General features: G+C 39.1%; 5 protein-coding genes across 7 annotated transcripts; 3 read left to right on the top strand and 2 right to left on the bottom strand.

The window, feature by feature from the left end:
• The first annotated feature begins 577 nt into the window (after window positions 1-577).
• Window positions 578-53,457, top strand: rasgrp3 (RAS guanyl releasing protein 3 (calcium and DAG-regulated)). The gene is made up of 17 exons (XM_066681871.1): window positions 578-729; window positions 31,531-31,754; window positions 31,873-31,975; window positions 33,556-33,618; window positions 35,668-35,799; window positions 36,700-36,847; window positions 38,116-38,289; window positions 39,778-39,894; window positions 40,267-40,542; window positions 41,154-41,234; window positions 41,863-41,976; window positions 42,284-42,399; window positions 43,486-43,633; window positions 45,773-45,809; window positions 46,250-46,399; window positions 46,801-47,198; window positions 48,822-53,457. The coding sequence occupies exons 2-17, from the start codon at window positions 31,685-31,687 to the stop codon at window positions 48,828-48,830; spliced, it is 2,136 nt and encodes a 711-aa protein (XP_066537968.1). The 5' UTR covers window positions 578-729; window positions 31,531-31,684; the 3' UTR covers window positions 48,831-53,457.
• A 977-nt stretch (window positions 53,458-54,434) lies between these two features.
• On the bottom strand, window positions 54,435-61,214 carry fam98a (family with sequence similarity 98 member A). 2 transcript variants are annotated; one of them, XM_066681838.1, is made up of 9 exons: window positions 61,074-61,214; window positions 60,790-60,965; window positions 59,421-59,569; window positions 58,779-58,913; window positions 58,043-58,239; window positions 57,870-57,950; window positions 57,251-57,367; window positions 56,384-56,551; window positions 54,435-55,833 (listed from the first exon to the last, which is right to left on the bottom strand). In XM_066681838.1, the coding sequence occupies exons 2-9, from the start codon at window positions 60,825-60,827 to the stop codon at window positions 55,147-55,149; spliced, it is 1,572 nt and encodes a 523-aa protein (XP_066537935.1). In that variant the 5' UTR covers window positions 60,828-60,965; window positions 61,074-61,214; the 3' UTR covers window positions 54,435-55,146. The 2 variants fall into 2 exon arrangements, with proteins under 2 accessions (XP_066537935.1, XP_066537943.1); XM_066681846.1 differs by having other exon boundaries at window positions 60,790-60,848; window positions 61,074-61,208.
• Window positions 61,215-61,578: 364 nt separating this feature from the next.
• On the top strand, window positions 61,579-68,602 carry si:ch211-195b21.5 (uncharacterized). The gene is made up of 8 exons (XM_066670957.1): window positions 61,579-62,193; window positions 62,486-62,571; window positions 62,821-63,379; window positions 63,621-64,272; window positions 64,390-64,463; window positions 66,551-66,644; window positions 66,930-67,048; window positions 67,769-68,602. The coding sequence occupies exons 1-8, from the start codon at window positions 61,957-61,959 to the stop codon at window positions 68,165-68,167; spliced, it is 2,220 nt and encodes a 739-aa protein (XP_066527054.1). The 5' UTR covers window positions 61,579-61,956; the 3' UTR covers window positions 68,168-68,602.
• A 1,732-nt stretch (window positions 68,603-70,334) lies between these two features.
• Window positions 70,335-93,261, bottom strand: tbc1d12a (TBC1 domain family, member 12a). 2 transcript variants are annotated; one of them, XM_066670934.1, is made up of 13 exons: window positions 90,671-93,261; window positions 87,507-87,633; window positions 80,208-80,329; window positions 79,577-79,659; window positions 78,967-79,084; window positions 78,412-78,518; window positions 78,195-78,275; window positions 77,662-77,756; window positions 77,066-77,137; window positions 76,349-76,477; window positions 75,914-76,023; window positions 75,173-75,431; window positions 70,335-74,016 (listed from the first exon to the last, which is right to left on the bottom strand). In XM_066670934.1, exons 1-13 carry the CDS (start codon window positions 92,026-92,028, stop codon window positions 73,945-73,947), a joined length of 2,733 nt encoding a protein of 910 aa, XP_066527031.1. In that variant the 5' UTR covers window positions 92,029-93,261; the 3' UTR covers window positions 70,335-73,944. The 2 variants fall into 2 exon arrangements, with proteins under 2 accessions (XP_066527031.1, XP_066527041.1); XM_066670944.1 differs by having other exon boundaries at window positions 92,812-93,257.
• A 6,015-nt stretch (window positions 93,262-99,276) lies between these two features.
• On the top strand, window positions 99,277-100,903 carry LOC136709749 (D(1)-like dopamine receptor). Its single transcript, XM_066685224.1, has one exon. The coding sequence runs from the start codon at window positions 99,334-99,336 to the stop codon at window positions 100,711-100,713; it is 1,380 nt and encodes a 459-aa protein (XP_066541321.1). The 5' UTR covers window positions 99,277-99,333; the 3' UTR covers window positions 100,714-100,903.
• The last annotated feature ends 14,563 nt before the right edge of the window (window positions 100,904-115,466 follow it).

Genomic DNA, 115,466 nt, shown 5'->3' with positions numbered 1-115,466 from the left:
TGTACCAACACCTACCAACACGTGTGTTTCTGGACCTTGTGAGGAAACCCACATGGACACGGGGAGCCTTGGGGACTTATACTACTCTATCTGACTCTTTGCATTGAGCATAGTGACCTTAGGCTCATGAGCAGCTGCTCCAGAAAGCCCTTTTCATTTTATGGTTTAATAAGGTAATGAAACACACACTTGGGTGTCTTTGTCCACAATGGATTCACAGCTCACGTGTCTCCAAACTTCTGCATGCACTCGTGCTTTAACTGGCCCTTCTTGCAGCTACTGTGCTACGTTTTAAAATAGCCAAATGTTAGTGTTACACTGAAACAGATGAGGTCATAAAAGTGTGTGTGTTAGAGAGAGAAAGACAAAAGAGGGGCACAGAGTCACTGATGGAGTGAAAGAGAGGAAATGAGGGGAGGGGCTGAGGGGTGAGAGAGGAAGGAAAAGAGGAGGAGAAAGATAGGGGGAGTGACAGATAGAAAAAGAGGAGGGGGGTCAGAAATTGTCTGTGAGGAGGAGTGTGTGTGTGTGTGTCTGCGTGTGTGAGAGAGAGTAGAGACAGACAGAATCACATGCTCTCCTCTTGCACAGCACACTGCTGTTTTGCTCCAGTCTGATCTCATCTCCATGAACAGTTTGTGTGTGTGTGTGGTACAGTGTGTGTAAAGGACAAGCTTGGACTAAAACCGGACTGGACATAAGCAAAGTGTCACCACAGTCAACAGCAAGGTAAGCCTACGTCTATGTGTCTTTTAAAGTTAGTTACATGTGACACAGGTCTGTGTGTATGTATCCGTAATTGTGCTGTTTTACTATAATATGTGACACATTAAGTGATTCTGATGACTGTGTATCTACACAATAACAGCAGGAAGCGTAGTAACAGTATACTTTCAGTATGCTTTTCTAGAATTACACATGCAAGTCGTACTACGGTAATCCTTCTGTAACCATGAATACATCCCCAGTACGTAACGCTGTGGTTGTATCTTCTGTTATGTGTAAATACACACCAGAGACCTTCTATACATTGATTCATTACATACACACAAAACCACTCCTAACTATTATTAAAGCCACCCTTTTATCTCTTTACATTGATTTTCCATGTTATCACACACAAACACACCGCCACCTCCACATCAGTGTCACTGCAGCGCTCAGAATGACCCTCCACCAACGTCATACCTTCTCTGTGGGTGTTTGGTGCAGGTCCTGACCAGTGAAGAACAGGTTGAAAGGGGGCAAACAAAGTATGCGGAGCAACCAATAGAGTCCAGTCTATAATTGCAGAACTACTAAGTGTTCCTGTCTGGTCAGAGAGTGTAGGAACGAGGAGCTATGACTAAATGCATATGTATAAGATATGAAAACATGATCATGCTAAAACCAGCCAATGTTTGTTTACTCTCCAGTCGAATCAGCCACTAAATGCCACATCCATTTTTTTTATAATGAAAAATATTAAACGTGTCCAACATATGCCTTTATACACCTCCCATTCTTTTCCTTTGACTTACTCTCTCCATGGCCATTCTTCCACACCTCCCAAGCAGCTCTTTATTCTTCTTTAGTGCCTTTTTTCCCTTCTCTCAGTACAGGTTTCCTGATAAATCCACGTCCTCTTAGACCCATAATGTTGAGTTCTTCTCTTAGTGGAACGATGGGCATAAAACAATATAGGCTTGTTCAGTTCTGAAATATTGGTTGAGGTCAACTTCCTCCATTCTTCTTCAACCATAAATAAACTTCTCCTCCAAAATATTTTCAGGAAATTGATCACGCTTTTAAACATGAAATACATAAGGTTCTGCACAGACCCCTTCTGCAGGCTCTGTACACAGGCCTTGTTTACAGTTGTATAATGAGCCTTGTGTTAGATTAAGTGTCTATTTGAGATGTGTACATAGACGTGTGTTTAGTGCGGCTAGGAAAATAAGGACAAACTGGCCAAGGTCAGCCACCAAAACATGTTTCTCTTTCTGTGTATGTGTGTGTGTGTGTGTGTGTGTGTGTGTGTATGGAGGGGTATGTGGGAGGGTGCTCGCGGGTGTATGTTCTCGTGTGTGTGTGTGTTATGAGACATACAGTTGTTATGACCTGGTCTGGGTCAGGCCACAACATAAGAAAAAAATAAAGGTTGTTCCCTCTTTGTGGCAGAAACTATCTCAACTTTTTGAGAAGGCTTTCCACAAGATGCCAGAACATTGCAGTGAAGACTAGATTGCATGCAGCTTTCACCACGGTAGTGAAGTCAGCTACTGATGATGGACGATTAATTCTGGTCCAAACAATCCCAGATATTCTGGATGGAACTCAGTCAGCACATCGTAACACTGGGAGGGTTTCTATCCCTCAGGCCCGCACCTGGAGCTGGGCATTGTGACTGTATTGTCATGTGCAGCTGCTCCAGAGCAAAACATTCATTTGGTCAGTGCTTTTCTACGGATTATACAAGTCATCTCTGCAACAACCAAACATCTGTCTCCACAGTGGGTGCACCCTAAAGGAGCTGAATACACTCATTATAAAGAGGATCTACAAACTTTTGTAGATATTACACCATCTGAAGCACACCAGGCTCCACAGCTCCATTTCTCTCTTTCTTTTCCTTCTGAGACTCAGTCACAGGGCCAAGTCTTGGCCCAAGGTCATTTACAGACGTTATGATTCGCTCAGTCTTTCTTTCATTTAAAACACACACACACACTTTCTTACTCTGAGCGTCTCTCTCTCTCTCTGTCTCAGATGCATACACACACACACATAAAATTACAACAGAGAACAAAAGTCAGCCTCGATGTAGTTAGTGAAACTCAAAAAGAGTATGAAAGAGAAAACTTTGCATATTGCTGTGCAGTTATTTGAATCTCTCCTGTTATGAATTCACATGAGATTCAAAAACACTACATGCCCAAACGTGCATGTTTCTGAACACTGCTTTTAATTATAATTTACCCTATCCCCCAAACACACACACACACACACACACAGGAACCTAAGGTCACTATACCCAGTGTCCCAGTGCACTGGTGGGGCAGCCATTTCAGAGACGAGGGAACAGTTGTTGGGGGTTAGGTGCCTTGCTCAAGGACACCTCAGACGCAGAGGTTAAGGGAGGAGAAAGCATGGTTCATTCAATATTCCTGCCAGTCCGAGGGGATCAAACTGATAACCGTTCTACCCCTTAGACCACGGCTGACACTGTTTACTTTAGTGAAATAGAGGAAAACACTCTTCATGTCACAGAAAATGTATGAATGTAATATAGGTGTTTGTAATAAAGCAGACAACGGTTAGAACTAGAATGAACTGCTTAGTGTAAACGACTGATTAAAGGTGTGCTCAGTAATGAGGAAATCTCAGAACGGTTTAAAATGCCCTAGTCCTGGGAGCTCATGTATACCGTGTGTGTGCCTGTGTGCGTGCGAGAGTGTGTTGGTATGACATTCTCTCCTCTGTGGAGTGGGAAATATGCTACTTTTACTTCTCACTTCAACACAGTATTTTCACACTTCCACTGGAGCAAATCTGCTTCAACGTAAAGACAGTAAACTCGTGCATGTACGCTAGCTGCAGAGTATAGTACCACGGTTACTGTCAAGTGTGCTTTTTTATCATAAATGAAAAAGCCTGCGGTGTGTGTAAAAGAGAGTCATGATAGATGACAGTTAGTGTCAGTTTTGTTTTTATTGTAAATGCAAAATCCTGCTGCATGTGGTGTGTGTGTGTGTGAGAGAGAGAGAGAGTGAGACAGAAGTGAAAATGCACTACAGGATGTTTGATTGCTGTGAGAGAATAACTTCCCCACTTCAAAGTGTTGTGTAGTGCTACAGGTGAGGAAGTCAGATTTTTTTTTTTTTTTTTTTTGTGAAGCTGGGAGTTTGGTTCATTTTTACACTGTCCTCTGCTTTGAGACTGTTGTTGTTTCCACCTTTCTTCAATCATTAACTTCAATACGTGGTGTCTTTCCTTCTGCAGTGACTCTACAGCTCCACTGCCTCACACAGGTACACTATTAAAGCCGACAGCAGTTCCTCTTAATGGGCAGTTTCTCCCTCTTTGCACCAGTAACACTTGACTCAGCTTGGAGGGCTTTGCTCTAGATGTTTGGACATTACTGGAAGGATCTAGTTGCAGGCACAAGATTATTTAAGGACAACTATTAATGTTGTATTATTAATTCTGGATCATATATTACAACTCTCTTCGAAGAGATGTTTTACCGGCTGCAGAAGTCTGCTTCCTATTCCCACCAATGTGGAATATTCTGACATTTCTTCAGCACACAGTATTTCAACTCTGAGCACACCCAGTGACTTTGTTTAAAACTTAAATATTGAGTTCTACAGAAAGTTTACATAAATGAGTGGAATTACCCTCAAATTAAAGGAACACGTACCATCCTCAGACCACGTTAATGAACACTCTGCTGTTACAGGAGGTTGTCAGTAACAAAACTTAAACCAAACCAAAAACCAAAAAGAACTTTGATAGCTATACTGAGTCTCTTCACATAGGCACTGACACACACACACACACACAAGCCCATTGTCACTTTGCCTCTAGGTTCTTGCCCTCATTTAGTCGTTATTTATTGGACACTGAAGGGATAGACGGGGCACCCCCAACCCACCCCCATCGCACTGTCCCCGATTGTTTTTAACAGAATGGTGGTGCACTGGAGCTCCTGTTTCCAGTAAACTTTCGTGCTATTTTTAGACTGTGTGCTCACACATGTGTGTGTGCTATGTTTTCAGTGATTCGTGGGGACCTAGGTCTACTGTTCTCAGGATGATGGAAAACCTGAAAACGTGTGACGCTGTGGGAACCTTACGCTGTTCCCCGTGAGGAAATATGACTTCTACCATAAAGTGCAGCTCTGGTTTGAGAAATAGTGAACAAGCGCATAAGATTTTCTTTTTGGTAACTGAGGTTAAAGGGGAATTCCACCAATTTCTCAAAACGCATGATTCGGTTGCCGAGGCGTAAACAAAGTTATGCAGAGCAGACTGATGTGAAACTATAGGAAAGGTTACAACTCTGATTTGTATTATTATTATTATTATTTTACATTTTTATTTTACTTATTTATTTATTTAGAGATGTGATGTAATAAATGTAACTATATCTACTTGCCAGGAACAGATTAATTTGTCTTTGCAAATGTATTTTACAGGCACACGAAAAAGTCTGGCCTCTCTGGTGATATTCAATATTTTTTATTGTAAGTTAAAATAATTAATTAATTATTAATTATAAATAATTTTATGTTTGGTTTCATAAATATATCCATACATCACCTATATCTGAACACAGCAACTTAAATGAAGGATCAATGGACCAGTAGAAATGCTTGAAATAAGTTTGTTTTTCTTTCTTTGACAGCGACGATGTGTATTTCCTTTATGTCATTGCCCTTAGCCTACGCCTCTTGGCTTTAGTTACGGTGAGTGTTGCCTCATGTGCGTGCTTTACTATGGAGGAGTAAACGAGCCGCGTGCACAGCAGGTCAACTGTGCTCTTAAACCAACTGAACTCACGTCTTATAAATGGCGTCTGCAAGTGTTGGACATACAATGAACCCCATTTCGTCCTAATGAGAGCTACATTAGGAAACGCGGGTCGCCTCTTCAGAGACCGTTTTGTGAGTGTGACACACGGGTGAAATGTGTTCGTCAGCACACAGCGCTTCTCATTCAGGTCCCAGCTGGGTAGGACAGGCGGAGGAGGGTCTGGGGAGAGAAGTCTTCGGCCGGGGGCGATCATTTCTTTGGAACCAGTTTGTGAATGCGGCCGGCGACACTCGTGACCCGCTTTTCTCTCCGCTGCTTCACTGCAGTCCAACACGGCCGCTGTACCGACGATTCTGAGAGACTTTGCGGACAGGAAAAACAGCGCTGACCACAGGTGTGGGGAAACTGTCCACTCCCCCGACACTCCTGTCGACAGAGTTATTCAGGGTTTAGGTTTAACCTAAGAGCGCGCGAAAATAGTGCAAAGACAACTTCAAAGAGTTTTTTTTTAGAACACAGAAAAACACAAAATGGAGACACGAGTTACATGGGTTATGGAGAATGGAGAAATTAATTACAAACACATAAAAAAGAGGCTGAAATGGTTTACTTATTTGCCTCGTTCTTAAAGTTTTCATTCCACTTTAAATGGTGTGTGGTTACTTTTTAACGTGTAATGTCAAATTCAAACTACAAAAGAACATTTCCTGAAGGAAAGACCTAATGGTTGCACAGCTTAAAGGAACACTAGGTAACATTTTTTGCTTCTGGGCCTGCCCTCAGAGCTGCAGAGTGTAATTCATTTTACAGAGATGTCCTGAAATCAAGACGGATGGTGGGAGGTAGGGGTCTGATACCCACCTTCCTCCAAATGTTACATAGTGCAGTTTCTGCAGTGCTGAGCTTGGAATAGCAATGGCAGGGGCTCTATTCTCCCTATTACAGCTTAATGAAGCATCACAACGATTACAGTGTTCCATTAAATGGTTCAAACTTCCTGCAAGGTTGTGATTACAGTGGTCAGTGTTGCAAGGTGGTTGCTATTGCACCCCCGATGGTTGCTATAGCATTCCTAAGTGGTGGCTAAGTGGTCTTTATGACATTGCTCAGTGGCTGCTAGGTGGTTGCATTGCTGGTTGCCATTTGGTTGCTATGGTGTTGGGAAGTGGTTGCTAGGTGTTTCTATGGTGATGGTACATGGTTGCTAGTGTGTTGGGAGGTGGGTGTTACAGTGTTAGTATCCCAGATGGTTGATTTGATTTTGCTAAGTGCTGGGTGCTACATTGTTGCAAGGATATTGCTGTGGTATTTCAGGCATTCGTTATGCTGTTGTTTTGTGGTTGTTAGGGTGTTGGTAAATAGTTGCTATGGTAGACAAGGTGGTTCTTTCGGTGTCTCTGGTGCATGTCAAATGTTTGCTGTGGTACGCTTGTGGTTGGCTGTGTGCTACTTGTGTTTTTTTTTAGCATTGTGACATATGAAATTTGCTAAAACCTATGCACCCCATTCATTTCTATGGGATAAATCTCTGCATGCATCAGATCAAAACGTTTTATACACGCCAGATTCACACAGTCAGACCAGACAATGTGGAACAGAAAGACTGTTCATGATTCTAATATGGGAGGAGACACACTGTGGAAATCTGGCAGAAAAATAAAAATCATAAAAACAAAGTCAAGAGTAATATAAATCGGATAAAGACATAGTTGCGTGTTACATGCAATATGCAACCATAATAAGAAACTAGAGTCAAAGCCTGCGACCAAATCACAGTCAGTATGTTATAAGAAGGGTTCTTGTGCATGTGTTTTGCATGTAAACCCTCAAATTAAATGAGGCCAAGTCAAAGTGCACACACTGGGGAGGCAACATTGCTTATTATTGCTTGCTTGCTTATATATTTATTTATAAATGTATAAATTGATTTAACTTTGGCTGCATGTAGTGTCGCAGTCACACAGCTCCAGGGACCTGGAGGTTGTGGGTTCAAGTCCTGTTCCGGGTAACTGTCTGTGAGGAGTTTGTTCTCCCCGTGTCCACGTGGGTTTCCTCCAAAAACACACGTTGGTAGGTGGATTGGCGACTCAGAGTGTCCGTATATGTGAATGTGTGAGTGAATGTGTGTGTGGGTGTTACCCTATGAAGGACTGGTGCCCCCTCCAGGGTGTATTCCTGCTTTGCACCCAATGATTCCACATAGGTTCTGGACCCACCGCGACCCTGAACTGGATAAGTTATTACAGATAATGAATGAATGAATGAAGTCTTGAATTTAAAATGTATTTATAAATTGTTGAATCTGCATTTGTGGATCAAGTCACTCACGTGTTTTTCGTGACGCGTATCTGTTCATTTCATCTCGGGGTTATTTGTATTTCGATGCTTTCTCATTTCACCTGATCCAAATACAAATGCAGCAGTTAACTGCCCATCATTTACTGTGGCAGCCAATGGAGTCACAGTCCCGCCTACAGGGGGTTGTTTTGCTGCTTCCCTGAGGCAACAGGTCAGTCCTAAAACACTGGGGGAAACAACAGTGCCACCTAGCGGCGGCTCTAAATTTGTGGATCAGGCTGCATTTGTATTTGGATCAGGTGAAATGCGAAAGTAAGTCTCAAAATCCAAAAACCCGTGAGAGGAAATGAATAAATACATGCCACGGAAAACACGTGAATAGCTTGATCCACAAACGCAGATTCAACAATATACAAATATATTTTAAATTCGAGACTTTGATTTTACAAATATATTCAATGTAAATTTAAACAAATGTAAATGTAAACAAATGTAAACAAATTATTTTTGCAGAAAATTCTATGAAAAGCAACAACATGTGTTTATGAATGTAACTGTATTTGTACAAACTGCAGACCGTGAGACACAGATTGAGTTGTGTTCATTTGTGAACAGTGAAACATTTTTGTTACTTGTGTTTAATTTGTGGATGAACATTTATGCCTTTGTAAAGTATTTTGAGACTAATCCCTCGCCATACATATCGGCTGAAAGTTAGAAATATATTGTGATATAAATTTTGGCCATATTTTCCAGGCCTAATTTAATTTTTAATTTAACCAGGCAGGCCATTAAGCACACATTCTTAGTTAGTGGCCTGGTACGTCCTGAAGGGCACTTGAAAAGAAAGAAGGGGGGGTTGTAGCTTGTTTGTAGTTTGTAGCTTGATAAGTCACAGAGAGAGAGGAGCACAACGCCTTGCCTTTAAACAACTTTCACCTACCTCATGTCTCATTCACAATGTACACTTTGGTTTGCCCTCTTTTTCTGTTTGAAAGCCTTCTGCCTCTGTACTTCTTTTCTCCCTCAGTGTGCCTCTTCAGTCTCTGCACATATGTGCAGTGCAAAGAGTGATCTGAGCAGTTCTGAGAGTGATGTAGTAAAAGACCAGGTAACCCATCCATTCATTTTGTTCGACTGAAATGATTGGACAGGTTTTTTACAGTCCTGTGGCTTATAGAGAAAACGAATCATTTTATTTACTTGGTCAGATCATTTGATTTACAGATTACAATCGGGATATAAAGAGTAAAACAAAAACGGTTTCAAAGACAAATCACCTACTACTTTTTAAGTCTGCATCATTTAAACCTAGCACCCTGACACATCCTGTCTCTGCATTCATGTGTGTTTGGTTGTGCTAAATTTAGCTATGTCTTTGGACAGACAGATGATTCCTCTGGATAGGGAACACCCACCTCAGCCCACCTCAGGGTACAGCCGTCTGCAAAACTTTGGCCTCCTCTGTACCAATGACATATTTGATTTTAATGCACATTTTACTCGGTTTAAAGTAGAGTATGTATTTATTTATTTTCACACAGAAAATCAGCAAAATATACATTTAATCAGAGGTGTTCAAACCTCTGCACATGTTTCGGCTTGCTCGCATTGGTCTTTGATTTAGATGTTCTGTTCTGATACTAACTATGTGAAACTGCTTTGTGACAACATCAGTTGTAAAAGGCGCTATATAAATAAATTTGATTTGATCTGATTTGATTGTACATATCTAGATCTTCTAGTGAGGGCCTGCGCATTTATTTATTACTGTTGTATTATTTGATTATGGGAGAATCACACATGCAAAATGACTGGTGAAGCAGGTTTTAGAGGAATGTGATTGGATTTAATTGCTATGAGATTTCTAGATATAATCTGAGGTGCATATGATAAAAGTGGATATATCTGGATTCTAGCTGCTTCATCAGCAGGGGACTGAAAACCACAGAGCAAAAAATAATGCCCTCAGATCTTGATGAATTCATGAGGAAAGCAGACAATTTAAAGAGACATTTTGCAAAAAATAACTTACAACACACTACAAGTAGTTAAACAGGCCAAAAATACACAACAAGAGGCTGTGGTTTATTCTTGATCAACGTGAGAATAGCACCACACAGGAATCTGAATGTTGTTAGCATGCAAGAAAAGATCACCTGTCCTTCTGGAGAAGAGAATGTAATGTATCTATGGAGAACTAAGTGGACTTTAAAACAACTGTTGTACCCTTAAAAGTACATTTACACAGTTTGTACCTTTAGTGAAAATAATGTACCTCAACCAACCATTTTTTGGGAGTTTAGAAATGTGTGTTGTGGTCATATATCAGTACAGTTTAGGGAACAACAGACGCCATGCTTTCTGCACTAAAGATGAAAAGGATCATTAAGACTCAAAAGGTGAAAAGCTGATGTTTGTCATGGTATGGGAGCGTAGGTGCCCATGATATGGGTAACTTTCTAATATACGAAGCATGGCTGTTTCAACAAGACAAGGTCAGGGCTCTGTGTGCATGTGCTACAACAATGTGGCTTCATAGACTCAGAGTGTGTGTGCTTGACTGACCTGCCTGCAGTCCAGACCTGTCTCCTATTGCACATCACAAAGAGGAGAATCAGGCAACTGTAACCACGGAGTGTTGAGCATCTGAAGTCGTGTTTCAAGACAGAATGAGCAAAAAGACCATGTGCAAAAACCATATGTATCCTCATTTCCCAAATGATTAAATAGTGTAATTGATGGGAAAGCTGATGTGTCACAGTGGTAAACAATGTATTTGTTTATATTTAAAAGTACTTTCAAGTTGTATTGAGAAAACATTGGAAACCTTTGTGCTTTTGTCAGTTCAGTTAAACTAACTGAGAACTAAGTAATCACAGATTCTAATATTTATTGCATTTAATGTCCCATCCCTGGAAGCAGGGTTGTAACGTGTTTGTGTGTTTTATCACTCTTTGAATATTTCTGAGGCTGTGATAACAAACATACAGAGAAGTGAAAAGCTAAAAGCCAACACTAACTCTTTTCAACAGAAACATACAGCGGCAGTCGATCTTAAATTGGCTTCTGTATGTCAACTGTCTCTAGGTGAACTGTGAAAAAAGAAAAAGAAATGAAGCCACCGCATGCACTCTGCTCCAGCGTTCTGAAAAGCTTGCTTCCTCCTTCATCAGTGCACACAGTAACCACATTATGTTCTGGATCGGTAAGAGCCTCTGCTCTCTCATCTTCCCATGAAGATGCACTTTCTAGATTGTTATTAGGTGTTTAGTGAGTGATCTGTTCTGTACTCTAGTCACAAAACAGCTAAATGTCTTGTCCCTCAAAAATCATTCAGCGCTCTGTGTCCGGTATTGGGTCCAGTTTTGTGGCTTTAGATCATTGACATTGATCTAAACAAAAGTACATACAAGGAAATAATAATTTACAAAAAATCTTTTCACACAAACTTCTTTCTTTCAACATCCTCTGAGGAGGACACTGACTGGTTTTGGCACAATGCAGAAGATAGTTTCAGAAGATTAGTACACCAAAGCCATTAAATAGCTGGTTCTGGTTCTTGGAGGAGTATCCATTGAGGTGGCTAGTAATGTTCAGATACATAATCATTAGATTACATCAGTTCTGAGTCACAAAAACCAACCCAGTTCTTTCACCACTACAGAAAACATAGGTACACTGATCCACAGAGCATTTCCATTTCTGGGGGCTTTATACCCCTATAGCTAAATCGTGGCATTGGGCTTGGTAGTGGCACCCAAGTTTAATAATACAGTATTAGTACCTGACCTCACTGCTCCTGTGACTGAAGTTAAATCCTAACAGCAATGTTCCAACATGTAGTGTATAACCTTTCAGAAGAACAGAAGTTGTAACTGGAGCCTAGATCTCAGAACAAACATTGCGCTGATCCTATATTCAGGATGCTTACATGGTTGTTCTTCTTGAAAAACATTAAAACATTTTTGGTAAAAGTTCTCATTATTGGTTTACTTCTGTTTAAGGAAATTAACTTAGCAAGCGCCAAATCTACCATAATTGTCAAAATGAAATGCATAGTTCAGGATTGTAATAAAAAAAACACTTCTTTATAAAATTCAGAAGATGTTTCCTCATCATTTGCTAGCATTTGCGTGTTCGAAACTGGGCTAATGTGTTTTTACAGAGCTCCAGTGTCTGTAAATGAATGAAAAAACAAGCTGGCTCAATCCAGTATGCTAGTTTCTCTCTCTCTCTCTCTCTTTTTTTTTTCTCTGAGAAAACTCCAAACTTTGAAAAGCACGAACCAAAATAATGACTGCTCCATTCCTGCTCCATATGTGGATAATATTCACTTGTTTCTGCTGTTTCAGATCACTTAAGGTGGAAATGTCTCTAAACTCTGGAGACAGCTCACTGCATTAATGTGCTGCAAAACTAAACAACTTAAGTTACGAATGAGTTTCTGTGGTAATTCAAACAGTGAATAAAAACTTACAGACAGGTTACACCTCAACCACGTACCAACAACAGTCGTTATTTTCCCTCAAACATACCGTTCCACCTTAAAGATGCAGAGCTTAGAACGGTTTCCCCACAATCTTAGACGTTTCCTCTAAAACCCCATGCAGGAATGTTTCTTTGTACTCTATCAGTTTTGCAAGTGTAAACATATTTCTTACTTTTGCATTATTATAAATTTTATGTAGGCTAAACAGCTGAAGTTAAATTCAGGAAAGTTTAGAAAATGGATTCTGTAGTGGTCGGCAGAATTTGGGATTTGGTGCATCTCTACAGAGTGTAGAGCAGAAGTTTGGGATTTTTGTCTGTGCTGGTCATAATGAACACATTTGCTGCATGTTTTGACTGAAACAAAGGGCACTGCGTCCGAGCCATTGTCCCAAAGTGGAGCAGCAGTGGCCGGGTGTATTGTTGTGTCTGAGAGTTTGATGCATGTGCTATTGTTATACTCATCCCGTGGAGGTCAGTTTTAGGTGAAAATGTGTGTGTGTGGACGACTGGCATCATTTTCTTTCTTTAGAAAATGAGGAGGAAATCATGTGACCCTGTCGTGAATAAAGACTCAATTCTGCTGCCTCTCTCACACATCCTGTTCATCAGCAGCAGCAACAAGCTAACTTTATATTTATCACAGGAGGGAAGGAGGGTGTGAGAGAGCGAGAGAGAGAGGAGCAAGAGGGAGCTAGTGAGGAACAGAAGGAGAGGAAAGAAGATAAAGAAATGAAAATGATACATTGGGAAATGAAAGTGGGATGAGAAGAGGGGAGAAAAGGACAGATTGAAAGAGAGGGCGGGAGAATGAGGGTGAAAGAAGAGAAAAAGAAAAGGAAGAACAGAAAACCTGGCTTTATCTTAATTACTCAGAGGAGAGATAGAGAGAAAGAATTAAAGAGATGATTATGGGTAACCATTATTTGCTCATCATAGGCAACTCACATTCTCTTTCTCATTCTCACTCACACATGCACACACACACACACACACACACACACACACATTTCACATGGACAGAAGGGTGCTAAGTAAATTCTCTCTTTCTCTCTCTCTCCCCAACTCCTTCTCACAGACGAAGTTGGATTTCAAAACAAAAGAAAGAAAAAATAAATAAATAAAGGGTTCCTAGTTTTTTTCTTTACTGAACATCCAGATTGTATTTTATGTACATGCACTGTGTCATGTCAGGCTGTGCAACACTGTAATGGCACATAGAGGATAAGGCCTGGAATTGTCTTTGTGAACCATAAGCATAGACTTCCCAGGAATAGATGTCACTTTGATGGCATCATAGTTCTCTCTACAATCACAACATAAACATACACATCTATTCACATATTCACACACACATGCGTCCCCATACCATGAAAGACTTTCACTCTTCACTGAATATAGTCTGGATGTCTTTGGCATTGGGAAGCTGACGTACGTTTTTTTCCTAATCACAGCACAGGTTTCTTGTGTAATGTCTGTGATGAGCTTTGGCCCTGAGAACTCTGCATAGAATTTCTACAGAGAAGTGATAATTGGCTTTCTCCTTGTGTAATTAAGTTTTATGTTTCATTTTATTGGTACAGCATTGGCCAGTATTAAGTGACAAAAAATTTCCAAAGTAAAGTCTTCATGAGCCCATGGATAAATGTATCACAGTAACATGAGTTTTGATGCCATGCTTTGAACTTGAAGGTCACACACATTATAAAGTGGTTTCTGGCCTTGCCCTACAGGGACTGAGGTTTCTCCAGATTCTGTGAATATTTTCACAATATAATGTACATTAGATTCTTTGCAATCCTGTGTTAGAGAATATCTGTGAAATTTTGACACAAGGTGGTGAGCTTAAACTTTTGGCCTAAAAAGAATGAGCTTGTATTCTTTATACCCAGTCATGATATCATCACCTATTACCAATTCACCAGCTTTATATATATATATATATCGTCGCTGTCCAATTAAAAACATGTATCTCCGTTTTTGTTGAGTTTTAGTATCATTTCAACACAGTGGCTGTTCTCTGTCATTTAATGATTAATCAACTATTAAAAATGCTCCAGAGTTACTTGGTATAAAATAAATTAACATTCACTTTCATTGAATTTTTAAAAGTTTTTTTTTTCTCACTCTCCTGTAAAATTACTATTTTGCGAGACACATATTCTTTTTATTAGAGAGAAACAATAGTCTCTCTTTCTGTAAATAAATAAATAAATAAATAGATAAATAAATAAGATCAAAGGGAAACTAGACAAGCCTAGTTTAGCCAGACTGCCATTAGCCATATAGCCATGGTCACAGAGGTTCTTCTGGTATTTCAAAAACAGGAAAGCCCAAAATACATACCCTTGTCATTGGAAGGTCTGGAGAAGCTTTGGTGCTTCGTATCAATGTCTTTGTTTACAATAATAACAAATAAAAATAAACAATAAAAATAGTTTATCTTGTGAGACAGTGTATGTATGATCATCGAAAGCCTGTTAATTTCTGTTCATACCACGCTACAAAAATTAAGCACCGTGTTGAGATTAAAGCTTGAAATTAAAGCTCGTTTACCAGAAAGCAGCAAGATAACATTTTAACACTTAAGTTTTTGAACATTTCTAAAACCAAGCACCTTAACATTTTATGAACCAAGTAATCTACACTTGATAAGGAAAAGGGCATTGCTAGGAGCTAGTTATTTATTACTGACTTACATTTCTACAAGTGTCCGACTGATAAAACGGTGCTGTAACTTATTCACAGCCTTGTTTATTTTGAGTAACACCTCGCTCTGATGTTCTGACTTTAATAATCCAGAGATTTTGTTAGTTTTAGCATAAAGTTAAACAAAAAGCTGTGCAGATGTTATTTACTCCTCAGAAAGTCAGTAACAGTGAGATGTGTCCGTGTATTTGTGTTGTAATAGGAACAGTCAAGATGACCTTCTGTTTGTTAAATATATAGTAGAAAACAAAAGGCTGTGTCACAGAAACATTCTCCAAACCTAAAGAAGAGACTATGATAAATATTACCTCAACAACGTTAGGCACATTTCTGTTCGAGGCTCCAGTAAAACACAGAGCTGCACCACGGTGGATGGTGGACCTACAGCGCTGAAGCGTGAAGGGTGTGTCCCAATTCAGCTCTCAACTCTCTGATCCCTTGAACACTTGAACATGCATTTTTTTAGGTCCCAAAAAGAGTATTGTCAGGGGAAAAGAGGACCCCTAATCACTGCTGAATGGTTCCAAATTTACTTCACGAACTGGAATGTGAAATGTGTATCTAGTGGTGCGGTGTAGTGGTGCCGCATATATATATATATATATATTTTTTTTTTTAATGGTCATTGTGACTGGAAATTAAATAGATACACGCACACACATAGACTTGCACATATAAAAACACAACGGGACTAAACATTGGTCAGCCCTTCCCTCCCTTTAACGCATTGTGACATGTTTCCTGTGTGCTGTGTCCTAGTTTACCTTGTTGTGAAGCTGCATTTTTAGAACCGGAGAAAGGAAACGCTGCAGCACAGGCAGGAAACACATACCGGGAAAAGAATAGGCGGAAGTCCAACTCGCCATTTACAAAAACAATCCCCATGCAGAGAGAGAGGGAGGGGTGTGTGTGTGTGAATGTGTAGGAGTGTAGCTGGTGGATGCATGTCTCATGCTCTATGGCCATGTGGTGGAGGCACATCCCTCTGTAGAGCTGGTTAGCTGAGTACATTCAAATGGGATCTTGGTTAGTTTGTTAGTAAACTACAGCGAGTGTATAATATTATAATTTTGGCATTTGGAAGATGCTCTTTTTCAGTTTTAATGATATTACAGTCAAGGGTGGATTTTGTTTTAAAAGTCAAAAGCCAAAGATCTCAACAGTCAACAGTGTTAACAATTATGCTGCACCAACATCTGCATTCACCAAATCATCAGCCTTTCATTTATATAATTCAGATTCACACTTCATTTTATGCACAGTTCCACAGATCTCTAAAACAAGATTTCTCCATGTTGGTATGATTAAAAATTAAACAAAGTCATCCAAAGTGGACCACTATTCTCAGTGACTAAAGGCGATAAAAACTTTTCCAGCATTATGGAATTGTGTTCTCAAAAGTGATGAAGCTCCATTCAGTTTGTTTGGGATTAGTTAGAGTAGCATCTGTGTAATACTCTCACGACTTCAGGCCATCAAATCCTCACAGAAATGAATGGGAGTCTAGTGAAGCCCACCCAGGGGAGTAGAAATGTCTGTCAATATCCATTATTTCACAAGTCATATAGTGTAATTCAACGAAATTTGGGGTTGAAAGAACAAGTGCATGTACACTTTTTTTTTTTTGTGGGGGGGGGGGGGGGTCTGGAGCCTACCAACCCACAATCGGTGAATCAAGAACACCAATTCTGGCTTTTGTAGGCTACCTTTGTCTGAACGCATGGAATAAATGAATAATTCTTACTTGGTGCTGCCCCTTTTTTAATTGCAGGCATGTTATAATTGTCCCTGCTCCTTGCCTGGGTCTCTTTAATCATAGCGGTGGACATGCTTTAAAATGAGAGCACAAACATGAGGTTAAACGGAACAAAGCATACACAATAAGTGCAGAGAATTCATAGTACTAAATAAATATGGAGAAGGAAGAGAACAAAGCAACAAAAGGCTATAAACCAAAGCTTCTGCTCCTCACACCTCATACCTGGGCTCTGACGCTGAACTTTGAGTTATGGTTCATTTTCATTTAAAAGAACAGGTGCTGAAATTGGCTGATCTGAACATGGCTGTTTAGATAGCAGGAAAACAATGTTGTGCTGTTCAATCCTTGAGAGAAATAGCCCTGTCATCCTCCCCCAGAGAAAAAAAACCCTGACTAATGGCTCTGGGTCAAAGCGAGAGCACAGTGGTACATATATCTGCTAATTCAGGGGTCCTCAGACTTATTAACCAAATGGCCAGCTCACGGTTTTTCAGTCTTTCAGGGCTGGACTTAGTAAAAACATATAGAACAAAATGTAGAATAAGAAAACATATGGGAAAATGATCCATGTCATAAAGTCATAATTATTTTGGTAATTATTTTAAGAACATCACAGTGGACTACTGGACAGCATCTTGTTCTGTTTCTAAATATACATTATATTTTTCAGTAGAACATGAATGAGAAGTACTCAGTTAAGTTTTTAAGCTATAAATTTTTAACTTTTAAAGCACTCAGTTTACTTCATTTTTACAGCGTTGGGTTTTACGTAGAGCCTCATTTATATGTAACTGTGAGGATGTGTGGCCTCATTTATTCAGATGAAATAATGATGAGAAGTGGTGATTTTCAGTGGAGAAATTGGAGAAAATCTCAGGTGAGTCTCCGTCCTAGATGTGCAATTATGTTAGAGGAATTAAGTTGTAGAGCCTTTAAATTATTTCAGGTTTTCCTGTTTTTATTCAAAACTACTTTAGCTATGCTTAAAAAACTTGCAAACATTCAAGCAACTTCTCTTCAAATATTTATCTGAACACCAGGGAAAAAAAGAGGAAGCTGTTTCTTGATGAGGAACACAATTTAAGCTCTGTGTTATAAATTAAGCATGATTTGTTTCTTCTCTTGATAATTGCTCTGTTTTAAGTCAGACATGCAGGATATCGTACCACACTATGTTAACTGTTTAAATGCAACATTAATACATCATTACAGTATAAACCAAAGCTGTTTTAGAAAACAAAGCATGCAAACACCACACTAGTGATGACTTGAGCCATGTTTATAAAACAATGTCAAGGCAGAAAATATTTAAAGGACTGAAACCTAATTACTAAATGTAATTGAACTGAGAAAGAATTTATTAATCATTCTCCTAAATCTAGTTATTTATTCCCTTGATATCTTTAATGAAAAAAGTTAAATGAAGGAGATAATTTATTATTTTGAGAAAACATATTAAACTGAGAGAATTAATTACTAAATTGGCGGTTTAATTCTCTCATATTCTTCAGGTTGTTCTTTAGTTAAATGCCAGTGTTAATTGCCATAAGATCTCTGAGAATTTTACTAATATTCACTTTTTACATTAGATTTGTCCAATATATATATATGTTGAGCAAGTGAATGTTTTCAGACACCATCTTAGAAGAGACTTAGGAAACCTTAAAGGATTTCTTCCATTAATGTGCTAATTACATCTGTAATTGCCCTAGAATGTGGTCTGTGGAGATATTACCATCATGGCTCTGTATAGTTTTGTCAACGAATTTGTGCTCTGCTTATAGTAATTGCCAAATTGTGTGGTGCATTGTGGAAATAACACTGTCTGCTTGGGTACATCATGGTGGTATGGACCATTTAACCACTCCCCTTCTTACTTAAAAACGATTGTTTGTACGTGGCTGAACTTAAACTTGTCTGTGTCTTTTTATTCACTGTTTGAACTACCACTGAAACTCATTTTTAACTTCAGTTTAGTTTGGTAGGACTTGTTTATGTTTACTTTCATGCAGTTAACCGTCACCCAAATTTGGAGACTCCACCTTAAATAATCAAAAACAGGATAAGTAAGTCAATATTGCCCACCTATGGAGCAGGCATGCTCTCCATTGTCTAAAAAAAGCTGAGAAAGAGAGAGAGCAAGCCTAGCATACTGGACCAAGATACTTTGGTTCCTTACTCATTTACTCACACTGGGGCTCCATAAACACAATAGACAGGTTTCCAGTAGCCAAAAACACTAATCTTGAATGGTGTCTGGTTATCTTTGGATGCATAGTGTTTGAGGTTGTGATCCTACAGTGATAATGTAAGAATGAATTGACTATATGATTAATGAGATGTCTCTCTAAACAGTATTATGTTATTTTGACATTCAGAACAGAACCATAACATGAGAATTGTGGTCTATGACTTAGGACTGACATCGTACTCGAAACCAAAACCTTTATCGGGAGGAATAATACAGAAAGAAGAGTTTGAGACCTTGTTGTTTATGAGACAATTGCTGTGGATCAAAGTTTGTCATGCTTGAAACTATAGATGGCTTTTTGACAGGGAGATAATGAAGAGATAATTCATTTATTGATTGAGCCATGGTCGGGGTCAGTGAGCGCATGGAACAGGGCTGGAGCAGCAGAAAGAAAAGCTTTATGGATTTTAAAGTTGAATTGAAGTGAATAGATGTGAAGTGAATTGTGGGAGTGGGTATGACAGAAATTTTCTACACTTTTGTTCTGGTGAGGGCCTAAATGAGGTCGAATCTGTGCTTAGATGAAAAGAAAATAGACACGGTAAGAACTGAGAATGGATTCTAGCCTCTGAGTTCCATTTGAAAAGAGTCTTTTCAGCTCAGAAAGTAACAGACAAACAAAGAACAGGTGAAAGGTATTTTAATAATTTAATGGGTAAGTTCTATGCTCTTTCTGGCAAGGGTTTAGAGGGCTCTGATTGGTCTGTCTAAGTTCTGATTGGCTTCAATCAGCTTTACTGCGTTCGGATTGCACTTCCTGGATTTGAATTGGTCAAAAAGAGTTTTCAGATTTCTGTATAGTTCACATCTGTATAGTTCTGTTTAGAGAGACATCTCATTAATCATATAGTCAATTCATTCTTACATTATCACTGTCGGATCACAACCTCAAACACTATGCATCCAAAGATAACCAGACACCATTCAAGATTAGTGTTTTTGGCTACTGGAAACCTGTCTATTGTGTTTATGGAGCCCCAGTGTGAGTAAATGAGTAAGGAACCAAAGTATCTTGGTCCAGTATGCTAGGCTTGCTCTCTCTCTTTCTCAGTTTTTTTTAGACAATGGAGAGCATGCCTGCTCCATAGGTGGGCAATATTGACTTACTTATGCTGTTTTTGATTATTTAAGGTGGTTCTGAATGGTCCCTAATGAGAAGAACATCAGGATTCTCGGTTTAATGACTGTTTCATAAGTTGAAGAAGAATCTTTGGAGATGAAATGACTGATTGCACCTTTAATAGACGGTCCACACAAAGTGTGGTGCTTTATTGAGCACAGTGTTGGTTAGCTGCTCTTTTAGTGATTTCCCACATGAACTCTTGTGAACCCTGTGACATTTTGGGGGTGGCAGGAGGAGGAAATGAGATTGTGGAGGACTGCAGACCTGACGCAAATTTCACACCTCTCTCCATTTCTGTTCTTATCAAATTTTATTTTTCATTCTTTTGGCTTCTCTCTCCCTTTCTCTCTCCATACTATCGCACTCTGTCCCTCTCTCTTCACCTCCCTCTAGCCTTTATAACAGAGGTCACACGTCCTTTTTTCATGTGTGAAACAAGGCTTTCAAACAGAGCCCAGTGTCATCTTCTATCTATCCCTCATGCATCTCTCTCTCTCTCTCTCTCTCTCTCTCTCTCTCTCTCTCTGTCTCTCTCTCTCTCTCGCCTTATTTTGATCTCTCTCCTCCATCATTTCTCTCCTCCACCCCCCCCCTGCTGTATGTGTTAGTGCTGTGTTGATTGGCTGCAGTAAGGCGTTATAAGGGCCACATGTCTGCTCTGTGGGCTGGTGTTTATAAGCAGGCATCAGTGGACAGCCTGGTTTAGTGTGGGTTTAGTGTCGGTCAGCTAACTGAAGCCTGAGCAGCCTCCCAGTGTTCAACACAATCCTTAGTCAGTCGGCTGTTTTGGTGCAATGGACACACTTTTTACACTGGACACAATGGACACAGTGTGGGTGAGTGGGTAAAAACTTATCAAAATATTACTAATATTGAGAACATTATCAATGTCAATGTATATTGTACAAATGTATTTTTTAATAATTAAGGCAGTGTACTTTTTTCAAATATTATAAAACCCTTAATGATGAAAACATTCTGTTTTGTCAAGAAATTTAAATCAGTGTTTTTCATTTGTTACATTTCTGCTGTTCATTGCGTTTTAGAGTAGCACATTTAAAAAATTATTTATTACATTATATTTTGTTAACTGTTGCTGGACCTTTACTCTGTGGTAGTTCAAATAAACACATCTGTTAAATAGTCCTATAAGTACACATATTTATCACATACCACATAATGACATTTGGACACTTTTCTGTTGTTTACAGCATTGCGTTTATAGTGTAGTTTGTGGGTGTAAGAGTCTTTCTATTCTTTCTAATTCTAGTCCGAAAGTCTGTATTTGGTAAATATAACTGCAAACCTCTCTCTTTTTTTCTCTCTCTTTGAGTGGATTCTGAAAGTAAGAAAAGCAGAGAAGAAGCATGTGTGTCTCTTATGTAGAAGAGAGTCATGTAGTGCAGATTCTGCAACAGCAAAAAGGAGATTGTGGTTTATTGGTGTCATTGTAGTTAAACTAACCCTTTCAAGTGTAGCTTTATTACTGTAACTACAATGTAGTAGACAGTAACTGTTCATTATCTTTGATGATTCTATGTTTCTTTAATTCTTTAGTGTGATTTGATGCCAAACGAGGACACAAATTGAAGGGTTGCTCAAGTGGGGAACTGAACCCCAGTCTGTTGCCATTACACCTCTCACTCATTGCTGGTTTAACACACCTACTTTCAGTTTAATTTCAGGAATTAAAAGGGAGTATATGTGACAGTAAAACATTCAGCTTTAATAGAATATGAGGTGGTTTATACAGCATTCCACAGAAGTGGTGACTTATAGTCCTAGATATTTGGATTAATTGCATGTACACTCTTAATAGAAAAGTGATACAAAAGGTTCTTTCCAGGTTGCAAAAGAAGAACCATTTTGGTTCCATACAGAAACATTTTGCTACTATGTTTAAACGGGTAAAGAACCTGTTGGACTTTTAAAAGTGATGGACTTTTAAACTTTTAAAAGGTTCTTCACACTCACACATCTTTTAAACATACAGGGTTCTTTATGGAAAAAAGTGGTTCTTCTATGGCATCGCTCAAGGAACACTTTGTAACACATTTATTTTTAAAAGTGTATATTACAGTTATTTAGAGCTTCTAATTTATTTTCATTTTATTCTCATGTTATTATGTTCTTATTGTATACTATTTTAGATTTTGTGAGTGCTGGCTTTGTGATAGTCTAAAACATCTTGATGTAACAAGGTTAAAGATAGACCTACATTATTTACTGTCGTTGGACCATCCTTTGACTCATCAAAACACCCACAGGAATTCATCTGGAACATATGACATCGTTTAGCTCACAATCACATTATTTTGGTGAACTATGTAAAGGGCTCATTTGCATTCTGCAGATTTCAGACATCAGGATTGCAAAAAAAAAAAAAGCCAATACTGAGGTGATAAAACATATATTGCAGTCCCAGTGCAGTGTGGGAGCTGTTTTATGCAGCAAACTTTTCTGCAGCAAAGTTTCCATCTCCATCATCAAATGGTACTTTGTCTCATTTGCTGACTCACAAGATGCTTTCACTTTATCTGCAAAAGGAAATAATCATGAATATTTCTCTAAGAAGAGTTTATTTTTTCCCTGAAAGTGTTTCCATTCGGGGCTAAGTTGATATAAGTGGTATATACAGTTGCAAATGGACCTCCAAGCCACCACGGGACCACACATCTGTAGTTTTTTGGGGGGTTTTATGAACCCAACCCATGAAAACTACCACCTAAGCAATCAAATCCAATAATATAACAACCACCTGGAACACCACACTCTTAAAAATAAAGGTGCAACAAAACGTTCTTTGAGCGATGCCATAGAAGAACCATTTTTGGTTCCATAAATAATATTTTTTATTTAAGAAATGTATGTGTGAAGAAGCTTTTTAAGGTTCAAAAATCCACCATCGGTCTTAAGGATTTTTTTTTAAGGAAGGCGTCCATAAGGCATCCGGACCAGATGCCTGAACCTCTTCAACTGGCTCCTCTCGACATGGAGGAGCAACACCTCCACTCCAAGTCTCTCCCGGATGTCCGAGCTGTCTCTAAGGGAGAGTCCAGACACCCTACGGAGAAAACTCATTTCAGCTGCTTGTACCCGCAATCTCATTCTTTCGGTCACTACCCAAAGTTCGTGTTCCTCCTGGATCCGAGGTTCAACTATCAGTCAGACTCTTCTTCTCCATAGACTTTACCGGGGAGGCTGAAGTGTGTAATCACCCTATAGTTGGAACACACCCTCTGATCCCCCTTTTTAAAAAGGGGAACCACCACCCCAGTCTGCCAGTCCAGAGGCACTGCCCCCGATGTCCACGCGATATTGCAAGACGTGTCAGCCAGGACAGCCCCATAACATCCAGAACCTTGAGGATCCAGCCCTACCAACAAGGAGTTTTCCTACCACCTCGGCCACCTCAGCCCCAGTGATAGACGGGGCTTTCTGACAGGTTCCTCTTCCAATCGTTCCCAGTGAACCCTCAGCACACCTCTGTGCCTGCCAGGTCTGTCCGGCATCCTCCCCCGCCATCTGATCCAACTCACCACCAGGTTGTGATCAGTTGACAGCTCAGCACCTCTCTTCACCCGAGTGTCCAGAACATAAGGCAGCAGGTCTGATGATACGACTATAAAGTTGATCATCGACATGCAGCCTAGGGTATCCCAATGCCAGGTGTACTTGTGGACACCCTGATGCTCAAACATGGTGTTCATAATGGACAAACTGTGACGGGCACAGAAATCCAATAACTGAATACCACTCTGGTTCAGATCAGTGGGGCCGTTCCTCCCAATCACACCCCTTGCAGGTCTCACTGTCATTACCCACGTGAGTGTTGAAGTCCCCCAGCAGAACAATGGAGTCCCCAGAATGAGTGCTCTCCAGCACCACCTCTAGGGTCCCCAAGAAGGCATGGTACTCTGAACTGCTGTTTGGTGCATAAGCCCAAACAACCATTAGAGCCCTTTCCCAAACCCAAAGGCTCCGGGAAATCACCCTCTTGTTCACTGGGGTAAACCACAACATATAGGCGCTAAGCCGGGGGCTATGAGTAAGCCCACTCCTGCCTTACGCCTCTCACCCTGTGCAACTCCAGAGTGAAAGAGCATCCAGCACCTCTCAAGGAGATTGGTTCCACAGCCCATACTGTGTGTCGAGGCAAGCCCAACTATAATTAGCCGGTACCTCTCAACCTCGCTCACCAGTTCAGGCTCTTTTCCCACCAGAGAGGTTACGTTCCATGTTCCAAAAGCCAGTTTCAGTAACCGAGGATCAGAACGCCAGGGCCCCCGACACCGGCTGCCACCCGATCCACAATGCACCAGACCCGGATTACTACGTCTCCCACATGTGGTGGGCCCATGGGAGAGTAGACCCATGTTGCTCCTTCGGACTGAGCCCGGTTAGACCTCATGAGTGAAAGTCCGGCCACCAGGCACTTGCCAAGGAGACCCTCCCCCAGGCCTGGCCCCAGGGTGAGGCCCTGGTAACCCTACTCCAGGCGAGGGAAGCTGTGTCCCTGTTTTTACTCTCATCATCTTGGTCTTTATGGATCACTCTTTGTCTGGCCCATCACCTAGGACCAATTTGCCTTGGGAGACCCTACCTAGGGCTATTGCCCCCGACAACATAGCTCCTAGGCTTACGCAGGCACGCAAACCCCTCCACCACGTTAAGGTGGTGATCCGGGGAGGGGCAATTTAAACATATTAGCAGAAACGGTCCTTAATGGAACCAAAACTGGTTTTTCTATGGCATCACTCAAAGAATCTTTTGTAGCACCTTCGAGTGCATATTAAACATGTAGACACCTAACAACGCCACATAACAACATTCTTGCAGTCACCCACAATAATATCATCAAATAAGATGCAGGAAACCACAGGTTAATGCCATAAAAAATATTTGCCATGAATCTATGGTCTTAATAAAACCATTTGTGAATTAGCTTAGCAGTGTTTATGGTGGCCATTAGAGGCCAAAAGGTCTTATCATCATGTGGGAACATTGTTTTAGTATCTAGTCACTGAACCTACTGACTTCCAGGCTGTCCATAAAAGCATTTGTCAGTGTGGTATATGTGTGGTTTGAAGGAATGCCTTGGCTTTCTCCAAGTGTAAATGCATCCAGATGTGAGGGAAAGATTAACACTAGACAACTGGTGTCTAGCCTTTACTGTAATTAGCTTTGAGTACTGTTTGTATGGCATTTTTGTCATACTTGTTTTTGAGCTGCTGCTAGTTTTGCACTTGCTCATGTGGATTTTATGATTTTTATTATTAACCAGAATAACAGTACTTTCACTTTAGTATGGGGTTTTCTACTCAATACCAAGCATATATAATAATAATAAGCTATCCACAAAAAAGGAGCAGTCAATTGTTTACTCCACTATTCTTAACGTTAGGAAACAGCCCTTACAATGACGCCTAGTGTCCTGGATATTTTTGAGATGTTTTTGAGATGCACCTTTTAGAAGTAATGTAAAAACACTGACTATCACTTTTATTAACACCCTTTACTATTTTTGGTGATAAAAATGACTTACTGCTCCTTTAAAAAACACATGATTATGAGTGTAAGAGCTCTGTAACTTTTCTGCATAAACAGTACAAACAGAACATAAACTGTCTGTCCTGTTCAGTAACTCAGAATCATGTTGGAATTATACTGTATTATCTTTAAATGACCTGTTGGCCTATGGCTTAAAGGGGTGTGAAAGAGTGTGTCTCTCATGGCTTTGCATTTTTAAAGGATTAAATTTGTATTTGTGTGTGTGTGTGTGTGTGTGTGTGTGTGATTGAGTGTGAATGTGCTTGTTTATAACGATGGGGCAAGTCAGGGCAGGTCTCTGCTGTAAAAGTGAAGATTCACTAAGGAATATGGTGAAAATGAGACAGATATTTTTATACTTTCATTATTTTGCTCACTGCACAGTGAGAACAGAATTGGACTCTGGCACAGAGCTCAGATATTTTGTTATTTACACTGTTAATGACTTATAAAAAGAAAGATGGACACCTGTTTATGCAATATTTCTCCAATATCTCCTATTAATCAGGTGATGTTTCCTTGTTGCTGTAGTTATAGCTTTTACACAGATCCTCACAAGATCCAGTTGAAACATTGCTGTGAGGATCTGATGGCAGCCACAAGAACATTAATGAAATCAGGTACTGACGTAGCATAATTATTTCTAGAAAAATCCACTCCAGCGCATCTCAGATATATAAAGTAGAGTTTCGTAGCTCTAGAAACCAATGCTGGGAGGATTTTTATCCCTCTAGCTGATAGCTCTTAGTATTGGTCAGGGTGTCTGTTCATTTTTATTATGCAAATATCTTTTTGCATAATAAATATCTTTTGCAAATAAATAAAAATAAATAAATAAAAATAAAGATATTTTGCAAATATCTTTTGTTCAATCACCACTTTTGAAGACCAAATCTTGTTTCAGTTAAGTTAGCAGATAAACTTATGTGTACAGACTGAGTTTAGCTCAGCTGTTTATACCTAGTCACCACAGTGAAACAATCCTAACTGGACAGTTTACTGAAAACTGTTCAGAGGCTAAAAATTAAACAACATTGGTAATACAATACTTGCAAATTATGAATGTTCTTCTTAAATTCTTAAAAAGAAAACAAAACTGATAAATATTTTCCATTCCCTGAAGTCATTTCTCTCAAGGCTTCCCCATTTTGCTTATGAGCTTGTCATGGTTTGTGGGATTCTGTGTGCTTTGGAGATGCAGGTGAAAAGGTCATGATTCAGTCCTACAAACACAGCGCTTCATCATGTCTGGAACGCCTCGATCCATTGACCCAAGTACCACTCAGTCAAACAGATGAGGTCATCTCCATGGCAACAGCAATATCATCAATATCAATGGGGTGTAATTTACACAGGCTATAAAACATGTCTCATTTCAGCTGAAGTAAGAGCATGATTGAACTTCATCTTGTCTCCTTCATTTGCTTGTTCCTGCTTCTTCATAGCTGTGGATTAAGAAAGACACAAGAAAAGGAGCAAAAAGACACAGTTATATTTGGATTAAGCAAGGGGTGTTGAACCATTTTTCAGTGGAGGCCTATGTAATACATATCTGATCACAGGCTACAGATGGCGTGGGTGTGGCTGAAAAGGGGGATGGAGGAATTACACTTCCCTAAGTTCTCAGCCAGTTAGAAAGCCTTACAGATTGTAATGAATGAAATTATTACTGCCTCTCTTCTCATTTTGTTTGGTTAGGAAGAGTGTTGAATTCATATGTATTTCACCCCAGTCACACTGTTCAGCTTCTTTTGTAGATCAGTGGAAAGAAACTTGCTGTTACGTCTAATTATTTTTGAATACCTTCATTTTTCCGGCTTGTACGTTTCCTCGTAGCTTGACAAAATTTGGGTGGCTGGTGTTGTGACGTCATTGAAAATTCTTCAGAAATGAAGTGGATTAAGAAATATATTTTTTTGAAAGACATGAAAATCATTAATGACTTTCCTTCCCTTTTTTTTTGCAAACTAAACTTTATTGCTGCCAGAGATGCAGTTACTTAGCTACTTAGATCAGGGTTATCAGAGCTCATTAGATTGTTTGAAAAGCACTCATTTTATTTGCAATGCCTGAAACATAGTCAGTAAAAGTCTAGGGAATATCTGGCAGTCCATTTGACCTGTAGGCCTTGGGTTTCACCATCTGACCTTTTTTCAATATTCTTCAACAGCTGATCCATATTAAAATGTTTATTGATGTTGTTTGCATTGGCCTCTGGGGCCTAAACTGGCTTTAAACATGTCCGTTTTTCAACATTACTCTAACACGGAAGTCGACTCATGTTGTAAGTTTCATGAAGGTTGGACCTATAGAAATGCTTGAAAATGACTTGGTCAAAAGTCTCTTCACATATCATGCACTGGAAGTAAAAAGTCCTCATTCTCTTGTAACATTGCCATTTTGGAAATGAGGTTTTCTTTTCTGGACTTTTCTAATAGCTTAGATTTGTGAGACAAGCTTCATGATGCTAATGTGCAATGAGCACATACTGGACATCACTGGACTTAAACAAAGATGTTTATAAAGGGTCAGGTTGACCGTAATCACAGTTGACTGTTCCAGTGAAGCTCTATGGCAATAGAACAAATCTCCACGGTGATGCTGTGTGTGATGTCATCAATGAATTTGATTACCAGTGCTTACGTTTTTGGCCAAAGGCTGTGCTTCCCTGTCTGTGCCTGATCACTGTAATTCTTACAATGAGAGCCCTGTGCCTACATATATTAATGAGATTATTCACATTCACAGAGTATTTTAGTTTTGATTCTTGGTTTATGATTAGTGTTTTTGTGGTGTTTATTGGATGATGTCTCATACTTTAATGTTGCTAATTATGGGAACAGTAGGAAGCAATTAGCAAACTGCTATAATTTTTGTTGCTTCCAATATATCCTGTATTAGTAAGGCTTTATTAATATAGCCTATGTTATAATACATGACATAAGCCTGTGTAATTGCTCATGCACAACCCCTCATAAAATACAAGTGTATGACTTCATAGTCAGGTTATGTTGTGGAATATTATATTTTTTTATTATAAGAACATTGTTCACCAGAACTTGGTTCTAGTGTGTTATAGTGATTATAAAGTTCTCATTAAATTATATTTTAATGCTAAATGATTCTTGATTAGAGGGACTGGCTCCCCCTCCAGGGTGTGTTCCCACCTTGCACCCAGTGATTCTGGGTAGGCTCCGGACCCATTGCGACCCTGAACGGGATAAGTGGTTACAGACAATGAATGAATGAATGAATGAATTAATTAATTATTCTTGATTACCTGTTATGAATAATGTAATAATGCACAACATAATCTGACTTTGAAGTCATTAATACTTTGGTTCTTTGGTAAAATAAATGGTTCTATATAGAACTCTGAGCACTTGCAGGACCTTCTGTATGAATAAGGTTTTATTTGCATAATGAAAGGGTTCTTCAGATTGATGGAGAATGTACTATAGATGGTTCCTCTATTGTAATAAGCTTGACATCATAACAATAGAGGAACCATTTTTGGTGCCATATAGAACACTTTTCTTAAAGGTGTTATATAGAATGATCTATAGCCAATTTTCTATCGATCTGAGGAACTCATTTATGATGCAAAGAACCCTTTAATCATGCAAAATATTCTTTGGGTGTTCATGGTTCTATATTCAACAATTTTCCTTACTAAAGGACCCTTGTAGAACTGTCATTCTTAAGTTTATATGCTCAAATTTTATGAGGAGTTTTGCATGTCATGCATATACACATGTGTTTTGCAAACTTAGTTATAAAGTATATAAAGTGCAATACAAGCTTATCCCAGACATTATAAGGTATAAAGCATTCTATTTAACACCTTATAAATGCATGTATAGAGCTTTGTGTGCAGCCTCACAAGGCTAAAAACACTCTTTAAACAACAGCACCCTGGATCTAAATATATTACAATTGAAAAAAGAAAACATTGGGTTAAATTTAGTACATTGATTTTAGTACAATGATACATTAGTTTAAAACTTTTGGTTAAACTCTGTACACTGTCTCTGAGTGTTTAGGGTCTACAGTTCCAAAGCACTGGTCGGGTGGTGGTGTTTTTTTTTTTTTTAACATTGCTTACATGCTGTTACTGAAAGCGTCTGAGCTATTTTTGTGTGTGTAGAGCATGTGGTAGTCTCCCTTGACCACTACTGTGCTGTGAGTCTCTTATTGCAAGCTGCCTAAATATTCTCTACCAAACACCTCAGTGCACAAAGGTAAGAACGAGAGAACAAGTCAACACTCAAATAGTTAGCTTCTCTCTACACTTTTATCCACCAGAGCTTAATCATCTAACAATGTAACAGAAATTACATGTTGTTATGTAATAATAATCTTTAGACAGTAATAAAATAAGAAAAACTAGATGTACAATAAAATTTGTTTATGTTCTCACCGTATATTCCATTGCAAAACCCAAATGACTAGAACTGCTGTTCAACCAGTAATTACTCTGTGGATTTGTTTGACAATACTCCCCAATCAAAAAGCCCCAGAAGTCCCAAAATAGGATCCCAGTTACACCGTATACTGTAATCTGGGATCAAATTTCACCAAAAAACACTAGTTCTGAAGTTCCTCTGCCATAACCCACCATCATATTTCTTCTTCTTCAAATTATTTAGCTCCGTTTGGGACAACAGTGTGTATTGCCATTATCCCAGCAATCTATGGCCTTTCTCTAAGCCACTGAGACATTAAGAGGCCTAATAGCATCGTATCTATCATTTTGGGGAGCATAGCCCATGTTAATTCAGGGTTAACATGAAGTCAAAGGTCTGCAGTTAAAGCCATGTCTTCAGAGAACACTGAGGTATGGTTCTGTTATGCCGGCTAAGAGACACCAATATTGGTTATTACTGCACTAACTAATATGTGGGAGAGTAGGCCATGCATGTTACGCCTTGATATCTTTATTTTGCTGCCTATTTTGAATCCTCTTGCAACCCACAGAAGCTCCCCGCCCTGCCTTACAAGTGAGCAGGATGTGGGCAGGGCTGCATTCAGGTTATGGGCAGGGCCGTATGCAGGCTGTGGGCAGGGCTGTGCTCTGTTTACATGATAAGCTGCATCCTTAGTAAACCAAGCATTTAATTCAGGCAAATTGGTGCATAGGCTACGGTCAAATCAAGACATGTTTTACTTTGAGTAAGGCTCACACAAGCTAGAATACACTGAGAACATCTCTGTGACAGGAGACAGATGCTGTATTTTTACATAGTGTTTCATAAAATCATCAGCTGTTTGGGTCACAAGGTTTTTTTTTATATGACAGGAATAAAACCTACAATTATTTGTCTTTTGGATGCTACTCTGAAAGCATTCATTGACACTCTGGCCCTGACAAATTACTCATGAGAAAGCGGGTGATTTGAGAGTCCATGCGAAATGTTACGTAATCGCTGACCAGCTCCTCGTTCAGTTCACTGGGCCAGAATGATAGCACACCATCTGTGGGGAATCGTGAGCTGTTGGGATTCAACTCAGAGGGTGACCAATAAGGAGTTAGAGAGAGAGAGAGAAAGAGAGAATATCTGATAGTTGGTTTTGAGCTGTAAAACACTCTAAACAATTACCCTTTTATATTTTATTAAAGGTTTATCAGACATCTTAGTCTTTTTATTCTCTTAAATCTGTATTATCAATCTAATAAATAATCCACAGCTTTATCCCGATCATACGAACCTCCTACAGATCATCACACTGGCCTCAGTAAAATTTATTATGAGCGTTAATCAATTTGATTGTGCATCACTGAACCATTGAAATGCATTTTATTAATGTTGAAAGTTTGAAATTCCTTCCACAGTGCTGCATCAGATCAGCTGGAGTCCCTCTGAGTCTTTGACCATCTCTCAGTTCAGCAGAGGAGAAGACAGAGAGGAGGAAAGAGGAGAGGAGGAAAGGCCTTCTGATGGCATTGACCAGGATGCCCCAGTGAGATCCTGACCGGTCTTGAGGTCATGGGGTCATTTACACTGGGTAAAGCGGCACCGCTGGAGCTGCTCCTGGATGCGTGCATCCATGCTTTTGGTAAGTTCTGGAGAATTGAAATGCATCTGTTTGAAGTCTTACTAAAGTCAATGGATTGTGGCTGGCTCTGATGTGTGTGTGTGTTTAACTGTGTGTATGTATGTGTGGGGGTGTGTAGATGATGAAGGAGAGCTGCAGGGGAACCAGCTGCCCCGGACTCTGCTTCTCATGCATCGCTGGTACGTTTCCTCCACAGAACTGGCAGGAAAACTTCTCATCATATATCCTTTACATGCTCTGTGTGTGTGTGGGTGTGTGTGTGTGTGTGAGAGTGTGTGTATTTGTATCTTGATTGCAAATACAAGATTAACATGCACTGTCAGAACAAGCAAAAATCTAACATACAAATTCCTCTCAAATTTATCACAGAGATATTAGATGGAACTCCATCACTATAGAGAACACAGTTCTAAAGTTCCACAGCCCAATGCTGGGTGGATTTGTACGCCTCTTACCCCCCACTTGGCACTGAACATTGTGACCTTAGGATCACGTGTAGACTTTCCACAGCATAGTGAATTATTTTTTTATGGGGATTATACAAGCAGTGTTCACTACTGCCAAATAACTAATTATGAATGGTGTCTACCAACTAATAGACATGTCATGTATTTGGGAGATTTTTATTGCATTTAGATAGTTGCATATTAATAATATATACAGTAAATATTACAGTATAAAAACAAGCTTGTGGGTGTGTAAGGGACGGCATAAACATGGAAAGTGCTGATTGCAGGAGGTGCATCTGGCAGAAAGAGTGTGACGGAGGAGTCACATGTGAGCAAATGGAATGGAACAGATCTGCGTCTGCCCCCAGTGACTTTCACGTCACCTCACGCTGTACACTCACATTAAATGCACTCTTCGCAGGCAGCATTTATTTCTAGATCTGACACCGCTCAAGCATAAAGTCAGGGCACTGTACAGTATATGTACAAAAGTTGGTAGACATCCCTTAAAATGACTGAGTTCAGCTACTTTGAGTACACAGACTAGCAAAACATATATAATCTCTATAGAAAAGCATGGAATGGACTGAAGCAGTGGAAGTACGTGCTCTGAAGGGATGGAGCCCAATCCAGTACCATTGTGATGAGTTGGTGTGGAAATGAAGTGAGAAAAACCTCTCTTTATATCTTTCTTTTCCAAAGAAACATTGGGTGAGCAGCTGTCTACAAAAATTGTGCCAATGTAAAAAAAAAAAAGTGCATTTTGATTACCATGGTCAGATCGCTCAAGGCTTTTTGCAGAATGGCCAGGACAGGCAGTTAAATCAAACTTGGTGTCAGGTGTTTCTAAGGCTTATGACTTTCCCAGGTCGACAAGAGCGAATTTGGTTTAAAGCAAGAGTGGTGTCTCTCTTCAGTGGTTCAGGCAGGTTTGTTTTTATAAACATTGTGGAGTCATTATTGATAATAATTTTCTATGTTTTCATGTTTGAACCTGAATTATTATATATTGTCTAAAGGCTAAATTTTATTCCCTAAAGTCTATTCCCTGAAACACTGAGAAGTCATGTTATCTCAGTGAAATGAGGGAGAGCATATAGAAAGATAATGAAGTGATGCTACGAACTATCTGAGATATTGCAGGCAAGAGTTGTTACACTGTTGGATGGTTTTGTTCTTTTCCCCTGTTGATCCAGTATTTCCCACACAAAATACAAAGACAAAATGTTATTATTATTATTATTATTTTACTTTATTTATTTTATTGTGTTTATATACAGTATTGTTTTCATTTGAATGTGTGAGTTTCTTCTGTCCTTTTTACCGACCTATCCTCCTTGACTGGGTCTCACCTATCGGGATTGTTCGGGAGACGAGGGTCAGCGGATGAGGCTGAAGATCTGCTATTTAATGCGGTAAATAATCTATTTTATTCCCAGGTCCTTGTTCAGGCCACATTTAACATCATCTTTGAGTTTTTTTTCTCATCACCCAGCAACCACACACAATGAGAAGGCAGTGGCTGGATGTGGGTTTTTGTCTGTCGTTTGTTTTGTCCTCCTGTTCATGTTCATCTTTGCCCAAAGGTTGCATGACTGGAGATTGTGCTGATGAGCTCTGAGTGGCGATGTGGTCAGGAGTGACAGTAGATCTTAAGATATGAGCTGAGGTGTTTGTTTTAAAGAGAGGCCAGTGACTCAGCAATCTGTAATTTATTTGGGAGAATTCATTTGTCCCGCCTTTCTTTCTCTGCCTGTGAATGTTCATAAAGTGAAGGTCTCTATGAAGGCATTACATAGAGACATAGAGACATACATATTGGAACATTTCTGTGTGGGTTTGGTGGTATTCAATGGCTACTTGCACTATAGTGAGATCAGGTACTCATACTTAACACTTGATGTTACATATGGTGACTTTAAGCTCATTTGCAGTCCTAGAGCACCCCATTCATTAATGCTACATTTTTTCATTATAAATAAATTGCAATAAAGTACAATATAATTGCCAGGAAAATTACATTCTGAGGTGTGAAGAGTATTTGCTGATATATTTTCACATAGTGGTACTTCAAAATGTACCAACCCTTTGGAATTTTCTATATTTCTGCATAAATATGACCAAAAACATCACTGGAATATCAAAAGACCTGAATGTAGCTAAAGTAGATAAAATCTGTTAAACAAATAAAACAAAAAATCACACTGGGTCATGTATTTATTGATGAAAATAATCCAACATTAAAGATCTGTGAAAGGCAAATGTCTGTGAACCTTTGGGATTAGCCTCTGGTGTTTTCTGTCAATGCGATGAACAGATATATATCAACATCTGACCTTCACAACAAGTGCTTGTGGAAGTGTATCATGAATAAAGGAGACTTCTGAGATTTGATCCTCAGAATGGAAAAGGTTACAAAACCATCTCTAAAGAGATTGGACTTCACCGATCCACAGTCCAAACCATTGATTCCCTCCCTAACAGCAAGGCATTCAATAATCTGAAATGTCAAGAAGGAACCCAAGTTGTCTTTCGAGCAACTGAAAGCATCTTTTACATTCTCTGGTGTTAATGAGTCAACCATCAGGAGAATACCCAACAACAATGGTGTGCATGGCCAGGGCTGCAAGGAGAAAACACTGCTCCCCAAAAAGAACATTGCTGTCAGTCTGCAGTTTGCTACATATTACATCAACAAACCAGAAGACTAATGGAAAAAAGTTTTGTGGACAGTTGAGACCAAAATAGAACTTTATGGTTTGAATGAGAACTGCAGTGTCTGCAGAAATAAAAACACTGCATTCCAGCATAAGGATCTTAGCCCTTCTATGAAATGTGGTGGTGGTACTATCATGGTTTTGGGTCAGTTTTGCTGCATCCGAGCCAGTATGGTTTACCATTATTGACAAAGCAATGAATGGAAAAGCCATAATGTCAGGACATCTGTCTGTGAATTGAACCTCAGGAGAACATGGGTCATGCAGTAAGACAACGACCCTAAGCACACAAGTCATATTGCCCAAATGTAATAAATAAATAGAAAAAAGAATAATAAAATTACTGAATTACTAAAGTTACTCAAACCCTCACATTAATCAAGTAGAAAAATTGTGGAAGGATCTGATGTGACCAGCTCATGTGAGGAAGCCCACCAACATCCCAGAGTTTAAGCCTGTTCTATAAGGAGAAATAGGCTCCAATCCGATGTGAAGGACTGATCGACAATTGCTGCAGTTTCCAGAGCCCAACTTATAACATTCGACCCATGTCCGGCCCACACAAAAATTGCCAGTGCTATAAATGAGCCGTAATTGTCAAAATTAATACAAATTTAGCCTAAATGTATCTACTATCTGGGAAGCACCACTGTAGAAAATGTATTTTTTCTACCTGATACTGAATTACTTATGACTCTTGTGTGTGTGTGTGTGTGTGTGTGTGTGTGTGTGTGTGCGCATGTGTAGGTACTGGATTGTGGAGTTTCCTGCTGAGTTTGATCTGGATCTGGGTCTGATTCGACTCACTGAAGAGTTCAGAGATGTAGCAGCACAGCTGGGCTGTGACCAACACCTCAAACTGCTTGATATATCCACAATGTGAGTCCTCTCTCTCTCTCTCTCTCTCTGTCTGTAGTAATTTGGATAATGATGACATCAGATTAACAAGAAATAAATTAGTCATCATTGACCTATAAAGTTGAAGTGATTACTGCTGTGCAGATGATAATAAACACTGTTTTTCATGGCAACTGGCTGACGCTGATGCATTAGAAATGTGTTATGAATCCTTCTCTTTTCAGAGACCAATATTCATTTTGAGTGGATGCTAACGATGGTAGATTTTGATTAGTCTTGTAGTGCATAATTGAACTCCATTCCCTGCACCATGCACTTTGCTGCATTTTGACACCTGTTATCAGTTGCATCATAAAGTCAACAAATTATCGCTTAAGCTCAAGTACAGAGCTTGTTTAAATATGAGCAATCAAAAACAGTCAGCAGTAAATAAGTATCACCATCTGGCTTGTTCGATAAAAGTGTAATTCAGCCAAAGGATATTAATGTGCTGTGCACACTGTGTATCTATATTAAGACAACTTATATAAACTTAATGTGGTTCTGTAATGTCCACAGAAATGCATGGGAAGAAATCGGAAAGGGTCTTGATGCATAATGGCATTGGCTAGAGGTGCTTAAAGCCCCCAGCTTTGAGATGTGGAGCTGACCTCAGCTGCCCTCATCTGTTAAGTTGCTGGAGTGTAGTTACATAGCAGCAACGTGATGAGTAATGGGGATATTATTTCTAGGATATAGCAATTAATCCCATTACAGTGAGTGATAAAGAATTTCTTTGTAATGAATTACATACATTACCTCAAAGTAGCCTAATAAGCAAATGTTTCAGTGAACATTCACATACTCATAAACTGATCAAAATGATTTCAACTTTATAGTTTTAAAAATAAATGCCCATACATTTCTGCATATACTCCACAGCCCTTCGTACGACTGGATGAGGAAGCTCACCCAGCGTAAGAAACAGGTGAAGAAGGGTAAGGCCTCATTGCTGTTTGACCACCTGGAGCCCATCGAACTGGCCGAACACCTCACCTTCCTGGAGTACAAGTCCATCAGGAGGATATCAGTGAGTCCACAGCCTTCAGCTGGAAAAACAAAGCTACACACTCTCACCTGGGAAAAAGTGCACCTGCATAGTGCTTTCATCTGAAAATACGCAGATAGAGAGATCTTTGTGTGTGTGTGTGTGTGTGTGTGTGTGTGTGTGTGTGTGTGTGTGCTTCAGATCAGAAGGCTTGAAATGGTCCCAATACTTAGGACAAGCCCCTGAAAGTGTATGCTGTATTTTCTTAAATGCATCATAGGCGCATTAGCTTTTTATATATTCATTTAAAACAAAAAATAATTGTTTTTCCCAAAATATTGTGAGACTAATGAGTTAGGGATGCAGTATCTTGAAGTGAATTGTGAAATTTCAGCCCTTACTACACTCCTTATTTCCACTGCAGTTATCTGTTGGGTTTAGTAACAGAACTGGGCAACAGTGAAACTCTTCAGTTCACAAAGCAGCAGAAACGCTGAAGATTGCTGGATCAGAACAGAACTTAACCTGTGATAAAGCATGAAATATAAATGCTACATATGCCTGGAATGTACTTCCCTGGTTGTTGACTGTGAACAAAACCACAGTTTTCATCTGCCTTCTTCCAGTAAATGAACCGAGCTGACCTCAAATATTCTTTATCACGTCTGATAAAAACTTTCCACGGCTGAAGCCCAGTACAAGTTATTTCTGTCTGTACGCAGGGCTAGTCGAAAATTTGGGTGCACCCAACAGACAGAAGCTGTTTTCATAATCCTAAAGTACGGGCTGACATCACGATTCTTTAAAACATTTACACAATATTTTGTTGTTTTTTCATATGCTTGAAAAGTTTAATACATTTATAAAGTATAAGGAAGGAATTAATCATTTTTATTCAATGTTTCACAAACTGCTATAAATAAATCCTGTCAGATATGCATAGGTGGCATGGAAAGGAAAAAAAGAAAGAGAAATTAAACATATAATATAAACTAATATAAAAATATTTAACCGCAGATTAATTAGGACACTAATGGCTCTCGGTGTGCCTCTGTGTTGAGCTGTTAGTGAGCAATGCATCAAGCTGCATCAATACAAAGTTAGCCTACTTTGAAGAATCAAAAATAATGTTTGGATTTGTTTTTTTTTTCTTTCACAGAACAATTTCATAGTGTATTTATTTAAATGCTTTTATGTTTTCATGCCATTGTAGAATATGGAAAACCTTTGTATTTTATGTACATGCAGATACATTGAACTCTTTTTGGGTATACGCATTAATGTAATTATGAGTTTGTGTTTGTCCTCAGTTCACAGATTATCAGAGTTATGTGGTCCATGGCTGTTTAGTGGATAACCCAACACTGGAACGATCCATTGCTCTGTTTAATGGAGTGTCACAATGGGTTCAACTGATGGTGCTCAGCAAACTGACCCCCCAACACAGAGCCCACGTCATCAGCAAGTTCATCCATGTGGCCCAGGTACACACACATAACTAGAATACTCAATGGGTGAAATGCTGCTACGCTACATTGAGCTGCTAGTGAGAAATGAGTTGAAATGGGAGGGTATAAGCACCATGCTATAAAAAAATAAAATAAAACAAACATTTAGTCATATAAGTCATATATAAACAGGCGAAAACCTAGTAACAAAAAGGAACACACTATTTTGCATCAACCCTTTGATTATGCCCCTGAACACAGCACCGGTTCAAAAAGCTGGTGAAGAGCTCCAGCTCTCAGATGAAGAATGATGACATTTACACTCTTTGATATGCTAATCCCGCACACGCACACACGCGCACGCACACACACACACACACACACAACATTGTACCAAATTATTTGCAGAGGTGGGATAGGGAGGTGTGGACGTATGTGTGCTCAGCGCCTCCACAGTGCTTTACTGTCCAATATTGCAGTGTCTCTATATCCGATATCTGTGACCTAATTCTGTGATATTTATTCGTTCGTTCATTCATTGTCTGTAACCACTTATCCAGTTCAGGGTTGAGATGGGTCCAGAGCCTACCCGAAATCACTGGGCACAAGGCAGGAACACACCCTGGAGGGGGCGCCAGTCCTTCACAGGGTGACACACGCACACACACACACAGGTCCCTGGAGTTGTGTTCTGTGATATTTAGTCATCCTAATATGTTGCTTTTTCAGCAATCTGACTGCTGCAACAGCACCCAAGCCACCCAAAGCCCAAAAAGCTCAAAGCCTCAGCTCAAAAGCTGCATTTCTGGAACAATTTCATTTAGGTTAGGTACAACAAATTAGATAACAACTGAACCTGTAGGTTGAGATCTGTTGCAATCTTGCAATGGTTTACATGAAGTAAAAGCCAAACATAAAGGCATTATTTAAACTGACAACTAATGGTAACATTGTAAAAGATGTATCATTTTTGTTTATGTATGTATATATATATATATATATATATATATATATATATATATATATGATACATCTTTATAACCAGCTGTTTATTAGTTAAAAGTAAATGTCCCCTGTCTGTAATTTCTTTCACTCTCTGGCCTAATTAACAGGGCTCCTCTATGGTACTGTTTGTACCCTCCCCCTTCTCCTCCACCTCTCTAAGCCTAATGCAGTCTCTAACCGTGTTAAGTGATGAGTCTATTGAGTATCTGGAGCTGCAGATATAAAGCAGAGCTGCTGAATGAAGCACTCAGCCCAATTCATCTTTAAAACAGCAATGTCCATGTACAGATAATGGATCTGATGTAAAGAAAGAAAGTTTGTGTGACAGAGAGAGAGAGATAGTGAGAGAGAAATAAAGAGAAGGGACCATAGACTCTGTCTTTTTAAGGGTAGCCAATGACCAATGATTTGTGGAGATTCATTGTGGGAGTCATTTCATGTGAATTGTGTGTCTCTCTCACTTTCTCTCTCTCTCTCTCTCTCTCTCTCTCTCTCTCTCTTGCTCTCCCTCTCTCTCAGAAACTGCTGCACTTGCAGAACTTTAATACGCTGATGGCAGTGGTCGGGGGCTTGAGTCACAGCTCCATCTCTCGACTGAAGGAAACACACTCTCACCTCAGCCCTGATGTCACTAAGGTACAGAAACATAATCAGAACCAGAACCAGAACTTATCACTGACTCAATTCACACAGTCGAACACCTAAAACAAGAACCATAACCAAAACACAGCCCAAACACAACAAACATCAAGCATGACGAGAACACGCAGCTCAAACCCCACAACCTTGAAGCAAAACCAGAACCTGAACCAGAATTCTAAAACTACAACATACCACCTGTTCCAGACACAGCCAAATACCATGAACCAGAACAAAGGCCAGAACACATTTTAAAGAATATGTAATAATTGTGTGAAAAGAACATTATTTTGGCTTGTCATTTGAAAATGAGTCAATTTGGGGTTCATTCTTTATTCACTGATCTTTATCTCTGAATCTCTGGAACAGATCTGGAGTGAGATGACAGAGCTGGTCTCATCCAATGGAAACTACTGTGCATACCGTAAAGCTTACAGTGAGTGTGAGGGCTTTAAGATCCCCATTCTGGGCGTGCACTTGAAGGACCTGATCGCTGTGCATGTGGTCTTCCCTGACTGGGTGGACGACAGCAAAGTGAACATAGTGAAGATGCAGCAGCTGTACCTTACCTTTAGCGAACTGGTGGCCCTCCAGAACACCACAGCACAGGTGGAACCCAACATGGATCTCATCTACCTGCTCACGGTCAGCATCTCTTCATTTCACGGGCGTTTAACAGGCTTTATCTTTTTAAAATTTCGTCTCCAGTAACAGCGTTTAATGGTCTGTTCATCTTGAAATTATTCCACAGTGCAGAGTCGTAGGTATTTTAAAATTTTGTTTAAAAAAAGGAAAATGGAAAGATTAGTTACACAGACTCCAAACAACAATAATTAATTTGGCTTGAGTTACAAGATTTCACATGGTGAGACCTGCGCACACTGATGTCATAATCCACTCTAGCATTTAAAAATATGAAATCATTTCACGGTAGAGTTTTTGAGTTATGAGTGTTTGTTCGGCACTAGGGAGGGTTCCAGGCCCCATAGACTGAAATGTATTTTTTGACCGGGTGAGCACACCTTTCTTTAAAATGTTTGTGAGTTTTAACACGGGCGTAACACGAACAATTCTTGTTCAGACTGCACAGTTTTTGTACCGATTGCTGAAGGGTTCTTTCACGAAAAAAAATCTGATTAGTTTTGTGATGTGGGGTAGGGGATATTTTTTATTCTCAGAGATATCTCAGACATGTTTCAGCTTAAGACATAAGTCACTGGTCAGCATCTTGAACAGTCTTTTTTCTCTGTCTGCAGCTTTCTCTGGATCTGTACTACACTGAAGATGAGATTTATGAGCTGTCCCTGCTCAGAGAGCCTCGAAATCCCAAGTCTCTGGTGAGTGACCTGTGGACTGTGAACTTGGTCAGTGATGATGAAAAGAAGAGATGATGAATATCTCGTTCACTATCAGTACTAGAACACAACCTGTATTCCATATGGCATTATGTAATAAAAAAAACAATGAGACTTGGGCTGGGGTAAGCCTGCTGAAGAATATAGTTCATCATAACAGACTATAGCTAAACACAGTAAAATCACAACTGTTGACCTTTATTTTTAGGTTTATTTCAGACATGAGAAGGCACTCAGAACTGTGTCATTTTCGAGGTTCTTTCACACTTGTAACTGAAACTGGGGAAAAAATGAATATTAATATAGCTAGCTGTAAGTGATAGGAGCGAGGTGTGAGTAGCCATGAGGATATGATGTCATGTGGAACTCATAGTAAGAATTCCTGGTTGAGAGGGAATTTCCTATGTTTTTTTTCAAAGAGGTTTGAAATGTAACTAGTGTTATTTGAATGTGAGATTAAATCTTTCTAAACCAACCAGTTTTGACCATAATCCAAGTGTCTATCAAGCATTTGGTGCATCTGTTTAACCGCATCCTCTACAGTTTAAAGTAGACATGCTTTATCTTGATTGTTGACCAAGTCTTATATTAGTTATCTGGTTCTAAACAGCCCACATCACCAACAACCCCCAACAAAGCCCAGGCTCCTCTGGACTGGGCCTCAGGAGTGACCACCAAGCCAGACCCTTCAGTGGTGAACAAACACATCAGGAAAGTGGTGGATGTAAGTCATCTACAATTCATAAAGTGAAGTTCTCTATTTTTGTATTAAATGTCTACTGAGCATTTTCAGTTATAGAGAAATAATTCAGCATTAGAGCAGTAGAGTATTTAAAGTCTGTTATATTTACATCATTCATGAAGAGAATAATTACTTCTCACATGTCTCAATTACAGTAACTCACATGAGATTAAGCATCAAATTGCCTTCATGCTTCATAAAGTGGGCTCCCTTAAGGCAATGTTGCCTATTAAAATGCTCTTTATAATTACATTTTTAACCTACTCATTTCTTTGTTTCTCATGTTTAGTCTGTGTTTCGTAACTACGATCATGACCATGATGGATACATCTCCCAAGAAGACTTTGAGAGCATAGCAGCTAACTTCCCTTTCCTGGACTCCTTCTGTGTTCTAGATAAAGACCAGTGAGTCTCCACATTGACCGCACTGTCGTCACTCAATTATACAACAAGTTTCTCTCTCTCTCTCTCTCTCTCTCTCTCTCTCTCTGCTTTTTACACCCTCACTTGGCATCAGGCATTTTGACCTTAGCCTTATGGCCCATAACGCTGAGCTGACTACTTACAGAAAAGGAGATATGTTTTTTTCCCAGTATGAATCTGAATGATTTTCTTGTGAAAATCTTGTTTTTCTAATGGGGCTGTGTCAGGTCTTGAATAATTTTTAGAGGTACAATTTCCTTCATAAAACTTATATGAGGTTTTTCCTATTTGTTATTTAAACCATACATCCAATCTAAGGTCCTCAAAAAAATGAGAATAACTGGGATTAAAATTGAGGTGTGTTTGTGATCAGTACTGAATTTGTATACCTGTATACACATGTATACCACAAATATGTATGTGTCATATGAGGGATTTAAATGTGTGATTCCCTAGCTGTGGCAGCAGGGCTTTTATAAAAGACTACAGGCTGTGCTACAGTCAGTCAAGTGACGCATTTGAGTCACCTCAGGTCTCAGAGTTCGTTTTTCTCACTCTGTCTTCAGGAGGCCTGAAGGTTATGGCAGACCATGAAGGACACAAGGCACATTGAACGCACACACACACACACACACACACACACATACTCGTCAGCTGGTCTGCTGAGAGCTTCATCTGTTCACTACAGCCATCAAATCATATTACCATCTAATTGAGTGCTCAGCTCTGAATATAAGGAAGGAAATATTTAAACCTCTTCTCTCTTTCATTCAACTACAGTAAGACTGCAATAATAAAAATAAATAAAATAATAATAATAATAATAATAATAATAATAATAATTGCAGCATATTTCCACTGATCCAGAGCCCAATGCTGGGATGCTTTATACACCAGTACACACTTGGCACTTTTTGGTTTATGTGTACCTGCTTAATGGAGTGTTCCATCTTGTTTCATGCTTTTATTTGTAGACAATACAAAGTAACATGTATACAATCTCTCTCTCTCTCTCTCTCTCTCTCCCTCTCTCTCTCTCTCTCTCTCTCTCTCTCTCTCTCACTGTAGGGACGGATTGATTAGCAAGGATGAGATGATGGCATATTTCCTCCGTGCTAACCCTGTGCTCCAGTGTAAAATGGGGCCAGGTTTCATCCATAACTTCCAGGAGATGACGTACCTGAAGCCCACCTTCTGTGAACACTGTGCTGGATTTGTAAGGACACACATCCTTTCAGTCTAACTCCAGCTGCTTAATCTGGAAAATCTTGATTGTTAGTAATCAGGGCCAGTTATTATGTGCAGAATTTAGGTCAGTGGTCTGTAGTTATGCTTCTTGCTGTTTCTCATCATGCAGTGATAGAGACAACCCTTTATTAGTTGCACATTTTTTCAGCAGCAGGAAAAAGGCAGTATCTTATATTTAACAGAGAATTATCAGCTTTTTTTTCATTATCCAGTGTAGCCACAATTTGTATTTATTATTAGATTCTTACAGGAGGCCTGTTTTTTGCCACTAAAAACTCTCAGAGGCCTGGATTCTGGGATGGCCAATCTAATGGCTGGTTGTTTGATCGGCAAATTGTCTAAGTGTGTGTCTGTTTCTGTTACTCAGTAAGGTGTTCTTGAAAGCTGAATTATTTTTCAACATTGTTCTGAAGTGAAAGTGGTGTTTGAATTATGTGCAAATAATTTAAACCCTATATTTAATTTCAAATTTTACAACTTTTCTGGAAATGTTGTTTGTACATAATGGTGATTTGACTCTGAAGTCCTTTGCATCTAGCTGCTATAACTCAGACATCATCACAGCAGTTCTGCTAGTCATTTATAGCAGCAGATGTTAGACATCAGACCTTTTGAAGCACTGTCCACTGCGTCAGGGTCAAAATGACCTCATGAAGCAGATCTTGGTCACTTTTGATATACAGATTTGACTGGACATGGTCTCAGGTAGCATTCTGCCATGGAACAAAGATTAGCATATTATCACTCTCCGATTAAAAACATGAACCTCCACAAAGCTAACTTTTCAGGAACAGGAAAGTATTTCTCTGGTAGTATTTCTGTATTTCTCTGGTAGTAACAGTAAAAATAAACCACAAATAATGCAATCTATACTCATTACCCAAAAATGTGTAATCAGACAGCGACAATGTCTACTTTCAGCTGTCAAGATAGCCCTTTATTTTGAAAGTGCATTTTTTAAAGCTGGAGTGGAAATAAGCTTCATCAGATTGTAACTCATTACTCAGTACTATGATTCTTACTTTTTTTTCTTACTCTTGTAGATTCTTGTTAGAATAGTAGCTTTACCCGTATAGAAATATGGCCAAACTGACATTTTTCTAATAAGAAACATTCTGCTAAGGGACTCACTCTCTCTCTCACACACACAAAATCCTGTATCTGTGAATTGTGGGGTCATTACTTAGAATTTCATTCCTTGTGTGAAAACATACCATTAACCCTAAGCCTAACCCTAACCTTAATAAAACCTTAAAACATGTCTTCATACTTACAATGTAATGATTTACAAAGTGGGGACACAGGTAACACAATATGGGTGTGTAGACACAATGTGATATATTCCTGGCAAACACACACAAACTCACACACACATACTCACATCCTCACCCCTGTGGAAAATTATGCAAAGGGTATCATTAACTGGAACACAACAAATCTGTCACTGTCCTGGATAGAACCCAGGACCCCTGATGCTGGATCTATCTATATATATATAGACTGAAATATATAGACTATATATGACTGAAAGTCATATTTTAAAGCTGTATTTAAACAGAGGGTGGTACAATCCAGGGTTCTACCAGATCAGCACACACCATAAAAGCAGCTGGGGTAAAGCCTGAACCGCTACAAATGTTAGAAAGGATTAAACTGAGAAAATGTACAGGACTATGCTGTAACAAAACCCTCTGTTTCACTCAGGTGAATCAGCCCTTGTAGGTACATTGTCAGCAATTAATAGCATAATTAGATGTTGGCTTTGGTGCTGTTTACAGAGCTGGAGAGTTTTTATAAAGCAGATAAAGGCTGAGCCTGTGGATTATGAAGCCGAGCATGAAATACAGTAATTACACTGTGGTACGGCGCTGAACTAATTAGGCTTTATTTACACAGATGGTTAGGCAGGAATCAGAGGGCTCTAGTGCTGAGATCAAACACACACACACACACACACACACACAGTTGTACAGGAAGGGTGTTACGTGTGTGGATATATCCTGTTTATTGCACACTGGAGCACCTCAAAAGCCCTCACTAGAGTAATGTATCACCACTGTTTTTACTCATATTCTTTCTCTCTCCCTCTCTCTCTCCTGAAATACAGCTCTGGGGAATCATCAAACAGGGCTACAAGTGCAAAGGTACACTGCCTTTCTCTCAGTCACTCATTATAAAACTCACTATATCATCACTGGTCTTCAAAAACAAAGACACAATTTGTTTTTGTAAGTTTTTGGACACCTGTCCACCCAACATATGCTATATTTAACATCTCCTGTATTCATTGGAAGCTTCCTGCTCTTTATAGCAGTGACAGGCTCTGCACTTCTTGGAACATCACCCTGAGAATAGTATTGATTTACTTGAATTAGCATTAGAAAGTGTTTGAATTCATGTCTGAATCTTGATTACAACAATAAAATATTTATAAAATATTTATAAACTAATGTCTGCCAACATTAGTTTACATTGCATCAGTTATCCCATTTAGGTTACAACAGTGGATTCAAAGCAAAGTGGTGTTTAAAGCAAAGACTGGGCCAGTGTTAAGCCTATGTGGACTTTTTTTGTCTATTCTCAGACTGTGGGGTGAACTGTCATAAACAGTGCCGCGAGCTGCTAGTGCTGGCGTGTCGGAGGCTTCCACGGTCCACTTCTCTGGGCAGCGTTTCCCCGGGAGCCCTAACCCACAGCTCCTTGCCAAGCAGCCCAGCACTACCCACCTGCAAAGGTACAGATAAATGCATTAATATTTTCAGTTCTATACTGCACTGATGGGCATGAAAGTTTAGGCCTGGTGGGAACATGAGAAGGAAGGTTCAGAATATTATTTGTTTTTTTTTTTGTCTATTGATCACAGTACAGTAGCATATCTGTAGAATTGTGTAGTGCAGGTTTTATAGGAAACCCTCCAATAGATATTTTTGTGGATTAAACTGGTGCCGTACACATAGTAAACAAGGACTCACAACTCAGACAGGATATACTTTTAAGATTTCCTTGGACAGGACCCTTAACACTACATTCGCCTGCTACTAAAATCAGATTTAAATTCTAAGGTTCTCTGGATAAGTGCATTTGCTGCTTTCTAAAATTTTAAATGTAAGTCCGATCTCCAAATGTCCTTTCTAGATGAAGACGAGGTATTTGAGTTTCCCACCGTGAGCTCATCTACAGGCTCGGATTTAGAAGGAAAGTCGATCACGCTGATGACTGGCTCTGCCCAGAGGATCTCCGTTCGGCTCCAGAGGGCCACCACGAGCCAGGCTACTCAGACGGAGCCGCTCTGGCCCGAACATGGCTGGGGCCCAGCAGCTGATACTGGCTCTCACACTTTCCCCAAAATGAGGTGCAGACCACACAGAAGAGTGTCCAAAAGCAAAGGGTTTGCTCGCTGGGAGAATGACACACAGGGGACAGGGGGCACAGTGGGGACTGGACATGGACGGAGGGATTCGCAGGAACAGACGGACGAGACTGCGAGTAATGGAATCATTCAGATAAATCGGGATAACGCAGAGCCTTCTGAGGTGATTTATTTCATTTATAATATTTTCAGTTTTAATTTTCTTCGCAGACTGGGATTCTTATTACAAAATCTTATCTTGCCTGGGAAGCTGAGTTGATTTCCTCTGGGATTTATACAGTGGTATCTTAAGTTATCTTGTTATAAGAGTAGTCTGTTCAGAAATTAACAAAGAGCTACAGAGGTAGAAATAAGGGTAATGATGTTGTTCTCTTTTAAACAGTGAAGTAAAAATATAATCAATACAGCTTACATAAATGAATTCCAAATTAAATATTTAGCTTTACAGTGATTTTCTTTATCTGGGGCAGCAGGGTGACACTGCAGGGTGGTAACTCTGCCACAAAACTCCAGAGTCCTGAGCTTGTGGGTCAAATCGCCACCTTGGGTCAAGAGCTTGGTGCTCGGTGTGTTTGTTTGGGTTTTTTCCGGGTGCACCGCTTCCCCAAACAATCCAATATACATATTAATAGGTGGTTGTACAAACGTGTCCACTGGTATGACTCTGTGAGTGAATGAGTGTGTGTGTGATGCCCTGTGATGGACTGGTGCCATGTCTGGGGTGCGTCAGTGATTCCAGGTTAGCTCTGGACCCACAACAACCTGGACAGGATGTATTGGTTACAGAAGATGATCTCTTTTTGGTAGCATTCCAGTCTGGTAACTGTTTTATAAGTGTGCAGCGTTCATCAGTTCTAGTGTGGAATGTTCAGCACAGTTTGGTGATTTCCAGCCTAAACACACCAACTAAACCTGATAACCAAAAGCTGAGTTGACTCAGGTGTGTCCTAGCAGGGAAATCACCAAAGAATGTTGGAAAATTTGCCATCGGCTTTAGAACTGGCCAGTAACGCTACAACCAAAGTCCATCAGCCTGACCTTGGGCACTGAAGGTGGAAACATTTTTTTAAACCTCTTTTAGATTGATGAAGGTTAAAAGAAGACATCAAAAGGATTTTTCTTGTGAACACTCACAGTCCACTTCAATACATCATACTCTCAAGGTCCCAGAGCATTGTGTTATTAAAGCCCCACCTAGGGCCCATCACCTTGGAAACGTCTGACTGCCGATTCTCATCACTGACTGGGAGATTATCTCCGTCCGAGCTCAGAGGAAACAGCACTCAGACACTCGCTGGTTAATATGGAACACCTCCTGCCTGCTGCTGATGTTTTTTGAAGCTTAAGGGCTATTTTAAGGCCAGACAGATGCCCTTGTTTTGGGTTCAAGCACAACTCATTAAAGGTTCATCAAGATAAAGTTAGAAGTGTACTACTGTACAATATATGAGGAGGTTTCCTGAAATTCTCAGAAAAATAAAACAACACAAACAAAAACATCTAGATTACTCTCCCTCACTGTGGTGCACATTGGTAAGGCCTTGTGAGCAAAAGAGTATTTAGAGAAATCCCAGTCTTTGTTTTGTAAATGCTGTAATGTTTGAGTGTTTTTACATGTGTAGGTTTAGTGTAATAGTGTAAGTTGTGTAGCTGTCCCAGATTTTGCTCCATGGAGTGGGAGGGGTCAGCATTATGGTTTTATAATATGAACAAGAATCATCATAGAAAATGATTGGTTGCTCCTTTAACTAATAAAAACAAATCCTGTCTCTTTTACATTTTTCAGATCAGCTGACTTGCCATCTCAGAGGGTCCAAGCAGGACCCCACTCTGGAGGCCATCCTTGCTGCGGCCCAAAAAACTCTCCACATTGGGGGAAGTGCTGGGTTGCCTTAGGCCCAAATTTGACCAAGAATAGTGGCTTTCACCCCACCCCTCAAAGACCCTCCCAACAGGATGTCCCAATCCTGAACTGAGGGACAGAACCAGAGGCAATGGGAGTTAGTGCATCCTCCCAGAAATAAAACTGTACCGAGGCAAAGGGGCCCACTTTATTTGGATAGTTGTAGGTCACTTGGTCAAATGGCATATTTTAGGGTAGAGTTATAGTTGCTGTCAGCAACGTGTTTGCGTACGTTTCATGGCTGCCTCACTTATCATGTGTCAGTTTGGTGCGTAGGTTGTGCACATCCTCAGAAAATAACCGCTACAAGTTTGGCAGTAGTAGTATGGCAGTGCAGGCAATCAATAGCTTCACAATGGCAGAAAGTTTTGAAGAAAGCTGTGTCTGAGCCATGTCTGCAATTACCTTTGTCTTTCTCTGGTCTGCCTTCTAGTGGATGCCTCTATTTACACACAGAGCACATAGACAAGTATGTGAAAAGTTATGTTCACAGCGCAGGCGGCTGTCTATATGAACGTGTGGCCAAACAGCAAGTATATCTCTACCCTTATTTGGTTTGTTTATAGGTATAAATAACTGAACATATCCTCTACAAGGAGTATACTACAAATTGCAATTTCTATTTATTTGTTGAATGTATCCATTAAATATGGGTCCAGAGAAATTTAGTTTTAATCGGGTTACAGATGTTTTGGAGACTTTCCAAGACCCCTTTAGTTATAAAACAGCATTCTTGCTCAAGCTGGGAATTGAATCCTTGTCTTCTGAATAGAAGCTATACCAACTGCTTTTATAAATATTTAAAATGTACCATGACAGGACATGTCTGTATATTTTACAGTATATTAAATTCAGTAAAGAAACAGCATCGAACTGTGCAGAAGACTTGCTCACAAACAGCAAGCCAACAGTACATGCCATTAGAACCAAGGGGCCAACATTTTTCATACTGTATGTCACACTTGGTCACAGGGAGATGTTTTTGGACTGGACCCACTGAGATATTTTTTTTTTCTTTTTTAAGATAATGTTATATATTGTGGGGTGTATTAAATCACATTACTAATCACAATAATTCACAAATGTTTCAGAGCAAAAAACTGTTGTATTCAGAGAGAAGCTCCTTCACTGGTTTAAAAACAGCATATTTATCACCTGAAAAGCAAACGTTCCTTGGAACACTTGATCTAAGTCACATTGACGTTTAGCATAGTTAGGCTGTGTATGAGATAAATCCTGTTTATTTTGGTTGTGTTTGTGAATAGATTGTGTCTGAATGTTAATTTCAGTGGACTACATACACTGGTTTGTCTAAAATCTCCTTGCTGTCAGAACAAAACCTATTTAAAAAATTATAAAAAAAATTTTAGGACAAAACTGGGAAAAAATATGATGAACTGTTCCACTGTGTTTGTTACCCACATATTATTGAAGAAAATAACTGACTGATCCTTTAAATTCAATTTTCCCTTAATAATCCATTGAGCATTGAGCGTTATGATGGTTAATACCCTCTCTTGTGAAATTGCCTTTTGGAGATAAAACGTTTTGTTCTGACAGTGATAATATGTATGTTTTATAGACACTACATGGGGCTTAAGTTATATGAAAGTTATTTCAGGTGCTTGAATGTTTCATGAAGGTTTTAGAGGGAGTTTGATTTAAAAATAACGAAGGTTTTCATATCTTTGCGTTACAAAAGTTTGTGGACACCTGCTCATCCAGCATTTTCTCCCCTCCTTGCTGCAGTAAAGGTCTCCACTCTTCTGGGAAAGCTTACAAAACTAGATTTTTGGAATATTTCATCATTAATTGTCTGTAACCGTTTATGTAACATTGCTTTGAGGATTTGATTTCATTCAGCCATGGGAGCAGGTACTGGTGTGGGATGAATAATTCTCGAAGACTATCCCCACTCCAGAACCCCTAATTAAATGAAAGGCAATGCTGGGGACTTTAAACCCTTTTATCAGAGCACATTTCGCACTGCACTTGGTTACCTTATGTTCATGTGCAGCTGCTCCAGAGCATTGTGTTTTATTTCATAGTTTTTATAGAAGCTGTGTCTGCAATCATGTCTAAGATCAGTGAAATTTAAAATGAATTCATTCATTTTAAGGGGTGTCTGCCAATGTTTTTTACAGTTTCTCAATGTCATATTTATATTAGAGGCATACTGCTATAGTGTAGTGTAGCAATAATGTAAATTAGCTGACATTAGTCAATTTACAATTGACTGAACCAAATCCGCAACACTAGTCATGTTTGAGCAGCAGTTCATTATGAATTTGAGTGGAAAAAAAGGTTGTGAAATAGAGAGCTCAGATTATCCAGGTTTGATCATGAAGAACAGACACAAACTTTTCGGTTATTATTGTTATTATTATTAATATTATCTGCCGTTTGCAATGTTTTATACTTGTATGACCAACAGAAAACTGATATGGCCTAAAGCTGTTTGGTCATTACATGTATTTTAGGTTACGCTTCTGGAGATACATGGTATTGGTACGACAGTAAGAACACATCATAACTCAGATAACCCTGCAAATCTGCAACAAAAGCTTTGAAATGATGATTGAGTTTTTGTGCTGAAAACTCAACATGTTTCTTAACCATCTAGAGCTGAGCGCCAATGTAACAAATCAACCATGAGATCAGAGTTACTAAGCAACCTCGGCTCAACGCTACACAGTATATATCCCGCTCGTCTTTCTTCTTCACATCTGCTCCGGTCAGCCAGATGCTTGTCCTGTTAGTGTTGCCAGGCATCAGGCAATGGACAGAGAAACCTAGTCATGAGCTAAGTCCATCTGCCCTCAGATCAGTTACATGCTCAGACAAACTCTTAGTAATGTTAGACCTACAGAAACAGACAAAGTAGGTTATTGGAAATAGTGGCCAAAAACTTTAGGAAATACTGTGTAGCATGTGCCATTATGGTGTAGGGCCTCTTCAAATTCACGCTGCGACCAGCATCTAAGATTAAAGAATACTTCATAACAAGTGCATGTTAATGGGCAAATAACACAATACCAATGAGAACATGATAAAACTCATTTCTCAACCAGTAGCACCATGTAGTGGTTCTTGTGTCAAAACCATAAAGAAAAGCTAGCAGGCCCCAAAGCAATGCCATTAGAGTCAACTAAATTATACATTTAATAATAAAAATGAATTGTAACATGTTTCACAAATTGCAAAATGAATATATACCAATTTTCAAACTGGTCCCTACAGCCCTATGACCTTTCACTTGTTCATCTCGGTTTTGTTTCTTGTTTAAAAACATTTGGGTTAATTGACACAAATCTGCCTGAATACGTTTATAAAACAAGCTTAGTTAACCCTATTACTGTCTTGAAAGTGTCCTACAGATGTAACCCATAAGCAAAAGTTGTTGGACCTTAAAGTGGAAATGTTGTGAACCAATGGTTTAGAAAAGCACAGCATTTGTGTTTGCTTCAATAAAAAGAACACCTAGAGCTTAATCTCAAATGTTAGAGCTTAATCCAGGTGTTCCACAATCTTTAAAAAGGTGGATTATCATTGAAACGTCAAGGCTAGGATCTTGGATTTTGAAAGTCTACTGGCTGTGAAGAAGGACTTGTATGAAGTAAAGTATGGTCTAATAAGTTGTAGCCTGTGATGCATTTCTGTGTTGTCATTTATTTTTGTTGTATGTTAAATTATTTTTGTATAGCTAATAGTATTAATGCAACTGTCATTGCTGTAATGTCTGTCATCACTGACCGGTCAGTTTGAGTGAACTGAATTTGTATTTAATTTAATCATTCAAAGTTTGACACAGCGCTTTCTATCAGAAAAGACATTTCAGAAGTAATTTCCACTGGACATATTTAAGTCAGGGTGTTGTGTTCACAGTGGATTTGTGTTCAGAAGCATTTTCAGTAAATTGAAAATCTAGTGGTTTAGAATAGAGTAGAATAGAGTAGTCTCTGCACTAAATTGGCTCAAAGTTAACATTTTTTTGTATATCTTGCCATATTGTGGCTGATATTAATGACTCAGGGCCTTATATATATATATGTGTGTGTGATGCAAGCTTGACCCATTGTATTAAACCTATGATAGCAAGGGACATTGTTTCATTCTGTGGACAGGATTATTTAAGTGTTTATAAAATGAAAGAAACTCTTCTCTAAAAACTATTCTGACAGAATTATGTTATTTTCAAAGGTTAATTTAATTGTTATTTAAAATTATATGTGTGTGTGTGTATATATAAATATATACACACACACACCTTAGTTTTTTTTCGGTTGTGTATTAATTTCTGATACATGTATGCTTTGAGATTTAGTTTAATTTTTGCATTTCTGTATTTGTTTTTGATGCTGTAGGAAAACATTTTTTTTTTGTTTGTTTTTTAAACTTCATCTTCACTGAGGAACTTACACTACATTGATGAATAATTCAGGGTAGTTCTGTAGTGAAAAAAAGCTCATTGCTTTTCAGAAACTGTCACTCAGTAGCACCGTTACTTTTATGAATTCTGCACTGCAATTTCTGAAATAAATAACTGATTGAGTAGTGTCTTTTTATTTTTATTTATTTACACTTTTAACAGGCTATGATTAGTAACTGGTATAGCCCAGACAGATGAAACAAGTTTAAAATCAGAGAAACCCTGCTTTCTGATGCACAAATGTCACCAAAATCAGATGTGATCTGATTTTCTGAGCCATAGACACTATAGTATAAAATTCCTACTTCTGCATAATATGGCATTAAACGTGTAGTGCCATTTTACTTCCTCTAGAATGGCTTCTATTATGTAATTGTTTGTGAGAGGCTGCAGTCATTGAAAAAGCATTAACCAAAATATCGTTGCTGTACAAAGAAAACATTTATCTTTGTTTTTGCTGATTTGTAGTCTACTACATCATTTGACCACAACAGCTGTCACATTGTGTGAAAATTTCATGATGAATGGACCAAGAGAAATGCTCCAAAATTACTTGAAAGAAAATCTTATTACATTGACTTCCATTGAAAGTTAAGATGGTGTTTTCACTCTCAGATAAAGTTGCAGTTTTGGAGTAATATGTTTTTCTTTACACAGTGATGATATATTTCCCAACAATTAAACCACAATGGATAAAATCATATCATGCCCATGTGAGGCCTTGCGGAAATATTAGGAATTAAAGTCAGAGCTGCTTGGTGCATGCTTCTGATTTCAGACTCACATTGTAGGTTTTGATGTCACTCCCCCTAGTGGACACCATGTAAAAGTATTATATTATTAGAATAAAAGAACAAACATAACATTTAAAGAGAAAAGTCATAAAACCTAAAGGTAGGTATTTCCATTTGGTGGTAGTATTTTGCTCAACCCTTATAGCACATGTAACGTTTTGTACCTACTGGTGTTCTGTATTACTGGTGGTGCTACTGGTATTACTTTGAACTTAATTCAGAAATTTTGGAATTCAGAAAATTTGGAAAAACACTGAGACTGTGTTAACACACTCTGCTTTATTGCTCACAGCATTCATACACAATCAAACCGTTTTCCCCCAAAAGGAACGCAGTCCTCCAAGAAGCAGTGCTGGCATCGCCAGATTGAATGTGGTCATCGTTATTCCTAACTCACATGGATAAATAACACTCGTAAACAAGAACTATTCACCCCATCTTCCACATCTTGTAAGAAATGTAGTCAATGCTTTTAAAGCAAACAAAAAGAAAAAACTAAAAAAGAAAACAGAGCCATAACAATCTTCAGTTTCAAGTACTGATCACTTCGAATAACACTTTGAAGGATTGACCGAAATTTACCTCAGAACGCCAAAAATCAACCTGTATTGGGCCATAAAAAAACTGTAACCTAACAATGAAATCTTCAACATTTGCTCAGGTTATAAGGCGTATTTGTTTTCTGAAAATACATCAGGGCAGAGTGGCTTGAGCCGATCTAACAGCAGCGATGTTTGAATCTCACTGTGGGCCACACACTCTTTAAGAGTGTGCTTGGCTTCTGGGGAAGGTCTAATACAAACAGGAGCTTGTTGGCAACCAAATGCATGCAAGAAAGCATACAGTGTTCATTCAGAATCTCAACGAGGTCTTTCCTGAGGAGAAGACGGTCTGTAACTGCACTGACCTGGATCTCTCTAGGCTTCTTTCTCTCTCCTGATGACCATCTCGGACCACTAGAACCCGTACTAGAGGTGGCAGGCCCTCAGCTGGTGTAATGTCTGCCCTGGCTGAAGCCTGCTTGGGAGTATTGGTGTCCTCCTTGCTGGAAGTACTGCTCAAACTGACCTCCTTGGTTAAAGTTCTGCCCTCCTCTTCCTCCCCATCCTCCTCCTTGTCCTCCTCTACCACCTCTGCCTCTCCCTCCACGGCCACCTCTTCCACCTCTATCCTGCTGCCTTCCTCCATCCTGATAGTGGCCATCTTGTTGGTGTTGATGTTGGTGTTGGTGCTGGTAGCCTCCCCCTGTTCCCTGATGCCCACCCCCACCTTGGTAACCTCCTCCCTGGTACCCTGACCCTTGCTGACCCCCTTGATACCCTCCTTGATAATACCCCTGTCCCTGTTGATACCCTCCTCTTCCTCCCTGATATCCTCCTCCATCCTGATAATGACCATGATAGCCCCCACTTCCACCTGAGCTATCTGACCACCCTCCTTGTACTTTACCCCCCCTTTCTCCTCTGCCCGATCCCCTGCCCCCCTGCTGCTGCTCATAGCCACCCCTCCCTCCTCCTCCTCCTCCTCCTCTTCCTCCACCACCATAATGCTGCCCTCCTCCTCCTCCCCCCTGGGGTCCATCCTGCCGTTTCTGCCAGGTAGGCATCTCTGGAGGTGGGGGCTCAATCTCGTTGGGGCGGCCCCCTCGGTCTGGAACACGACCCATCAGCACCTGCGGGAAAGTGAGATATATTTGAAATCATTTTTAAACATGTATCATGTCTATATTTGAATATATATTCACAAAAGAAATGTCCACATAAATGTATGTTAATTGTTGCAATAAAGTATACTGCCACTTTCAGAAGAAGAAACTTGAACAGATTTTTTTTTTTCAACATAAACTTCTTTGTATTACTGTTCATCAATGTTCTCCTTATACAACACCCAACATACAGGGGGAACCCATGTGGTACTGTGAACCAGTCCCGACTGCAAGCAAAGTTACTGTTTTGTATGCTTTTAAGATATAGGTATGCTTATAAGTAAGTTAGTAATATTATTACTCTTATTTAGCAGCAATATTAACAAACGAATATTTGTAAAGCATCTAGACCGACAGGTTGCCACTTTGTTGTACTCTAATATGCAATTTCTGTCATTTGAGTAATTACATTCTCCCTATGGTTATGACAACCTTGGGAAAGCTACCACACTTTACAGATATTTTGTGGTGCATCATAAATAAATGTTAGCTGCAACAACACTGAATGTAATTTTACCTTATTAATGGCACATGCTGTCTTTTCTCTGGTGTGACCACTGCTTGTCCGGAGTATTTTTGATAAATCTTCTCTGGCTGCCAGCAGGTAGGCCACGGAAACTTTACCCTTAAAGCTAAAAGTTGAGCGAAGGGGCTGGTACACTTTTGCCAGCTTCTCACTCTGAGTCTGCCGAAATAGAGAAAGATGAATGTAACAAGTAGTTCTAGAAGAAAACACGGAATGTAACACGTTAAAGTGTAGAATGAAAAAACAGAAATAAATGGCAACACTGAATCATCCCGCCCCACAAGTTTAGCATGTTATCTACATCAGTGTTTCACGGATTTGGTTTTAGAGGCACACTGTCCTGAACATATTCTCTCTTTTTAAACACTAATATCTAATCACTCAATGTAACAATAGTGGAATATCCTTGCCTTGAATGATCAACCACCAAGTGAAATTGTTAATTAATTGAATGAGTTTATTTTTTATTTATTAATTAATTATACACACGTTTCTCTAAAACAGTAACTATATAAGAGGAAGAAAAAAAAAACCTTCTTAACTTTCAATGGAAGTCAATGTAAAAAGATTTTATATATTATTTGAGCATTTCACTTGGTCCAAAAATCATAACATAAATAGAGACGTTTTTTTTTTCTTCGGACAGTTACTAATATGAGCCAGCTTTTTTTCAATTTACACAGACTACATTCTGAAATTCATTTCAGTGTCCTGAATTAAATATTGCCCATGATATTCATCACAGTGCATCACTACGTGTATTTCAACTAAAAAATATTCTCTGGTCAGAAAATTTCATTAATTATTTCAAACATACTGCATTTATTTCCTAACACATAGAGAGGTAAGTTGTCTCACCTTAGCTCGGTCTGACCAGCCAAAGGACTGGACTGTCACGTCCAGACGCTTCAACAACATTTTTCTCCGGACTTCATACTCATTTACAAGAGATTGGTTTATAGCTTCTATTTTCTCCTGGAAGTTTGCACAACAGAATCAGACAATCAGAAAACACAATAAAAGTAGGACTAAAGCTTATGAAGCACATTTTAGATTTTGAGTCGCCTTGTTAATAAAACCAAATGTACTGAAATACAAGTAAAATAGAATTAAAATAATTATATGCCGTTAAAGATGTAATTGGTTAGTTCCTTTGATGATTCTTCCCATATTGAAACTGCAGTTATACGGACATATAGTGATCGTATAACATACCTATTTAAAGTATGAATGCCCAAATTTGAGATCTATTTCTATGGCACATTAGCTGTTTCCTTCAGAGACTATAAACAATTTGATTCTTCATAATATGCTAGTTGTATTTTACAGAAAAAAAAGCAAAAAAATAATGATCATAATCATGGAGATTGTTTGCAAATTTCTCATGATTAAAATATCTGATTGCACTTTTAAGGAAGAACATCATTTGATATGGACCAGAATGCACCGTGATATGCATTTATAACAAATAACTCACCCAATGCAGTGGGCCAAGTGTTATTTTCAGAAGAGGTCCCCCAACATGAGTGGGTGAGACTTTAGATAAAACCTCCTTCAGCTGAAATAAAGAATTGAATTCAAGAATATGAATAATAGATTATAGATATTCATCCCACACTGACTGTTTTACAAATGTTTGTAGGCACTTACTTTCTTTTCGATGCCACTAAAGAACTGGAACATGGTAATATTGGCTGGAGGTTTGGACATGCCCAGAGCCATGCAAATGCCCTTTAGCTCCAAAAAGAGCTCACTGCCCCCTGTGCTACCTCCAGAGTCCTGCGCTTTCTTCCGGGGGCTGTTCACCAAGACCATCCTGGATGCCTCCAGCTCCGAAATTAGAAATGCTAAAGCCAAGAAAAACATATTTCAGATATTTTCTAATTCAAGGATCTGCCCAAAATCAAGCGCTTTCAGTTTTTCCTCCTTACCCCAAACTCTTTAAGACTAAATATCAGTGCCTATCTTGAATTTTTCATTTGCACCCAAGAGTACGTAATCAATCAACCAAGACATGTTTGATATCTAAACTTTGGGTCTTTAGAAGTGGACGTGTAGATAATGCAGTTCATAAACAATAAAAGCTTAATCTTAGTTAGTGTTATGTAGGCTGTGTACCTAAACCATCACACTTATCTCAAACCATGTGAAGTTCTTAAGATGCTTAGGCACTTGAATGCACCTGTTGTACAATTTAAGGTGGAATGGCAAACCAAATTAGAAGCTTAATTCAGTTTTGTTACAAAATTAAATTCATTTCCTTGGATGACCACCTTATGTTGTCAGGGTCTTTAGACTGTGGGAATGATAATGTACTCTATACATTACTGTAATTATTTGATTAAAATGAAACAACAAAATTAAAAGTGAGGTGTATGTTACGCACTGAGCAGTAGCTGGCAGTTGTTGGCATTGAGCAGGCGACACGTTACATCGCCAGAGGTGAGAGATGAGTAGGGACAGGCCAATTCATTTAGGAGGCCACTCATTTCCAACTGGAAACCCTCTGCCTCACTTGGACCTACAGAGAATGCCCGAACACACACAAACACACACAGGACAATAATAAACTTACCAATGCAGAACCCTACTTTATAGAAATCAGTGATCCACAGCTCTTTAGCAGTAGCGCACATTCACCTTCTCATATATTGTGGTTAATATTTGCAGTGAAACTTCCCTTTACAATAGATTATCACATCATGTTACAATGCACAAATAAAAACCAAGCAGTGCGCCCATGTTCTCTGGAGTCATGAAGCTGCATTCGATTACATTAGTATCGACTAGAGCTCCAGAACTAAACATCCAACATAACTACATGGTTTCGTTAATGCTCTACTTTTTGAATGCAATCAAATCCTCACAGCAATGTTCTAACATCTAGTGAATAACCTTTCTAAAATAATGGAGACTGTTATTGCAGCAAATAATGCACATCCACCTTAAAAGGGAAGCTCTCCGGGTTATTGTTAGTAAGAGAATAGAATGTCAAAAATTACAAATTTCAATTCAAATAAATTCTCACAGTTGGTAGCGTGTACATTTTCCTCTAGTCGGGTGTAGAGTCTGAGCTCTGAGACAAGCCAGGAGCACAGCTTTGTGAATTCAGGAGAAGCAGCGCCATCTTTGAGTGCCACCTGCAGAGCTCCATCTTCTAGAATGGGACCCTGATACCTGCAAACAATAAATCAAATTCAAAAGTTTCTGTGGCCCGAAAAGACATCATATACTGAAATGCTAAGAAATATCACGACATCAGTGTGTCTGAGGGAATTTTGATTGCCTTGTGTTCAAAGATCCAGGTACGATCTTGACACTGCAACCTTGATTAGGAAGTGATTACAGAAAAAGAATGAACAAATATTTAATCACACAAGCAAATAACATTTGAAGTAATTACATTTTTGAAGTGCTAAATTGAATCTACATTTTCAGCACTTTACTTTTGTTGTAGATATTTGTTAAATTACTTTCTTTATACAAATCAGAATTAAATATATTGTTCTTTAAAAAATATTTTTTTCCCTATTAAATAATGGAAACTAGTACATTTATACAAAAATAAAAGTAAAATACAATAAAAAAATAGTCAACAATCTGTAAAAAAATACAGGACAAATACATGTAAAAGGGTAAATCTAAAAAAGTAAATCTGAATAAAAACTGTAGTCACAATCTATAAGAAAACCTGCACATAAATTGTACATCGTTCCTTCACAGGAGAGAAATAACTTCCTCTGGAGCCCCTTATAGAGCTGCACTAGGTCCAGCCTATAGGCTTCCAATTATGGGAATGTTAATGCATTTCTCTGCAAGCAGAGCAGCATGTGAGAGACGAACAGACCCTCTCTATAGGCTCGTTGCAGTATTCAATCTACGGATTAAAAGGTCTACAGCAATACAAAGAGTATAAATATCAACATTGCAATTATACATACACACATCATACTGCTGACTCACCACACCTCGACACATTTAAATACGTCCCCATTCAAATGCGTCAGCTTCTCAGTCCAACTCACCATTCCACCTTAAATGATGTGGCGGTTCTAGAACTGACACTGTGCTTTTTAAGGAGGTCCTCAAAATTCAAGTAAGGACCCAACCTGATTAATTGGTAACATTAATAAAATATCACCAATAAATGCATTCGGAACTATTCCACAAATATTTACTACAAAACAGCCATATAAATTTAGCTTAAAAACCTGTTTAAAAATGGGCCTTTAAATATTACGCCAATTATTGCGAGGTACCACCTTAAATGCTACCGCCGCTGCGTGAAACGCATCGCTATTTTAAGGTGGAACGGACAAATCGAGCAAGAATATCTGTGAAATCTGATTTTTTTACAAAATTGCGATACATGCCGCTATATTCAATATCTGACTCACCCGAGGTCCTCTAGAGAATCAAGAATATCGGCTTCCATCAGTCGAAAAAACAGTGTTTTCTGTTAAACAACAAAAAAAATCAGCTGTTAAACTCTTTTTGACAGAAATGGAGACACTGCCGCTGGGTTGGCACGTCCAGGACCTAACACCTGACCAGATACATGCCGGATTTGCACCTACAGAAAATGAATCACAGAATTAATAAAATTTTCTTTTAACAGGCCTTATATTTTACCGATGCTTTAGGAATTTTTGCTCAATACTTTTTAAGAATCAGTACTTACACAAACCCAATCAATATAAGGCAGGCAGCATCAACGCCCAGTCGCCTGGCTTTGACTGTGGGAGTGTTCCAATATCAAAATGCTTCCTTCTGCACTTGTAGTTCCCTTCGGCTCAGTCTCAAATGTCTCCCTTCTCCCTCCTCGCACTGCAATGTACATACCCCCTGTTATATTCAACCTTGTCACAAACAAACAAATGAACACCTTTAATATTATGTACATATACTGTGATAGGTTTACATTTAAAATTTTTAATGAAATAAATAGATTTTGTGAATAAAATAAATACATTCTGAGGAAACAAGTCAGAAACTTTTGGAAATAAGAATATTTCACTGCACGTATAAGGGACAAATGCGAAACGCGGATGATTTTGTGAAATTGTATTGTTGTTTTCAAGAGAAAAAAAACTCTGGAACTCTGGATGTGTTCGGGGCGCCCCCTCCAGGGTGAGTTCCCGCCTTGCGCCCAATGACTCCAGGTCGGCTCTGGACCCACCGCGACCCTGAACTGGATAAGGGTTACAGATAATGAATGAATGACTGAATGGATGTCTTCTGGAACATCGAGGCAATTTGGGACTCAGCCCAAGAAGCCTTTACTTCGTGCCCTACTCAGTGCACTTGGTAGTGCGAATGAAGGAGTTTAAGATCGGGCCTGAATTTCGGCTCTGCAGACACACATGAGAGAAATGCATTTTTGAAAGGGTTTGGGAACTGAATGGCTGTTTATCGTTAAGATAAAAGAAGCTTTACTGCCATCGGTGAGGGAGAGGTAACCGCCCTCTCATATCACTGAGTGATGTTTGTATGCGTGTTGCTCTTGCGGAAACAAAAGGAGGTGGCTAGCTAGACTCAGCTCAACTAAAGCCAAGGAAGCTAAAATGTACCGAGGGCCGTCTAAGGCAGACTATCGCCGGGCTCCTCTGAACAGGGGTGCATACGGACCTCCTCCCGTCAGTGGTCCTCCGTTTTCAGACCCGTTCCCCAGGCCGTGTTTCCCGCCTCCGTACCGCGGTCTTCTGTCGTACCCTACACCGATCTCGGAGCCTCCCCCCGTTCTTCATCAGTTTCGTGGCCCCGCTCCGGAAGGCTTCAGCAGCAGAGAGCCGTACTACGAGGTAAACAACCAGTTTAAGGAGGTTTTTCAACTTATTGTGAGAGTCACTGCCTTCTTTGCTGTTAAACTTTCCTAAAGACTGCAAGCAGTTTCCTCCATTTAAAAACAGTAATGACTAGTAAGTCATAGTTGTGATTCTCAGTCTTACAACAGAGACCTTCTCAAGGAAAAGTAGTACGTCAGTCCTACGAGAAACCGTCTCAAGTGACAAAAAAATGGAATACGTGCAGTGTTCAGACCTCGGGTTTACAATGAGCACTGACCGCGGTGTGTCTGTGATGTTGTTCTGACAGGTACCTCCTCCAAGTCAGTTTCAGCACAGCCAGCCGCCCCAGGGATGGACAGCTCAACAAACAGATCTACAGAGTCTGGAAGTGAGGTAAACGACCAGTGATGTAAACCTGTTCATCGTTCAATCAAATTATTAATCACATTTCATAATCGGATTAGCCTTTTACAGGGTCTTTTTAATATTTTGACATTTGCTCTGAGGTAGAACCCTGATGAAAAATAAAGTGACCACAGATGTCTAGTGCTTCCCTTTTTTGTCTACCAGTGAATGCAGATGAGATGAGGAGCTTTTTTACCTGACAAGTTGAGATTCAGTCTCTTGTGATCTTCTTCCCAGGAAAAAAGCAGAAGAATTCCTGCGAATTCTGGAAGCACAGGACCAGCTAGAGCTTTCTGGTCAGTGTGGGGAAAAGGCAAGGAGAAGCAATCAGGATGAGGAGACTGGAAGTCACAGCTCTGAGAAACACTCGAGCAACAGGAGCAAGAGCAGGGCTAGGAGTCGAGCTCGAAGCAAGAGCAGACATCGCAGTCGCAGCCGCAGCAGAGGGAGGAGTCGCAACAGGAGCCACAGCCGAGGGAGAAGCCGAGCGAAGAGCCGGGGGAAGAGCCGAGCTCGCAGCAGGAGCAGAAGTCATGGGAAAAGCCGAACGAGAGCCAAGAGCCGAGCTCGCAGCCGTAGTCACAGTCATGGAAAAACTGTGACAAGGAGCAAGAGCCAACCAAGACTAGACTCTAAAGACTCGCAGTGGACCTCCGGGGACCCCAGCAGCAGCAACAGAGTGAGTCCACCGGATACAGCAGCACCGGACCTGTTCCAGGGATTAAAGCAGATTCTCCAGAGCAAAGAACTGGAGAAACACCTCTCAGTTGTTAAAGGTGCCCTTCTGAGGAACCAGGTACAGGTGTTTCACACACACAAAGATTGCCGTCTTTTAGTTCACAGCACAATTTACATTCTTGCCTGAAACAACATTCAGAATTAATGCACCTTAAATGTTGCAGGAGATACATTCTGATACCTAGGCTATAGTTAATTGGTCATTTACTATTTGATTGGTTTAATGAATATTTTTGGTGTCTTAGGCGCTAAAGTAGACTGTTTACTTTTTCATTTAATTGCTTCTTAAATTTGAACAGGACCTGGATGAAACAAGAATAATGCAGGGGAGCTATCCTGTGACGGAAGACTTTCATAAGCTTCCAAATGTCTCACAGATGTTTTATGAAACTGAAACACAGACTGGGTTCCACCAGGGGGGTCTGCTTCCCCACGAGCGGGTTGGAGAGGGAGCTGGTTCTTTTCCACGGATTTTATCCTGGGAGGGTCCCAGTTTGCAGGTGGAGGTCAAGCCTGTATTCCAGAGCATTGAGGATGAGGAGGAGTTCCTTTATGGAGAGGAAGAGGAGCGGACCAAGCCTCAGGCTGTGACCGTTCCTCTGGCCCAAACCAAACTTTCTCAGTCTCCTGTGGACATAAGGGTCTCTTCAGCAGAGTCCCCATATCTCAACAAGTCATTTCGGACCCAGACATCTGGGCTTCTGGAGCCTAAAGTTCAAACTGTCCCAAGCCAACAGCCCCTGACCACAGACACCACCAAGGTCAGCACAGAGGACTATGAAAAGGTCAAAAACCTGCTAAAGACCATCGGTTTAAATCCTGGCATGACGGATATAAGCAAGATAGTGGCTCGTCTGAAGCAGAAGCAGATGGAGCAGAGAGGAACTTCTCCAGCTGCAGGACTCACGCTGATTAAACCAGCTTTGGAAGCTCTGCAGGCTTTGTCTAAAGGTATTGTGAAATAGCCTAATCATTATATATAAAACAACAATCTCTCAGTGCACTCCACGTTTTGTTTACATACAAATATTTTTCAATAATTTCAATGAATTCTTTCTTGTTCTTCAGCACACAAGCCTGACGACAGTCGGAGCAATCGTTCTGGAAGCAGTCATTCTCACAGAGATGATAACAAGGAAAAGGTAGAGCTGTTAACAGTAAAATAACATGTTTCTTACCTAGAGTATATTAGTTTTCTAGGGCCCTGTAAAAGGGATTTAGTTTTTTCAACATTTGGGTTTGCTGCTATAATCTAGCAGTAAGGGCTGCATGGTGGCATAACAGTTAGTGTCGCTGTCACACAGCTCTATTGTCCAGGGTTTGTGAGTTTGATCCCTGCCTCCCTGCAGACACAGGGAGTTTGTTGTGTTCTCCCCCTGTCTGCATGGGTTTCCTCCCATGGTCCAAAAACACACATTGGTAGTTGGATTGGCTCCTCCAAATGTGTCCATTTGTCTGTGTGTGTGTCACCACGCAATAGACTGCCCCCTTCCAGTGTAGGCTCCGGACCCACCGTGACATTGAACTGGACATAAGCAGTTACAGAAAATTAATGAATTAATTCATTTCAAACTGTGCGACCATTATATGCGAGCCAAATATTGTATGCAACAAGTTTTTTTTTTAATTTAATCCTATCCATTGAATGGTCCTCCCAGAGGTTCTGTGCATGTGTACATCAAGGTTCTGAAGTTTTTAATGTTGATTCAGCATTTATAGTGAAGTATAAGATATAAATCTACCTTTCGTCTAGTGTTCTGAAAGTTTGTGTGGTGAATCAAAATTGCCACGTGTTATTCTAATGGAGGGAATTAATCTATCAAAATGCCCAACATAGGAGCATTTTTTGACATTTATTTAATACATTTTCATTTTACCCTGTCTGCTTTAACACTGGGGACATCTTCTGATAGACTGACACGCACCATGTTAGGAGAAATCAACAAAACCAGAAGACATTATTTGTTATCAGTAACTGGTGATCACACGCTGGTTATTATTAAACTCGGAGGCCAGCAGCTGACCACAGCCTCTTCTCAAAGCAGAGAACGCATGCAATGAGCATGCAGATATAAGCAGAAGCATAGAAGGCAGCACAGCAGACTTATACTTATTTATAATGCTAAAGGGGCTAACAGCACATCACACTATCACATCACTCCAAACTAGTGGTGCTGGATTGAACATGTGTGTGTTTTTTAAATTCTCTGCATTTCCATCTTTATATCGGAAATATTTTACTCCTCAATTCCATGATTCCATTCATGTTCTCTGCATTGTGGAAATCATATATATCCTTGTGGTGCCTTAAGGCTGGTTTATACTTCTGTGTTGAATTGACACAGAGCCTATGTCGCTGGCTACAGAAGAGCCCTAGCCCATTGTGATCGTTATTATTCAGCGTTGGTGTCTACACTAGCAGAATCACAAACATCTTTCTTTATACTATGTAGTGCACAATGGAGTTGTGTAGTAGAATTACTTTTCTTTAAAGTTCACGTTTTACAGAGCAGGCCATTGTTTGTGACAGAGCATAGTTTATAAGAGGTGCTAGGAAAAAAATAAGCTGGCACTTTTTTTAGTAGTTAGTTTCTCTTTGCAAGTTTTTTTTTTTCTTTCAGAGACTTTCAGAGTATTTTTCCTGTGTTCAGCTTTTTTTTTTTTATCCATCCCTGACCTTCACTTCATGTCTGAGGAAATCCCCTGCATTTAATTTGTTTCTGTCTGCAGTCTCTGAAGTGTGGAGGATAAGAGTTAATGTTACTGTACTTCTTTAGTTCAGCTTAAAAAATGTGTCCAACTACTGACCAATCCCAGTCTCTGTGGTCTGTGTCAAATGTGATGTGTAGTTAAATTTCTTGAGAGGTGCACGTCAAAGTAGGACTAGGTTTGACGTAGATGTATAAATTGGGCTTTAGTTGTACAAAGCCGGCTAGCATGGGCATTTTCAGGTGGACAGTTTGCATTTGTCTTCAATGTTCTAAACTCTTCAGTGGTGTTAAATCAGTGGCAGCTTGAAAAGAAGCCTTGGGCTGGCCTTGTGTCTCATGGGAAGCCCAGGCTGGTGGCACCGGTGTGTGATTGGGGCAGAGTCAGTGAAAGGCTGGAAGTAAAGACCACTAATAACTCGGGAGAATATTCTGCAAACTGGGGATCAACAAAAGTTGAATAAGGATTTAGTGACTGCATTGATTCCTGTTGAATAATTTTTTTTTGTTTACAAATTTAGAGAAGAGATGAGAAGGAGAGGAGAGAGAAACAGATCCAGATGAAGAGGAAGGAGTATCTGGTGAAGGAGCTGGAGGGGCTACTGAAGCAGGAGGGTTTGTTTTCTTGTTCCTTTTTTTTATTAGCAATTAAAGAGCAACGTTAGCAGTCTATTCTGCTCTTCATTTTGATATAATTTTGGGTGGGGAATTTAGACATGCATTCAGAGACTGCTGACTGCAGGGGATGAGTTATGGATACATCCAATGAGTATAGGACAAAGGCGAGTTTTACTTTCAATCACCAGTGGCGTGCTCTTTAAGTACAGTTTATTAATATTTCAACATCAGGAAAAGGCTGAGAGTGGAGCTTTGTAACATCTGTTTTCCCTCTATTTGCAGGATCTGGAGATTTGATCCCAGTAATAGGATTCTTTTGCCAGCGATGTGAGGAGTTCTTTGGGGATCTGAACAGTGCTGAGAGCCACAGTTCCTGCCATAAAAGCAACAACACACAAAAGGTATCATTTGAGAGGAATACCGGCACTTTACATCCCTACTCTCTGGTCTGTTTGTGTGCTGGAAACCGGTCTAATGTGTTTACGAAACCCTAGTGTCAGTAAATAAGTAAAATAAAAAACAAAAAAAAAGTGGTTTGGTTAAACATGCTAGGCTTCATCGCTGTCTGCTCATGGTAGAGAAATGGCAAAGAGAGACCTCCATATGTTGAAAAGCATGAAAGCCTCCCACTTTAAATTTGGGAGACTGCTAACTGCATGAAAGTAAACACAGCGTGAAAGTGCTACAAAACTAAAACAGTGAATCAAAATGTACAGGCACGTTAAATTTTAGTCACAAACAAGCAACAGTCATTTTTTTCTGTAAACACACCATTCCACTTTTAAACACTCTGATCTTCTGAATGTTACCAAACCAGAGAGAACTTCAGTTCCCCACACTCAGACATTTCATGGTTTATTTCAACAAGCATCAGTATTCAAAGGCTGTTTTCTCAAATTCATTCTAGTAACTTATGACACCTGATGCTTGTTGAAATAAACCATGAAATGTCTAAGTTACTAGAATGAATTTGAGAAAACAGCCTTTGAATACTGATGATTGTTGAAATAAACCTTAGAATATTTGTAGGTTATGTCAGTTGTCATGAAAGATTGATGTACCTTGGTGGCCTGCTGTAGGCCTTCACTCAATTTTTATTTAATTTTCCCCATTAACTCTAGAAGTCTACACTAGATCATGAGAGTCATAAAGAAACCAAGAAATATGGAGAACATCAGCAAAGGTCACATTCGTCTGACCACAGAGAAAGAGAAGGGGAGAGAGAGAGGCTACCAATCCAAGACAAACGGTCAGCAGCGTCAAGGATCTACCAAGATTTCCGTGAACGCAGCCCCGAAAGGAAAAGAACAAGGGATGAGAAGAGCCCACACTCTTCTTCCTCTCACGGAACAGACCATGACAAGCACAAAAAGGACGAGAAGAAAGAGAGTGCAGACAAAGAAAAGGAGGCAGGATCACCAAAGAGTCAGAAGAAAAAAAAGAAAGAGAAGAAGAAACAAAAGAAAGAGAAGAAGGAGAAGAAGAAGAAGAAAAAAGAGAAGAAGGATGCAGTGGAGTAATCTGATCTCTTCTTAGCTTGGTTATTTTGATAAAGAATGTTCATCTCTAGCCAGTCCTCTGCTTTTGTCTATCGTTGTTGGCCAGGAAATTCATCAGGAATGTTTTTTTTGTTTTTTTTTTTTTGTTAAAAAAAAAAAAATCCCGTCAGGTCAGCAAGTACCTCCTGAAATGTATTCCTAAGCTCTCCACTCACTGTGTTCCTTTCAAAAAGAAACCAGAATGACAGGTTGTTGATGCAGTGAATATACTGCTCCCAGAAGTATTCAGTCAAGATTTTGACACACTCCTGTAAATTTAATTTTCACTGTTATTTCAGATCTATCAAGGTCACTGTTCCCTTAGGACCCTTTTCCTTTGTAAAATAAATGTTTTGCGGTTACATACAGTTTTGTGTGTGGTTTCCCACTTACTGTTTTAACCACAGCCATAAAGAAATTTAACCCTGAAATGACCAACTTTGCTGAACTCTGATTTTGATCAAGTTTGACTTGTTTTAGTTTAAAAAAAGACGACATTTTCTATTGAAGTTTTATTTCCCTCGTAATATTTAGCATATCACTTCCAAAACAGTATAGAAATTAGTCTAGGAACTACTCAAAAATCTAAAGGGTTAAAATGTATATTCTTAATGATGGTTCTGGTTGAATTTGCACATAACGTTAATTCCCATACAGGAACCAAGAGAATCTTGCATTTTCAAAGGAATGATGTTGAGGATTCTTGTAAAGTGGATCTTTCTGTAGTAAAGGCTATATACATCATATGTATCATTTCAATCACCTGCTAATGTGGTGTAGGTTGTCACCAAAACAGCTGGGATTTGTTGGGTCTTGGAATGAAGATTTGGTGTTCTAGATATAAGACCTGCAAGTTGTGAAGTGGGGCCTCTGTGGTTCAGTTTTTTAAAGCACATACCACAGCTGCTCAATCAGACTGAATTTGGTGGCCAAAATTACATCCTGATGTCACGTTCAACAATTACTGAACCATGTTTTTAGTGAAGCAGGGCTCATTATCCTGATAGAGAAAAACTGTTACCACTTGCAAAAAATTTTAGTTGGCGTTATGTGTCAAAAGTAAAATGCTCTGCTGAGCATCACCTTACTGCCACTAGTTTCTCCAGGTAACTGACACAAAACACACTTCCAGTCATCCACATGATGTAAAAGCTCTGGTTTATCACATCAAGCCACCTCCTTCCATTGCACTGTAGTCCAGTTCTGATGCTTGTGTGCCTATTGTAGGTGCTTTTGGCAGTGGACAGCGTGGGCACACTGAGTTGAGCAGTGTTCTGGCACCATTCTTGCAGGGTCAGAATGAATTTTTTTCTGCAGTGTGCAACTGTGGGATTGGACCACACGTTCACCAGGCGTATAGCTTTAGGTGCCAATAACCGTCATTGGCTCCACAGTTGTCCTTGCATTAACCTATGTGTAGCTACTAACCACTGCACGTTGAGGAAAATGAACAAGATCTGCCATTGTGGAGATGCTCTGACCAAAACATGACCATTATTTAACACATCAAAGTCACCCAGATCCTTACGCTTGCACACATTTCCCATCACCTTGAAGAACTGACTGCTGCTTAAAATATCCCACCTTTTGACAATTGTCATTGTAGTAAGATATTTGTGTTATTTGATTTACCTGTGGTTGTAATCTTCTGTCATGTTCAGTATACATCATTGATTCATTTTCTGTAACTGCTTAATCCAGTTCGAGGTCCCGGTGTGTCAGGAACCTACACAGAATCATTGGGAATGGCCCAGGAACACAACCTGGACGGCATCTCACACACAATCACATCTATGGACAATATTGAATAACCAATCCACTTACCAGCATGTGTCTTTGGACTGTGGGAAGAAACAAGAGGTATATCATATGAAGTCTTTCAGATCACTACATTTGAAGTATTGTCTTAAAAAGCTGACAATGCTACAACTATTTTTTCAGTTTAGCATAAAAAAAGATCAATCAAAGGAATAGGAATATGTTTGGTAATAGGACTGATGACATCCCTACTATAATTTAAACCCATATAATTTGTAGCATTACTTTACTAGTAACACTTCCAATATTCAGTGGTTGGTTTCCAAATTATTAATTCCATAAAATTATCATATCATAGAAAAAAAAAACACAAACATATGAAAGTCTCATTACTCAGCTATATTTACACATCTACTAGCTACTGCCCTTAAAATATTTTTCAGAGAAATCAATTCAATCAATATTTATATACATCACTGACTATATGTAAGAAAACTGTACAATGGTGAGTTTAAAAAAGAAAGCACACTAAATGATTTGGTTTTCAAATAAAAAGGAATAAAACTGACATATATCTTTAAAGGAGGAATCAGTCATTGTCAAATTATTCCTCCCCATCCATTACACTGCCACCTAATGGCCTGGATTTGTCAGAGACTGACCTGTTTTACACTGTGACTCCCATATGGGGAGCTCACTTTATGGAGCATAAACAGGTTAATTCAGGATCTGGAAAGCAATTAGATTTGTCATCTCCTGTGTGATGTATTTTATAAATGAAAATGTAAAAATTAATCACTTAATGAATATTATTTGCAACTTTAACATGACTGTTTCCTCCATCAAATAACTGTCAGTGTCACTTCATAGTGTGAATAGTGAAGTTGCACATAAGAGGTGGAGTGTGGGACACTGTGAACTCTGTAGTGTGCTTTAGAGCTGATTTAGTCAGTGTGTCTTTACTGATTTATTGGAGGACTGCTTAAAACCAGAGGGCTTTATCTAAGGGCTTAAACCTTGAGCTGGTGCAATTATAAAGCAATAAATCCACATAAAAAATAATAAAAATAATAATTTCCAGTTTTCATTGTATGCCAATGCAATCACTCATACTTGATTTTCTTGCCAAACTATTCCCTTAAAATAGTGTGATATGAACCCTAATAGTCCAAAGGTATGTAGACACCTCTTACGATGAATGAATTAGCTACATTAAAAGTACACAGTCTTGCATAGACATGCACAGACACACTTGTATCCGCATTTAAATTAAATTAAGTGGTGTTGTTGATCCAGAAATAATCTGACCTCACTAATTTTCTTAGGATTTGATGGCATTCATTCACAACAGCAATGTTTCGACATCTACTTTAAAGCTTTTCTGGAAGAGAAACTGTTACTTCAGGAAAGACCAACAAAATCCTGATTGATGCCATTCATTTCAGAAGAAATTTATCATGAGCATGTGTCTGCACACTTTTGGACATACAATATCGTACTGCAAGTTTGTATTCCAGTGATACTAAGACACAGCTATTATTTTCACCAGTACTGATAAAATCACAGGTAGTCAATACTGGGCCAAATGATATACTGATCAGGCCCTATGGCCAATGCCGATATTATATTCACCTAATAGACACTGATGATGAGATGACAGCACTTAGTGGTCTGTAACAATAATCATCAAATTTTTCGATTAGTTAAAGACAAACATAACCATTTCCTTTCGTAACAATTATAAAAGGAAATGTCTGGAAAGAAATCAAATATGTAAAACTTTCCCCTGAACCCAAAATATTGCTGACCCATCAAAATGTTTTCTTCTTTAGTTTTACACTGGACCTACACACAACTAAATTATAAAACTATGACATTTTTTTGTTTGTTTTAGAGTTAACCAAATTTCTCCTTTAAGTAAAGGTTTACTGACTGTTCCCTAAGTACACGTTATAGAAGTTGACCTTTCAAACAAAAATATTCTGGAGTGTACAGTTACTCAAACTCAATAATAACAAAAAAATTACAGCTGAACACAAGGCAGTCGGTGACTGTATGGACATATTTGGTATGAGCTGGTGAAAAGCTATGGCAGGCTTCAACACTACACAAACAAAATAAGCTCACCCTTCATTTATTTATTTTCCAGCCAAAACAGCCATTTAGTGCAAATTAGCTTGGGACTACTAACAACCACACAGGACATTTGCACCAAAACTGCCCCCAGCAGATTAACAGATTGAAGCATTTATCTTTAAAACTCAGCATCAGATCTGAAAAGATCCACAGCTTTCTGTGCCTATCCTTCCACAGTGCGTAGAATGCTAAGGATCTGAAAGCATGTGGAGTTTCAGAGCCCTCACTGAGGAAAAGGAAACAAACAGAAGAACTTGCTGGTGTTCTCAAAATAATGGACTTGCTGCCCCATAGCCAACACCTCAATATAACTGAACATGGAATATGCAAACAAGTTCTAAAACTGAACTTGGGAGGTGTTGCCGTCACTGAGTGTCCTGAAAAGAGGATAGAATAAAATGGAGAGTGGAGAAAATATCTAATGGGAAAACCTATTATGTTATATGTAGCTATCCTCTATCCTGATGCAGAATAATTAATTATTTGTATTAAATGTCTGTTTAGACTGGAAATTAAATGGGGTTTTGATTTTTGCACAGTACTGTGTATGTGTTTATGAGTACTACAAGACTTGGCACTAGTAACTGTTTATAAGACCGCTGGTGTAGGGGCAATGGGAATTCCATTAAAGTAGGAGTGCACCATTCGCTGTGTATTGTGGCGTCTGGAATGACCTCTTTTATCAAAGGCCATAAATGGGAGTATTGTTTTTAATACAATGACCACTGCACTGTAATCAAGCAACTGGAATTACAACCCTTAGATGTATGCACCTGATCAATCCCACTCATTTTTATGGAGTATGTCATGAGGGCATTAACCAGTCTCTGGTGCTGCTGGGTTTAGTGCAAATTGTGGGATGACTGTGACAATGGGCAGAGACAACGGCACTCAATTAATGACAATCCCAACAGTCTAAATGACCTTAATTAGAGTTCACTGCAATCATACACCTCTATACGGAGAGGAATTTTTGCCAAAGTTGAAATGCATTCTGTACAGATTGAGGGCTGTGGTGGGTGAAAAGCCATACTCACACACTCTCTCACACACACAAATACTATGGAGGAACGGTACATGAGCCTAAAGTTATCATGCTCAAATTCAAGCCTTGGCTAGAGGCATATAAAGCTCCCCAGCTTTGAGATGTGTAGCAGCAGAACTTTATGGCGCACCACCCAACATATTTGTGATGAGTTGGGATCCACGTCCAACATCATCCATACAAACTAACATGTCCAAAATCAGTACCTGACCTCACATGCGCTCTCAAGGCTGCCAATGAAACCCTCACAGCATTTACCAACATTTAAAATCTTCTAAAATGAGTACACTGTAGTAAAGAGGAGCAGATTCTGAATAGTGTCCGTAATTCCAGAAGAAGCATCGGGAGAGCAGATGTTTGCAAATTGCTGGACATCTAGTGCAGCTGTGCAAAATACACATTGAACATTTTGTTAAGTCCAGTTTTCCATAAATCCAATATTTTTATGTTTTTCTACTGTAGTGACTGCATTTCATTCTGCCATGAATTCCTCTCCATATCCTTAAAGCTGAAGCAGAGTGTGTGTGTGTGTGTGTGTGTGTGTGGGAATGCATGTTTATGTGTAAGAGTGTATTTCCTAGAGTAACATTGAAAAAGGCTGGCACATTACATGGAAACCTGGCACACAACAATGTTCATGATCTTTTCCATGCGAGGTTTTCTCACATTCCTCTGACTCCAAATCCACAGTCACTTCACTGCCTCCTTAACACTGTAGAGGACAAGCTCAAGGTTGACAGTCCCCTTGAAAATCCATCAGAAATACAAAGTGACTTCATAAGCAGTCTCAAGGCAGCTGTCAGCCATCACCGATTAGCTGTTAGCTTCTCAATGCAGGGCTGGCTGTTTTATCAGTCTCTTTAGGTCCATCTTTCATCAGAGCGGAGAACACCTGAAGCAGAAAGAGAAGGTAGCAGTCAAAACCACCAGAAATGAACTGGATAGCACAATGAATAGTGCTTATGTATAGTTTTATGTCTCCTTCCTTATATAAGCTAATGCTAGGCTTGTCAAAATTATTACATGATTACATAAAAGATGGCCGGCAGGTCCCAGTGTGTGTTGAGAGACCATATAATTCTTAATATATAAGTGAATCCCATTTTTTAAGCTTGACCAATTTAGTACACGGACATACCCATGTAGAAAATCATAAACTGAAACTAATTGCACTGGAGCAGCTGCACATTAACAAAGTAACCATGCACAATGTCAAACATCAGCCCAACACCAATTTGACAAGTTGGTGTACTCTTTGTGATCTAGAACTAAACATCCAACAGCAGCAGATGCTCTAACTAATGTTTATGTGGAGTGCATTAAATCCTTACTGTAATGTGTCAACATATAGTATAAAGTCTTCATATGCTCTTCTCACATATGAACTCTGTAAAATGTATGGATAATTGCCCTTAAATACAAATAACATTCAGCTGGAGATTTTCCATGTCAGATGTGCTTTTATTGCAGGGAATGTTGACAGTGCCTGTGTAGCTTGTGCAGGAGGTACGCTATGAATTCACTGTGAATTCTCTGGAGATCTGTCTGCTCTTTTCACACATGCGCTCACTCAGATATTTCCCAGAATGTGTGCTAAGCAGCAGGAAGGATGAATTCATTTAATTAATTTGTGTTCATTTAATTAATTTGTGTTCTTCAAAATAATGGCTGGGTTACTGTGTATGTCTGAAATGGGCTAAAGATTGTTACAAGCATTTACTGCAGTAAAAAAAGGAGAAAGGACCCATTTAAATGAGCAGGTGTCCAGAAACATGTAACATACATTTTCCTTGGGAGGCACAGTGAAAAACCACATCAAATGCCCTTTACATTGCATGTGTTTTATTGTTTTTTTTTTTTCTTTTCTTTTCTTTTTTTTTATGTGGAAGAAGCCAATACAAATGTTCCAAAACGACATGCATTCAAAGCTACATATACTTCCATTGAAAGCATTAAACTTTTTTCCTTCTCCTGTCAAATGACCATTTCTGGAGATGCATGCTTTTGTATGGACACTGATGAAATATCTGTATATGTTTGGTGTTCACCTGGTTCCACCTGCGGTTGTTGCTGATCATGTGTGTGTTGGCAATGCAGTTGAACAGTGTGTGTGCCGGAGTGTTTTCTGGGAGGCGAGAGAGGAACTGAGCGCTATGTATAAAGTCCATCTGCAGCAGGACATCCTGGTAGAGCCGCAGAATTCCCAGTCCTGTTCGGAATAAAGCCTCCTCTCCATCCCGGCAAAACAGATCCCACACTCGACATGCCACATCCAATGGCAATGACTTACTGAACAACGTAAAGATCCTGTATGCACACACACACACACACACACACACACACACAGATATATTACATATTCAGTATTAATATATTTAATAAATATTAAAAATACTGTTATTTATAATTATTTCTTACATGTCCTATGGATCTTTAAAAACATTCTTATCTGGGACTCCTGCATAGTGCAGCTATCTAGGTTTTGACTCATCATCAGAATATTGCAAGTTTGATCTTTGTTGATACTTCAGCTATCTGAAGCTGGCAGTCAATGACCAAGTGTATCACAAGATCTTCTCAAACATGGGGCATGTGGTATGCACGTAGAGTTAATATAGAAGCACAGTACATTTCACAATACTAGCCTAACACCAGGAGGCGCTGCTCAACTATTCCATTTTTTTTTCTTCATGCGACAGCTATTATACTTCTCCCACACAGAGAAAAGGCAGTAATTAAGAGGAGAAGCTTGTCCTGTTCTCTGATGTGAAGAAAGAGCCTAAACTCACCAGTCGATGAGGTAAAAGTCTGGAGTGAGACTGTTGCTCTGGAAGTGCTGGAATAATTTGGGCAGATTCTCCTCAAAGAAAACCTCAAACGCTGCAAAATACTTCAGCATCTGAAGAGAAAGGCAGGAAATAAAAAAATAAATCTGTAACATGAAGTGCAAGACGTTACCATATAAAAACAATGTCATTTTGGTGCATTGGTTTCACTTAAACATGCTATTCTGTTGGGAGGCTCAAACTATTGATATATAACCACATCATAAGCAAAACATGTTCTGTTCTCACACACAGACTTCTAATCCAAGACTTGTAAGTTCTTAGTAAGTTTCCTAACACAATTCCAGCTGGGTCATAAAGAGTCAAAATACATTTTCTCTGTATTATCAGGGCATGATTTTTTTTTAGAAAGTTTTATGCAGCGGCTGTGTGTGTTACCAGCTCATGGTCCACTCTGAAAAAGGCCATTTGACAGGGTTTGTTGAGGAGATTGGCAAAGGCAATAAAGGCGTCCGCCTCCTCAAGGTTCAGAATAAGGACAGCAGCAATGAAGGACATTCCCTGGACCTAGAAACAAACACACACAACACACAGCTCATAATTTGCAACTGTTCATATGTAAATAAACAACACATTTATAAAAACTAATGACTAACACATTATCTGTGTATGTTTGTCAAAAGACTCTCAGGCATCAAGCTTATCTGTAATGGACTTACACACAATTGAAACATGCACTGTGCTTTGAGCAGGCAACTTTTCTGATTGTTTATGGACATACTGGACACTTACTTGGGCCAAAAAGTAATGTCTGATCAGACAGTTTCGATTCATTCACATATAACTTGCAATGTAGACAGTCTCAAGTAACTTTCACATCTCTGAAGGAACCATTAATGCAGATTTAAACATATTCTGGGACAATATATTTTCACTGCCAGAACAAACTAATGCATTGCTAAAATAGAGGGTGTAAAAAGCAAACATTTTTAAAAGGAAAGTTCACCATTGTTTTCACAGAACATGTATAGGATGATTCATATATCTCTACACCGACTGAACAGAATCAGTTGCCCAAGGAACGTATTTTAAGACTTTAACAACAACTATGACACTTTTACCCTCAACCCAGAGGTCCAGGTTAGAGATACTCACATAGCCCACATCTGGTCTATAACATGTGTATGCCCCCAAAACACTGTGCAATAGGTCATGGTAAGGTCCGCCCTTCAAAAAAGAAAACAAGAGGTTAAATAGTAACCAACGACAAGTTCATAATCACGTCAGCATATTCTGGAAACCATTAATTAATTTTGTAAATATTAACATGTACTGCATTCATGCCAAAAAGCAGTCAGCATTTACAGAACATATACTTCAGTGTTAGCCCCAGAAAAGAGGAATGACAACAAACTGAAGCCTAAATTTAGCTGACACCTCTTACGATTAGTGAACTCAGTTTAAGATGCAGCCATTTGGAAACAGACATGAAAAGCATGAAATAAAATGCTTGTCATACCCGTTTCCCTCTACACCACCAGCGCCACAACATTCCCCAGTGTGATGAAAATCTGAAAGCTACATCTTCACATAAAGCTACATTTTAACATATGTTTCAAACTATTAAGACTTCAACCCAAACCCTTCAAATCTGGTGGTGTTACCATATACTGCACTAATGCTTGGAAACAGTATGAGAATATGATGAAATGCGATACCATCCAACCCCAGTAAGGACCTCTTTCTCTTACCTTCTGGAATATGTACAGTGAGGGAAAGGTCCTGAAGATGTCCAGCTTGATCAGATCTAAACTGGACTCTCTGTCAGCCAGCGATGCTCCACAATCTCAATGAGAGGAAAAAAAATGCATATAAAATAAAAAAAAGATAAAAATCTATTTATTATATAATTATATAATTTATTATTTGAAAATGCTACTGGCCTTCTAGGACGTTTAAGGTTACATTATTTAAGGACATTTCAGAGCATTTCTATTTATCACTTTGTTGTGAATGTGATGATTTGTTTCAGTCTGTTCACTGTACTGTTTAAATTTCTTATGTTTTGATTACAGAGTCTTGGACAAATCAATAAAATACAATGGATTTTACATCCTTAGCTGCACTGTAGCCTCTCAACCTCTATGTGACCCACTCTATTTGTTTTTGCAGGTAGGATCCCTCATCTTTCACCCCAAAACAGAGCATTTTTAAAGTGTCTGTCATTAAATAGGCAGGTCAGTAAAGGCTTGTGAAGTAACCATCAAGGAAAATTAACACACACCTTCATTCTCACTAACCGAACTCGTCTCATTAAAACTCCGCCACTTCTCTTTGGCTCTAGACAGGAAGATCTCATAGAGCTCTGGGAATGTTTAAAAACACACACACATAATAATTCATTACTCATTGTTAATACTCAAAATGGGCAACAGCTAACGTTACAGACTGTGTGTATAGAGGCCAATAGGTCATGCCATAAGGCCAGAGTTGCCAGTTACCGGGCGTAATGTTGAGCTCGTTGCCAATAGCGAGGCTCCAGACTTTTCCACGGACACTAGGCGGCAGGCCTTGCCACCAGAGCTCACGAACCCGCCGAGTGTTCCTCCTGTAATTAATCAATCATTTTACGCTTCAGTTTATTAAGCAATCAATCAGCAATATACAAACTCAAACTATATCCCAACAATGTCTCACAAGGATGTTCCTTTGATCCTAACATCAAAAGAACAATGATTTTCCATTTCATTTTATATTAACATATAGTGGCCTGGATGTATCAGAGACTGCACTTTAAACCTGACAATCCCCAAATGTGGGACCCGCTACAGAGTATAAATTGGTTAATTTGATGATTTCAAAGCAATTAGATTCTTCACCTCATGTGAATAGCATTTTTATTAAAAAAATCATAGATATCAAATTCATGAACACTGTTGTTTGGTAATATTTGATGAAAGAATGACTAAGGTGTTTCTTATAACATGGACAGCAAGTGATTGGAATGAAGGCATGATTGGATGAACAGAGGTTTTCTCTGAAAGGCAGACACTCACATGCTTTCCCAGTTGGGCAAGACCTCTGTGTTCCAGATAACCATGGCATGAGCGATGTTCTCTTCCTGTCTATATCGCTCCTTCATCTGCCTCTTCTTACGCTGAGCTTCCTTCATCTCTGAGAGGGGAAGAAAACAGAAAATAGAAGAATCTGAGGTGAATAAAAAAATAAAGTTACTACTAATTATCAGTAGAATGCTAATTAACAAAACACACCAGACAAGGGGTGAATTATTTTGAAGGAAATTATCTTTGGAAGATAATTGCAATTTTTTTAGACCACTATCACACCTGCAATATTTATCTATAAATAAAAACACAATGATGAGAGGGTTTTATTTGGGAGGTTAGATGATATTCGGTAAAAAAAAAAAGACACCACCTTTAAAAGAAGTTATTTTTAAAAATATGTGGTAGTTTGACTACAATGGTAAATATGTAATATACAACAAAATATGTAAGCTTGAACCCTTTAAAATAAATATCAGCTAAAGGAAATATCAGCTCACATTCAAATAACCTTGCAATGTGACCTTAAACCAGGTTAATATATGTGTTATCTTAATAAAATGTTGTACACACACACACGCGCGCACACACACACACTTACCCCTCCTTTTGGCTCCTGCCACCATTTCATTATATTCCTGCCTGTGTCTCTGAGCTTCTTCCTCAGATTTTGCTGGTAAATTCCTGACAAACAAACAAATAAGCAAACAGTCAGCCACAGCTCTCATAACAAAGTATAAATAATCATCTCACTGTTAGAAGATCAGAGTTGGATTTTAAAAAATGTTCACAAGAAAAGAACACTCAAATTAACATCATATTTCATCAAAAATCTTAATTCTCCTGACTGTAGTCTGTCAGGGAAAGGTTCATCATATCTCAATTCATATTGCGATGAGTCTCTTGTCAGTTAAGCAGGCTTTGACACAAAAACCCAAGTAACTCCATCACAGAGGATTTATTTAAACACATGCAGCACATTCTTTTATGTGGAGAGAAGCCAAATCCACTTCAAATATAAAAAAAAATATGTGGCAAAGACATTACATTATCAGTGACTTTGTGTATTGTTTATTTCATAGTAAGACAGATAAATATTAAAAATGTTTGCCATTCACATTGAGAATCTGAGCATGCGCAGTTCTTGTCCATGTACTGTATTTGACTATGTGGCACTACTAAGTAGATGAAATGAATCATGGAAGATGTAGTTCATGCCCCAAAGCACTTACGCAGGTCTATCCTCCAGAATTAATGCGGTAGTGGACAGAGGCTCAAATTCCAGATTCTTGCGTCTCATTGGCGGAGGCCGGGGGTGTGGCCCAGTCCCTGGTCCCGCCCTTGCTTCATACTCCTGCAGACAGAAAGGAGGAAGCATTAAATAGAAAAGAAAAAAGAGAAAGCCAAAGCAATGGAACAACTGGTTTGAGGCTTAAGAAGATCCACGTCTACAAATGCCACAGAACAGCTGAGAAGGAAAGAAAGGTCTACGTAGGAAATGATATTTTCCTGAAATTCAGATTGTGAGGAGCAGAAATGTGAAGTAACAAATCAAGCAGAGCCGAACATGAAAACAAATGAAATCTTTTTATGGTACCAACTCTATTTGGCTCTACTCTCTTTTTGGCCCCTGGTACCTGACTCATTTTCCACTAGCACAGATCCACTTTAAATGTAACCGTTTCAACATACCTTCTCTAAAGGGAACAGAAGGCTTTGGAAACCACAACAACCATAGTGGTCACATTAAGTAGTGTTTACTGCCATTGTGAGTTGGACATAAATAAAATTTGTAGCTTGTAGATTTTTCAAATGGCTAGTTTGGGATTGATGTCTGCATTCTGTTGTGTTTGATATGTCTCCCTGGCCAATCACCGCTCTGCCAGGTTAACACATCACGTTAAGTCCCTACTTGGCTCACTTGGAACCACAAGTTAGCAGGCACTTATAAAGGTACACAGTTCCAGGTAGCAGGTATCGAATTTGCCTAATGGAAAAGCAAAAAACAGAACAGTAGAAAGTGTTGTTGAAGAAAAGGGGAACTAAATACCTAGAAAGTAATGTTGGATGAGCAGGTTTCCAACACATTTGGGTAAAATGATTCATAAGCCAAACTTGCAAGAATCTGAGGTGGATTATTTCTAAACTTCAATTTCTAAACAGAATTGCAAACTAGAAGAGAGTAAAAGCAAATAGGACTGAGGCTAATCATCTGACTGTCTCAACACAAACTGTGAGGACTGTCCTTTTCAAAAATAATTCAAATTGAATGAAATAATTTTCTGGGTACTTCTGATTCTGTATTCTTCAAAAAAGAGAGCTCACTAATTTTAACTAGCAAAGACAAGGTAGATACAGTATCAGCAATCACACCGTTTGTCCACAAATAGTACATATTTGTATATTTAGTACATTTAGCTGTTCTCATTGATGGAGATATTTATTATCTTAGATGTAAACCTTTGGTGTGTTAGCAGTAGGTCTGTAAGTGTAAATCCCAGGATGGTGGAGGAGAATTCCTGTTAGTAGACAATAGGCCTTTTCAATATACAAAATCCTTCACAGCCTGAAAGTTTCAAATGACATGTCTTTCTTACCAGCTGTTTACCACAACAAACTGAGGTAATGAGCTCCCTTGAAGAGAATGTTAATTTAAAAACTAACATGATGCTAGTTGGTTCCATACAACAAATGCATCACAACAATGGCATTTTTCACATAGTGAATGATTTCCTTTTTTAAAAATACTTACTTAAGACTCTGAAAAGACATGTTAACTTTATGGATCAGTTTTGTTAAAGCACAGAAAAGCCGTCCTTTAATATGGTGTTGAACAATTAAAAAGCAAAAGATCAAGCCTGATTAGCCTCCACGTCACACTCCCCACAGCAACACACCTGCCCCAATCCAACAAAAGGCTTAATGATAATTTGATAAAATGAATCAGTTCTGGTAGCGCAGAGAATACATGAAACTGGAGAGGACAAATATCATCAAACCACATCACAGAGAACCTTATTCAAAACACAAACTATCACTGTTGTTTACAGAGTAAAATCGATTTAATTCCATCTTCAGATTTTGCAGCTTCCCATCTTTTAAATTGTCTTTCTTAAAGGGAAGGTATACAATTGTGGGAAAACACAATTGTCTTTGGTTGTTTACATTCAGAAGCTCTGCATCTTTTAAGGTAGAATGATGTGTTTAAGAGGAAAAATGACTGTTTTTTGTACGTGGCTGAAGTTTAACACTTGTCTGTAAGCTTTTATTCACTGAGCCATGATACGCTCTGAGAAAGAGAGAGAGATAGATCTCAATTAGACCAGTTTCAAGCATACAAACAGCCTGGAGAGCAAATGGTGAGGAAATATCCTCAGAATTGTATAGAATCAAAATATTGTATAACAATCGTGAATGTCGCTGTCATTTTCACCAACTCTGGAAAATGTTTGGAGAGTAAGGTCCAGACATTTTCCGTACTTTTGCACATTTAGCACACTGCACATTGCTTTCATTTCCACAGCTGTGATGCAGCCACAGAGGCACTTCTTCAGCTGGCCACATGGGGGTGTAATAAAGGTGTTGTGTTGGCATCAATGGAACATCTACGACCCAAATATTACCTGCTATGTGGTGGTCTTGTCCTGACCATGAAAAGGGGCAAACAAGGTATGCAGAGCTAAAGACAGACAACTTGAAACAAGGAGGTTGTCATAATATTCAAGATCAAATTTCAACCTAAATACTTACTCCTCTACCAAGCCTGAGGCCATGGTCAACACCAGCTAGCTTGACTAATGGGAAAAAAACTGGGGGGAGGCGGGTTAAACATTTGGTTATTTATTATTATTTTTTTAACATTTATAAGAATAGACTTACTAAACTTACTGATGTGTATCATGGAAATAAAAACAAGTTTATATGCGTGCCTAAAAAGAGGCCATTTAAAGAGGCTATAAATTTGTGCAGCTTTGTAAACAACATTTTTACAGGCCAACATCTTTAGTTAAATGTTCTCTTTTGAGTAGATGCACACACAGGGCCTCTTAAAGAAACAGTGCTCCTTTTTATGGTTATTACTAATTAAGTGTTTTCTCAATATTGATAATACCAATAATAAATTTGAAAATATTACATATTGTGCCATGGTAAAACCAAAATATTAAACAGGGAGAGATATTTGAATTATTTAGGTCAGCCCTATGGGCATCGTTTCAATTTTACAACAAACACACCAAAGCCTTCTCTGTTCTCAATGCTCTCTTCATTAGCGTGTGTGTGTGTGTGTGTGTGTGTGTGTGTGTGTGTGTGTGTGTGTGTGTCAGACATCCTTAGAGGAATACAGAAGAACACCTGTGGATCCCATGAATTGAATGCCAAACAGAACAGCAATCCAGAGTCAAGATCAGAAAATTGCATAAAACAGCCTCTCAGTCAACAGAGCAGAGGGGAGGGGGAGCGCAGACAGCTGGTTAGACAGCAGCTGTAGCGGGTGGACGAATACAAACAAACACACTCAGCCCCCGAAGATTCCACACTGCTGTGTCTCAAACTGACACATCCAACGACACACACTTTCCAGTTGTTTTCAATCCCTCTCCTTTTCAATCTGCTATAGATACTGCAGCTCATCATCTCCAGGAATGCTGCAATGCTCTAGGGCAGTATAAGTTTAACAATTTAATACTTGTTTATCTTCTCCAGTCTTCATGGCAGTAAAATATTTGCAGGAAGTGGGGTTTTAACCTGCGGTCTGTATAAAAAAAAAAAATACACATTCCTCCCATTAGTTGGGTGTCCTGAAGTCACATGATACAACCAAGCTGTGGGGGTAAAGACTAGCACATGCTTGTGAGACATATGATGCACCACTGCATATTTAAAGATGGCTGCTAAAGAAACATAAATTGAGCTCAGCACACTTGGAGGAGTACATTAATAGCTGCATTTTGTCTTTGAGAGGATTCTCACCTGCTGCATAATACTGGATTTTTTTTCCCCCCAAAGTCTATATTTTCATTACTAACACTCAACCCACACCATGCAACCAAATAAACAAAGCAGACAAACCCATGACAGTTACATAATCAACAAGAAAACACCCAACACACAAAATTATCAAGTCCAGAGGCTACAAAACATTTTTTGTTTTATTTTTTCCTTTTTCTTTTTTCCCTCCAGGTGGTAGACAGTTCTTATAGTATGCCTCTGTAGTAGTAGTTATGGTGGTGGGCAGAAGTTAGCAGGTGTTAGTGGCTAATGGTGTGAAGGCCTGAGGTTGGATTGGAGAACAATGAGGTCCAAATACGTCCCAGCTTCACCAACACAATATGTCCAGAGTCCAAGGAATATAAAAGGCAGCAAAACACACAGTTCCCTATCCAAGAGACTGCCAGCATGGAGAAAGTGCAGCACGAAAATCATTCTCTCAGTACGTCCTGCTTGGCTACCTCTATTTATACTCAGACCAAAGGGAAGAAATACAGTACCAAAAGCTGTCTGGAGCCTAGCTGACAGGTAACCAGTTTGGTTACAACGTCACAGTGAATATTAGCTGGCATTTTGAGGATTTACTTATTACTCAAACAAAACTGAGGTGTTTACACTGATTTATTGTTTCTTTCACAACATGTAGTTCTCATTGAGATGTTAAAGGGTTGTAAGTGAGGAGCCCTGACCTATTTATCCTCAACATGTTTGTAAAAAGAGCCCTGTTCCAAACTTGTGAGTCAGTAAAGGCTCAGGCTTTGTACCAAAAACTCCCTAAACAGATACTTCAGAGATAATAAATCTGACAACTACTCCCAGACAGTGCACCAGCTTCACAGGGAGACTTGAAGCTTATAGCAGAATAAAGTGTTATATATATATATATATATATATATATATATATATATATATATATATATATATATATCCATTCCAACTTTATTTATATAGCACTTTGACACTTTCACAAAAATCTAATACATAACAATGTAACAATACATTACAGAATAAAAACAAAAACAAATGCAATCAACAGACTAGGTGACGAAAGCTAAGGAGAAAAGTGATTTAAAAACAGACAGTGTAGATGCCTGTCTAATGTACTGGGCAAACTGTTCCATAACTTAGGGGCCATTACAGAAAAAGCACTGTCTCCTCTAATCTTATAGTTAGTTTTGGGCACATTCAGGGGCAGCTGATCAGTTGACCCGAGTGAGCGGGTGGGCTTGTAGGGCTGTAATAGCTCCGAAAGGTAGGATGGGGCAAGACCATTTAAGGATTTAAAAGTGAGTAATACAATTTTTAAATTGACCCTAAAGTATATGGGCAACCAGTAAAGTGAAGCTAAGATGAGGGATATGTGCTCATATTTACATGTGCCAGTTAAGAGCCGTGCTGCTGCATATTGTACAGACTGTAACTGGGCAAGAGAGGACCCACTGACCCCCATGTACAGTGAGTTACAGGAGTTCAGCCGAGTGGTAACTCAGCTGGCATAAATTACGATCTCAAATTGTTGTCTAGAGACAACTGGCTTTACTTTGGCCAGCTGCCTCAGATGAAAGACGTTTGATTTGACTACTGCATTGATTTGATTGACTGTCAAGTTTGAGTATCGAGCTCCCAGATTTGTGATAACGGGCTTGGTATACTGAGCCAAAGAACCCAGATCTACTGGTAGGGTCCTAATGATGCCACCAAAGACCATCACTTCTGTTTTATTTTCATTGAGCTTAAAAAAGTTACCTGCCAACCAAGCTTTTATGTCCTCAAGACACTTTAACAGAGGTTCTTTAGTGGCACATAGATTTGGCTATCATCTGCATAGTAGTGAAACGCATTATATATATATATAAATAATAATGCTGTATTTGAGCCTCTGAGGTCTTGCTTGTGTTAATGAACCTTGACACGCCGATGGACGGTTCGTGCTGAAAAACCAACTGTTCTTTGGTTCCAGCTGGGTACTAACTTTTCTGGTTCGCAAAGCGGTATGCGCAGAAAGGTTCAAAATTAATTTGCAAACTCGAACCGTTTCAGTTCCTCGTGGTAGAAAAGCACCATGTGTGTTTCTGGAATCTCTGAAAAGGTTCTGACCAACTGTATGGTTCTAGAATCACTAAGAAAGCTTTATATATTTAAGAAAATTCTATTCAGCTGTAAGAGTCTAGAGTCACTGTGAAGGATTTTGCCCTGGATATGTGTAGGCCTGGACGACAGAAACAAAAAAGCATAATTTATTTTTTAATATGGAGTAACTAAAACTATATACACATTTTTAACATTGTTACTGTTTTAAAAGAATATTCTTTACATATTTTACCTGAAAATACCAGTAGGTTTTAATGCTAATATTATATATATATATATATATATACACACACACACACACACACACACACAGTAAGCTAATTACTCAAATCACTAAAAAGATTTCACCAAATTTATGTTAATTTACATTTTGATTGTCCTACCCAGTTAGTGAAAATCTGACACACTGAAAAACTGTATCATAATGCTCTTACCATAAAAAAGTGATCTGTGTCCTGTACCATCTATTCATTCTTAAAACAAACATCTTCACATCTCCATGTACAGGTCGTAAAAGTTGCAATTTAGTTCACAATTTTTTTTTAATGATTGTTTTGTTTACTGTTGTTTCTAACCAAGTACTAAGCTACAGTACTAAATTAGCTCATAGGCTAAAACTTCAGACAGATCACTCCACTGCGGAAAACACACCAGTTATTCACAATTAACCAAGAATCAGTGTGCAGCAACATTCATGCAACATTCATTTTTGTCAGCACAATGCATGTTCTGATTAACACTGCCATCATGATAAGCTGACCAGTTTCCAAGGCATCTGATGGACTGTTTAAGAGCCAGGCCGGAAGCACGCTTGCTGTGTGTTCACAGTCATTTTTGATTCATATTAGCAACGATACGTCTACCTCAATATATAATGCAAATGTTTATTGCCCAGGCCTTTCTCAGTGGAATCACTGAGAATTGTCTGTCCTCTATGATGTTTCTGGATTCAATGACTGGAAATTGCTGTACAATTCTGGAGTCAATGGGAAGGTTTTAGCTAGAGACTCGGAATCATTGAGAAGGTTCTGGCCTGCGGTATGGTTCTGATTTCATTGAGTAGATTCCGACCTTTTGGGTTGTGGAGCTTTTAAAAGTCTCCTGTGTAGTTCTTAGGTTATTAAAAGGGTTCAAACTGCTTTAGGGTTCTTAGTCATTAGTCCAGGGTTCTGGATTATTTAAGAGAGTTCAAATGAGCTGTTTGATTCTGGAATAACTAAGTATAAGCTCTAAAATTAGTGTGACTTAAAAGTGCGTTGGGGTGTTGGGGTATCCTTCTGAATTTTAGAGGTTTCTGACCTACTGTATGGTGTTTAAAACACTGAAAATTATTGGATGAGTTAAATGATTTCACACACCTTCTGAGATTTCTGATATTCAACATCATTCTAGGGTCTTTGAGAGTGATCTGGGTGGTTGCATGCTTCGGGAATCAATGAGAAACTTCTGACCTGTTGAGTTACTTGGGAATCCTTAAGAGGGTTGTCCTTTGGTGGGATTTTCCCAAACAATCTCCAGCTTGACATGCTCTCAGCAGCTGTAGCCTTGGGATCTTTCGTCTTCCAGGAAAAAAGACTTCTAAAGAGATCAAAGAGAAAGAGGGAGACAAACAGAATGAGGAAGAGAAACTACTGAAGCAGCTTCTTGCATGTCTGCTTGCAACAAGCTCTAGCTTGAAACTCACACTGCAAAGCATCATTTCTTGGATAGTGAAATCATCATAAATCTTCAACCTATTTACAGATGACTTTCAAATATATAATAGTTCTGATATATATACAAAATCTGATATAATGAGATCAGTTATTTATAGATGGTTTTCACTGTCTTTGTTCTGCTGAAAGTTTCACTGGCATATAATTTGGTTTGCTCTAAAGGTGACACATTAATTTAAGGATCTGGAACCCAAACACTGAGAAATAAAACAACCCAGTCAATCATCACTTTATGATCTACATCTGAAAACATGGAAGAAACAAGCAATTTAAGTGTTGTGCTGCTTCTTATGTCAATTGCAGACACTTAAGAATTGTCTCGCCTGCAAGTCTCTTAAATCACATTAAATATGGCAAAGAACAAGAACAAAGAAGAGAAATAAGCTAAAGTGACTAAAAATCAGAGATTCTGCTCCCCACTGCTGCATGCTTGATATAGGAAAACAGTGGCTCATTCTCATTTAAAGATACATGTGCTGAAACCGGTCATTCTGAAAAGGGCTGTTAAAGAGGTTGTTTGATCCTTGTGGTATTTTGAACAGAAATGTATAATATAGCCCCTTTAAAACATGTAAAATTACCTGCTTTATCTGTCAAATTATGTAAAAATATCTGCCAACAAAATACCCAGATAAAATCGCTTAAAAAGGGACACTTTTTTCTCTCTCTCTCTCTCTCTCTCGGAGCTTCCCCTAATGTAAATAATATTTAAAACACTGTACTGAGATCAGTGAGGGGGGCAGTGTCTACCTTCCTCCATAAGGTACATAACATGGTTTCTGCAGTGCTGACCCCAGAGTAACAATGACAGACCCTATTCTCTCGATTACAGTCAGTGGATCATCACAATATTGAAGCTGTAAACTTATGGTAAAAATATTACAGAGTGTTCCTTGGAAACAAGAAAAATATGTCTATAAGATGAATTATGCAGTAATATTCTGATGTGAAAAGGGGACATATTGACTATATTTTACACATTTGCCTGCTCAGCCATATTTTGGATGTGCCATGTTAAAATTTTAAAGATACTTGTCTGCTTACTAGTGAGTGTTATTATGTGGTCAGAATATTAGTGAGTTGATGATGATGAACGATTAGCTTAAACCAGGATATTAAAAAACTGGTCAGGATAACATACGCCATAATGTTGACATCCAATACAGGCATCTGTTCATCCACTCGAGTACTACCAACTCCAAAAAACATCTGCTGCATTGTTTATTATTTAAGAATGAAGAACATATTATCCATTTGTTGATCAACGTATCAATCCGTGTTAAACTACAACCCCAGTGTCAAAGAGATATACAGAATGAACAGTCTCAAAAGAACCAGGAAAAAAAGAGGAAACTGAGGTCCAAAAAAAGGCTAAGACTTGGGCAACACAAAAAAAAAGCTCCACACAGCAGGACACAATGACACAGTTCATAAATGCTGACATTAAAATATTTTCTGGGTTATTTTACCAGAAATGCACCAGAAAATAAAGCAAGCTCAGTCTCTAATTTTCAGGCTGAATATTTAGGTCTGGATCAAATGTTATGGATAATATGAAAATATACATAAAGGTAGCTATATAAGTTAGAGAGTTTTAATTCTCAAAGTCTTAGTACAATAAGAGGTTAGACACATGAATTAAGTTTAAATATAAATTATTTGTAAGCAGTCTAGTGTTTGGTTGCTTCTGATTGGTCCAACACATCTACAGATAACTCATGTACACACAATGTGTTTAGAACAATATAACTCGCACACAAGAGGCTGCCTCAACCAGTCCTGATCTAATCTTCAGAGAGAACAACCTACTCAAACTGAAGTAGAAAAGCACAAAACTAGTTCAGCCAAAAAATGCAGGACCTTTTACTGAGTCACCAGTAGAGTTTCAATTATATGAGCATTTATTTATTTACTTATTTATTTATTTATTTTTAAAGGGATGTGGTGGTGGTGGCAGACAATATAATTTTGGAGCATTTCTATTGATCCAGTCATCATTAAATGTTCACACGCCATGAAGGACAGCTGCTGTGTTGGAATTATATAGTAAAAAAACAAAAACTCAAGGAGTTCTCAGTTTTACTTAATGTGCAATAATGTGTACTTTGGATTATTTTCTAATAGTATTTTAAGTTATTTTCCAGATAACACAATGAGAAAAAACACATTTTCAGCATATTACTGTGATACTGACGCACACAAATAATACTGTTGTTTGCTAATATTGGTCAATTGTATCATCTTAAATATATTATCTGGAGAACAGTTATCAACAATAGACATACTGTCATTTCAAAACAAGAACACTACCCTGGACAGAGAGGATCAACAGTTCCAGTTCATCTGATAAATTAGAAAATCAACAGGAATTTCTGTCACAAACTGCACAGGAAATGATGAGTGTCACATTGTGGTTTCCTGAAGAAAACAGAGGTCAGAGGAATGTGCAGAGCACCATGACTACAGCCATGACTGAAAAAAACTAAAAATCTGGAAAACTAATCAAACTGTTAATTACTCAGCCAAAACACCAGACAGGAACATTAAATCAAATGTCATGAGTCTGAAAAAACAACAAAAAGACTGAGGAATAAAATGATTTCCAGGAAACAAACAAGTCCTGTTCTGGCTCTACACTCAATGTATAATATCAGTGCTAAACATAAACCTTTCAGGGAATACCAGATAACAGAAGCCTGTAGGACAGATTTTCCTATGTATTTGAATCCTGTAAAAGACAGTATCCCTTTTCCATTACACGTCCAAAGTCTTACAAATGGACATTTTAAAAGTCCTGTAATCAAGTACTTGTTGCAGGTTTTGACCTTTATATTTTACTTCCACCAAAGTCAGAGCAGCATAATTAACACAGCTGTATTCGTGTGTAAATTTAGACTTACTTGGTCAAAAATTCTGCAATTCCATGCCTTTTGGCGACTTTCTGGTCAGATGAGGAGTCAGCAGTGACACAAATTCCCTCAGGAATATGATCAGGAGCGCTCTGTCGACGAGTCAATTCATACGTGTTCCCAGATCTCTGACAATCATCCATGCCACCATCCTCCCCAAAGAAACCAGCATCATCCTCAGGGCTCAGAGGGGTGGCATCACAACTGAGTGAAACTGCAAACCCTGGGGTAGTCCTGAGGGACTGTGGCCTAGCAGAAAAAGCCCCAAAATCCTCAGTGCAGTTTTCTGCCAGTGGGGATATCGACAACTTCCCACTGAGTTCTGAAAGGGTGTCGAGTCCAGGGTCAGGGTCACAGCTGGCTGCCTGCTGAAGCTGGGTTGATTCGGAAGCCTCAAGGCTGGCGTGACCACTCTCCTGGTCAGGACTTTCACAGGAAGAGGGAGAGGAGCAGGCAATGTCAGGCAACTCATAGTGACGAGGATCATCCCTTAACGATCTGGTGTTCACAACTAAGAACCCACAATTACCCACCCTCATCCCTTTGTTTACAGCAGAATTAGGGGGTAAATATCCTTCTGGGGTGCATGCCCAATCTTTATGAAGATTGGTGCCACTTGTGTGCATTTTGCTCAAATTTCCATTAGGCATTTTCTTAGGTATCTCTGAAATTTCTGAACAAATTCCAGTGCAACAACAGTTATGCTTGCAGGCACATGCCAAATCTCTCAGATTACCATCATTTGAACAGTCCAAGTTAATTTCCTTTGCACCAGAAGTTCTGAGCCATTGACCTTTAGGTGCTATTCCATCTTTGTTCTCAGATGTAGCTGGATGCAAGCCTCCATCCTGTTGACCTTCCATACCTTTGACAAAAGAGCATGGCTCAGGAAATCCATTGACCATCTCCTGCCCACACTCTGCTTTGCAACTGACCCAACTTTTGGTATCCAAGCATTGTTTAATATTGGCTTGTTTGCTCCCAACATTGTTTTTAAAACCATCCCCCGGCTCCTGACCAGGAGGCACTGATCCTTCCATGTTCAAAAGCACCCCTGACTCTTTCTGAACTCCATCATTGTTTAAACCAGCATCCACAAAGTATGAAGGCTCAGGGAATCCATTGACAATCTCCTGATCACAGTCTTCTTCACAGTTGTCCCAAGAACTTGCACTCAGTACATGTCCTTCTTCACTCCCCAAGCAAGTCTTTGCACCAGTGCCCACAGATACTAAATTTTTGCCATTAATAACTTCATGATCACACCCTGGTCCAGGTTGTGTTGTAGAGGGTGACCGCTGTTCATCCTCCATCAACAGATTACCCTCCAGAGAGGCCTGACTTGCCATTGTTTTTCTAATTCAAGTGTGTCCAAAGTCTGGCACCTGGGCCAAATAAGACCCTCAGATAAGTTTTAATTGTCCCACAGTTTTGTCCTTCAAAATTCATTTTATGGGTTCCATTTGCAGTTTGTATTTTTACTGGATGGGGAGAGTATCATATTCATGTAACGTGTTGAAAGACACTGTTAATAACATTAGCAGCAAATTTTAGTCTTGGCTAGAGCCAATAAGAAAAAAGCTGACAGCAAGTATTGAACATTAGGGAATCATACACCCCTCAAAGATCTCACTGTGATAAGAGAGCTCTCTGCCAATCAAGTTAATGTAGCCATGACTGGGACCAAAACAGCAGAAAGCAGATTGGGAGAATTTACACATTTAAGATATTTTTAATCAAAGCATACTGTCAGGTGCTTTAGGAAAGGTGTGTCTCTCATATAAAAACATACATAGTTCAAGACACTGTCAGGAATTTAATGCCACACGATGTAAAGTATTCAATGTACAACAGAATAAATATTCAGAGAAGTTAGCGGCAGAGACGGAAAAATTAAAGCAGCTGAAAGGTGTGAAACTGCAAAGGTGTGAGAATCAGACTGTTTTCAGAACAAAGTCAAATGTAGGAGCTGAATAAATAACTGTTCTGAATGTTAGTTCTGTGATTAGGTTTTTTAATCTGTAAATATAGTAAATATAACTGGTGTCGGTATGACACACACCGTTAGTTTTTTCAGTTATTTAGTATCCCTAATATTTTGACGGCTGTATAAATGGTTAACTAACGTGCACCTCACTCCGAATCGGACGGTGACCGTCCCTCAGACGGTCTGATCCCGTTCAGGTCCGTTCTCTTTTTTCAAAATAGTCTGGACACCGCTCTGGTCCCTGCCGCTGACTCCACGGCTCCCCGGCGCGCCTCCGCCGCTGTGTCCGTTGTGTGCGGAGCGCGATCCAGAGCTCCAGCTCATCTCACAAGCAGCAGTAGCGTTAACGTTAGCGTCAACCGCCGCCCGCGCGCGCAGTCCGTAGCAGCTCGGTAATGCACGCGTTCGGACGGTTGCTCCACTCGCAGACAGAACGGAAAACTGCCACAAACAGCAGGCATCGCTCCTGGTTTTAAACGGAGTGGATTACACCGATGAAGCTCCGTCCTCCACAGGAGCGTACAGCCGCCATCTTCGTCCGAGTGACGTCGCGTCTCTCCGCAGGCTTTTCCCCGGAAACGGGATTCCGCACGAATTAAAGCGACATCATGCGGAGAGAAGGAGCAATTACAACCGCATTAATACATAACCCACATTAACGGAGGTGTACAACTACACTGATATAGCGTCCACCATATTTTTAGGACAAAGGCAACATAAATACCGCATACACTGATCAAAAACACTGAAAACCCTCCTTGAATCGTTATACGTTTTTTATATTTTTATACTTTATATTTCAACAATTACAGATTGTCCATCTGTTGTGCTGCATAATGTGCTCCTCTTCACCCTGTTCTTTAAAGGTCAGGTCAGCCACAGAGCAGGTAGCGTACGGTTTGCGTGGTGGACCATTTTCAGCTGTGCAGTGATACAGATGTGGTGGTGATGTGTTGTGCTGGTACAAGTGGATCAGAAACAGCAGTACTGCTTGGGTTTTAAAACAACACACACAAAGCACTGACACATTTACCTTGTTGGTCCAAATTGTAGATGTAAAGTCAGAGACTGCTGCAAAGTTAATCATCTACATGTCGTAGTCACTGGAACTATCCAGAGGATACCTTTGGGTAGGGCAAACAAATTATGCAGATCAACAGATGGACTACAGTGAGGTATTGTAGAACACAATAGAAAAATACTTTATAAAATATTGCAACCAAACATATAATTATGAAATATGCCAGTTAGTATTTAGGTTTGACTGGTTTATTCCCTTCTATGGTACCGTATGTTTGTTGCTGTCATTAGAAAATGATAAGCCAATAATATACAGTAAAGTTGGCACCCCTTTTATTATTACATCGTAGCTGCGTTCCAAAGCCTAGGCTGCGAACGAGGTAGAACGGTAGAACCCGATCACACAAATGGAACGGTCGTAACGTCACCGGAAAAGTCTCATCTGCCTTGAAGCCCTAGCATGTAATTTAATTTAAAATAAGTTGTATTTGCTTATTAGGATTATCCTGCAAGAAAATACTACTTTAAAATGATTACAACTTAAACCTATAAACACTCAAACTTCATCTTTAAACCATTTCAACTGGGATTAAAAATAACATACTACTGTATGCTTTCTGTGGTACTATATGCCAATAAGCCTTTTGATTAAATATGGTATATGGAGACAAATAGTTTACTTAATTTGTTGTTTTACACTTTACAAGGTAAACGAACTCTGAAGGTCCGTTTTTCGCCGTGTCTTGTTTATTTTCTCCATCGCGCCGTACCTGCTCAGAGAATTGTGGGTAACTAAGGGCCAAGAAGGATACGTCTGTTGCGTTCTTCATATCGCTCCAAACGTAGGCTGCATTTCTCTGCTGTATACTAAGGATGCTTCACACTGGAACAGCCTTCTGTGACGTAGTTGTTGTGTTTTTTTTTTTTTTCAGTTTTTCTCCAGCATGATTCATAACCAACATCCTGCATATATGTAATGCAATTGTTACGCTACATTGTTTTAGTGATATGCCAGACATTAGTTACATGATCATTTAAAGGTCTTTCCTTTCAATAATTTAAGAGGCCTAGTTTATAACAACTCCCATTTAAATAAAAGTATAGCTGTAATTGTGACCACTAGAGGGTGCAATAACACCATACTCTATCATGTTGGGAGGTACCACAAGGATTACTCAAGAGAAGTCAATGTAAAAGATGACATGCTAATTTGTGCCTCCTGACAAAAAAAAATAAAAAATAAAATAACAATGATAATTAAAGATGCAGGAATTAAAGCGATAAAGCCTGTGATTTTCAGGTAATGAAACCAGTGAATGCAATATACAGGGGTTGGACAATGAAACTGAAATGCCTGGTTTTAGACCACAATAATTTATTAGTATGGTGTAGGGCCTCCTTTATACAGTGTCTGTTCGTCTTGGGAATGACATATACAAGTCCTGCACAGTGGTCAGAGGGATTTTAAGCCATTCTTCTTGCAGGATAGTGGCCAGGTCTCTACGTGATGCTGGTGGAGGAAAATGTTTCCTGACTCGCTCCTCCAAAACACCACAAAGTGGCTCAATAATATTTAGATCTGGTGACTGTGCAGGCCATGGGAGATGTTCAACTTCACTTTCATGTTCATCAAACCAATCTTTCACCAGTCTTGCTGTGTGTACTGGTGCACTGTCGTCCTGATACACGGCACCACCTTCAGGACACAATGTTTGAACCATTCATCCAATGGTCTTACTGGTGCAATGTGCAATTAATGAAGATTGGCCACCAGACTGCTCCAATTTAGCCATGAAACCTCCCACACTAAAATGACTGGTTTTTCAGTTTCATTGTCTAACCCCTGTATGTACTTTGCTGATGTATATATTACCAGAATCAGGTGTTAATAAGTTAACATCTGTCTTTTCCACTTTTAGGCATTTTTGGGCCTGGGTCTGAAGCTAACGCTTTACAGTGTGCCATAATTTATGAAAAGTTTATAAATAATTTAAAGTCTCAATTAATTTATGTCTCAGCGATTTTGTTTTCGAGAAAATGTGATAAATAGGTGCAATTGCCTCTTTATGATTAAGATGAATTGTATATGGTATATGGCCATCACCATTTCTCATCACTTAAATACTTTGTTCCAAAAAAGTCCCAGCCCACATGATTATGAGGTTAGAATATTTTTAGCCACTGCATTAATAATAATGAACACAATTTCCCCTGATGTCTAGCTCATTATGAATGGTGGGCTAATATGAAAAAAAAAATACTAGTCATTTGCGTCACTCTCTGTGATTATGTACCACATCATTGACCTCATTAAAAAAAAAAAAAACAGAAGGAAAATGCTGAGAACGTTGTGTATTTGTTCTTCAAATCCATTAACTGTTCTTCACACTAATTAGATTACAGGTTAAGGTTGATAAATCATGAATATTCATTTATTCGTTGTCTGTAACCACTTATTCAGTTCAGGGTTGGGGTGGGTCCAGAGTCTTCCCGGAATCACTGGGCACAAGGCAGGAACTCACTCTGGAGTGGGTGCCAGTCCTTCACAGGGCGACACACACTCACACATTCACACTTAAGGACACTTTTCGAGTCGCCAATCCACCTACCAATGTTTATTTTTGGACTGTGGGAAAAAAACGGAGCACCTGGAGGAAACCCACACGGACATGGGGAGAGCACACCAAACTCCTCACAGACAGTCACCCAGAGTGGGATTTGTACCCATAACCTCCAGGTCCCTGGAACTGTGTGACAGCCACACTACCTGTTGCGCCACCATGCCACCCGTAAATCATGAGTATGATTTAATAAATCAGAAACTTGTTTGAGCAAATTTGAAAAATTTCCAGGCTTAGTGTAGAGGCTACCGTGTGCGGATTTACTCACTTAATTATAATCATACACAAGATAAGATGTAAACTATCCTATGCCAGTCCATTAGAGCTTCACATAGGGCCCACCACATTCTCTTCCTACCTGCAGCCACCAAAATTCCTGTTGAATCCTACACCTCAATAAGGTTGCTGTGACTTTTGTAAGGTTTGTCATTACTATGTGACTTTACAGCTTTTCATTTTGTAGTTTTATAAATGTATAATATACATAATGTGTTTTCTTAATACTCTTGATAAATATATTTTATTTGTTGGATGTGGTGTCTACAAATGTTAGGCCATAAACTGTCACAAATAAAAGTCACTTAATTAAAAAAAAAAAAAAAACAAAAAAAAAAAACAATGGTAGTGACAGGAATAGGTTTAAGGCCAAAATCTTAAATATATATATATATATATATATATATCTTACTGATAACCAAATCTTGTGAGGAGCCTTTAGTGGTGTAAAGGGATGTCTGTTTCTATTCACAATAACAGTTCACAAATCTGTTCACAAATCTGAGTGTGAGTTTCACACCAAATCAAATTCACTCGCGATCACATTGTTTCGATCTTAACCATTTAAATATTTATGTTTTTAGACATTTATGTGGAATTTCCTTTGAAGAAGTTGTTACTTTAATTTGTTTTGTGTACACGTAAGGCCACACTGAACCACAGATTTTCTCAGTTCTTAATTCTTTACACCAGACCATGTTCAATTACTTTGTTTCCATCCTGACGATTTAACTATGTAGAAATGGCTAAAATGACAAGGATATGCTAAAGTCCCCCTCTGGTGAAAATCACATTTTGTTTTTACCTGTCATTGTGGTGATTATATATATATATGAGTGAAATTAATTGTCAGCATTTTGGCTGAGCATTTCAGGTTTGAAACTACAGTGCTGCAAAGACAGTTTCAAACGAGTGAATTCAGAAAGTCGGGGTTTCTAACATCAAAAGTCTAAAGAACCTATCACGTTGACCTGCAGGGTCAGAGCTGCAGGTGAGAGCTGGAGCGGTTGGTGAAACAGGTGGAAACTACTAAATGAAGATGAAGGTACTTTTAAATAACGTCTGTTCTAACGAACAGAGGGGTGTTAAATTATTTAAAGTAAGGGGACATTACTAAGACTTCTTCCCAGTTTTGTTTTCACGGAAAGGTACATTTCACATAAAACCACTCTCACTGACTTGGTTTCAATCATTTAATCTAACCAGTAAATACAAAACCGTTGTGTTTGCTGGTTATACAGAAATTTAAAAAAAGCGTTGGGATTGCCCTTTCCTTTCCTAACATGAACGCGAGCATTAAAAACAACCGATCACGCTCGAGGACGCCGGCCAATCAGAACCCACAGAGGATAGCAACCAATCAAACAAAGTATCTGCAGTTCGGGAGAGCTCGAGCCAAAGCTCAGGGAGAACCGGAGCCAATCACAACGCACTGACAGTGCCGCGGAGAGTGTTAGCGCGTGGCTCCAGCCTCAGTGCGCGCGACGCAGGGAAACAGGCGGTGATCAGTATCGTAGCCCTGTAATAACGGAACCTTGTGGAGAACAGAACAGAAATGAACAGAAACGACCACGAGCCTGAATACACGAATCCGACATAAACTGATGGACGGCACATGAATGAGCGCGCGGAGAAGTTCACCAAGGAGACGGGGGCGCGCGGCTCGAGAGCGCGCAGAGAAGTTCACCGAGGAGACGGGAGCGCGCGGACGGATTACTGTGGACGCAGGACGAGAGAAAACAGCAGAGTACCTATCAACGACTGGACAGATATTTCTCCTTAAATGAGCTCCCACTGGTATAAACAAAGGGGAGCTGGACATGTGGACAATTTGACCACTTAAACATTTAAACATAAATTGGTTTGAACTTCTTATCTTAATTTACACTTTAGAATTAACGTGCTATTAACTGATAACAGGGAAAAAACAACCAAATCAACATTTTAGCTGTAGACTAAAGCCTTATCTTATACACTCACAGTGCTAGGGTGGATGAAAAATTTGTAGCAACGTATAGAGGGATACGATTTAAAACATGTTTTATTACAACATATGATTAGCTTCTGCTTATAGCTAACAGCGCTAACACTTCCTAAACAGTGTGGACTAGGCAAGTAGTAGAAGTAGAAAAATGGCATGTATTATATATTAAAACTCAAAATACTACTTTAGTTTTTGGTCTTCCTCATATAAATGGAAATAACAGAATAGTGAATTCAGTGTTTTTGAATGCTACCTCCTAGTGGTGAACGACTAGTTGTCAAACCTGCCTCTTTAGTTCTCCAATATTCATTGTGGCAGTCAGAATTGTTCAGCAATATTCATTGCTGTCTTTACAAGCTACAGTGATGGAAATTTAAGATAGTAATTGTAGTCTGGAACGCTACATTTATGATTCAGATCAAGATTTTTTATTCTTTATGAGAAAGAAACAAATACTTCTTTTTAAAATTATAATCAAGTAAATAAAGAAGTCATCTTTATAAATCATGCAAATTCCTATTGCAAACTTTCATTTTTAAGTTGCCTCGTTTACTCACCACATTTGTTAACATTCACTTTTTCACATTCAAGGATAAGTAGCCTAGTTTCAGTCTAAAGATTGTTTTAAATCACATTCACTTTTAAGTAACATTGTTCACACATTTGGCACCAGACTAACTGTGGTGTCTGTTCACTTTCACGCAGGGGATTTAGCTTAAATGCAGGATTTTGAAATCTTATGATATTTCAGTAAAGGACAGTTCTGATGGAAACGGTGAAGAACTTCACCAACAAGACAGTGGTGCATACGGAGGGATCTGGAGATGGTGAGGATGTGGATGGTGGCGGCAGTGCGAGGGCTTTGCTGGGTTTTGTTCTGCTGCTCCTCATTGTTTCCACGTTGCTGGGCAATACGCTAGTGTGTGCTGCTGTGGTCAAGTTCCGCCACTTGCGCTCCAAGGTCACCAACTTCTTTGTAGTGTCTCTGGCCGTGTCCGATCTTTTTGTGGCCGTGCTGGTGATGCCATGGGAGGCTATGTCTGCAGTTGCAGGAAATTGGTTGTTTGGACGCTTCTGCGCTGTGTGGATTGCCTTCGACATTATGTGCTCAACAGCGTCCATCCTGAACCTGTGCATAATCAGTGTGGACCGCTACTGGGCCATCGCTAGCCCCTTCCGCTACGAGAGGAGAATGACTCACAAGGTGGCCTTTGCTATGATTGGTGTGGCCTGGACACTGTCTGTGCTCATCTCCTTTATCCCAGTGCAACTCAACTGGCATGAGCAAGGAGGTGAGGAGGAAGGACTGCCAGATGCCAGCTTTAATGGGAGCAACATAAGCACTGGGAACGCTGGGAATACGGACTGCAAGGCCAACCTCAACAGGACCTACGCTATCTCATCATCTCTGATAAGCTTCTACATCCCCGTGCTGATCATGATCGCCACATACACACGCATCTTCCGCATTGCACAGATGCAAATCCGCCGCATATCATCTCTGGAGCGTGCCGCAGGCCAGGCGCAGTCACAAGGGCAGTCACAGTCGCACCAGGGCGATGAACACACACTCAAGACCACCTTCAAGAAGGAGACAAAGGTGCTGAAGACTTTGTCTGTGATCATGGGTGTGTTTGTGTGCTGTTGGCTGCCATTCTTTGTGCTAAACTGCGCCGTGCCCTTCTGCCGCTGCGTCAGCGACACCACCTTCGCCATTTTTGTGTGGTTTGGCTGGGCCAACTCCTCTCTCAACCCTGTTATTTACGCTTTCAACGCAGACTTCCGACGAGCTTTCTCCTCGCTGCTCGGCTGCAACAAACTCTTCTCTGGTGCCGCTGCAGTGGAGGCCGTCAACTTCAGCAACGAGCTGGTGTCCTACCACCATGATACCACACTGCAAAAGGATGCTCCTATTAACCTCCAACAGCAACAGTTATTGCTGTCCCAGCAGAGAGAAGAACCAGCTGCTCGCATGGACAAGGCCTCCATCTCATCTGCTGCTTCCCGGAGACTTGCACACGCTCACACACATGTGCTCTTGCCTCACGAGTGCGATGGCGAGATATCACTGGACACCATCACACCCTTCACTTCCACTGGCCTTGTAGAGTGTGAGGGATTGCCCGGACAGATTCTGAATGACTGATCAGTTTAGTTTACTCAGAGATGAATATTAAAATATTGTCACTTCTATTGTTTTAGTAAATACGCCATCCACATATCTGGATCTTATCCATGATCTTGTGTTCTGCAGAGGTGGGTACACCCTTAAACAGCTTTAAACCTTCTCAAGTGTTCTGAGTTTTTGAGTATATGCACAGTCCTGTGCAAAATGTTTTCACCATTTATTTAAACCATCTGTTTTATTGACTTTCTAAGTGAAAATAATTTACAAGGACAAGGACTTTACTGGTAGATGTAAACCTACTTCCAAAATGGTAACTAAAAAATGATAAAAAAAATTAAACTATGGTCATTTAAAAATATTTTATTCCAAGTAATTTTGCACCATATTGGTTTCTTCACTCGTCAGGAAATGATTCAAGAAAGATTAAAAAGGGACCTGAAATATAAAAGTTTGTTTGGAATGTTAAAATGTAACGTCATTTTCTTCAAATCTCAGAGCAGTCTCTATCATTTCTATGTTCTACAAGCGTGACACATCAGAAGGAACTAACAGTAATTGTGTACTATTATGCGCAAAAGTGTGCATTTTGTTTCACTTTAAAAAATCAAAAGCTATGGTTTTGACCAGGGTGTCAACATGTTTGCATAAAACTATATAAACCGCTGTGTCAAAGGACCACATCATTAGAGGGTCCTTTTCTCTAGGTGATGGTTTTTCTCTACACCTCAGATCAATGTCAGTCACGTGCTGGTATATTGACTGGCGATTCAAAAGTGTCCATAGGTGTGAATATGTACGTGTGTGATGCCATTTGATGAACTGGTTTGTTCCTGTGATCGAGGGTGGGTTCCTTCCGTGATTCCAAACAGGATAAATTGGTTACAGAAAATGAATGAAGGAATACAAACCCAAAACGGGATGCATTCTTATTACCAGTTAAAGAATCCCTTTTTGTTTGATTGTATATAGGGCCCTTTACATTTACCTTTATTTTAGTTTACTGTCTAGCCTTGATTGTTCTACATGGGCTGTTGGGGTAATGTCATTTTTCTACAGGATATCAATAATGTTTTTTGGTGGATTCACACTTCATAAGAAATCACGCATTGCTGTCACACAGTGTGGCTCATACACAACAGAGCTCTTTGAGTTTTAAGACTTTCGCTACTGTTCTAAAGACAGCCCACAATATCCATCCCTTCGTGACCTTATCTTCTAGTCCTTCAAAATGGGTAATGGGCAAAAAGGATTGGCAAAACCTTTACTAATCCTCTACACAATTTCATACCTGATATTATAAACCAATTAGTGGTAGCTCAATGAGTAGGGCAAACAACCAAAACACATGCTGATATAGTGAACAAAACGTATTTACAGCTACCAGTGTGATGTATAATTTGGCAGCTGGGCTTATCCTAATTCTTGAACCTTACATTACATCACTAAATGACTGCTCCAGCTTCTCAGTTTCTGAGAAAACCCACTAAAACCTCCTTTACCCTGGGATATGACGGAATATTACCCCACATGTCTATTTGCCTGGGGTTATATTTACTGCTAATTTTACAGTAAGTACAAGCCTCTGGAATCTTCCTGAAACAAATTGGTATATTTGGATGAGATTAAAACTACTGTGATTCTGTGGTAATAATTCATGTCGAAATAGGGCTTTTAACTTAAATATATTTATAAAAATTGGGTATAAAGGAAAATTCCTCCCAATTTTTGGGATTTCTGCCTAAAATTATTGAGAGTGTTTATTGTGAATTGTTTCGTTATACATTATTTTTTAAATGTTGCCATTTTTGTAATATTTTGACATTTTTTAATGGAATGTGTTTATACTAAAACTTGTGTAAAAAAAAATCGACATATTTCCATTGTATTATTGTCCCTAATACAGGTTGCATATTTCAGAGAAAAAGCCTGAATAGAGAAGACTAAAAAGGCTCATCTCCTGTGCTGTAGGATGGTGTTGGAACGCAGAGAATTTGCTGCTGATCTGTAGGGAATTCATTTTTGGAGGATGTTTTTGAAGATTTTTTTTTTTGCCTGCTTCTACTTTTGTTTGAATTGTTATTTCACTGAAGTCACAGAACTCTTGAGGATGGTTTCTGGTGTCCCATCCCTGATGATCATCAGATAGAAATAATATATATATGGAGATATATAGGCTGCTTCAGGATGTCCTCTGTTTTCACTTGCAATATTTGCAGTTGGTTTTGTGGCCTGGTGGCTTCTAAAGCCAGCTCCAAGGTCAGCAACGACACACAAAATAGTTAGAATTTGCATCATATGTATGTCAAAGTGTTTAAGAAATTCCTGTTTATTTGGATAAACTTGGATTAACTGTTGGAGGTTGATTAATGTGACTGAAACTGAGAACATTTTAGGCTCTAAACAATAGGGGAAATTGGTAAATCACTGTAAAAAATGTAGATGTCAGTACAGTTCCAACTGCAAGGTTCTCTGTCAAATCTGATACATATAAGCATTTTAATAAATAATACGAATATCACAAAGACTTTTTTTATTACTGTGTACATATAAATAGTATTCTTTTTTATGAATGGATATAGTACTGTGCAATGTCCAAACACTTATTTATTTAATTCCAAATCAGAAGTCCAAGTAAAATTATTCCATTTTCAGCATCAGAGGGAAAAAACATAACTGTTTTCATGAGTTGAAAGATAGACAGAAGCCTTAACAACTAACAACTGGTCTTTACTATTAAGCTTTTATTTTTAGTTCCAGCTTCAATTCTGAGAGTGCAGTTGTTCTCACAGTGGAACGATGGACAAAAACAGTTGTGGATATGTTCAGATCTGAAACACAGAGCTGGGCTTGACTGTCTCCTCTCTCAAAAAAGATGAAAGCTTTAAGTGCTGTTCGTCTGATGGGGAGAGATTTTATAGGAAATCATTTTTACCAAATGCCCCCCATCTCTCCTCTACTTTTTTGTATATGGGTGTGGATGTCATGTCATTTGTGTTGCTATGCCATGAGTGATCAAAGATGAATTTCCACATTGTGAATAATAAATTTTTTTCTATTCTAAAGAGATTTGGTGAGACACCAGGTCTTGCACAGTTTTTAGAGGTTCCGATTTGTGTTTGTGACTCTGGAAATCGCTTTCTCGCTGTTCTACACAAATGGATTGTTATTCCATACCTATTCAAAAATGGGTATACTGGCAGTTTGAGCTGGATATTTAAAACTACTGATTAATTTGAAAGAACAGGAACATATTTTCTCTTTTGCTCTGTTTGTCTGTCCACTTAAAAATAACTTGCTGAATTGCAGTTAAAATGGTGAAAAAGATGGTGGGGGAAAATTAAAAATGAAGAGGAAAAAAAAGAATTCAAAAGGTAGAAGTCATCAGATGTCCAGCTGGCTTTTCATCCTCTCAGAACAAAGGCTTTGAGCTTTTCCCTTGTCTGAACCCTGTTGGATTCCCAAAAGATCCAGAGACCCCTAACCCCACTGAGACCCTCACTCCAACAGGTGCAAACAAAAGGGTGTGTGTGTGTGTGTGTGTGTGAGAGAGAGAGAGAGAGAGAGAGAGAGAATCTTAATCCAAATACAAAATAAGATGAGGGAAAGCTTCTATGCTATCAGACAGGCTGCCGCATGAATAAGAAATGAGTGAATACATAGAGAGGGTGGCACGGTGGCGCAGCAGGTAGTGTCGCAGTCACACAGCTCCAGGGACCTGGAGGTTGTTGGTTCAATTCCCACTCCGGGTGATGGTCTGTGAGGAGTTGGTGTGTTCTCCCTGTGTCTGCGCGGGTTTCCTCCAGGTGCTCCAGTTTCCTCACACAGTCCAAAAACACATGTTGGTAGGTGGATTGGTGACTCAAAAGTGTCTGTGAATGTGCGTGTTGCCTTGTGAAGGACTGGCGCCCCCTCCAGGGTGTACTCCTGCCTTGTGCCTAATGATTCCAGGTAGGCTCTGTACCCACCGTGACCCTGAATTGGATAAACGGCTACAGATAATGAATGAATACACAGTGCTATATATTTGGACTGAGTGACACACACATATTTTAAAATACATTTTTACTTCCACTGCTGTGAGAAATGTGTGAATGTGTACCTGCTTGATATTTAATGTCATTGTTTGTCATGTATTATGCCAAAATGATTTTGTTTAAATCATTTAGCTTTCAGACAGAGGTATTGGCAGGTGCACTATGTTAAGAATTTTTGGTAAATATGCTGGTTATTACTCAGTGCTCTATGTAAGGAGTTAGGAGAGATCTGAGAGAAAGCCTGAGCCTGAGAAACTGGCCAGCTGAGGCATGGTCACCATAAGCACTAACCTTCTTTTACTAATGTTTAAATATTTCTCAAAATCATAATGCAACAAGAGGTGATAATTTCAGCCTGATGAGTCATAAGAGGGAACTGTAAACAGAACCAGAGCCAAGTTCAACTACAGGCCATTGACAAACCTAATACATTTTTTAAACACATAAAAGGAAGCAGCAGCTTACAGAAGAAATCTATAACTGCCCTCTTTAGTGTGATTCCCTAAAGTATTTTGGGCATATTTTAATTGCTTTGCCGTGTCTGCTGTTACTGGTTTTTGTGCTAGGCATTGCTCTGTTTGAATTCATGAATGTGCAATGTAAGCTGGTGATTTGTTTGAGTCACACAGTGTTATCTGTGATGTGACTACACAAAATAAATTGTAATCCCTAATGACAGCAGTTTAGGTGTAGCTTATTAAAAATGAATTATTCAGAATTAATTCCACTAATACATACACTCTGCTAATGCAGTCCAGGTTGCAAGAAACAAGAGCTACGCTGTACACTGAGAGACAAAACACACGAGTGACGTTATACTAAGACTAAAGGGTCTTTAAGCACCTATAGTCAACAAGGACTGCTATGGTGACCAGAAATAGAAATATGTTACTGTTGCAGTCGAGGAAAACAAAGTCACTAAGCAACATCTCTAACATTATGTTATGAACCTGAGTAATTGAGATTCTTTGTAGACCAAGAAAATGCAGTTTAAAAAGCATGAGACACATTGCTGTTTGGTTTAGAGGAATTAATTTTGCTGTTGTATGATAATTGACAGTTCGATTTCAGCACCTTGGATAACTGCCTTTGGTAATGACAGCTCTTGGCAAGTACAGTGAGCAGTGTGAAGACACGGGATGTCAGAATTTGTGCAAATATTTATGTGGTAAATAATATAATATCAATATTACATGCATTTATGCATTTATTTTAATGCTTTGATGTGCTTCATATCTGAATTCCTACTGTAGGTGAATAAGTCCAAAGAAATGAGTAAACTTCTAAAATACACAGGCATTTTATTGTATACTCACAATTTGCAACCATGCACAATGGCTAGCATTGAGCAAAGTGGTATAAATCCCCCTAGCATTTAAATGTGGATACTAGCAGAAATGTGATCTACAGAGTGACAAACATGTAGATCCACTAACCTTGGAATGAGTTGGAGTGGTAATAATGATCCGGGCATTACAAATACTATGTTTCTGAATGCAGTCAAATCCACCCAACAACATTCTAATATCAATTGTCTAAAATGTTTTAGGTCAAGGCTCAGATGTCTAACTCTCACAACCCCAAACAAAAACAAACATACCTGTTGTCAAAAAGATGTAAGGATGCAGCACTGGAGCAGGATTCAATGAATATTTTTAAGACCCTGCTACTAGTAGAGAAATAATGGCCATGGTATTTTGGCATTGGTCTGACATTATCCGACTATGCCCTCTTCACAAAGATGTATACAGAAAGATGTGCTCCTTCTGTAATTAACTCCTTTTCTGCCTGGCCCTTGCCTTTAAGGTTTCGCTGGAGCTGGCAATAAATCTGAGGATTAAAATAAAAATAATAAAGCCAGACAGGTAAGTAATGAAATGTAAAATGCCAAGTGAATCATACATGGACACTTGGGAACTGGGTGGGTGTTGGGGGAGAAGGTGAACTGTGCCGTAGAAAGGGAACATTTTCATCATATTTTATCCATATAAACATGTCGGCTGTGGACCTAATGCTTATAATGAGAGGTTGTGAAAAATCTGGTTATATTTCAAGTTCCGTTTGAAATGTTTTTAAGTTGCTTTAATAGTTATTGTTGCAAATAAGCTTTACAGCCTCAAGCACAACAGAGACAGTGCCAATGTTAGCAGAATATTTGAAGTACTTTCAATATACAGTTAATTTTTCAACTTAGACCTGGAGTTCCCTAGTCATGAAGTCACAAGGACACACCTTCAGAGCTTTATTGGACTGAAGCCGAAGTCCAAGAAGAAATTCAGTCTGATAAACATGAATGGAATCTAGGACAAAGCCAGAATGCAACTAGGAATGGGCCCGTATGTGTTTTTCAGTATGTGAAAGGTTTGTTGCTTTAATCAGTACTACACAAAGTTATACTCTTCCTCTCGCGCCTCACACTGCAGAAAACTGAGAACTGTCTCCTGGTCTGTTACCAGATTCCTTAAACAAGGATCGACGTCTCAGAAAAAGCACAAAACATCAGAGAACATGTGAGTGATTGCTGTACTCTGCATACACTCACAGTTTAATTTAAAGGCATTAGAGATTTGCCGTAGTCTCTTGTTGTTTCTTTCTCATGCCATTCTACCTTATAAAGCTTTCATGTGATTGATAGCGTTCTGTTTGATGTGGTTCAAAAGTGAAAATAAGAGCAACTTTAAAGTCACATCGTATTGATTTTTTAAGGCAAGTGCACAGCAAATTCACCAGTGTTAAATGACACATGAAAAATAGGTTTTATAATATGTAATGTGCATTTGCAAATAAATAAGGGGATCTGAAGCCTACTACAAAGAGAATAAAAAATATGAACCCATGTTTATTTGGGAGTGCGAAGACTAGGTTAAGTGGAGCAAAACAAACCCAATTGGCAAGGACAAATAAGTGTACTAATAAAATACGGTGAAAAGAGAAGAAAATCGCTCTTGCACAGAATTAAGCAATGGCTTGTTCTCACTTAAAGGAACAGGTGCAGAAACCAGCCTTTCTGAAAAGAGGTATTTAGACTGTGTTATTGGATCCTCGTGGTGCATTGATCGAAGCATGTTACAGATGTTTCATTAAGACCTCAGAGAACTGCTAACTTGTGAAAATGGTATAATATGTGCCTTTAAATACATTAATACATTGTAAAAGATGAAAAAAAAAAACATAAAAAAATAACTAACTTAATAAAGCACATAATTAAAAACTAAAAAAAAAAATCTTAACTTCTTATGCAAAGTAAATCTAGTAAATTTGCCCAATCGTGAAAAGTATTGATCTTTGAGCTTTTATAGGTGCTAAGAATGGTATATTATTAAATATTTAATTATTGAACATTTACTATTCAACATACATTTTGTACATTCATGCTATACATTTCACTAAAGCAGAACATAAGAGGGTCTGGCTGTGGTCAGCTCTGGTCTGGTCCTGTGTGTGATCTGTGTGTGTATTTGACGTGCACTATTAAAACGCCTGGTGAGTTTAAAAGCTCTTCTCCTTGTCCTCGTCTCAGCTCCTTGAGAAGCTCTCAATCTGTAATCACCTTGCTGATGGCCTCTGTCATCACACAGAGAAAATCAGGTGTGTGTGTGTGTGTGTCTGTATTAATTTTTCATGTCTCACATTCTGTGTAAACATGATGTCCAATATTATTTTAGAGAGTACATACAGAAAATTCAGGTTTTTAATTTAGAATATATATTTTAAATGTACTCACTGTGGGTGCACACAATTTGTATAACCTATAGAAAAGTATGAAATGAAAGTGTAATTTCTGAAGCAGCTGCACACAAGCTTATCTCCAGCTTCATTCAAAATATTTCAGAGGATTTTTGACCCAGAACAAATCCATCACTGAAACCTGACCTCACTATTGCTCATGTGGCTGCCATCAGATCCTAACAATCACTACTCAAAATGGCTCTGGAGGCAGCACTGCCTTCAAGGCAGAATGAATGTAGCTGTGTACCAACAAGAGAGCAGGGCTGGATGTGACTTGATTTGCGAGTATTTTACAGAGACCTTCAAATAACACACCATTCACCAGTAAAACTCCTCCTAGACCCCTGTGTTTGCCTGTCTCACAAATGACCTTGGAAGAGATAAACTTGCAATCTAATATTCTTTTTTTTGTTACTGTACACTTTCAATAGTTGTTGGGAGTCCTGCAAAATCTCAGCATTTTTTTTAATGGAGCATAACATGACTTGCTGCCTCTAAGGGAACTGTAGAATGATATTATGCTCTGCTGCATCTGGGGCTGATTTTGAAGTAGTAATTTTCTGCTGCCTCTGAAGGAGCTATTGAGTATTAGACAATTGTGCTCTGCTGCCTCTGAGGCAGGTACTAAGACAAAATTTAATAGCACATGATTGCTGCCTCTGGGGAAAAGCATTATTGTATGTCATTCCGCAGCTTCCTCAGAGACATCAATCATAAACCAAGTGTGCAAAATGTACTTCTTTAGAATCTGCCTCAAAGGCAGCAGAGTATTATAACATTGTGCTGCTTCTTTAGAGTTACGTATCTTCCCACTGCACAAAATACTGAAAATTTGGCAACGCTTCTAACAAATTATGAAACATAACTAAGTGTACAGTAAAAAACAAATCTTTATTTACATTTGCACATTTAATCATTTCAGAGTCATTTCCTTCTGACTCAAGACTGGCTGCGTCCCAAATCATCTTGATTAGTGATTTTTGCCCACAAACAACTATTGGGTGAGCAGTTCTCTGCAAAATTAAGAGACAATTCATTGTTGACATCTCTGTAAAATATTTCAGCAATCTAGAAATCAAATATGGTTCTGCAATGGAAATTACTGCAAGGGCTTAGAAACCATTGCCAATGAAAACAGTTTATTAAGGTATCTACAAATACAGGCTGTAAATCTGCCATACTTTGGCATTTCTGGGGCGCACAGCAAAGATATGTCACACCATCTACCTTGTAAAGTCTTCTTTATCTTCTTACTTCAGTTAGAAACTATGGAGTGTTGGCACTCTGGAGCAAAATGGAGAGAGATCCCTTCAACCACTGAAAACATTTGGATCATTATGAAACTAAAAATACAACTAAGGAGACACTGAACTGTGGAAGAGTTGAACTCCTACATCAAGCAAGAATGGGAATACATTTCACTTTCAAAAGTACAGCAATCTTTCCTCAGATCCCAAACGCATACATGTCATTTAAAGCAGAGGTGATGCAACACAGTTGTAAACACCCCTGTACCCTCACATTCGAAATGGGCCTATATTTACAAATATATATAAATAAAAAATACATTTAAAAAATCAACATCTGATATGTTGTATTTATACTATTTACAATTAAATACATGTTGCATATGACTTATTTACTTTTTTTTTTTATCAGTGCCCCAATGTATTTGGCAACAAAATCAAAAGGAAAATGGTTTGCCTTTGTTAAAAAAAAAAATATATATATATATATATATATATATAATTTTCATTAAAAATGGATATTGCAGATATTGTAATGTGTCTTTTATTCCATTTTAATTTTATTCTGAAGTGTTTTCTGTATTCTCTCCTTCTGTTCTCTGAACTAGACATCAATAACCATTCCACAATAACAACTGTAAATTATAGAATCATTTATTGTGTGTGTGTGTGTGTGTGTGTGTGTATGACTTAGAAAACTGTTCTGACATAATGAATGGATGTGGGAATATTCTGTTTAAATACATCTTCCACCCCCCCCCCCCTCTCTGCAGTATACACTGGCACGATTGCTCATTCATTCATTATCTGTAACCGCTTGTCTGGTTCAGGGTCACAGTGGATCCTGGAATTACTGGGCTCAAGGCAGAAACACACCCTGGAGAGGGCGCCAGTCCTTCACAGGGCAACACATTCACACCCGCCAATCCACCTACCAACTTTGGTGTGTTTTTGGACCATGGAACGAAACCAGAGCACCCAAAGAAAACCCACGCAGACACATGGAGTTGGACTTGGACACACAATCTCCAGGTCCCCTGATGCTGAGTGACTGCGACACTACCTGCTGCACCACCATGCTGCACACGGATACGTTAACAAGATAAAACACTTGACTTTCACCCGAGACAGTCATTAAGGATTTCAAGAAAAATGGTTTTGATATAAAATCTAACAATAAATAACAAAAATAAACCTGTCCTCAGAGGTTTGTGAAAGTGTGCTGCTGGATACACATTGTAGGCAACACCAGTCATTTCAGGATCCCTCTGTTTTGGTTCTGAGTGCTCTGTATCCCTCCTCTCTTCCATGCCCCATCTTTTAGAGAAAGAAGAAAATCAAGCTTCTATCTCACTTCAGATCTGGCCTCTGACTGCTTCACATACAGCCAGCCCAAGAGCTGATGAGTAGGTTTCAGTTTAATTTTTAAATACAATTCCATTAAAGAGAATCTGATTCAAAATGTAATGTGTGAATATCATTCTGCTCTTTTGGACATCAAACAGAATCTGGATCTACCAATGTCAGATCTTCTTGAATAGAAGATTTGTTTTGTTGACACTTTATAATACAGGCTACATTTAAAAATGTAATTGCCTGGGACTTATACTGTATTTTCCTGGGATTTAAGATGTATTTTCCAGAGTTTTAAGGAACTAGAGAGTAACAATTGGGCACTTAGAATGTATTTTCAATATTTATCACATAATTTTCCAGAATGTATAGTGTAATTTATTTTGGTATTATACACAGATCAACCATAACATTATGATCACCTCCTTGTTTGTACACTCACTTTCTACTCCACTTACCATACAGGAACACTTTATAGTTTTATTATTACAGACTAATAGTCCATTTTTTGATCTGTATACATTATTTTCCCTTTTTCCCCCAATTGTATCAAATTGTCAGGATCTCCACAGAGCAAGTATGATTTGTGTGGTGGATCATTCTCAGTGCTACAGTGACACTGATGTGGTGGGGATGTGTTAATGTGTGTCATGCAGCTATGAGTGGATATGGCATATATGAAAAGCAAAACAATATATATTGTCTTTTGTTCAAGACAGTTGTGGGTCATTTTTTATGCATGTGAATTCAGCAGGCAAGCTTCACTTACAGTCCGGGAATATATGATAAATTATTACTTCTGTATGTTTTTTTCGTCTGAGCGGATCTGTAGGTCTAGTACTGCAGCAACATATAACAGACAGGTGGAGTAGAAGAAAACTTACCTCTCAAGTGCACAGCTATAGAAGGAGTCTGGTAATGGAAGGAGTATTGTAATGTAATATACATACTTATATATCAAATTACACAATGTCCGCCTCATATTCTTTGCTGTGGTTTAACCTGAGGTGTTTCACAAGGTTTGTTGTGTTGCCACAGCTCCTATTGGCTGTTTCTGGAGCTGAAATAAATTGATTTTTGAGCATAAAGATCTGGTATCGGAGGTATCAATATTTCAGTATCGACCCATACATCACTAGTACTCACCGAGTAGGAGAACATCACTTACCTTGTGGTTGCCATGTAATTAATGAATAAAAATATTTTTATAAACTCCTTAATGCCGCATCATTGTGTAATAAAAGACAGAAACATCCAGTTAGACTGAAAGTAGAAAACACACACTGTAAAATGTGGGAAGTTACAATTCTAAAATGTGGGAAAATACACTTTAAAATCTGAAAATTACACAGTACGTACCAGGAAAGTACACTCTAAAACACTGGAGGTTACACAGTAAATATCTGGAAAGTAAACCGTAAATCCTAGGACGATAAATGGTAAGTACCACATAAACACACTTTAAAGCACAGGCTGTTTTATAGTGTTATTTTTTATTAATTCAATTGTTGTTTTTTGTTACAGCTCACACATTCAATTTTTGCTGAGCATTCCACAACAAAAAACTCAAGGTCATGCAGAGTGTTGTATCAAGAAACAAAGACTTGAAGTTATGAGGCCAGAAATGCCAAATCCCTGTTATCCTCAAGAAACTTCTCCTATTTCATGTAGGACTAATAACATCATGGATGTAGGTGCTTCCAATGTGTACAAAGGGGATTTAGCCTAGAATTAGTTATTGGAAGAAGTCTGTGGCATGTCCTTGAAGTTCACTTCATGAAGGCCCGGTTAAATAATTTCATTTGAAAAGTCCTAATTCTTGAAAATATATCCTCTTCTATAGACCATGGTGTAATCTTACAAGCTGCCGTTAACAGTTAAATACAAATATAATTTCTCCTGTAGCTTGGAGATTTTACAAATGGCTAGTTTGTGATGGAGGTATGCATTTTTTGTAGAGTTGTTAAGTCTCTCTGGCTAATAAGTGCTCTACAAGGTTTACACACTACAGTTTAGTCCCTCCTCAGCATGTAGGTCCTAAAAAAGTATCAGGTTCCAGGTTCCAGGTACCAGGTACCAAATTTGCCTATTGGAAATCAAAAAGACAAGTAGAGTGAAGTAGAGTAGTGTAGGTACCGTGTGGTGGAAAAGCAAAATAAGTTACAACTAGTCTGGAGCAAAATATTGAGTTGCATCTCATTTTTATTCACATGGTGAACACAGCACCAGCCCATCAGAAAATTATACACATAGACACATGGACAAATCCCACATAACCAATCAACCAATGTTTTTGAACTGCAGAAGGAAACCCACCAAATCAAAAGCCTAATCAAACTCCTTATTATAGAATTAAAACATTTTTTTTAATTCTGCAATACTTAAAAAGAACAGTGTAGATGTGTATAAGTAGTCAGTTCATATGGACACTGGCGAACTCGAGATCTCCTCTCTGGCCAAGTGTCTGGAGAGAAGGAAAGAGCTGCTTTGACTGGAGTCATCGAGGTCTGATATACTCATCAGTATTTACATTGAGAGAATGAGCTTGGCTTGCAGACCTTCTCTCACGCCTCCGCTTCCATCTGACTCTCCAAAAGATTCTCCCCAATCATTAGGAGACTGGAGGTCATGTCTAACACTGCTGTAATCAGCCTTGAGGGGCTGGACGCTGCTGATTGCGGGAAACCATCTCGAGAGACAGAAAGGAGAACTTGACAGAGAAAAAAGCGTCCCGCCTCGTCAAGGACAGCCTCTAGGGCCATCAGCACCACTGTGGAAGATTAGCTTAGCACCTTGAGAGAGAGAGAAAGAGAGAAGAGAGAGAGAGAGAGAGAGAGAGAGAGAGAGAGAGAGAGAGAGAGAGAGAGAGAGAGAATCTTGATCCAAATGCAAAGCAAGATGAGTGAAATCTTCTGTATTATCAGAAACAACGACTGCTGCATGAATAAAAAATGAGTGAATACACAATGTTATATATTTGGACTGAATGACACATACTTTAAAATGTATTTTTACTTCCACTGTTACTCACAAAATCAAATACTTCTCATAGGTAATTTTATGAGCTACAGCATGGGTTCCAAATGGCATACAAAGCAACCTATAGCAAAGAGTTGAGCTGTAAGACAAGCTAGAGTCTGGATTATAAGAAATCATGGCTGTCTCATGAAAAAGGAATAAATAAATAGACAATGTTATTATTTGGAATGAATAAAGCACCCTTAAATGGACCACAGTTCCATGAACCTAAACACAGGTTTGTACTTTGAGTATTTTAACCTAATATTTTGTCTCCTGTATTTCACCTAAACACTTTACTTAGATAATGCCGTAGCATACAGAAAGTGTCCCTAAATGCCGACAAAGTTGAGTTCTCAGAAGTCCTGTTACATAATACACACAAAATGAATAATTTTGCTCACACAATCAGAAGAATCAGTCTACTGGACTCACTCGCTCCTTTAAAAACCCGGACTGTCTTTTTCACCCATTCAGCTCCTTGGTTCACAACTTACCTAAGTCAACTCAAAGCTACTGGACGCCAGCTGGAGCGCCTCTGCAAGAAAACTGGACTCACAATCCACAAGGATCTTTATCATAACCATCTCCTTCTATATAAAGACAACTTTCGCACAGCAAAATCCCAGTACTTCTCCCAACTAATTAGAGCTGGTCACCTCCACTCTCCGCCTACCAGACTCTTTACCTTCTCATTTCTACTCTGCTGACCATTGCAACTTACTAATGTCAATTTTCAATACCAAAATAGATCTGATACACCAACAATTGCTTCCTGACACTCTCTGTACATTATTTTCTCCAGTTCCAGCCCCTTATATTCACCCATTTACTACATTTCAACTTCCAACTATCTCCAATATCTCTGATCTCATCCATAAATCTAAACCTCCCACTTCTCAACTTGACCCTCTCCCAACACCCCTGGTTAAAGCATGTTTATCTTTACTATTTGCCTCTGATAACTGCCATTATTCAATCCTCCCTCACTTCTGGATCTGTCCCTTCGTCTTTAAAGTCTGCTGCAGTCACCCCTATTCTTAAGAAACCCGGTCTAGATCCTAACAACTTCAATAACCTTCGTCCCATCTCTAACCTACCTTTTCTTTCAAAAATCCTAGAGAAGACAGTTGCCTCTCAGATTCATTCCCATCTCTCTAATAACCACCTCTATGAGCAGTTTCAATCTGGGTTTCGTCCTCATCACAGTACAGAAACAGCTCTCCTCAAAATAACAAATGACCTTCTGACTGCAGACTGGCTCGGGTGTTTTGTCTATACTCATTCTTCTTGACCTGAGTGCAACATTTGACACCATCTCCCATTCTATCCTCCTCCATAGACTATCAGCCATCGGTTTTTCCAACACACCACTGGACTGGTTCACCTC

The sequence above is a fragment of the Hoplias malabaricus genome, chromosome 1 (assembly GCF_029633855.1).
Source record: "Hoplias malabaricus isolate fHopMal1 chromosome 1, fHopMal1.hap1, whole genome shotgun sequence".
In the NCBI taxonomy this organism is placed as follows: domain Eukaryota; kingdom Metazoa; phylum Chordata; class Actinopteri; order Characiformes; family Erythrinidae; genus Hoplias; species Hoplias malabaricus.
This window is presented reverse-complemented; position numbering and strand designations above follow the sequence as displayed.

What these genes read in the sequence shown, in the direction of transcription:
- si:ch211-195b21.5 (XM_066670957.1), top strand. Translation starts at nt 61,957, where the DNA reads ATGTACCGAGGGCCGTCTAAGGCAGACTATCGCCGGGCTCCTCTGAAC. An exon ending in GTGCCCTTCTGAGGAACCAG is followed by an intron (nt 63,380 to 63,620) that starts GTACAGGTGTTT and finishes AAATTTGAACAG; the next exon opens with GACCTGGATGAAACAAGAAT. An exon ending in AAAGCAACAACACACAAAAG is followed by an intron (nt 67,049 to 67,768) that starts GTATCATTTGAG and finishes CATTAACTCTAG; the next exon opens with AAGTCTACACTAGATCATGA.
- rasgrp3 (XM_066681871.1), top strand. Translation starts at nt 31,685, where the DNA reads ATGGGGTCATTTACACTGGGTAAAGCGGCACCGCTGGAGCTGCTCCTG. An exon ending in AAGATCTGCTATTTAATGCG is followed by an intron (nt 33,619 to 35,667) that starts GTAAATAATCTA and finishes GCGCATGTGTAG; the next exon opens with GTACTGGATTGTGGAGTTTC. An exon ending in ACAGGGCTACAAGTGCAAAG is followed by an intron (nt 45,810 to 46,249) that starts GTACACTGCCTT and finishes GTCTATTCTCAG; the next exon opens with ACTGTGGGGTGAACTGTCAT.
- tbc1d12a (XM_066670934.1), bottom strand. Translation starts at nt 92,028, where the DNA reads ATGGCAAGTCAGGCCTCTCTGGAGGGTAATCTGTTGATGGAGGATGAA. An exon ending in GGCAGGAGCCAAAAGGAGGG is followed by an intron (nt 79,085 to 79,576) that starts GTAAGTGTGTGT and finishes TTCCCCTCTCAG; the next exon opens with AGATGAAGGAAGCTCAGCGT. An exon ending in TCAGAGTGGACCATGAGCTG is followed by an intron (nt 76,024 to 76,348) that starts GTAACACACACA and finishes CTTTCTCTTCAG; the next exon opens with ATGCTGAAGTATTTTGCAGC.
- LOC136709749 (XM_066685224.1), top strand. Translation starts at nt 99,334, where the DNA reads ATGGAAACGGTGAAGAACTTCACCAACAAGACAGTGGTGCATACGGAG.
- fam98a (XM_066681838.1), bottom strand. Translation starts at nt 60,827, where the DNA reads ATGGAAGCCGATATTCTTGATTCTCTAGAGGACCTCGG. An exon ending in AAATGTACACGCTACCAACT is followed by an intron (nt 58,914 to 59,420) that starts GTGAGAATTTAT and finishes CATTCTCTGTAG; the next exon opens with GTCCAAGTGAGGCAGAGGGT. An exon ending in CAACTGCCAGCTACTGCTCA is followed by an intron (nt 58,240 to 58,778) that starts GTGCGTAACATA and finishes TCTTGGCTTTAG; the next exon opens with CATTTCTAATTTCGGAGCTG.